This window comes from Amblyomma mixtum, chromosome 8 (genome assembly GCF_055824585.1).
Source record: "Amblyomma mixtum isolate Tamu chromosome 8, ASM5582458v1, whole genome shotgun sequence".
In the NCBI taxonomy this organism is placed as follows: Eukaryota; Metazoa; Arthropoda; class Arachnida; order Ixodida; family Ixodidae; genus Amblyomma; species Amblyomma mixtum.
Genome location: NC_143019.1, coordinates 16,563,762 through 16,707,940, shown reverse-complemented (window position 1 = coordinate 16,707,940; position 144,179 = coordinate 16,563,762). Strand labels below are relative to the sequence as shown.

The 144,179-nt window shown below is 47.0% G+C and overlaps 3 protein-coding genes and 1 long non-coding RNA gene across 7 annotated transcripts; 3 read left to right on the top strand and 1 right to left on the bottom strand.

The window, feature by feature from the left end:
- Positions 1-57,611: 57,611 nt before the first annotated feature.
- Positions 57,612-89,408, bottom strand: barr (non-SMC condensin I complex subunit H). Its single transcript, XM_089556687.1, has 17 exons — positions 89,252-89,408; positions 88,825-89,013; positions 88,272-88,362; positions 88,098-88,187; positions 87,872-88,001; positions 86,620-86,696; positions 82,758-82,823; positions 80,898-81,063; positions 78,845-78,945; positions 74,831-75,009; positions 73,109-73,233; positions 68,594-68,823; positions 67,750-67,842; positions 61,476-61,607; positions 60,444-60,530; positions 58,397-58,582; positions 57,612-57,801 (listed from the first exon to the last, which is right to left on the bottom strand). Exons 2-17 carry the CDS (start codon positions 89,004-89,006, stop codon positions 57,742-57,744), a joined length of 1,995 nt encoding a protein of 664 aa, XP_089412813.1. The 5' UTR covers positions 89,007-89,013; positions 89,252-89,408; the 3' UTR covers positions 57,612-57,741.
- LOC149331503 (uncharacterized) lies at positions 62,132-66,842 on the top strand. Its single transcript, XR_016285070.1, has 2 exons — positions 62,132-62,596; positions 66,463-66,842. It is a non-coding gene; the product is annotated as an uncharacterized LOC149331503 (long non-coding RNA).
- A 689-nt stretch (positions 89,409-90,097) lies between the features above and the next one.
- Positions 90,098-91,826, top strand: LOC149331501 (swi5-dependent recombination DNA repair protein 1 homolog). The gene is made up of 3 exons (XM_089555505.1): positions 90,098-90,347; positions 90,724-90,834; positions 91,604-91,826. The coding sequence occupies exons 1-3, from the start codon at positions 90,288-90,290 to the stop codon at positions 91,781-91,783; spliced, it is 351 nt and encodes a 116-aa protein (XP_089411631.1). The 5' UTR covers positions 90,098-90,287; the 3' UTR covers positions 91,784-91,826.
- Positions 91,827-103,894: 12,068 nt separating this feature from the next.
- On the top strand, positions 103,895-125,091 carry LOC149331500 (long-chain-fatty-acid--CoA ligase 4-like). 4 transcript variants are annotated; one of them, XM_089556685.1, is made up of 3 exons: positions 103,895-104,079; positions 122,063-122,895; positions 123,473-125,091. In XM_089556685.1, the coding sequence occupies exons 2-3, from the start codon at positions 122,179-122,181 to the stop codon at positions 124,904-124,906; spliced, it is 2,151 nt and encodes a 716-aa protein (XP_089412811.1). In that variant the 5' UTR covers positions 103,895-104,079; positions 122,063-122,178; the 3' UTR covers positions 124,907-125,091. The 4 variants fall into 4 exon arrangements, with proteins under 4 accessions (XP_089412811.1, XP_089412812.1, XP_089412809.1 ...); XM_089556686.1 differs by lacking the exon at positions 103,895-104,079 and adding an exon at positions 105,483-105,601; XM_089556683.1 differs by lacking the exon at positions 103,895-104,079 and adding an exon at positions 109,089-109,242.
- The last annotated feature ends 19,088 nt before the right edge of the window (positions 125,092-144,179 follow it).

Genomic DNA, 144,179 nt, shown 5'->3' with positions numbered 1-144,179 from the left:
GGGCTCCCGCTGACTTCAGGAATAAATACCAGCTTCATGAGCTGCAGCGCAGTGAATGTCAATGGACGATATTGATGTTATCGGCCTCTGGGCACTGCAAAAATGCTTGCGACGGTGCTGGTGGGCCAGTGAAACATCGAGCATCAAACCACAACTTGCGGAAGCCTTTAAGTGAGGCCATACACACACCCAGAGGCTTCGTAGACGCAATTCAAGAAACACTAAAGAACATCACCATTCTGGAGCTGCCACAGAGGGAGCTTGCAGACTTTCGCGAAGTGAAGAAGGCACAATGTAAATTGGCAAAGAAAGTGCCTGGAGTTCAGACGCTCCACCTGTGGAAGTACGCTCAGTCAACTTAAGGCAGTGCATCCTACGTGGCCTCCACCGCTGCTTTTGAATGGAAGACGCTGTGATCTGGTTAGTGCTTCGTGCTGGACAATATACTGCGCGCAAAACCGAAATCAACTGCCGCCGTTCATTTCTTGTTATGATTTTCTGAATTGCAATGTGCACATGAAGCGGCATCAAATTTTTAAATTGCCTCCCGATTAAAACTCCCCATGATTAAAAACCTTGCGGATAAATCGTTCCCCTCAGGAGACGACGTTTTGTCTCCTGACAGTGCCTTGTAGAACCATTGAACACAGAGGTAAATAGACGCAGGTTCGGAAACGCCGACTTGAGAAACGCATTAGTATTAACTTTTATATATAAAAATTTTTCTAAGAACCGAGAAATGATCTAATATCTTTAAAGAATCGATTATATATACCAATAGACCGTACGACGAATAAATTAGAGAATACAAACAACGTTTGACCACCACCAGCCAATTCTTATGACATCAGGCAAAATAGCGAATTTATTCCGATTTTAACGCATTAAGAGCGCCGCTAACAAGCGAATAGAAGTTCTATAAGCATTGAGAATGGTTCGGATATTGGGGTAAATAAAATGTAACCACTTTCAATGAGTGCTAAATCAAATTTCTGACAGCTACTATTTCTAAGAGGCAGTAATAAGCAATTCTATATAACAAAAACATGGACTCAGTTTTGTGTTTATTTTTGTATTTTAAAACAATATAATGCAACACTTTTCTAGTGCCTAAAAGTTATCATGTATTGAGGATTATTCAGGCCAATTTTAACAAAATTCGATGATGATGTTTTTTTTTAAACCCAAGTCAAAGTTGTCACTTTTTTGGCGTTTTTGAACTTCGGCCAATTTTGAGACTGTACTGAAAACTATCTGTCAAGTCTAGAGCAACAGAACTTGCCTGAGGTGAGTAAAAACAGCTGAAAAATACTGAGAAAAATATTCAGTGGGGAGATCTTTAGGCATCTTGCCCTAAGGCTGCCCTGAAAAGTGCCTTTTTTGCGCCGCATAGCTCCGGAAGCGATGTTTGCAATTTTTTTCCTCGGAAGGTTGAAAGAGCAAGAAAACATTTTTTATTTTCGCGGATTGTACAAGTTGTAAAGAAGTTCTGAAAAAATGCTGATGCGCGGAAAAATTTTTTTGTGCATGGAATGAGGCTTCAAACTTGCAACATTGCGAAGTGCCAAAAACGACATTCTCCACCTCTTGTGACATGCGATTTTTTTTCTAGAAAACTACGACGCTTCTTGCAAAACTAAGGTTCATTCCTTTGTGTGGAAACATTTGCCCATCATATATAAAAATTTCATTGAAAACAAAAAATGGTCATGGGATCTCGATTACCGTTCTTATCTGAACACGCCCATATATATATATATATATATATATATATATATATATATATATATATATATATATATATATATATATACATGCTTTGTTAAAGGAAACATACTCTTGTAAGCAGTCAAGTACTTCATGCTTTCGCAACCTATATATGTATATATATTCTTGTGCGCTACCTCGGTGCTATAGCAATCGTTTATTCTTTCCTTATTCTTCCAAAAAGCCTTTCCAAAAAAAGTAAAAATAAACAGCAAGTCGGTATGTGTGCGCGAATACTGCCGCCCTATCATGGGTGAGCCTTTGGTCTCGCGGACGGTATTGTCGTTAAATAGCGCGTTCATGCATTTTTATAAGCTATTCTAAAAGCGTTCTTTTGGAAACAGACCGAAACTTCTGAAGTTTATCGCTGTGCCAGCATACAAGTTCAAGCCTTTCCATCAGCCTAGAGCTTTCGTCTACGTGGACCAGCTATGCGGGGTTGTCCTCTGATCTCCGTCGTTGCATGGTATGCCTTAGTGGCTTTAATGGTTGCAGGTACGCCATGTCTAGTATTTATTCTCCTTTTAGTTTGAAGACTTTAGTTTAGCAAAAAGGGCTGGAAATTCACATGGGCAAGCCGAGGGAAGATCCTGATGAGAAAAACGGAGATTTCTCGAGTTCTGCACATAACCAGAGAGATCACCTTGTCTGAGTTGTGTAGGTCAGTGACCTCATTGCAGAAAACAATTTTTGTCAATCAACGCAAACAGTGGTTCTACAGTGAAAGTAAATCTCGGATTCCGTAAGCGAGATAACATACCTGCATTTCACTGCAATATTCAAAGGCTCCGAAAGAATGAAAACTTACTGTTAGCACTGCTATCTGAGCATTCATTCCTGTTTTACGTGATAGCTTTATCAGAACCCTGGTTAAAAACCGGAGAACAGATCCGTGTGCCTGGTCATAAGCTTCAACCAACTGTAGGAACTCCTTGCCACGAGGAGGAGGAGTGGCTATCGTAATCAAATCATCATTACGTAACAAGATTATCAACAACATATCATTTGATTATCAAACATAAGAATGTCTTCTTTTTAGTTGTGTTGTGATGTAGAAACTGTACTGCTATACAAGCCCCCTGGTCAAGTTTCCCGTTAATTATAGAGGAAATGAGTGAAATCTTTCAATCCATACTTATAAAACGTAAAGTATCTGTTTTGATAACGGGAAACTTAACATTGATGCTTCTACAGATTTAGCTTGCGAACATACGTTTTTGCTGCAGCCGTACAATCTTACAGACTAATAGTAGAACCTAATAGATTTGAGGTAACATCGGCCACCGTTTTGGATTATGTTTCGTGCAAGATTCACGACGAATTTTCTCAAGTCTATAATGTAGCTATATCTGACTACTAACCAGTATTTTCATTCGTTTGCATTGGGAAGACCACTGATAGCCGCACAACCCCTTCACGACAGTCAAAAATCAACTACAGCTTATTACGAAACAAACTTGAACTTGTGAACGATAGCAGTGTTAAGGTCGAAAGTTGGGCGAGTTGAATCTTATTCATGATGAAGTTTAGCGCCAAAAACGAGGACAAAGTAGGAGTGAAGACACAACACGAGCGCTCTGGAGTTAAAACACGCAACAGAGCCCGTTGTAGAAGAAATATACAGTAGTAAGGTGGAAAGTTGGGCGAGTTGAATCTTATTCATGATGAAGTTTAGCGCCAAAAACGAGGACAAAGTAGGAGTGAAGACACAACACGAGCGCTCGTGTTGTGTCTTCACTCCTACTTTGTCCTCGTTTTTGGCGCTAAACTTCATCATGAATAGCAGTGTCGTTAGTGCTGGATTTTCTAACTTTATTCCTAACCCTAACCACAGCACATACCCTAACCACAGGTATAGCGATCCTACGTTCCCTTGGATGACTACCGCTATACTCGATGTGATGAAGGAGAAAGACCCCGCGGTACCAAACATGAAAGGCACACAAGAAAAACAGCTTCTACCTGCATCAGTTTCGTGTTTCTAGAAACAGAGTTTATCGGAAAGAGAAAAAGAATTCAATACTTCACTTATAAAACAGGCACAAGACAATGCGAAAAAACGTGGGAGGTTGTTAATAACGTAATAGGAAATCCACCTCAACACAGCGCCTCTATAAAAATAGACTAGGTGCTGCCTCGACAATTCACAGCTCCTTATATGACAAATACTAGTGTAGCAGGAAGTTTTAACTGATCCTTTGTGAGCACTGGAATGCCACTAGCTTGCCCGGCAGCCTCAGCTCACAGCATCACAGAAAACAGTTTCGTGGTTAAAAACCACGCATGATTTAGAAATTTCAATAGTTTTAGTCCTGCGAATCGAAAAGCTCCTGGATGTGATGTATAAGCGTCAATGTTCTAAAAGACAACATCGACGTTGTGGCATCCATAATAACGGAGTTACTTAATCACGCAATGTAGCAAGGTGAATACCCGGATATCTTTGAAATAGCTAAGGTTATCCCAACCTATAACGGAGGAGGTGTGAACGGCCTGCGCAACTATCGACCCACATCGGTGTTAAGCGCTGTAAATACTGCATTTGAAAAACTAATCTCATAGGTCAACGTCGTCCGCGGCAGTGGAACTAACATATACCATCTATTCTTCTCTACATAACGGTAACATAGCAGTGATTTTATTTTTGGACCTGAATAAGGCTTTTGATACAGTCTCGCATCCAGTTTTGTTGCAAAACGTACAGCTGTGTGCCTTCAGGAAGATAGCTTTAGAATTTTTCTCTAGCTAGTCAGAGAAGTCAGCAGTACGTATGCTTAAACAACATTTCATCTTCGGTCGTAACAGTTCGTTTTTTTCTAACAGAAATCTCTCAAGGTTCTGTCCTAGGACCAATTTAGTTTTCTCTTACCTTAATGGGTTACCATCAATTGTTTTACCCGTTTCCTGGGGTTTAACGTCCCAAAGCGAATCAGGCTATGAGGGACGCCGTAGTGAAGGGCTCTGGGAATTTCGGCCACCTGGGGCTCTTTAACGTGCACTGACATCGCACAGTATACACGGGCCTCTAGAATTTCGCCTCCATGGAAATTCGGCCGTCGCGGCCGGGATCAAACCCGCGTCTTTCGGGTCAGCAGCCGAGCGCCATAACCACTGAGCCACCGCGGCGGAGCGGTTACCATCAATCATGCAAAACCATTATGTATTGCATGTCTATGCGCGCCTGCGTCGTGTGGGTCGCTGATGATGGACCAAATGAAACCCCCGCATTTGGTCCGGAGGTTGACGATTTCAGGGAAAAGTTCCTGTGCACATCGAATCAGCAGCTGCTCGTTCCTATCCTGATACCCGTCGGTGGGCTGGATATGCCCGCTGAAGTCCCCCCATCAACAGTACTTCGTGCTGTGGAGCCCATCGCTTTATACCTTCGATGATTCACTGCACAATGCAGAACTACGTCGCTGCCGCCATATTTCTCGCGTGCAGCCGCCAGGTACACGACGGCTACAAGCACAAGGACAATAACGATATTTATTTATTTATTTATTTATTTATTTGTTTATTTGTTTGTTTATTTATTTATTTATTTATTTATTTATTTATTTATTTATTTGAATACCCTCAGGGCCTGAAGGCATTAAAGAGGGGAGAAAAGGCTGTCATAAGTTTCTTGCACCTCTCTCGCTTTGTGCGCGTGACTCTCTGCCCACAGTGACGGTATTCGAAGGCGCGGGCTCCTTACCCAAGCAATGCAGTCCTAGGAGGCCGAGCACCAGGCCGGGGCATAGCTTGTACCCATTTTGAGAAAACCGGTGGGAACCAGCCGGCGACGGGAGTCGAACCCACCACCTCCCGAAGCCGAGGCGGGCGCTCTGCCACGAGGCCACTGCTGCGGTGGCAGCCTAAGTGTTTTCGCCGCAAGAGCCCACCATAGCACCCATAATAGAGTTATTGCGCCAGAGCACACCCACGGATTCAGCTTAAGCTAAGGACGACGCAGCGAGCTATGGAAAGAAAATGATTGGTGTAACGTTAAGAGATCGGAAGCGGGCGGAGTGGATGAGGGAACAAACGCGGGTCAATGCCATCCTAGTCGGAATCAAGAGGAAGAAGTGCGCTTGGGCAGGGCATGTAATGCGAAGACAACATAACCGGTGGTCCTTAAGGGTTACGTGGTGGATCCCAAGAGAAGGCAGGCGTAGCAGGGGGCAGCAGAGTTAGGTGGGCGGATGAGATTAAGAAGTTTGCGGGGACACGCTGGCGAAGGGCAGGGTTAATTGGAGAGTCATGGGAGAGGTCTTAGCCCTGCAGTGGGAGTAGCCAGGCGGACGATGACGATGATGATGACACCCACGCCACCCTCTTTGCGGCATTCGCCGGTGCGGTTGCAGCCAGACCAGCGTCATCAGAAGTAAATCGGAGGTCCTTCCGATTGCGTAGATGGGTCTCCGCAACACCATAGACAATGACGTCTTCGTTGTTCAGCGCCGTATGCAGCTCCGCCCATCTTAATGCCTTCCTCGCCCCGTGGAGATTAAGAAACCTTACGTTGAATGCGGTGGTTGTGCGTTTGCTGTGGGGACGGCGCCTGCACCTAATCACTATCCTGCTGCCTAATCAGGCAGCAGGATGTATTGGCCGATCATTTCCCCTACTGGATGTACTCGTTAGGGAGAGCTAGCTGCATGCCCCACGTGATAATAAGCGTCATTCCGCATGGTGGAGGTGCGTGCATTGGAATAGAGTCCAGTAGGACCCACTGTTGCATTGGCATGATGGGTGCCGGCTTTCTGTAGCCACTGTCGGTTTGTGCCACATCGTCTCTGTAGCGATGTTGACCTCGCTGCTGGCACTGCTTTGGGGGCAGCTTGGGAGGTTATGGTAGCTTCAGTGGCCTCTTGGGGCGTTGTCGAAGGGACCTCTGACCTAAAAAAGCCCGCAGTGATATCGGCTTTATCTTCTCCGTCACGAAGCAGACATCCTCAGGGCTGTATTGCAACCCGTCCCTTGCACGCATCTCAGGACCCTTTGACACAATGGTCAGGTCGATGAACCGTTGTTTATTGTTCCGTCACCACCGCTTTCGTTGCGCATTGGCGGTGAGAATGGCTGCACAGACTTCTCCGCCCCTTGTAGTGACCTCTGGGATCGAGCACACGATCAGCCCGGCCGACCGGTCTGCCCAAGTGGCGCTCAGGGCTCCGGTGGCAGCCCCGGGATCTCGTCGAATTGCATCAGCTAGTCCGCCAGTATGGACGACATACTTTTTGGCCTGGCTTCCCGCTCGTAGCTGGTGACATAGCACATCACATTTTCTGCACTGGCTTTTTTACTTTACAGAACGCCTACTGCTTTCGGGAGGTTAGCAGCCGTCTTCACAGCATCGGCGATCTTACCGACGTTGTTGTCACCAACTTTTGGCCTAGGCCTGATCCGGGTGCTGCCTTTGGTGACCCTGGTTTGCACATTTTAAAGCGTTAGCGCTAAGGAGATCCTTTCGCAGAAAATCAGCCGGCTTTGTGGGCGTCGTCGTTAATATTCAGTATAGAGAATGACCAATTTTGCATATATGGGCATATGTGCAATTCTGCATATATGGGCACGTGGCTCACTTCTTCACTTTTATTTTTATGATTAGGCTTTAAGACCGTCATGCGATGCTGCCTTGTGAGTTTTACGACTTTCACGCATGGTATTCCGGGCTGACGGAGCCAAATGCGGTGACTCAACAAAACAGTAGTAAAATAATCATTTTCTGCTTTTATTTGTTTAAAAACAGTGTTCTTTCCATCAATCTCAGTGCCACACACAAGACTTGGGCCAAGAATTTCGCCTGCGAAATTCTTGTCCACCGAGATATGTGAGACAGTTACTGCGCCATTTTCTTTCCCCAAAAGAGAAAACAGTTTCCAGTTTTCAATTTGTCCATTCGACATGTTCTTTACATTTCTTCTTTTCCCAGAACTACGAGGAGAACACGGCAACGAAAACACAATCAAAAAACCACAGTGCGTGACTCCAGAGCCACCATTTTACAACTTATCGGATGACTGTTCTAAGGCAGATATTCTGTTTATATTCAACACCACAAGTGGGTTCTGCGAAGATATACTAATCGACCCCCGCTATCACAACAACACGTTCGAATCCCGCTTCAAGTGTGTATCAACCTGTAATCCAGGTAAGTGGCTCTCTAACTGTGCACGTCACACGTCTTCTAGAACACTGTACACACGTCCGTTGTCTACTCCGGCCGTGCCATCTGGTTGAACGTCAGGTTAGTGAGTGCCCGCAGGTGAACACTGTCACTTTAGATACGCCATTAGGCTGCGTAATGGCTCACCTTGCGTCCTTTATGCGTCACATTGCGTTTTTCATCAAGTGTGGTGATAGCTCTCCTCGCCTGAGCTCTCAGCCATTATTGGTGCGCGTGTTTATCGTTTGTCCATCGTCCAAAGTGGTTTAGTGTAGTGCACAGTTTTTGACGTTACAGCATCTAGGCCTGCGTATGAGTGCGTTGCGTCTTGTGTAGCGTGTGTTTCGCAGGCGTGTGAAACAGCGATCTTGCTTTTAGTTAATAAAATTTTAGCGCGGCCGTACGGACAATGCGATAACGCGTCGTGGTTGCTGCCGTTGTCGTCCTTGTCTAACCGCGTTTACCGGATGGTCGTAGCTACAGTAGTTGGCGTATTTACAGCACGGCGGTGCCGCGAACTATTCAACGTAAAGTGTTGTATGTGCCCTAGGCTGCAAGACCGGTTACGAGCAATATATGTGCCGCATAGACTCGTGTAAGGACCACTTTTTTTTTCTGGATTTTGACTAATTACGATTCTTAAATGAAAGCTACATTCTTTTCACACAGTTTCTTCGATTACACTGCAACACAAATTATGTGTACCTCGTTTATGAGGTACGCATAATATAGGCAAAAAGGCTTTAAACTTCGAGTCCAAATCTCTTAGCAAATAAATGCACCTTTCGCTGCCGCGCAAGCGGCAGCAAAGCCACAAAATGCCGAACTGTCGGATTTTACCAAAAAAAAAAAAACATGATAGCAGTGTTCCCAGTGTCGCTTTAAACCGAGCCTCGAAACGAAACCTAAGTGAAAACCGAAGTGCGAGCGCATCTAAAATTTGCATTTGGCATAACCGCGCTCATTCGTCCGTCGATTTCTTTTTATGTGCAACATCATTTATTTTATTAATTCGCTTCAGGCCAAGGCGCTTCATTCTGCGCTGGGAGTCCATGGAACGCTTGCAACGGCTCAACCGCAGGGAGCGAAGTGTCGTACTTCTACAACGTGTCATCTAGAGAATGCCAAGAATACCCAGACTGTGGAGGAAACCAAGAGAAAACAACGGATGTGAATGGCTTCTACGATGATATCAATTGCGATTTTCAGTGCAAGTGAGTATGCTTTTATAGTTTGCAGTGCATTAATAGTTGCAAAAAAATATGATAGACCACTAATGAGCATACTCTATGCAAGAAAGCGTCCACATATCTTGAAGTGACCAGTTATCGCTTTATGTGACAATTTTTGCAGTTCAACCACTTGATATGCTGTTTTTGTTTTCCAGAGGGTTTACCGAATCAAATGTACACGGATGCAATAAAACCAAGCAAGTTGATTGATGAGACACCCCCAGTATACTTGCAGCTATTCCAATGCCAAGCTGTTTGCAATAGAAAGTAAACGTACTGCTGCAATCTCCTTTGTTAATTACCTTCAAAGCGCGCCTCCCTTCTGCAGTTTTCTAAGCAAAGGTGGCGCGCTGCTTTTAGATCAAGAGTTCTACTCCTCGGGGTACAACTTCCGATTCCGATGTGGATGAGGCAATCACCTTCAATGCCTCACAAAGTGAAACCGAACTTAACTGCGTAGTGGTATGGCCCAAGCTGTAGTAGTATGACAACGTGATCATATGACTATGACCACTGGGTGCCTCACCTTGACATTCGAACTAGATATTTGATTTGAGACAGTGGACAGCACATTGCCTTCAATGCTTCACAAAGTGAAACCGAACTTAACTGCGTGGTGGTATGGCCCAAGCTGTAGTAGTATGACAACGTGATCATATGACTATGACCACTGGGTGCCTGACCTTGACATTCGAACTAGATATTTGATTTGAGACAGTGGACAGCACATTGCCTTCAATGCTTCACAAAGTGAAACCGAACTTAACTGCGTGGTGGTATGGCCCAAGCTGTAGTAGTATGACAACGTGATCATATGACTATGACCACTGGGTGCCTGACCTTGACATTCGAACTAGATATTTGATTTGAGACAGTGGACAGCACATTGCCTTCAATGCTTCACAAAGTGAAACCGAACTTAACTGCGTGGTGGTATGGCCCAAGCTATGGTATTATGACCACGTGATCTAACTACGACCATTGGGTAGCTGACCTTGACATTTGATTGGAGACGGTGGAAACCATGCTTAGCAGAGCGTTCGCTCGTATAGCTCAAGCCACGTTGAACCCTAGCTATTTTTTTTTGCTGCTCGGTGCTGGCGCGTCTCGATTGTGCTACACATGAAAATTTAGTGCATGCAGAGTAATTTGCCCCTAATTATACATACCCAGCAATAAAATTACAATAAGCAAGAGTGTCACGCAGGGTGACAGGATCTCGCCAATGTTGTTCACCGCCCGTTTGCAGGAGGTGTTCCGAGGCCTGGATTGGGAACAGTTGGGGATAAGAGTTAATGGGGAATACCTAAGCAATCTGCGATTCGCTGATGATATTGCCTTGCTAAGACACTCAAGAGATGAGCTGCAAGGTATGATCAATGAGATAGACTGACTGAGCAAAACAGTATATGTCTTAAAATTAACGTGCAAAAGGCAAAGTAATGTTCAACAGTCAGAACAGCAGTTCACAATTGCTAGCGAGGTGCTGGAAGTGGTAAGGGAATACGTGTACTTAGGACAGGTAGTGGCTGCTGATCCGGATCATGAGGGAAATATCAAGAAGAATGAGAATGGGGTGGAGCGCATATCGCAGGTTCTCTCAGATCGTGAATGGCAGTGTACCGACATCCCTCAAGAGAAATGTATACATCTGTATCTCATCGGTACTCACCTACAGGGCAGAAACGTGGAGGCTAACAAAAAGGGTTCAGCTTAAGGACAGTGCGCTATAGAAAGAAAAATGATAGGCGTAACCTTAAGAGATCGGAAGCGGGCAGAGTGCGTGAGAGAGCAAACGCGGGTTGATGACATCCTAGTTGAAATCAAGAGGAAGAAATGGGCTTTGGCAGGGCATGTAATGAAGGCAAGAACCGCTGGTCCTAAGGGCAACGGAGAGGATTCCAAGACAAGGCAAGCGTAGCAGGGGTCGCCCGAGAGTTAAGTGGGCGGATGAGAATAAGAAGTTGGCGGGGATACGGTGGCTGCAGCTGGCGAAGGACAGGGTTAATTGGAGAGACATGGGAGAGGCCTTTGCCCTGCAGTGGGTGTAGTCAGGCTGATGATGATGATGAACATATCACACTACCCGCAGCACCTCCCCGGGGTTATTGCACCGATAATACATGCAATGATCGTTCCTAAGCTGCAGGTTGCGCCGCTGAAGTAAATATTCTTGAGTTTCCAGAGCTCTTTGATGATGTCATTCATGGAGGGAGGAAAGAACTCAGGAAAGGCAGTTACGTCACATTTTTTGAAGCCCCCTGCGTCCCCCCCTTATTTGGCCGCCATCTCAGCGCGCTTGCGCATGTGCAGCAGCCAACGCAGCAGCAGACGACGCAGCTGCGCCCATCGTTACTATTGGCTGCGCCGGCGGCCAAATACTCCCAGTAGCCCTTGCGAAAGCGCGTCACTTCCGGCACACTTTCTGGAGTGCAGCTCGGATGGCGAGGGCCTCTCCCGAGTCTTCCTTCCTCCATGATATCAGCTGAAAAACTCCCCACAGAGCCCATCTGGCGGTCTGATTCTGCTAAAGTTCGGAGGTTACCAGAATGTCACGTCACTTGCGGCGTTCAGAACCGATCAGAGCTGCTAAGCACGGGTACTACAGGAGAAATAAAATTGCAGGACGCCGCCGACTGCCCAGCTCACAAGTTGTGTCACCTTCTGCTAACCTCCGAGAACTTGGGACGTATCTGCGATTTACTTGATGATTTTGTAACATTAATATTATGCTTGGTGCTCCCTGGGCGCGTTAAACGAAGCGTCGTCTTTTCTTATTTCGACTAATATGGTTGCACGTTGTGAAGGGTCTGGCTTTCATACAAGTCCTGTTTTTCTTGATCACTACCGGCTTTGCCTACGGAGCCTACCTGCATAATGGAAGATGTCTTCAAAACGAACCGAGATCCTTAATCAGCAACGGCTTTTTAAATTCGTGAAAACACAATGATGGCAAATAACACCGCGGCCACGCAAAGCAAGTAAAAATCCGATGTTACCAGACAATAAACACCAGAATACAGGCGCGTCGCTCACAGAAAGACTAATTCCTAACTCGTATCTAGGAAAAAAATATGAAGAAATGGTTTTTATAGCCCTTTAGTTCTCGTTCCTTCGAAGCTGCATATCAGCAAGCGAAACTTGACAGCACCACCCACTGCAGCTTAGCAAGGAATGCTGAAGCTATCAACTGCCCCTAAACAATGCGCGGAACAACGAGGAACTCTGCCGAATCCGAATGTCACTATACGAACCTCGAATATGCTGTCGTGTCATAATACTCGTGTGACACGAGTGTAAGGTCAGTTAGTGAACACGACGCTTTCTTTAACGCTGTCGCATATGGAAGAGTGACATATTGTTCTTGCAAAACACGACCTATTCTGCGTTACTCAGATTCGTGTTCAGACTGACTTGTGTGTAACTCGACCCAGAGCACAGGCGCTTGCTTTCTTGCTTTCTGCCATCTTCCAAGTGGATCCTCTCGAATGCGGTTGCTGCATCAGCAAAATATTGTCATGTAGTGGTGACTGCAGTCCGGAGAATAGGAAGACTGCGAAAAAGGCTTCTAAACAAAACTATTTATTTGGGCTGACCCGCGCACTCAAAAGAACTGAATCACTCGGCGGTGGAGTAAGCAACAGGCGTGCTCGGTGGCCGTCGAATCGAATGTCCGCCGCTCTCGGCCGTGCTGAATTTAAAGCTGATAGCGAACTTTCGAGATAAAGCTTTCAAAATTACTAGAACATTCTGGAACAACGTAGAAGCGGCTCCGCCTGGATGCGATCAATCGAGATAAATCTTGCTGCTTCTTGCATCACAAACAAAGTGATGAAGTGGTGTGCCGTTAGCTTTGAAGAATAACAAACAAACACTACAAGAATTAAAACCCACACCAGGGGGTCTGCAAGGAAAAAAATGAAATGAAATGAAATGATTCGCGGCAATATAAACAAGTCTTCTGACATTTGTGCTGCCTCAGTTAGCAGTCATTCTTTTAAATGTCAAGCGGCAGTTGTAGGCGGCTGTATTAAAGCAACTTCCATGGCTACACCCATAGCTACACCCGGGCCTTAATAACATTGATATTGTAGCGAAAGCTACACTAGGCTAGCAGGGGTACATTTGGCGTTGCCTCCAAAAGACCACTACTGCGCATGCGCCGTTACCAATGGAACCATGGCGCCGCAACCGCGGCGCCGCACTGAGCATGTGCAGAGTCGCGCCGCGCTGCTGGGATATAAGCCGGAAGCATTGCGCTCGCTCTTCAGACGCGCACCATGGAAGAAGGAGAGCGGCTGTGCTCGTCACCGCAGCAGTACAGGTCGTGTGAAATCGAGTCTTCCGATCCAGAAGTCGTCGCATGGTACAAGGCCGGCCGACAGCGTGAAAACGAGGAGAGAAACGCTCAGCGGGCGGCCGAGATGACAAGAGAACGAGAGGAACGTCTCGCGAAGAGACGCCGCCAAGCTGCTGAACGACAACGACGGCCTGTCGCTAACGAAGTGTCAGTAGACGAAACTGCTTTCGCAACGTGTATCCTTGCCGAGCTGAGCTAAGCCAATGCCAGTTTCTTTTTCTCTCTTTCGTTCATGCGATAATACGTGGTTGTTAATGCCACACCTTTCTAACCTTTCTGAGAAATTACAAATAAAAGTTAAAAGGACCGACAACTAAATTTTAAGCACCCTTTTTTTTTTTCGGACCCCAATAGAAAACTTGCTGCCTGATTCTGAAACAGCCACCGAAGTTAGCTAGGAATGGTTCGTTGCATCTCGTCATGGGAAAAGTATACTTCTTGGAAACGAGATATATCAAATGCCGGCAATACAAAATACCCCCTTGTATAACTTTTAATTCAACATTTCGCTCAGATCCGCTAATAGCTGACTCTGTTAATAGCTTTTTATAATATTCAGTTACCTGTCGGCCAGGCACTGCAGTCAAGCCCTCTTAGGCTTTGGCAGGCCATGACCATCTATATTTTGCTTTCCTTCATGCACAATAAAGATTGTATTGTATCGTATTGTAAATGAACTTCTATGACCGCTTTCAGGGAGAATAGCTATTGATTTGTTATTACCAGAGTTCAGTATAAACAGTTCAGCTGTACAGGGGTTTGACTGTAATATCACGCACTCGAGCAGCCACGAAGCATATTCTACAGACGTTAATTATCAATTATTCTCAAGTAAGGTTTTCTAACTAAATTCTTGCGTTATGTTTCCAATCTATGCCAGACACAATACAAAAGGTTTAGGTGCAAAATTATGTCAGTTGACGAGCATCATTATACTGCAGCAACAGTGCAGAATGGCGCACAACGCTTAAAATATACTTGTATTATATGTAGCATCAAAACCAAGCCGATGTACGAGATGAAATTCCCTGATTGTTCGAAGCAGCGACGACGTACCAGGTGCCACGTGACCACCAAGGACTAATCCCAGCGCGCCACCAAATTTGAAAATCCATCGCCATCAGAGGAGCTAAGAGGCTGCGACCACGGTAACTGCGACAGTATCGACATCGCTACCAGAGAGGGCAAGTGTGGCAGAGGGCGTGAGAATGCCATGCGGGCGGCAGACGTAATAAATAAGAAAAAAAAAGAGAACCCTCTACGGCCACGAGCGGGATCCGAACACGCGGCGGCGCGAACCGATCAGCTTAGCTGGCCACTGCATCAGACCGCTATGCCATGGCCGATTTGTTTTTTTATTACCGGTATAACGTGTATTCCTTCCCGTGGTGAACGTTCATCTCGTAAATAAATCCATCCCCTTTGCCGCAACTTCGTGCAGGTGCTGGGTAGTCGTCCTGTACACCGCACAATCTCGACGAAGCATACGCTTGACCAGCCTATATCACCTGAACGAACTGGCATGGAGAGGAAAGAAGGACAAGGCCAATTTAAAAGCATATGGAAGGGTTCCAACCCGCGCCTCGAACGCCCGGAACAGGCGAGTTCCTGCCACCTGTATTAACTCATTGCAGCGTATTTGCCAACGACCAAGTCATCGATGAAGACCATAGTACTTATATTTAATATTCTTTAAACTAAGATGCATGCCTACCACAAGCCGCTGTGTGCCGTTGTCGTCTCTTGTGAGCGTGTGTTCTTTGGGACCTTTGAATATTTATAAAGAAGGGTTCAAGTTTCGTGCTTTCCAACGCTGAACCATTGTACGAAAGGTCAGTCATTATCATTAATCAAGAGTTCGTCAACCGACAGGAAATATGGAAATGCGGCCACCAAGCCACAATTAAGGATGGACGCCACTATGAATTTCTCGAGGCCGCAGCGAGTCTACCAAACCAAAAAAAAAAGAAAAAGACTACAGCAGGCAGCCATTTGTGCGCAAATTCCGCCAGAATATATAGATGTCCTTGTCTAGTGATCTATGTTACGCCTAAATCAACAAATTATTAACGTTTGGATGCCATTTGCCGCCCAGAAGATCGTGTCATCAAACTGGGCGCGCCAAGCTTAAACAGCTATTATAAAAGCGACCTCTTCGAAACTGGAATCTAAAGCATGTCTCAATGCACGAAGATTACCCCTGTTCCAGAATAGACGGTTCTGCAAGTTCGAGCTCTGCTACTCCCACGTACCTAGCGCTTTCATCTACGTGACCAACCATGCAGGCCTTCGCTACATGGTATGTCTTAGTGGCATTCAAGCTTGCAGGTACTTCAACCTTAGAAATTTTTTTTTCTTGTTTGAAGTTTAGAGGACTCAAGAGCCAGTGACACGTAGTCGTTAAGAGCGCCATAAAGCAAACGGGCTGAAAGCAATGATTATCTAAATTCTCACTGTTAGCCACGTATAAGTCAAGTAATCAGCACCTTTTCAAGTACACAGAGAACATAGAAAAAAAAAGGTTTCGCGGTGGCGTCTGTGGCCAATAGCGAGAAATGTTGCCTGTAGGCTTTCGCTTTACAGCGATAAGATATCATTAAGTTCTTTGAAGTATAATAATCACAGTTATCAAGCTAATAGATCCACTGCATCAAAAGGGCCTCCGCGAAGCACAACGCAGCGAGATATGGAAAGAAAAATAATAGGTGTAACGTTAAGGGATCGGAAGCGGGCGGAGTGGGTGAGGGAACAAACGCTGGTAAATGACATCCTAGTCGAACTCAAGAGGAAGAAATGGGCTTGGGGCAGGGCATGTAATGCGAAGGCAAGATAACCGGTGGTACTTAATGGTAACGGAGTGGATTCCAAGAGAAGGCATGCATAGTAGGGGGCAGCGGAAAGTTACGTGGTCGGATGAGATTAAGAAGTTTGCGGGAATACGGTGGCCGCAACTGGCAAAGGACAGGGTTGATTGGAGAGACGTGGGAAAGGCCTTTGCCTTGCAGTGGGTGTAGTCAGGCTGATGATGATGTTTAGTGATTAAAGATGCATCCTGTATGACTTATGTTATCGTGTGAGTTTCTAGAGTGGTTATGTTGAGAGGGTTGGAAAATGGCCCAGAGGTTCGGGTGATCGGTGCTGTATGTCCGAGTGCATATTGTTAGGGCATACGACCTACGCTGACCAAGAGCGCGCTGCGCTATACGAATAAAGAAGAGGCGCGGGGCGAGCGCGAGAAAGAGAACGAAAGAGAATCGACTCGGCCGGTTGTGTCTGGGTCTCCTGCGTTCCTGTATGCCTTCATTTGCTCGTCCCAGCCTCTCGCCGCCGCAATACTGTCTAGCTCGATGCGGTAAGCATCCCACGAGATAGTGCCATCGAACGTGGGTAACTCCACGACGTCCAATGATGTGCCCGCGCCGAGCACGCTATTGGCGGCGACGACCGCAGGTACAGCGACGGCAGAGCCGGGGACAGCGGTGGCGGGGACGCCCCAAGGCACCTGACCCGTGTTCGGCTCGACTGGCTGAAGGCGACAGAAGTCGCGCCGGAGGGCCTCCATCTCCTCAGCCTGGGCAGTCAGACGAGCCTCCCATGCGTCCATCCGCTGGGTAACCATATCCAGGAGGCGGCCAATACCGGCGTCCAGCCGCAGCGGAGGACCGAGCCCCTCCGAGCGCCCAGGTCTAGCGGTGCCGGCCGCTGCGTCGTCGGCGCCATCGGCTGGTGGCGGAGTCCTATCATCTGGAACGTCGGGTACTTGATACGGGTACTTGAGCGGCATAATCCCACCGCTGCCACTAAATGTTACGGGACGGCGGGCCCGCGCAGAGGAAGGCATACAGGAACGCAGGAGACCCAGACACAACCGGCCGCGGCGATTCTCTTTCGTTCTCTGTCTCGCGCTAGCTCCGCGCGCTCTCCCCTCGCGCTCGCCCCGCGCCTCTTCTTTATTCGTATAGCGCAGGTGGTGGTGGTGTAAAACATTTATTTATACTATATACAGAGGTATTGCTTGGACCGTGCCTGAAGGGCCCGGCCCTCACAATCACTAGGAGGGATCCCTAGTCCGGGACACCTGTGGCCTCCGCGGCGAACCGGCCTCTTGTCACCAGGGCTCGTTGGTCCTGGAGAGTTGAGCAGCCGAGCAGGGCAGCCTCCCAGTCCTCTCGGGTGGGGTGGGGGTGGGGTGGGAAAGCAGGATTGGCAGGGCATGCCCACACCATGTGATACGTGTCCGCAAACACTTCCCCACAGTGTGGATACTCGCCCGAAAAAGCCGAATTGAAATGTTTGAGCACTGCCGGGCACAGTACCGTGTTGGTGTAGAGGCGAAGTAGCCAACGCTCCTCTGCCTTATTGAGGCCTTTACAGGGGGGTGGGTATCGGCCGTGAGCGTTTTGATACAGGAGAGAGATCTCACGAAAAGTAATAGCCGGATTAAAATCAGTAGCCGGATCAGGCGGCGAAAGAGGCGATGCCCGGTGGTTAAGCGCGCGGGCGGTAGTGTCCGCTACCTTATTTCCCTCTATCCCCGCATGTGCTGGGGCCCAGATGATGGTGCGCCGGGTTGGGAAATCCCGGTACTCACATCTGTGTAAAATTTGGAAAGCACGATCTGGGATTTGGCCCTGTTCAAAATTGCGGCAAGCTTCTCTTGAGTCGGTGATAATGACTCGGGACGCTGGATCCGCAGCTGCAAGTGCGATAGCAACTTCCTCCGCGAATGTAATGTTGGGGGCACGGAAGGTGAGGCCCTGAACTGGGTTGTTTTGGTGGACAACGGCAGCCGTGTACCAACCCCCATAGTGTGGACCTGCCGCGTCCGTGTAAAATACCCCTGGTCGAGCACCATACTGCTTGGAAATGGCCTCCGCTCGTGCGAGGCGGCGGCCATCATGGGCATCTTTTGTCATGTTATTGGGGAGGGGGCGAACCTTTAGTGCGAAGCGCCAGGCCTCGGGCATGGATACCCGCTTCTCCTCTTGGATTGTGTAATTGATGTGGAGGCAGGTCTGTAGGCTGCTACCCGCACGTGTTTTGCTTAACCGCAAGTATTGATTGCTGAGATGAGCCTCGCGCAGCTCCCCAAAGGTGTTCGTCATCCCCAGGCCGAGGAGACGTTGGTTGGATGTTGCAATTGGGAGGTCGAGAGCTCTCTTATAGATTTTTCGGAGAATCACTTCGAAAGCGTTCTCATCGCATTTGCGCAGGAGGAGGTACGGTGCCGAATACAGGATTCGACTGGTTACGAATGCATTGGCCAGCCGCAGGGCGTCTTTGCATCGCAACCCCCCTCGTTTGTTTGATACCCGGCGGACCATACGGCCCACCTGATCCCCCACCTTGCGGAGTTTCTTCAGCGTGGTGTCAATCTTGCGGTTCTTTTGTATGTAGAGACCCAATACTCTGATTTCATCGTGTTCAGGTATCGGGCCACTAAGCAGGGAGAGGGCAATTTTGGTTGTGCACCTTGGATTGGGACGTATGTGCACGAATTCCGATTTGCTCGGGGAGCACTCAAGGCCGCAGCGGTGTGCATAATCGTTCACAATAGCCGCCGCTCGCGCTCTTGGTCAGCGTAGGTCGTATGCCGTAGCAATATATTGCATTCGCGTGTGGCCCCATATTAGGCCGGGTGGCTTCCGTGTATATTGTACATACATGTCCTGTCTCTGCGGTTATTGTTTGCAAAATGTCGACCGCATGGAGGTGTGGCGTCGTGTTTTTGTATGTTTGAAAATGCGCTGCGCGGTAGCTGAGGGCATTGTCTAACTGCCGTCAGGTTGATGGGGGTGACGTCTGCTCCTTTCAGGATGTCGCAGCCCAGCTCCGTACAAGATAAGCGCGCTAATTCCTTGTCTCTGTGTTGTGTTAGTGCGGCGAGAGTGAGAAAGAGGCCAGTGTGTTGAAGTCGCTGATCTGAGGTGTGTATGGGTAGACTTATAGCGGCCTTGAAAAGGGCGTTGAGTGAAGAATCAAGTTTTCTAGTTTGTGTTTGTGCTAGCGTTAGATATGGGGCGGTGTACAGGAGTCAGCTATACACCAGTGCAGTGACGTGCTGCGTTGCTTGTTCTTCTCTAAGCCAGTGTATTTTGCTATGGATCCTTCGGATTAGGTGCGTGAGATTTCGGCAGTCGTTTTGAAATTGTGCAAAGTTAGGGTTTGCTTTGTTGATAGCCAGGAAGATTTGCAGAATTCGGTTAATTATTGTGGACACGAAGGAGACGCTCTAGGCTTCACTTTAAGCGCAATTAAGTAAGATGTGATGACTCTCAACGGTTCCACTGATCAGGTTCAAGCGTCTGGCAGCAGCGTCAGCGGAGTGTTTCTACACCAGCTCCTCTGACCCCGTTCGCTTTGCTCTTCCGCTTTGGAGACTGCTTCAAATATTGGATGTTGGCCACAGTTGCTGCAGCCCTATGATTGGTCCACTGGTGGTCACGCGGTGTCGATGACGTCGCTATACTCTCAGTCGCAGATTGTGGGTGCTTGCGCAGTGGTATAGCGATTAAGCGATGCGTGACTGCCCCTGCAGGTGGCTGTTTCAAACACAGCCACCGTTGGGACTTGTGCGACCCAGGTTGCTCTTCCCGAGCTCCTGTAACGCTCATGCACAGCGCCATGGTAGGCAGGTGGCAATTGCACTGAACTGGCAAAAGTGGGCAGTTTGCTCACTGTCCGGTGGCCAGGTTTCCACCAAGGTCACGGTACCTCTCTCTACCAATGAGAGAATATCGAGTGGAATTTCAAATCTGCGCTGCTGTCTGATTGGTCATTTCGGGTCATGTGACCTTGATCACGTCATGAGAGAATTGACCAGTTTTAATGAAGGGAAATATTAAAAGTAGCGCGTCAAACCATTAAGACAAAGCTTAGCCTAAGTGCCCCCTGAATTTTTGTTCAAAAAGAGTTTTGTATCAAAGAGGGCTACACGTGCTGTTTAGGCTAAGAATTTCACCTGCAAATTTCTTGTTCAGCACTATTGAAAATGTTATTTCACATTTCTTTTTTTCCCAGAACTACAAAAAGGACACGGCTACGTAAGCACCACCAACAACCCACAGCGCGAAACTCCACAGCGACCATTTTACAATGAATCGGATGATAAGTCTGATATTCTGTTTATATTCAACACCATGAGTGGGTTGTGCCAAACTGCACTCATCGACCCCCGCTATCACAATATCACGTTCGAATCCCGCTTCGCGTGTGTATCAACCTGCAATCCGGGTAAGTGGCTCTTTAGCTGTGCATGCCACACGTCCGTTGCCTACTCCGGCCGCACCTTGAGGTTGCCCGTCAGGTTACTGATTCGAAAGTAGGCATACCGTTGCGACCGGACGACGCAAGTGCCCTCAGTGTAGTACTGCAACACTCGCTTCCAATGTGATAGTCGAATGCGTCACAGGTTCTTCAACGGCATCGTTGCCCAAAACGGTCCAACAGCGATCTGTGACGTAAGAAAGATGTAGTGGGACTGTTGTCGCCGGGTAGGGATAACAGGTTTTCAAAATTTTACAAAATTTTCAAAGCACTTTTCTGATCGGAGAGAGCACTTATGAGGTCATGTCTTCGTTATGAAAAGTATAGCACACCCCACAACATAATATTCAAGTAAAACACCATAATATTGGCGTGAACGTGGCGGAAATGCACCGAGAGCGGGAGGGGGTAGGGTCTATCGATTCAACGGAGCAGCGCGGAACTTGATTGAGATTTCGAATCTATAAACGTTTATTTCGAGGGCTACACGAAGGTATATTGCTCTAGAATTAACGAGGGCCTTCGAGCCTTTTGTTCTTGTTTCAGCTAGCGTCTTCGCTTCGGCGGACGCGGTTGTTGCGACGCGCGTCTCTTCGCTCTTTCCTCTGATCTTTTAACTCTCTTCTATCTGCACGTGGCTGTCGGCAGGCCAGTGTACTTTCTTTTTCAATTTCTCTGAGTCGCAACAACATTATAGGGGGTAAACTGGGCAGACTGTGCGCGCGTGATCACATGTTCGGCCGCCATCTTCAATCTAGGGCGGAACAGGACAAGAAATGTTAGAACGCGAGTAAAGAGCTAACGCTCTTAAAAAAACAGGAAAGAAACTGTGAAAAGATTATTGTCGGCCACGGCATTTGCTTTCTATATTGCCAATATGTTAAAGGTGCACTAAAGAGGAATATGAACTCGTCTTTTTACCGCGGAAACTCGATCTACACGTTCCCAGTATTCTTAGAAACTTAAATCGGATTAAACGCCCCGGCTCCCGCCTATTTTTGAACTCACAGCTGAAGGTAGGAGCCGTCAACTAACACGTGGAGAGCCTTTCAGGCAGTCGCGTGGCGGCTTTGCTTTCGCTGTTATTTTGTTTCTTTTAGGTTTGCGTGGATAAATAGGTGTAGTCAGAGACTACATAGCTGCCAATTAGGCCCACAGAAAAAAAAATACGCGTGGACACTTTGCTATCGCCGATCACTACGTATCACTTCCCTGATGGCAGAGCGGCAAGCCGCCGCGGGAATGGCTAAAAGCTGTGGCAGGTGGAGGCGAAAGGGAAAGGGAGAGATTCTTCGCCTTGCATAGACGGCGTGCTCCGCCGTCCCGGCTCAAGACGCGTGAGAGCCATCGTCGCCGGCAGCACGCCCCGCCCACGCGTAATCGCAACCAGTTCTTCTAGCACTACGCGTAAACGAGACGCACATGTAGCAAGGAAAAGAAAACAGAAAGAAACGGAGAAGAAATGCGCACAGTTATCATCAACACTGACATTTTTTTCTTCATGTGCAACGCCGCTGTCTTTCGATAAATGCTTTCAGCTCAAGGCGCTCCATTCTGCGCTAAGGGCCCGACGGACGTTTGCAACGACACCGAGGTATGCGATTCGAGAAGATCGTACTTCTTCAGCATAACGTCAGAGCAATGTGAGCCATACCAAGACTGTAGTGGAGACGAGGAGAAAACAGAATATGTAAATGGACGTTACGGGGAAGAAATTTGCAAATTTCAGTGTGGGTAAGCATACTTTTTCTAGTTGGCATTGCAGCCATAGTTTCCACAGAACATAAAATAAGCCAACTCTAAATTAGCGTCGACAAGAATTACGAGCATAAATGCCTTCAAGACAATGGTAGTTGCGTGCCTAATATGTCACCATCGCTTCAGACGATTGTTGAAAACAGATTGCTCAGTTTGGTCCTTTCTTATCGTTCTTATTTTCTTTTTCAGGGGGTTTAACACATCAAACGTATTCCCAACCAACAGAACCGAAGTGGCTGAGGAATGAAACGTTAGCCGACCAAAATCTAGATCTTCAAAACGTGACCAATTTCCGAGATCAAGGAAACGCATTCAAGCACGTCTTCATGTCTGTCTTTTTTGCGCAAGGACGACCCACTGAATTTTGTCTGCTCGGTGTGTCGTGAATACGCCACACATTCAGAGTGGAGACAAAGTGCTTTACTCAGGATTCTTGCAGCCTTACGCAAGTACGAACAATTAAAAAAATACCACACAGCATTTACCTGCTAATCAGTTACGCTAGTGCAAGCATTCCTCCGGGTATCTGCACAGCATCGCTCTGTGCAATATTTGTTGCCAAGCATGGTCTGCAAGCTGCGCCGGTGAGAAATCTTGCCAAGCTACATAGCTCTTCGATAGTACCATTTCTGAAACTCCTTTTAGGGCACATTGAAATCCGGCGGTCTGACTGGGCCACGACTGAGAGGTTAGAATGTAATGCCACATGCGACGCTCAGGCGAACTACTTTCAACGCTGCTTGGAACACCAATCTATTATTAAAGTTGCTGGGTGCCACCGACAGCTCACAACCGGCTCATAGGTGGCGTCACCGTCAGTTAGCCTCTCCAGAGCGGCCGCGCGGAATGGTGGGTTTTGAAATGACGTTGCAGCCGGTGTGACCAACGAGCGATGCCTAGGTTCGGTATGCTACTCGTCTCGTGTACACAGTCATTTCAAATAGCAGCGTTTCATTTCATATGAAATAAAATTAATAAAATAGAATAAAACTGGTTTTGAGGAAAATAAATGGCACTGAAATTTCGCAAAAATCTTTAAATGCGCACTTGAAATAGAGGTTAATTAGCTTAGTGTGTAGGCAGGGCTTCCTGTGCGAATCGTTCGAGTAGAGAGGCGGCTCGAGTCGAAGAAACACTGTGTCGCAGTGAAAAATGGCCTGGCTTAGCTTATGGTTAAGCCTAGGATGCGAAGCATACCGCCGGCGGAGGCTGCGCGTCCGCAAGCGAGCGCACGAGTTGAGCCCCAGCTTACACAGCTGTTGTGACGTCATATCACGTGGTGCGCCGATGTAGGTCAAGTGGTAGCTACGCGGCCGTGCGCGGCGTAGCAAGGAAGAGCTCGGTTGTGCGGCTAGTATGCTTCGCATAAAAAAAAAAAGGGTGGAGAGAAAGAAACATATTTTCCGACCATGGACCGGGTCGCCATCTCAAGTCGGAGAATTGGAGCCCATATCACCAAACATGTGGGCGAATTAGACCCTTAAATATCGATTCCAATAAGCACTTCGTAGGGCACCGGTGCAGGGCTTTAAATATAACTACGATATAATGAGCGACAAACTTAATTCGTGCGGCACGCATTCCAACTACGACAGCCGTACTGACCGCGACCATTCGAACTGTGAACGGCATCACGGGTAATTGCACAGAGCGAAGCTGTGCCGTGATGGTGTCGGCACCTCTTCAATGCACGACGCGAAAAAGGCTGCAGTCAGCAGAAGGTAAAGTCTTTCAGTTGTAGGTACTTTCCAGGCTTATATTGATGCTCTCCTTTCGATAAAACTTTCATATTTGCAATACTGAAATGTTAATCTTTCAAACTTAATGCTCCCCCTTTAGTTTTGTAGCACGCTACACGACTAATAAGGCTTTACGAAAGCCTGCCGAAGGATTTGGTTGATTAAGTCTAAGGTTCTCCAGACTCTATTATCGATTACCTTAGTAATCACTAACCGTACGCTGATCGGCCAGTAACTGAACCGAGGACAACACTGCGAGCTATGGAAAAAAAAATGATAGGCTTGACGTTAAGACACCGGAAGAGGGCAGAGTGGGTTTATGGTTTATGGGGATTTTAATGTCCCAAAGCAACTCAAGATATCAGGGACGCCGTAGTGAAGGGCTGCGGAAATTTCGACCACTTGGGGTTCTTTAACGTGCACTGACATCGCACAGTACACGGGCCTCTAGAATTACCCCTCCAACGAAATTCGACCGCCGTAACCGGGATCGAACCCGCGCCTTTCGGGTTAATAGCCGAGTGCCATAACCACTGAGCCACCGCGGAGGCTGGCCAGAGTGGGTCAGCTAGGGAACAAGCGCGGGTTAACGACACCCTATCCGAAATAACGAAGCAGAAATCTGCTTGGGCAGGGCATGTATTGCGGGCAAGAAAACCGATGGTCGTAAAGGATAGGGTAGCAGGGGGCGGCAGGAAGTTAGATGTGCGGATGAGATTAAGAAGTTTGTGGGTACGTAAGGTATCCACAGCTACCACAGGAAAATGTTAATTGCAGAAGTATGCGAGAGGTCCTTCCTGCCGCGGATGTAGTCGGGCTAGCGATAATGATGATGATGATAGCTGGACTACCCACTGCACGAATGCGTGCGCGCACTGCCGTGTTTTTATGCCACGCATACACAGCGAGCGTTAACACTAAACGAACCTCTATGCACTCGTTGAGTTGCTATGAGCCCTCATGTGGCAGCAACGGAGGCGGGGCGTCCACTTCATGTCTACGTACAATCCTTGCCTGTTCACGGCGCCTTCACCCGAGCATTTGTTTTTACTTTCATTTCCCTCTTTTCGTTTCTGTCGCGCGTTCTATGTGGAGACAGTCACGCAGATATAAAGAACGAGGATGACAGCGTTGCTGCGAGCGCAGAAATTTGATTGACGCGACAAGACAATCAACAGGCACACACAAAAGAATGTCATGCGCATAGAGAAGAAATATGGACACTACGATCATGTGCAAACACAGTCAAGAGCACGTGCGAAAGACGCCACAAATGCATGCTTTCACACTACAGAGCATTCAGACTGCGTTCTGCGAAAGTACAATAAGCGAGTTATTTCTCCGATTCACATACAATGTTAGATTCTTGGTGCGTGACCTTTGAGTCAATACATAAAAAGAAAGTTCAACGGGCGGTTACCACTGTGTGACGCAGGATTCTGAGAAGAGAAGTGACGTATTTGAGTTTCGTGATATAATAAAGCAAAGAACTTGGGAGCGACATGCATGCATGCATACTTTTAGAGCTTTCTTTAGTTTTCCACACATATGCCTTCTTCTACTGTGGTACACTCTTAGAAGAAGGTAGTAGTACTTACTAACTTTGGGGTAGTAACTGGTTGTCACATATGTTACTAGCCTCTTAGTAACTGCAGTTAATAACGGGAAGGTTAGTTACAATTACTAACCCACTGAGTTAGTAACGGCTGCAACCCGCAGTTAGTAACGGAAAGCTAGCAGTATTTACTAAGAAAATGAATCGAAACTCGCATATGTTGCTAGATTCTTCGTACGGTGTGCTGGCGTCGCTTGTCAGATTTACGCATACTAGAAAATTAAAAAAGCTTCATAGTCAGTTTGACCAATTCCGGAAACCAGACAGAGCTATCAGAGCGTGCTGGCCGTAAATCATACGCTTAGGTTTAGGTCACACTCGCGCACTGCGCGCACAAAGGTAAATCTTTCGCAGTTTTATATACTCTGTAAATGTGACTCTCATTTACGGGCTAGTGGCTTTTAACGGTTGAGCTAAGATACCAGCGTTAATTATGAAGTTTAGATTGTAGAAACTGCTTAGTCTACCTAACCATAGGCCCCTGCAGAAATGTGTAATTACAAAACCAATTTATTGGCGCGATTGTCTGCGTCAGTTATATTCTTTGACTTTATTTTAGGGTTTAAGGAACGGTTACTAACTAGAATCAGAATCAGAATCAGAATCAGAATATATTTATCTAACATCATGGCGATGTTGGGTGCACCGGCAAAAAGCCAGTGGCAAGGCTTGACGAGGCCGGCGCACCCTACAGAAGCTTGGCAGTGATACACTTGTTCACGTTAACAAAGCAAACGAAAGAAACAATACGAGGGCACTTTCAGAGAGAAAAAAAAAACGTACAAACACACAAGACATATAACAGTTGTTGGCATTATTTAGCTATACATTTATAAGGATTTCTTATTTAATAAATGTAGGAGAGTGAAGTTCAGCATTTGATACCCGTGATTTGTGCGGGTCTTAGGTACAAACCAATTCAAAACTGTTCGAGTAGAGTATTTAGACTCTTTGTATTTCAGTCCAGACAGCTGTAACATAAAGCAATTGTTTTTAACAACACTTGTTTCGTACCGTCTTAAGAGCAACGTTTCATACAACTGGGGAAGGGGGGTGATGCCGATTGCCTGAAATATCGGGCCACTATGTTCTAGTCGCGGAGCATTCACAATGCTACGAAGAGCTTTTTTTTTTTTGAAGAAGGTGCAAACGATTAATGTTGGTAAAAGACGTAGTGCCCCAGACCAAAAAGCAATAGTTAAGAACAGAAGAAAAAAGTGCGTTATACAGCATTTGCTTAATACGCTTCGGCATAAAGTACCTTAGTCGACATAAAATACCGACAACCTTGGACTGTTTGTTTATTACCATTTCGACATGATCATTCCATAATAAGTTCTCATGAAAAATCACACCTAAACTTTTGATGACTCGAACAATCTGGATGAGTGACGAGCCCAATCTTAAAGAAAGTGGCGATCCGTTAATAGGCTTACTGCGAGGTCTGAAGAGCACAGCTTTTGTTTTCTGGGTGTTAATGCTTAACAAATTGCATTTAGAGCATTCTAAAAGTGAGTGTAGACAATGTGATGCTTGTTGCTGAAGATCTTGTAAATGTGAGGCTCTAAAATATAAAGTGGTGTCATCTGCGTAAATAATGAAAGTTAATAAAATAATGCGAAAATAATGAAGGTAGTAACTAGCGACCATAGTTAGTAAAAAGGTAGTAAGGGCGGCTTTTACTCAAAATACCTTGAAGAGGGTAGTAAATAGCTGATAAAAAGTACTAATATGAAGTCAGTTAGTAACTGCTGCACTTACTACCTTTCTACCGCCCTTTTACCAACTTTTTTTTTTAAAGAGTGTAGGCCAACTGCAGAACGAAGCTTCTTTTCCTCGTCAAAGGACCCCTTTCCAGCCTATGGCACAGGCCGATTCTCATGGACCCCCTAGGGTGACAATGCAGGAAGAGGACTGTTTCCTTTCATCTGCCGCTCCCTGCATTGTCACGCTAGTAGGCTCATGAAAATCGGCCGACGCCATTGGCTGGACAGGGGTGTTCCTTTGAAAGGGAAAAAGCCGTTTTGTTCTTGAGTTGTATCCTACAATATCATTCCCCAATATCCCTCAAGAGAAAATATACAACAGCTGTATCTTACTGGTGTTCACCTATGCGGTAGAATCATGGAGCGTAACGAAAAGGGTTCAGCTTAAGTTAAGGACAACGCAGCGAGCTATGGAAAGGAAAATGATAGGTGTAACGTTAAGAGACCGTAAGTGGGCAGAGTGGGTGAGGGAACAAACGCGGGTTAATGACATCCTAGTCGAAATCGAGAAGAAATGGGCTCGGGGCATGGCATGTAATGCGACGGCAAAATAACAGTTCGTCCTTGAGGGTAACGGAGTGGATTCCAAGAGAAGGAAAGCGTAGCAGAGGGCGGCAGAAAGTTAGGTGGGGGCGGATGAGAATAGGAAGTTTGTGGGGATACGGTGGTTGCAGCTGGCAAAGGATAGGGTTAATTGGAGAGACATGGGAGAGGCCTTTTCCCTGCAGGGGGTGCAGTCAGGATGATGATGATGATAGCATTTCCCTCTAATCCGCTGCTCTAGACCCGCGCACAGAAGAGGCAGCCGCTGAAGTCCCGGACCAAGAACCGGAAACCACACGTACGCCTCCAAAATCTACCAGTAAAGTTTGAAATTCATTCATTCATTCATTCATTCATTCATTCATTCATTCATTCATTCAGGCAACGCGTTTTGCATGAGCGGGAGATACTTTTAGGAGGATGGACAGTGCGCACGTGTCTGTCATGTAACCCTGTTGCCGGAGTCTTGGTTCTTGCTAATTTTATTTTTATTTCTGAGCAGCCAGCGCCATCTTTAGCTTTTTTTCGTCAACGATATGTAAGCAAGCATGATATAAGTTTCCTTTAGCAGTGTGTATTCCTTTGTTGTGTTTTCGCGTGCCAAACCGCCAAAAAATTAAAAAAAAACGAATGCAGTGTTAAGAGTGGACAACGTGGTCCTGGAAGCCGGGTGTGACTCATCGCAAAGCAAGGGATATGACGAGGCCTGGCGCCGGCGGCAGAAGCATTGACGACGACGGACGGGGTTGTTGCACTCCAAATCACCGAACCTCCGAACCGATCGAAGGGCGCTGTGTCCCACGGACCTGGGAGAAATTACTGTCAGACGAGTGTCGTCGTTAGGCAAAGATGCGGCGACAGCTTGCGACAGCAGCGGCAACGGTGAAAGCAGAGATGCACAGCAGCACGGCGGAAGCAGCGGTATACGTTGGCCGAGTCGGCCTTCGGGTCACCGGACTGGATGATGCTACGCAAGGTCACGCTGAGCGAGGCTGCTAATTGAAAGACGCTGTGTCGAAGGAGTCTCGTGCTTCGGCCATCCGGCGGGGGAGTTCGAGAAGGTTCAACCACCTGCGAGAAGACTGCGGGATTCTGCTTTCCCACGGAGGCAACGCACAGAAAACTTGCGGCAGTGGTCAAGGTGACGCATCTGTGTTTGATGACTGTCTTCCCCTTCTCATCCCCCGAGCTGTGAGAGAGCGAGAGAGCTTCAGCACCGCCCCTGCCGTGGGTGGTACCGCCAGCGTCATCAATGGCCCATCCGATTGGACAACGTTATTCGAACCAAGTTCCCCAGTCAGGGATCTGGGGAACGCGAACCGTATTTAACGGGATGTTGTTGTGTGATCGGAGCATTGCATTGCATTTGCATTCGATTCGATTCTCATCTGTAAATATGTAGAATAAACCCTTCTGTACAGTCTCCTCGATAACGCAGTCCGACATCGTCATTCGGAGCCGGTACCTGCGAGGCTAAACGAGTTAGTCATCTCCAGGACCCCTCCGTCTTCAACTCTGGTTGGCAGCGGTGGGATAGAAGCCCCATCTTTAACTCTGGTTCCAGCGGTGGGATAGAAGCCCCATCTTTAACACTGGTTCCAGCGGTGGGCTTGTGGGCCCGTTCTCAACACTGGTTGGCAGCAGCTGGGATGGACCGTGCGACACCGTACTTTCTCCACGGGTGAGCGTTTTGGCTTTTGCTAAGGGATTCACCAGGCTGTAAGATTCAGAGAATAATCTTGACTGGGAATCAGGGCTTTGTCGTTTGAGAGGGGTTATTCTCAAGGCATTGTTGTGTTAGCAGAGCCAAAGCGGAGAAAGCGTTGTCATGGACCTAATGAGGTTGTACAAGTCGGACTTGCTGTTGATATGCGAGGAACTGTCGGTTGAAGTGCCTAGCAAACTAACCAAAATTGAATTGGGCGAATTCATTCTTGAACAGGTCAAGAATAACGATCAACTGCTGGTAGATACGTGGAATTTGGTACAGGGGGAAAAAGCCCGCAAAGAAAAACACGACCAAGAGGCTAAAGAGAAAGCCGAGCGGGAGAAAATAGCAGCTGATCGGGAGTGGGAAAAAGAGAAGGAACGGCAACGGCAACAGTGGAAGGTTGAAATTGAAACAAGGAAACTAAAGATATTAGAACTTCAAAACGAAATACGAAGAAAGGGCGGTAGTGTGAGAGCCGGAACTCCTGAAAGAGCAAGCGATGCTTATGAAATAGGTCCGCAGATAAGACCCGAAAAGTCTGTGACCGTAGCCGCGTTGGTAAATCGCGACACCACGAGGGAAGTGGCAGAGAACGCGTTCAACCGGGGCGGTAGTCCAAGGAAAGCCGCAGAATCCGAGACCGTGTCCAGTGTAGTTGGACGTAATGCTAAGAGAGAGCATTCCGAGATAGCGTCTCAACGACACGAGTGCGAGGATTCTCCTCCAAGTGAGGCAGGAGTGGCAACGGACAACTTTGTCGGGACTGTTACGAGCGCGACCCTTTCAGTAGAATCGATACAGGCGTCAAACCGGCAGGACCGCGAAAAGGGAGATTTTAATATCGGAAAAGGTTTCGAGGTAGAAACAGCGGAAACCCCTTTTGAGAGTAACAACCGCGGTAAGAGCGAGTTGGGATGTCACAGTGGCTTCAGTGACAAAGGCTCCGGAGAGGCTGCCTTGGCAATGCTGGCGCAGGCAGAAGGCGAGGCTGCCGAGCAAAAGGACAGCCAGGCGGGCTCAGTTGTAGCTGAACACTGCAGTGCAGATAATGGCGCGCAGAGCGACAGCCAGGCGGGCTCAGTTGTAGCTGAGCACTGCATTAGAGAGAATGGCGCGCAGAGCGACAGCCAGGCGGGCTCAGTTGTAGCTGAGCACTGCAGTAGAGAGAATGGTGCGCTGCGCGACAGCCAGGCAGGCTCAATTGTAACTGAGCACTGCGATGCAGAGAATGGCGCGCAGAGCGACAGGCAAGCTGGAGAGGACAACCCCCAAAGGAATGAGCTAGGGATCTCAGGGGCAGTTTCATGTCCGTCTGTCAGCTGCGTGGAGCTGGCACTCTGCTGCGAAGGCACAGAGGCCAGTTTGGAATTTTAGGAAAATTTCCAAAGTGCGACTGAGAAACTAGAGGTAGCTAGGTATGATCAGGAGACGCACGCGGTGCAGTCTAGGCGCAGAAAAAGAAAAAGGGCAAGAACCAAGAGAAAACGAATCAAATTCAAGGCCCTAGATTCGGTTGCGCGCACAGGTGCGAAAGAAAGAAATGCGGTGGAAGGAAAGGCGAAGCCTTCCCGCGTTGCGCCTCGTAAACTTACGCTTGCAGTTACTGGTCAGGCGGCACGCGAGTCAAAGGCTGACCGTAGTAATGAAAAGGGGAGAGCACGTCTTCCGACCAGAACAAGCGCGAAGTGCTTCATGGGGCATCGGCCTGTAAGAAAGCCTAGATCGCGACGTCGGGACAAAAAGCCAGTTAGAAAAAAAGCAAAGCGGCCCAAGAGATCAGAAAGCGCAAGGTTGCGCGGCACTCAGCGCATGCGAACGCAGGCGTCGAACAACCGAGACGACACATGCAGGCGTGTTCGGCGGGCGCACTTGAAAAGGAATCGTCCTTCACATTTGGCACCGCATTCTAAGAAGCGCGCATGCCGAAAGGGTAGCCGAGCTTCCTGCTTGGGGCGAGAGAAAGAGGTACCTTCTCGCGCTGGTCACTGCTCCTCGTCCAGAGCCAGAGTCGGTTATCGACATTGTAGGCACGACCAAGGTTTTCGGAGAGCCTCGAGGGGGCGCGGAAACGACAGTGAGAGTCGGGGATCGTTTTTTTCTGCAGCCTTTTGTCACGAGTTGACCGCAGTACAATCAGTCAAAGCGCGACCCCGGCGAGCGCGTCTGAAAGACTAATCCTTTCAACTCGGCGGCGGGGAGTCAGCTTTCCCCCCCGCGTGGCAATTCGAAGTACGTAGCTGTTTCTTTTTTGCATTCCTCTTGTTTTTGTGGGTTTATGAAATCAGGCAGGGAAAGGCTACTTTTTGAGTTAAAACGAGTTGATCGGAGGTTACTGTTTTTTTTTCCTTACCTTAGACAAAGGCTATAACATCACTGAGTTAGAAAAGACAGATGTCGATTTCCCATGCTACCAAGAGGTAAGGGCACTCACAGGAGTGCAGCTCGAGTAGAACTACGCTTAACGTCGCGTAGACGGAGCGTAGATCCCTTGATTGACTGACACCTTACGAAAGGGAGCCTCACTGACATACACTGAAATGACCGAAGAGAAAACTCGTCTGAAGGAAGCGCTCGTGTCCCAACCTTTGCTTCAGGCCTCTTATTTCAGTAAAGAAGTTCAGTGTGACGCCAGTGATAGAGGACTGGGTGCTATTTTAAGTCAAGTTGGCGACTGCCGCGAAGAGCACCATGTTTAGTACATCAGCCGCAGGCTGACATGTAGAGAAGCGTTAAGCGCTTTAGACAAAGAGCGCGCGTTTGGTTTAGGCGGCACAGATGTTGTCGGGTTACCAGAGCTACTTGAACGGCGCAAAGTCCATATTTGAGACTGACCATCGTCTCAAACGTGCTTATGACAGTTTTGTCCCCCCAAAAATGGTCGCTTGCTTAGACGGAGTCCTGCTCTCCAAAAACAGAATTTCTCGATGCGTTTCAGGAACGGAATACCGCACGGAAATACTGAAGGATTCAGCCGATTGTTGTAGACAGGAGTACTTGGTAGGACCACCTACTGTGTGTGGGTTTTTGTTTTTAACCTTGGTCCAAGCAGTCCGTCTTTGGCGATTTCAAAGGGGATATTTTGCGCTTTCTCGGCACCAAAATTACGCCAAAATTCAATCATGTTTTAGTAAACCTTTGTTGTCATTGTGGGAAGCCTGGTGGGTCTTTGGCAAATTCCGAGCGCTTGCTTGTGGGTCAGTGCCCTGTCTCGTGGAACAGTCCACTGATGCCATTCTTTGTTGAATGTTCGAGCTTGGATGCCATTTCTGGAAACCAGCCCTTCCACCCGACTCCGACCTCATCTCTTCCTGCCCAGCGGTCGTGAACGCTGGCCATTCGAGATTTTTCGGGCCGCGGACGAGCTGTTAAGAGTGGACAACGTGGTCCTGGAAGCCGGGTGTGACTCATCGCAAAGCAAGGGATATGACGAGGCCTGGCGCCGGCGGCAGAAGCATTGACGACGACGGACGGGGTTGTTGCACTCCAAATCACCGAACCTCCGAACCGATCGAAGGGCGCTGTGTCCCACGGACCTGGGAGAAATTACTGTCAGACGAGTGTCGTCGTTAGGCAAAGATGCGGCGACAGCTTGCGACAGCAGCGGCAACGGTGAAAGCAGAGATGCACAGCAGCACGGCGGAAGCAGCGGTATACGTTGGCCGAGTCGGCCTTCGGGTCACCGGACTGGATGATGCTACGCAAGGTCACGCTGAGCGAGGCTGCTAATTGAAAGACGCTGTGTCGAAGGAGTCTCGTGCTTCGGCCATCCGGCGGGGGAGTTCGAGAAGGTTCAACCACCTGCGAGAAGACTGCGGGATTCTGCTTTCCCACGGAGGCAACGCACAGAAAACTTGCGGCAGTGGTCAAGGTGACGCATCTGTGTTTGATGACTGTCTTCCCCTTCTCATCCCCCGAGCTGTGAGAGAGCGAGAGAGCTTCAGCACCGCCCCTGCCGTGGGTGGTACCGCCAGCGTCATCAATGGCCCATCCGATTGGACAACGTTATTCGAACCAAGTTCCCCAGTCAGGGATCTGGGGAACGCGAACCGTATTTAACGGGATGTTGTTGTGTGATCGGAGCATTGCATTGCATTTGCATTCGATTCGATTCTCATCTGTAAATATGTAGAATAAACCCTTCTGTACAGTCTCCTCGATAACGCAGTCCGACATCGTCATTCGGAGCCGGTACCTGCGAGGCTAAACGAGTTAGTCATCTCCAGGACCCCTCCGTCCTCAACTCTGGTTGGCAGCGGTGGGATAGAAGCCCCATCTTTAACTCTGGTTCCAGCGGTGGGATAGAAGCCCCATCTTTAACACTGGTTCCAGCGGTGGGCTTGTGGGCCCCGTTCCTCAACAGCAGCCGAGCTGGAGGCGCCAGCCTATTTCCCATAGGCGTGGCTTCAACTTCAACTCAAAACGTGCAGCTTTCTCTGGTGTGTTTTATTTTCGCGAGTTTTCTTACGGTGCGGACGGACGGACGGACGGACGGGCAAAATGGTGCGGACAGGGCGTGCTAAAAATGTAGCCGATAAATGCCTTACTGCGGTAACAAACGTAGGCGCTTTAACACAGCAGGAGCTGGAACCATAACTCGAGCCTAGCAAAAACAAAAGAAATGCTAACGGTTTTTGTTCACATCATTCCTTTTCGGTACCGGCTTCACCGTCAAAAGTCCACTTAAAGTTGTGAAAACAAAAATGGACATCAGCAGCAGCCCCTGCAGGTTAAAGCAAAATTGGTCAACGGCCTGTTTAAAAATGCCTTCTTGCACCACGGAACTCCGACAAGCCCGAAGGTCATTGCAAGTCTTGAATGTCATGTGCCAACGCACCCATATAGCAATGGTGAAAGGTCGTTTTGACATATGAATTTTATTGTGATGTTTATTTATTTATTTATTTATTTATTTATTTATTTGTTTATTTATTTATTTATACAGAATACCCCTAAAGGCCCTCGAGAGGGTATTACATAGGGGGGGGGGCACAGGCAATTGAACAGAATAAAAGGAAAACCACAAAAATAAAACAAACAACAAAAGCACAAATAAGACACACTGGATGAAATAAGTAAGCAAAAGAATCAATCAATCAAAAGCACAAATAAGACACTTTGCATGACATATAAGTAAGCAAAAGAATCAAAAGAATGGCAGCGCGGCAAAGAACGAAGATTACTGCATTATTAAAATTATACAAACAGAACACTAATACAATGAATCTTTTTAGTCACAAACCCTGCAAAAAAGGAAGCCATGAACAAATAAAATAACAATGTATGCGAAGAGTTAAGCAGTAGTTATTGAAGATATAAGTTTAAAATATTTATCAGGATCAGTGGTGGTTGCGATATGTGAAGGCAGAGTGTTCCAGTCAGATATTGTGCGTGGTAAGAATGAATGCGCATAGATAAATGTTCTGCACGTGAAACGTCTAACTTTAAAGGGATGATCGCGGCGGTCAAAAATCGAAGTAGGCAAAGAAAAAAAGTCGTTATGAAGTGATGGATGATGATAAAGTTTATGAAAAAGTGACAGTCGTGCAATTTTACGGCGGAGACATAAATCCTGGAGACCTGCGCGTTTCTTTAAGGCTGTGACGCTGGTGTTACGTGAATAATCGGAGTAAATAAAACGAACGGCGCGGTTCTGCAATGATTCAATGTTATTTATTAGGTAAGATTGGTAAGGGTCCCAAATAGCCGAGGCATATTCAATTTTAGGTCGAATTAGAGTGGTATAGGCATGAGCACGGAGGTGAGGAGGAGCATGCTTTAGGTTATGTTTTAAGAGACCTAATGACCGATTAGCAGATGCAAGCATAAGGTTAATATGGTGGTTCCATGCTAAGTCTGAATGAAGGTGAAGTCCTAAGTACTTATACGTGGTGACTAGCTCGAGTGAGGTATTATTTAAGGAGTATGCTGTTTGAATTCGAGACATTCGGTTAGTAAAAGACATCAATTTAGTTTTTGAATGATTAAGTTGCATAAGCCAGGTTGAGCACCATGCTGTTACTGAATCCAGGTCAGATTGAAGGGATTGGCAATCGGTGTTAGAATAAATTTTGCGATAAATTACACAATCATCAGCAAAAAGTCTGATATGGGAAGAAATGGAATCCGGTAAATCGTTGATAAATATTAGGAAAAGTAAGGGGCCAAGCACACTTCCTTGTGGGACGCCAGAGTGTACTTGGCTGAAAGACGAATTGTGGTTATTGACAGTTGTAAATTGAGACCTGGAAAAGAGAAAATCTTTAACCCATGCAATGACAAGAGGGTTAATATTAAGCAGTGCTATTTTCATTAATAACCGGTTGTGTGGTACTCTGTCGAAAGCTTTAGAAAAATCAAGAAATATGGAGTCTACTTGAATGCCAGCATCAATCGATGAATGTATGTCTTGAATGAATCCGGCAAGTTGCGTTTCGCAAGAGTAGCCTTTACGGAACCCATGTTGATATTTAAAGATAATGTTATGTTCTTCAAGATAGTTAATTACCTGCGAGTGAATTACGTGTTCAAGAAGTTTGCAAACAGTGCTAGTTAATGAAATGGGTCGGTAATTTAGTGGTGAGGAACGATCGCCAAACTTGAAAATTGGCACAACTTTAGCTAGGCGCCAGTCCAGCGGAATCACGCCTGATGATAGAGATTGTGAAAAAATAGCGGACAAGATGCGATGAATACCATCAGATGAATTTTTGAGTATTTTGTTATTAAAGCCAAGGTGATCTGATGCTGATGTTGTTTTAAGCTTCCCTAGTAAGGATAAGATACCGGTCTCACTGATAAATATTTCGGACATTGATGTATTAGAAGTGCTGACAGAAATAGGAGGTAGAGGGAGATCTTCACGGGTAAAAACGGATGTGAATGCGTTATTGAAAAGTTCGGCGCATTCGGCCACTGGAACACTGCTGCCTTCCGCGTTGGTAAGAGTAATGTCAGGATGATTAGCGGGGTTTATTATCTGCCAGAACTTCCGTGGATTGTTTGTTAGCATTGCCGGTAGATCGTGTGTGAAGAAGCGCCTACGTGCAGATATCAACTCAGACTGATATTCCTTATCACATAGTTTGTACCGTTGCCAAGATTCGGAGTGTCTGTTCTTGTCGGCTTGTCTGTAAAGGCGCTTTTTCTTGTTATTAAGGCGACGTAGATGCCTATTAAACCAAGGCGCTGTGTTAGTGCAAGGGATACTGATGACGGGTATGAATCTGTCAATGAGAGTAGCAAGTTTCACGCTGAACAGGTTCCAGTTCGTTTCCACGGAGCGTGACGAAAAATCGTGAAGAAAATGATCAGCAAAGACTGACAACTGAGCGTTTATTTCGCCGAAGTTTGCTCGGTTGCAGCACCTTATTTGTTTAGTACGAGTTACCTTTTTATGGGGCACAAAATTCAGGTTACCCATGATTATGGAATGGTCGGAAAAGCCTTCTAAGAGCGCAATGTTGGAGCAAAGGTAAGGATCACTTGTCAAGATAAGATCAAGAATATTGGCTGTAGTGGCGGAACGACGCGTAGGTTCAGAAATAAGTTGTTGCAAAGAGAAATCGAGACAGGACTGGAGGAAAGCCTGAGCTTCGGGATCATTGGCAGGAGCTGTTAAAGACGACCAGTTAATAGCCGGAAAGTTAAAGTCACCAAGTAAAAGTAAGCTTGAATTCGGGAAACGACAAGTAAGATCGCTTAGTAAATTAGAAAACTGACTTGCGAATGAAGAATTCATGTCCGGAGGGCGGTAAATGACGCCAATGATGGCGACCGTGGGACCACAACTCAACCGAACCCATACCGATTCTGTGTACGACGTGACCTCGATAGGCACAGAGTGAGCACTTTATGGACAGCCAGAAGAACACCGCCACCTCTACAGCCCGTGCGGTCACAACGAAATATGTTGAATTCGGAGTCACAGGCGAAAATGACATCATCAGGAACCATGTCATTTAACCAAGTCTCGGTAAGCGCGATGACCGAGGAGCAGCATGAATCAATTAAAGAAGAAAGAGCTACGTTTTTAGAAAGAACACTCCTTATGTTAGTGTACAGAAAACTGACATCGTAATTGCAGCAACGCTGCGCGTTTGGCCGCCCGGGTGGTTTGCCAGCCACTTTACGAGAACTGGAAGGGATGCGTCAGGCAAGGGACACGCGCACTGCGCTACTGGTTTGATCATCCCAGAAATCCGAGACACCATTGATAAGCAGTTTATCAAAAGACAAACGCACCTTGTCACCTTCTTTTTTTACTGATTTGGCATACTTCCACAGTTGGCTGCGTTTCTCACGAACCGTTTTCGAGTAATCTCGCGAAATGCTGAAATCGGTATTTTTGAGTTTATAGCCCTTACTCATAAGCGTTTCGACTTCTTTTTCGTTGAACAGCTTTGCAATAATGGGTCTCTTTTTTTCCTGAGAAAAACGGCCTATGCGGTGAGCACGGGCTAAGGAAGACAACGTGATACCAAGTTTGCTAGAACAGAATTCGTTCACAAGACGCTCAGAGTCTTCCCAAGTTTCAGACTCATCAGTGTCCTGAACACCATAAAAAAGAATGTTAGACCGGCGGGAACGATTTTCCAGGTCGTCAAGTTTTACTTGAATGTTGGATACATCGTGTGTACAACTCGTGGCAGATACTGTGGTAGGCACTGACTGTTTTTTAAGCTCCAGTTCCTGCACACGGGTAGCTAAAGACTGTAAGTCACTTTGAAGAACTGGAATAGACTCGATTTTAAGTTCAAGTTCATGCACACGATCGTTTAAAGTCTTCATTTCATTTTGCAAGCCAATATGAATTGTAAGAATCTTGTAAGAATCATGTTGTTGCATATAGAACGACGAGAAATTCTAACTCTACGCGGCCTGCTATGCGTTGTTCAGCTACGTGTTAGAGATGAGACAGAGTTACTTCTCCTCGAGAAGTTTCTGCAAAATCCCAGCGGGTTCTTCTTGGACGCGGTTAGAACACAAGGCTCGAGGCTGAAGGAGAACGAAACTTCAATGCAGTGCCACAAAATGAGTTTTGAGTAAACCTTTCCTAGAGGACATTCCTTGAGGTTTATGGAGACACGAAGTAAGTTTCGTTTGAACGTTAAACTATTGCTCAAGATGTAATGAACTGTTCGGTCTCATGTTAATACTACCATAACGTTCCTACCTAACATGCAGAGTTACGACTTACCTAAAATTTGTTAAATTTTTTTAATGTTTCGCGTCAGTTCGGTTTAAACAGTACAGTGTCTTTGTTGACGACCAAGCTGTCCATGAAGACAGCAATAGTTGTCTTTTAATGCTTTGGATTCAGAAACTTCCTATCAGAATGGTTAAGCGCTCGTTTGTACTTTTGTTCGTGGCGGCACGATTCGAGAACTATGTCTCTGGAATTCATCATGAGCTCCTCGGTCGGCAGAAAAACTCTAAAAACTACCAGCAACAAAGCACAATGAAAGATAGACACAGCTAGAAATCACTTGCTCAAAGTCGCAGGGAGCCTTTCCAAAAATGTAAAGATAAATAGCAGGCAGGAATGTGTGAATACCGCTGCCCTATCATCGATTTTGTCCAATGACGTACGCTACGCATGAAGTGACGAACTACAACCATGGGTGCGCCTTTGGTCTCGCAGACGATATTGTCGTTAAATAGGGCGTGCATTCAGTTTTATAGGCTATTCCAAAAGCGTTCTTTTGGAAACAGACAGAAACTTTCGAAGTTCATCGCTGTGCCAGCATACGAGTTCAAGCCTTTCCATCTGCCTAGCGTTTTCATCTACGTGGACCAGCTATGATACGTCGTCCTCTGATAGCCATGGTTACATGGTATGCCTTAGTGGCTTTGATGGTTGCAGGTACGTCACGTCTACTGTTTATTCTTTTTTTTTAGTTTGAAGTTCTTACTTTAATAAAGGGGCTGGAAATTCACATGGCTAAGCCGAGGGAAGATTATAATAAGAAAAACGGAGACTTCTCGAGTTCTGCACATAACCAGAGGATGACCTTGACTAGTTGTGTAGGTCCGTGACTCCTCTGCGAAAAACAGTTTTTGTCTATCAACGCAAATAGTGGTTTTACAGTTGATGAAGTAAATCTTGAATTCCGTAAGCAAGATCACATACCTGCATTTCATTGCAATATTCGAAGTTTCCGAAAGAATGAAAACTTACTGCTAGCACTGCTATCTGAGAACGTATTCCTGTTTGACGTGATAGCTTTATCAGATACCTGGTGAAAATCAGGGAACAGATCCGTGTGCCGGTTACAACCTTCTAACTAACCGTAGGAAGTACTCGTCACGAGGAGGAGGAGAGACTCTCTTATTCAAATCATCATTACGTCACAAGATTATAAACAACGTATCAGTTCATCATCAAGCATTAGAAGATCTTCTTGATGAGTTGTGACGTAATAATGGGACTGCTATACAACGAGCCCAAAGTCTCCCGCTATTTATAGAGGAAATGGATGAAACCCTTCAGCCCATACATATAAAACGTAAAGGCCCTGTTTTAATAACGGGAGACTTCAGCATTAGACTCAGTTCAGCATTCAGATTTAGGTTGCGAATATACGTTACTGCTGCAGTCATACAGTCTTACCAACTTAATAATAGAACTTGCTAGATTTGCGGCAACATCGGCCACCGTTTTGGATCATGTTTCGTGCAACGTTCACGACGAATTTTCTCAAGTTTATAATGTAGCTATATCTGACTATTTAGCAGTATTTTCATTCTTTTGCATCGGGAACACCACTGATAGCCGCAAAACCTCTTCACGACAGTCCAAAATCAACCAAGCTTATTACGAAACGAACTTGAACTTGTGAACTATAGCTGTGTCTTCAGTGCTGAATTTTCGAACTTTATTTCGCTCATAATGATTTTCCTAACAGCAGGTATAGCGATCCTATATGTTCTCGGATGACTACCCTTATATATTCAACCTGATAAAGGAGAAAGACGCCTAGTACCAAAGTGAAACGCACCCAAGAAAAATAGCTTCTATCTCCAGCAGTTTCTTGTGACTTGAAACAGAGTGGTCGTTATTATTAGGAAGAGAAAAAAGAATTCAATACTTCCCTTACACAAGAAATGCAAGGACATTTGGCCCATTGGTCAGGTCGATGAACCAGTGTTTGCTCTTCCGTCACCGTCGCTTTAGTTGCGCATTGGCGATGAGAATAGGTAGTGACCTCTGGGATCGAGCACACAATCAGCCCCGCCGGGCGGTCAGCCCAAGTAGCGTTAGGGCTCTAGTGGCAGCGCCGAGATCTCGTCAGGTTGCATCAGCTAGTCCGACATGGTCGACATACTGGCGCTTTTTTGGCCTGGCTTCCCCCTCTTAGCTGGTGACATAACCCATCAATTTTTCTCTACTAGATTTTTTACTTTGCAGAAAGCACATTGCTTTGGGGAGATTAACAGCTTCTTTCACAACGTCAGCAATCTGACTGACAATTGTTGGTACCAACAAAAATCATCACCTTCTTGACTTCTGGTCTAGGGCTGACCCAGGTGCACTTGTTGGTGGCTGGTTGTTTAGCAGAAGCAGGCCACGAGGCTGCTTCTTTGCATTTCCTCCCGTGTGGCCCTGAATTGCACGTTTTGACACTCGTACTTGGCCCAGTTCCCTGCGGGGTTCCCGTCCACTGATACTAAGTGTTCCTTGTTCCTTGACCATCGTCTCCTGGCCATACTTCGTCAGAGGGTCTTGTAGGTCACCAGAGTTCTAGCTGAGTATCGGCGACACTTCGTTCCGACGTGTATCGTCCGTCGCTCTATCCATCGTAGACGTTTCTGGAGGTAGCAAAGGCTCTATCATGTCGCTGCATTCTTGCAGTCTTGGCCATCAGTGTATGTGGAGGCTTCGGCTGTGTCGGGGATCTTTGGATGTACAACTGTAGGTTACGTTGCCAAGGCAGGTGATCCGTGTTGTTTTGCCATCGCCAGGCTTGCACCAACGGGTGCTGGGGCTTTGGTATCAGTGCCTTGGCTTGTCCCAGTGTAAGCTTCTTCACGATGGTATTGGAACTTCATAGTGGGCTCCTGAACCAAGACATGGACTGCTTCTACCTTTCTTCTTTTATGCAGTGTATCGTAGTGGTAGCCTTCAAGCACGGTCAGTCGCGTGTTGATGTCGGCTAGCTTTTTCACCCATTTTTCGCGCTAAGGACCCTCCCTCCTTCGCTGCGGGGACGTCAGGGAAAAGAGTTTCATCCCTGAAGGCCCATCACCCTCACTCGTAGCCCGGGATTTCGGGGTGCTCTCCGATTTTGCTCCCACACTTCGATGCTCTGCGTGCCATGTTTCCCTCCAATAGGGTGAAGCGGCGGCAAGGGAGAGGGGGTCAATTATCCACAGCGGTGGTGGTGAAACGCCTTTATTAACGATATTTTTAAAGAGGTTGCCTGACAAGCAGCCCCTAGTGGGCCGCTCCCTTCACAATACACGGTGGAGTCCCTTATTCAGGAACACCATTGGTCTGGGCCGCCACTAGAGCCCGCTGAACCAGGGCTTGCTGTGCCGGTAAGTCCAGGCAGCCGAGCAGGGCTGCCTCATAGTCCTCTAGAGTAGGGGAATGGGTTAGGGGTGGAAGAGATGGACTTCGCTGGCACGCCCAGACCATGTGGAAGGTGGCAGCCTCCTCCCCACAGAAACAGCGGAGGCCAGAGAAAGAAGGATCGAAATGTTTGAGTACCGCCCGGTACAGTATTCTTTCGCCCGCTTTTCGGTGGACTGGCAGCGAAGGAGAGTGCAGACGTTCCAAGAAAAGGCGAGGAGTCCGTATCGCCCTTGCGAGGGTCCGACAGGTAACCGCGCTCAATTTAAAGGCAGCATCGGGCTTTCTAGATAAGGCGCATTGAACCACAACAATCACCTCCAACAACGTGGAAACATCCATGCGTGATCTTTGTTTTTCAAGCACCGCTCTGTTCGCTACTTGCGTAGAGAACGAAGTGATAAGGACACGAGCGCCGCCGATGAACAAAAAAAGAAACGTAAACTAGGTACAAAATATAAAAAAGAAAGCAACGCTTCGCGGCAGCAAGACATGTTTATATTGCACTTATTCAAATTCAAATTCAAATTTATTTAGCATCAACAATGATCTTACAGAACTCGTGATGCAACGGGGTGCTAGCAAAAAGCCTGTAACGGCTTGACAAAGGCTAGCACCCCGTTCACAAAGCAATACAGCAGGGGACAAAAAGTGATAGCGATATAAAGAAAAGCAATATATATATGGCGACGGCTTTACATAATCATAAAAACATGTTAAGTGATAGGGCTAACATTGCGGGTTCATAATTGTAAGTGTTAATGTCTTGGAGGTGACTTGGAGGTGTTATCAGAAGAGTTAAGAGCATGTGGTAGTGTGTACATCAGCATTTGGCGGCCATAGTTAGTACGGGTGTGAGGAATCTTCCATGTCTGACTGCTTCGTGTGCTATATGCTTTCGCAAACGGAGACAGGGTCGCAAGGTTTTCAAGGAAAGGGTCATTATTTAGATGAAAGGCATGATGACGTTTTAACAGAAGTGCATTGAACAGGTTTGGTAATGGTTGTAATCTAAGGTCATCAAAAAGAGGTTTTGTGTGGGCGTCATTGGGTTCATTTGAAATAATTCTTACAGCTTTTTTCTGCAATCGATAGATTTTGGACAAGTTTGTGTACGTTGTGGTGCCCCATATCAAGTAGCAATACGATAATGTGGATGTGAAAAGGGAGTTATACAAAAGTAACTAATGTGCTTAGGAAGAAAGTTGCGAAAACGTGCAAGAATACCAACTATTCGGGATAGTTTGGAGTGAACGAGGTCAGTATGTGCGTTCCACTGCATATTCTCATGAAAAAGGACACCTAAGGTTTTTATTACTGGTACCACCTCTATGACTGAAAGACCAAGTTGCAGGACAATATTTGAATTAACTGGTTTATTTTTAGGGCAAAAAGAACTGATTTTGTCTTCGAGACGTTTATAGTTAAGGAATTATTTAGACACCAAGTGTTCAATACATCAAGTACTGCATTCGCTTTCTTTACAAGCAGGGGTAAACTGTGATGGGAGAAAAATAAGCTTGCGTCATCGGCATAAATAACAAATGATGTATTTAAATCTATGTTAACAAGGTCATTAATATATAGGTTGAAAAGTAGTGGCCCGAGAATACTTCCTTGCGGAACGCCATGTAGCAATGGTTTGAAGCTGGAGCAAGAGTTACTTATGTGCACCCTTTGTTGACGGTATTGTAGGTAGGATTTAATAAGAGAAAGGAAACAGCCTCTGAAACCATAATATTCCAATTTTGTTAATAGTGTAACGTGATTTATTTTGTCAAATGCCTTTGAATAGTCTATGAAAATTCCAAGTGAATACAATTGGTGTTCAAAGGCGTTAAGAATGATTTCTTTTTGCACTAGCAAGGCGCTTTCTGTACAGCGTTTTTTGGTGAACCCAAACTGATACGGTGTCATAATCTGATGCTTGGTTAAAAATGAGCTCATTCGTACGTGTATTAGCTTCTCAACGACCTTGGAGAATACAGGAAGTATTGAAATTGGCCTGTAGTTAGACATGTTACATTTCTCACCACCTTTAAATATGGCAGTAACTTTGGCCACTTGGAGCCGGCGAGGAAATTGGCCGCATGAAAATATTTGATTAATGATGTACTCTAAAACAGGGGCTATAATAGTAGCAACATGCTTAAGTGGCCGAATCTCCAAACCATCTACATCAGTACTGGTAGTATTGTTTAGAGATAAGATTGTAGACACAACGTCATCTGCAGTTACCGGGAATAAAAATGCAGTCTCTTCTGTTGGTTGGTGCATAAAGTTCATGCAGCTTGGGTCATGATGACTATTTCCCACAGATGTGAAGAAATCATTAAAAGCTTTAGCTAATTCTTCTCCTGCAAGAGTTGTGCCATTCATACTTATCTCCATCGGGCTATCAATTGCACCAGTGTGCCGATTTAGGAGTGTGTTTAATCTTTTCCAAATTATTTCCGGAGTTTGCTTCTTGTCCTGCATGAAAAGGTTTTCAAAGTACTCTTTTTTAATTCTCCGTAATAGGCTGTTTGTCCTGTTTCTGTGTTTTTTGAAGTCACCTAAATCGTTTTCGTTTCTGGATTTTAAAAACTTTTGATAAAGAACATTTTTCAGCTTTATAGCTTTGACACATTCAGCTGTAATCCAAGGTTTGCGTGCTTTTCGTGGCCGCTTACGAGTTTTGAAGGGAAAGCAATCATTATATACCTTTATAAATTTGTCTAATGGTAATTCTGATAGGATTAGCAGCGCTTCAGATGCGGTGTTACACACGGGGAAGCAGCTCATAAGCGCTGACGCATAAAAAGAGATCGGCTACGCAGCAAATACAGAGCACGTCATGAGCGTGAATTTGTGCTGTTGATGTGGGTCATGGGCAGGGGCGAGCCGAGGGGGATCCATCTCACATAATGGAAGTGTGGAGGAGGTGTCGCGTCCACATGAACCTGCAGTCAGGAACGTGAGGCCACAGAACACAACGGGTTGTATTAAGAATGCAAGGAGGGTTCTTCTCGGCGGCAAGCACGTGACGCAACGTCTTTGCCGGTGAGCTTTCTTTCTGCACGAGCCTCGAGTAGGGCTGTGGCGCCACGTCATTTTTTCTACAGCGGCAGACAGTGATGCAAATCATGCTGCTAGAGAGGAAATAAAATTCGCGAGGTATCGTTGCGTCCCACTGCCAGCCTTCGTAAGACAATCCCTCTTGAAGCTGCTTTTAGCGCCAAACCACTACTCCACTAGCAATCTTGAAAAAGCCGATGGGTCTCTGAAGCCTCGACCCTTGACCTTTTAAGGGACGGTCGCGTGGTACGAAATTTTGTCTTGGAGGACAGTGTAAGGCAATGTCTAGGCAAGACTCAAGCGAATCCGAAGGACAAGTTGAGGCAATGTTTAGGCAATAGTCAAGCTGTTTCGAAACCAAGTGTTTTTGCACGTCATACTCGGTTTAACGGCGTTAAAACTCTGTCATTTTTCTTTTTTCCTCTTGCTCCTGGTACGCCAGATTCGGCCACACGCAGGTTATGAGAATTGGCCCTGTACAATAAACATTACCATGAGCTGTGACGTGGCTCGCTTTTTCACTTTTATTTTTGTAATTATAGCTTTAAGACCATCACGCGATGCTGCCTTGTGAGTTCTACGACCTCCACGCCTGGTATTCCGGGTTTACGGAGCCAAATGCGGCTACTCAACGAAACGGTAGTAAAATAATCATTTTCCGCTTTTATTTGTTTAAAAACAGCCTTCTTTCGATCAACCTCAGTGCCACATGCACCGTTTAGGCCAAGAATTTCGCCTGCGAAATTTTTCTCATTATGTCCTGGGTGTCCACCGAGATATGTGAGACAGTTACTGCGTTATTTTCTTTCTTCAAAAAAAAAATACAATATTCAACTTTCAATTTATCCATTCAAACTGTTCGTTTACATTGCTTCTTTTCCCAGAAGGAGGACACGGCAACGAAGACACCACCAACAAACCACAGTGCCAGACTCCACAGCCACCATTTTGCAATTCATCGGATTACTGTTATGACGCAGATATTTTGTTTATATACAATGCCACAAGTGGGGTGTGTGAAGAAGAACAAATCGACCGCCGCTATCACAACGACAGTAACATCTTCGACACCCGCTTCGAGTGCGTATCAGCCTGCAATCCGAGTAAGTAGCTCTAACTGTGCATACCACTCGTCCCTTGTATACTCCGGTCGCAATTTGTGGTTGGGCGTCAGGTTACCGAGTGCCCGCAGTTGAACACTGAAACACTCACTTTCGATATGGCATTAGACTGCACAATAAGCTCATCATGCATTCTTTATGTACCACATTGCGTTTTTCTTCATGTGGGGCCAGCTCTGCTCGTCTGAGCTCTCGGCCATTAGTGGTGCGCGGGCGAATTGTCTTCTGCTAATCCTATACACTCTCAACAGAAAGGAGTAAAAGGGAGTAAAGTTGTCCCCTAGCGCACAACCTTTACAAAGGGGAGTGAGCTAGAGGACGGCTTACAGCTTTTTTACTCCCATATGTAGGTGTATTTGTGTTTAGTCGTCCAAAGTGGTGTAGTGTAGTGTACAGTTTTTGACGTTACAACACCTGTGCCTGTGTGTGAGTACGTTGCATCCCGTGCAGCGTGTGTTTCGCAGGGGTATGAAAAACGCCCTTGCATTTAGTTCATAGAATTCCACCGCAGACGTACGAACAATACGATAACGCGTCGCGGTTGCAGCCGTTGTCGTCCTTGTCGAACCGAATAATTACCGGATGGTAGTAGCTACCGTAGTTGGCGTATTTACCGCGCGATGGTGCTGCAAACTATATATGTAATGTGAAGTGTGGTATGTGACCTAGGCTGCAAGTTTGTTTAGATATACATGATATAAGGTATACATGCGACGAGTATATCGCATGCATTCGTGTAAAGGCCGCCCTTTTTGGTGCGCTAGCTCTATGTAGTGGCCATTCCCCGCATTTAGCCGTTGTGTGTCTGACTGATGCCGGTTTTGTGGCAGGCTGCTCACCTCTACCCGCCAGGTGGTGGGCAACCTGCCCAGGTGTGTGTGTGTGCGCGCGGGTGTGTGTAATACACGCACACATACACATGCATGCGTACATACATACGCACATACATACATACATACATACATACATACATACATACATACATACATACATACATACATGCATGCATACATGCATACATACATACATACATACATACATACATACATACATACATACATACATACATACATACATACATATGTGCATACATACGCACATACATACATACATACATACATACATACATACATGCATACATGCATACATACATACATACATATGTGCATACATGCATACATGCATACATACATACATACATACATACATACATACATACATACATACATACATACATACATACATACATACACCTAGCTACCTGCCCACCACTGGAAGCACTTGCCATAGAAGGGCAGTGGCACCTCGTTTGACTGCTGTACCACAGCACCAGGAGTGGTAGGAAGACTCCCTGGAATATATGAATGGAGAGAATGGTCAGTTCCGCATACATGGGCATTCACCCATTATCGCTAACCAAACAACTGCCAAACGTGAACACTGCATCTGGACGCCGGCACCGAAGGGACAACCGAACTGTTAGCGCACATAATTCGGATATGACCTCACTACGCATATCGACCACAATTTTCCTAGATTTTGACTAGGTGAGGTCCAATTGAATGAAAGCCATACTTTTTAACTCAGTTTTTTTCGACTACAGTGCAGCCCAGATTATGCGTACCTCGTTTATGAGGCGAGACCTATTTTATGACCAATTATCGTGGACATGGTGGGCCTATATTACAGAGTTGTCACGTTGAAAGTCTACGACCTGCTGGAACCACGCGTAATGAAACAGGCTGGTAGTTCATTCGATAGTCAGACGTTACGTCACCTCGAATTATCCCCAGTTAGAATCAACGTGGACACATTTGCGCACGGCAATGTGATTAGGCGCTCTTCTTCTGTAATGATCGTTTCGCTAACGATTCGTAAATGCGCCTCGTGCGCGACACCCGCGGCATACTTTTTCGCGCGCGTTCACTGCTGTAAGGCTTGCTTAATTCAGTGACACTTTCATTCTACTACGAGGTTGGCTATTGCATTGTTACAGCATGAAAATTATACACTGGTGAACGACGTCTTACTGTTCGCCACTGTTATTTTTCTTTTCAAATTTTCGGAGCCAAGTTAAGGGGGGGGGGGGGGGGGGGGCTTACACGTGCGCGGCCAGCACATGAGTGCATACATAAATTGCAATTCGCATTACTTTCCAACGTCCGTTGCAAAGTAATGTTTTACTGGGTAGCATGTCGAGAAAAAAAAGCCAACTCAAAGCGGGCCGGAAAACGGGAACAGGCAAAACATCTTAAAGGGACCGATCGACCACTGACCAAACCATGTCATGAGATTATGGAGGAAATGAAAAGATCGTGCCTCTATTGTAAGGATTAAGGAAGCAACAGCGAAGAAATTAGCATTTATAATTTTAATTTGACATCGAATGTCATCTAAAACAAACAAGTGCCATCTTGGGGTGCAACCCTCCCATTATCACTGTCATAGAACTACTATATCAGTGTATCCTATCACGTGACCAGATCTCGGTAAAACATTCTTTGTTTTAAGTGCAGTGGTTTTTTTTTTCAGGAGCGTTCACCATGTTTATATATATATATATATATATATATATATATATATATATATATATATATATATATATATATATATATTGTTCACACTCCTCTTTAGTGCGCCCTTCGATAAAATGCAATGCTCCCTTCGCATCCTTCGACCATGTGCTTTCATCTTTTGTCACTAGATCGCGGAACACGGTTTTACATTTCCTCGATGGAGCGGCAACCACGGTCCACCAAATCTTTCGTCGACGACGAGGCATACACAACTGTGCCATAACAGCTTTGAGTGCGGTGACTAAAATTGACGCTACCCTGCACTAAAATACTTAATTGCTGGCTGGCGGCTGAGATTTCTATCAGTTTTTGTTACGTAACTTACGTTACATTTGTTACGTTACATAGACATCGCGCCCGCTGATCATAGTTTCCTGCATAGGGATACACAAAAACGGGCGCATGCACTGATCGAAAAATTCGGCAAAAATCTTCTGAACCGTTTTTAACAAAACCGTTGCATAATCGAGCACTGTAGAGAGCAAACTTTCTGCTGTGTCGAAAAAAATTGGGTGCTTAAATTTCACTGTTTGCTGCTTTTAGGCTGTTGTTGGCGTTGTTCACAAGTGCCAGGGCGAGTTGAACGGAATAATTTAAACAAAATTATTGAGCATAAATATGCGCAGTGCCAGTATAGTTCTACCACAACTGTTCAAATAGCAACTAGCATCTCTCAATGGCAAATAAACATTTAAACCACGATGGCTTACTACAAAAACTAATATACAGCCATCACGCGTTAACACTGCCACTTAGACGCTCAATGAGCACTTCACGTCGACTACATACTAATCTAGGCTTCCAACCGCCGAACACTCGTATTAATTCTGCTTTGCCACATGCTGTATTAAGTGCTGGAATAGTCTTCCACAGTGCATTGCTACCATACGGGGCCCACTAATATTCAAAAACGAATGGACCACCTTTACGCAGCCATGATATAGTATATATATATATATAACGCGTTCACAATGTGCAAGTTGAGTCCGTGCAGTGCCGCTAACTATTGTTTACTGTTTCTTTGTGTATCGATATGTGCACGTTTATACAATGTTGTTTACTTTTGTGCTTTTACACTATTTGTACCATTTCTTGACTTCAAATTACTGTAAACCATCTCATCACACAATATTCCAAATTGGTACATTTATTTATAAATAAATAAATAAATGGCTAGCGGCCTGTCGCGAAAGGTTCTTTCCCGGTAAGTATTCCTATAAAGAAAGCTGTCTAGCCCCTTTCATGTGCAGTATATTGTGAGGGGATGCTCATATATCCGGCAAGGCCCATACATCCGAGCGGATAACTCGCTGGGAGTCCTCATACAATATCTGCCGCAATAGTGCAGCAGTTAAATAAGCGAAGTGGGACTTAATTGTGAGAATCAGGCTGCTCTTCCCGAGAAACCTCTCGCGAGCAATCATTCATTTAACTGCCTCCTGCCACGGTGGGCAGTTTGCTCACAATCCATCCGTATATCAATTCAACAACCAATCCAACATCCATCCGTGCGCAATGGATCCAGAACAAACCACTATCGCTATCGCTTTTAAACCGAGCCTCGAAACGAAACCGAAGTTAAAACCGAAGTGTGAGCACACCTAATTTGCATTTGGCCGTCATTTTTTTTTTTTTTTCACGTGCAACATCGCTGTATTTTATTCATTCGCTTCAGGTCAAGGCGCTCCATTCTGCGCTGAGAGTCCAAAGAACGCTTGCAATGGCTCGATCGAAGATGACAGCCAAGCAAGTCAAGAGTCGTACTTCTACAACGTATCAGCAAGGGAATGCCAAGAATACCGAGACTGCGGCGAAGACGAATACAAAACAACGCATTGGAATGGCTTCTACGATGATATCAATTGTAAATTCCAGTGCGCGTGAGTATGCTTTTATGGTTGGCAGTACATTAATAGTTGCGAAAAAATATATACACCCCAAATGAGCATACTCTGTGCAAAAAGAGCGTCCACATACCTTGTAGTGGCCAGTTATCGCTTCATGCGACAATTTTATTGCGAAAGCAATACTACTCGCACTTTCAAGCCTTCGCGTGACCCGGCCGCAGTTACGTTTGACCTTTAGCGGAGTGAATATGGGTGACCAACTCGCTCCTTCAGATAGCCCGGCTGCAGTTACGCCGCGCCGCGCACCTGTGGCGCTACTGCCGCTGTGACGTCATACCAGCTGTAGATTATAGGCGACCAACTCGCTCCTTCAGAGAGTCCGGCTGCAGTTACGGTGCGTGTTTGCCGCGCTGCGCACCTGTGGCGCTACTGCCGCTGTGACGTCATACCAGCTGTTGATTATGTTTTCTTTCTCTCAGTCGCAACAACATAAAAAACAAAATATAAAACAAATTACCGAAGACGCTTTGAGTCGTCGCGAAGCGGCGGCCGGTAGCCACGCGTGACCTGTAGACGCGGCGCACTGCGTTCTTTGAGTTGGAGGCGCTGCGCTTTTGCTTTCGCAACCTACCAGGCTTAACCAAAGCTAAGCCCTCGCCAATTTTTTTGCAGTTCAGCCCCTTGATATGCTGTTTTTGTTTTCCAGGGGGTTTGACGAATCAAATGTACATGGATGCAATAAAACCAAGCAAGTTGATTGATGAGATACCCCCAGTATGCTTGCAGCTCTTCGAATGCCAAGCTATTTGCGGGAGAAAGTAAATGTACTGCTGCAATCTCCTTTATTAATTACTTTCCAAACACGCCTCCCTCCTGCTGTTTTCTAAGCAGAGGTGGTGCGTGGTGTTTTTAGAGCGAGAGCACTTATTCCTCGGGGTACAACTTCAGGTTCCGATGTAGATGAGGCAATAACCTTCAATATGGCCCAAGGTATGGTAGTATGATCATGCGTGATCAAATATGACCGACCATTGGGTACCAGACTTTGCCATTTGACCTTGACATTTGATTTGAGACAGTGGGCACCACATCGACAATGGCCTTCAATGCCTCACAAGGTCAAACCGAACTTAACTGCGTGGTGGTATGGCCCAAGCTATGGCAGTATGACCGCGTGATCATATGACTACGACCATTGGGTAGCTGACCTTGACATTTGATTGGAGACGGTGGAGACCATGCTTAACAGAGCGTTCGCTCGTATAGCTCAGTTCAAGCCACGTTGAACCCCAGCTAATTTTTTGCTGCTCGGTGCTGGCGCGTCTCGAGCGCGCTACGCATGAAAATTTAGTGCATGCAGAGTAATTTGCCCTAATTATACTAATTATATGTACCCAGCAATAAGATTCCAATAAGGAAGGGTGTCAGGCAAAGAGACGCGATCTCACCAATGCTATTCACCGCCTGTTTTACAGGAGGTGTTCCGAGGCCTGTATTGGGAACAGTTGGAGATAAGAGTTAATGGGGAATACCTAAGCCATTTGCGATTCGCTGATGATATTGCCTTGCTAAGACACTCAGGATATGAGCTGCAAAGCATGAACAATGAGTTAGACAGGCAGAGCAGAACAGTAGGTGTTAAAATTAACATGCAAAAGACCAAAATGATGTTCAGCAGTCTCACAAGGGAATAGGAGTTCAAAATTGGGAACCAGGTGCCGGAAGTGGGTAGGGCAGGTAGTGGCTGCTGATCCGGTTCATGAGAAGGAAATAACTAGAAGAATGAGAATGGGGTGGAGCGCATATGGCAGGTTCTCTCAGGTCATGAATGGCAGCTTACCAATATCCCTCAAGAGAAAAGTACACAACAGGTGTATCTTACCGGTCCTCACCTACAGGGGAGAAACGTGGAGGCTAACAAAAAGGGTTCAGCTTAATGACAACGCAGGGAACTATGGAAAGAAAAATGATAGGTGTAACGTTAAGAGACCGCAAGCGGGCAGAGTGGGCGAGGAAACAAACACGGGTTAATGACATCCTAGTCGAAATCAAGAGGAAGAAATCGGCTTGGGCACGGCATGTAATGAAGGCAAGATAACCGCTGGTCCTAAGTGCAACGGAGTGGATTCGAATAGGAGGCAAGCGTATAGCAGGGGGCGCCAGAAAGTTAGGTGGGCAGATGAGATTAAGTTTTCGGTGATACGGTGGCTGCAGCTGGCGAAGGACAGGGTTAATTGGAGAGACTTGGGAGAAGCCTTTGCCCTGCAGTGTGCTAGTCAGGCTGATGATGATGATGAATATGTTACACTGCCCGCAGCACCTTCTCCGGGTTATTGCGCCGATAATCGATGCAATTTTCGTTCCTAAGCTGCAGGTTGCGCTGCTGACGTAAATCTTTCCAAGCTTCCAGAGCTCTTTGATGATGTCAGTCATGGAAGAAGGAAAGAACTCGAGAGGCGGTTACGTCACATTTTTGAAGCCCCCAGCGCCCCCCCCCCCCCCCCCCCCCCTCCACCCTCTACTTGGGCGCCGTCTCAGAGCGGTGGCGAATGTGCAGCAGACAACGCAGCAGACAACGCAGCAGACGGCGACGCTGCGCCAAGCGCTATTGGCTGTGCCGTATGCCAAATACTCCCAGTAGTCCTTGCGAAAGCGCCTGACTTCCGGCACACTTTCATGCGTGCAGCTCGGATAGTGAGGGCCTCTCCTGAGTTTTCCGTCCTCCATGATATCAGCTCGAAAACCTCCCACAGAGCCCATCCTGCAGCCTGATTGGGCTAAATTTCGGAGATTATCAGAATGTCAGGCCACTTGCGGCACTCAGAACTGCTCAGCGCTGCTAAACACGAGTACTATAGAATAAATAAAATTGCAGGACGCCACTGACAGCCCAGCTCACAAGGGGTGTCACTGTCTGCAACCTCCACGAAATTACCACACAAAATAGGCAGGTTTCGAAGCATCGAAGGAGCAGCTGGCATGATCAAAGAGCTCTGCCGAGCGGCAGCTGTATGCTATATACGCGTCTCGTATAGGCAGGCACACGTGCATGTGATCAGAAATCACTTTTTAGTAAGGCCCATTTTTCCTATAATTAATGACGTGCAATTTCAACATATAGACTAGATTAAATGGGCAAGTTTCGAGAAGTGAGGAGTCAAGACTGTCTGTTTCAGCTTAAAGTCAGTCTAGAATCATAGCCCCATTCCGCCTACTGCGAGGAAGAACGTTTTAAGGAACACCAATTTCCCGTACAGCATACGCTAAGCACCATAAGCTTTTTCTCTATCCTTTAAAGAAATTTCTGCGTAGGAACTTGCACGCCGTTTGCAGGTAATCAGCTCTATCGAATGCAGGTTGATTCTGAGGGTGGCGCAAAAGAGATAGGGACAAGGAAGGCATAGGAAAACAATGATACAAGCGCCCACTTACAACTGAGCTTTATTCTAGTAAACCCTCCCATTTGTATAATGCAACCGAGCTGCATACAGAAACGTTTCGATGGAGGCAAACGCAAAAGGCGCCCGTGTGCTGTGCGATGTCGAAATTATTCCGGAGACCTCCACTACGGCGTCTCTCATAGCCCGAGTCGCTTTGGGACAATAAACCCCATAAACCAAACCTAAACCAAGAAGCCTTTCACAAAAACATAACCGCCAACAACTATCGGCACACAGATTCTTGGCTTGACTGCTGACGAAGAGAAAAACAATTGAATTTTTTTTCACTGCAATTGTTTTTTCCCCATGGCATGTGGCAGTACATTGTCACGGTGGGCAGTTTGCGACAGCCACAAGATCACGTGACCTAGGGGCCCACCTAGGTTGCTTCAAGGTCAAGTAGGCTTGAGGCAAAGATCGCCGAAATCACTGAGTACGGACTGAAGTGCTGATGCACTTGGCAAAGTTCGCCATAATGGCAGCTGGCCCGCTGCCACCTGCCCACTGGTGCAGGTGGTGCAGCGCCACCTCTTCACGATTGATGGATGGATGGAATAGTTTAATCTCCACGGATAAGGTGATCTACCCACCCCCTGACACCCCCTGACACGCAAGTCAGGGGGTGGGTGCCGCCGCCTCAGATGCAGGCTGGGAGGTCTCGGGTCCCAGCAGGCTCTTCAGCCAGTTGAACGAGCAGGAGCTGGAGCTCAGGGTCCGAGCTGCGCAGCAGGTTCTCCCAGGTGTCTCTACTGTCTATATTGTGCATCCCCCCTGGAGATTACGGGCATTCTCATATTATGTGGTCGAAGGTCCCTCTCGCGCCACAACGCTACTGGCCTCGGGGAACATGTGGTTCGCCATAACCGGGTGCGGGTACGCATAACTTTGCAGTCGCCTCCACGCTACTGCTTCTCTGTTGTCCCTCATAGCCCAACAATTTAGTTTTCACACAATCGAAGTGCAAGATATTATGCCTACATGCCATAGTTTTAACGTGACAGCATTACGGGTCCTGGTTCAGCGGGAACGCCAGTGTGTTGAGAAAAGCAGGTAGCCCCCTTGCCACCTAGGTGATGACCTTGCGACGTCATCACAACCTACCCACCGTGGCAGTTAACGATGGCGGGTCGCAAGCAGGCACTTGGGAAATGGTACCTGTGTCTCAAGCCCCACCGGTAGCTCTTTGAAACAGTTACCTGCTGCAGCAGTGGTATGAGGACTCCCCACGATCTAGGAAAGTTGGTTTGGTTTGGTTTATGGGGTTTAACGTCCAAAGGCACCTCAGGCTATGAGGGACGCCGTAGTGAAGGGCTCCGAAAATTTCGACCACCTGGGGTTCTTTAACGTGCACTGACATCGCACAGCACACGGGCCTCTAGAATTTCGCCTCCATCGAAATGCGACCGCCGCAACCGGGATCGAACCTGCGTCGTTCAGGTCAGCAGCCGAGCACGTTCAGGTCAGCAGCCGAGCACCATAACCACAGAGCCGCCGCGGCGGAACGATCTATGAAAGTAAAGTAGAAAATGACCAATTCCGCATACGTGGCCACGCAGGCAGAACATAGGCAACGGAGAAGTGGTACATGCACAGGGAGGGATCTCCAATGCTATCACATCGCACTCTTAAGGGCAGGTAAAGGGTCATGCGATGGTGAAAGAAAAGTCCATGTCTGCATTGTGATAAGCAAAGAGAACCCCAGGCTGCTGAAAGAACCCATTGATGCTCTTGCGTCATAGCCTTAAGGCGGAACACAAGTGTCCCATCAATTTTTTTGTTGGCATTCAGGAGCACGACTTTGGCATATGCTATTAAAGGTTTATTATTGATGAATGGAAAGCACTGGCCACCTGTGGCATGCAGTTTGTGCCATTTAATATCTTGTAGCATTACCTCTTGATGCACCTCAGCCCAAATATAACGGCCATTACTTTAAAGCGAGAGCATTAAAGAGCTTGTGAAGCGGAAAAGCCGGCATCGTCTGTCTTGCCAGTGTAAGGTTGCCGCAGCTCCGTTGCATCGTCAGTGCACGAAAAATCCCAGAAGCACCAGCGGCGCTTCTATCCCCAAGTCCATTCCCCAGACAGAGCAGCATGTAAGCAAATTTTTCATGCTGGCTAAAATCTGCTTTTCAATAAAGGATTTCTCCCTGTCTCTCTCAGTTCGTGCTGTGGAGAAATCCTGTACTAATAGAACCGACCATTCAATAATGCATTCACACTGGACGGCACTGGCATGTTAAGTTATATGTGGAGCACATTACACAGCACTACCGCGGCTTTTTGATCAGTACCGATAAAACTGCTAGGCTACAATCATAGACGAATACCCATGCCTTTTATTAAGAACAAAAGGCAAAGTACAAGATGCCATTACATCTCCAATGCCATATATGTATATCTGTCAGGTGACATAAAAGAAAAATTAAAAAGGGGATGTCTACAATGCCCCTACTTTCTGTACAGAGCCAATGACTGGTGTACAACATTGAGGAACGAAACTAAAAATTAAAAGATGAAAAGTGTTCAAAATGCTCTCCTCCCTTCTATAGACCTTTCCAATAAGAGCTCCCTGGGTGTCGCCATATTGCTCACTCAGCTGTTGTGTGCATGTGACATCAGCACAATGGAAGCAGCAGCAGCAGAACCAGTTTGCAAACAGCCCAGAAAGGAGGTGTTCTCCCTCACCGCGTCTCCCTCATCTCCCTCACCGAGCGGAAAGGTCTATAGCCAGTAGGTGTCACGTATGAAGTCGTCCACCGAAGTGAGAAAAATAAAAACAACATTAAACAGCGCTTTTGTATGGCGTACAGGTCTGGCAAGTCAAAGTAAAACTACCAGTAAGAGTCAGTTTTTAAAATGGCCCTTTCCTCGCACATCACAAATGCCTGCCATGTGAATGCTGTCCAGTGAAATCCAGAACGTGAGCAAAAATGCCGTTCTCTTCGACACCAAACATGAGGTAGTCCAGTGAAATTGCCAATAAAAGACGCAGTCCAAAACACTTCTCTTATACACCGAGTTGATGTTCCACATGAGACAGTCAGTGAAGTCAAAAACAATATGCACTGTACAAAAAGAGAAAAGAATAACTGTACAAATGTTTTTTTCAACAAACACAGAAATAAACTGAAACACATAAGACGTTTTTCCCTCCAGCACCAAACACGCTTGGTGCTTGAGGTTGTCAGGTGGAAGGCAGTCAGTCGCAAGACGCTCTCATTTCGGCAAGGCGATTTCCAAATCCGAAAAATCTTCAACAGAATTCACGAAGAACTCCTGGAAGAGAAAAAGCTCCATTACACAACCAGACAGCATAAAATAAGTTTTTCGACCTGTATGAATGGCAGAAAAAACAAAATTACTCCATAAAGCGACCATGCACTCACTGCCAAGACCCTTGAAAATATACTGGATCATATCATAGCTTGCCTGCAACAACGAAGTAAAACGGTGCACGGTAAAGAATGTTGATGCAGAGTGTGGGGCTCTACGACCCCTTTTTAGCCCTTTAAACTGCGCACGCTCCTCCAGTAAACTTGGTGGACGCATGTTCAGTGCAACTGTTGCTCGCAAGATGTGGTACAGTACAACCTTGTGAACTTAGACTTCAAGGGAGTGGAAAAAAAAATGTCCGAATGTCGAATTATCGAATGTTTTATTCAAAAACCCGACTTCCATATTGCTGAGTCACACTATACCTTGATATGTGCATGACAGCGGGACTGACCGACGAATGTACAGTCCCACCTTTGAGAACTATGGCTTTGCCTCTCAGAGCTTCGCACTGTATGAGGCGCTAAATGGCATGTTGCTCGTGTTTTGGTGTTATAATCCACAGACAAAAAATAACTAGCTGTGGTTGCATGCTCACCTTTTCCACAGCCAAGTGAAGCAGAGCCACAAAGGCCACCGGGATGTTGAGGCTCTCGCGGTTGATGCGGTTCAGCCGTGGCCGCACCCGTCTGTACACCTGGCCAAAGGTCAGTGGACCGCTGCCATTCGCCACCTCTTTCTCCTGCTGCTCCTCGCTCGCATTGTCTCCACCAGGGATGTTCTCCTGGGGACAAGCCAGCATTCACAGTGGCAATGACAGACTAGAAATCGTAGTTAATGACATCAGAAGACAACGAACTGTACTTGTCAAAGGGCCACCGAGGACAAACTGAAGTTAGCCTGAGTCGATACATTACTGCGTTCTTATGAGAAAGGGGCTGCTTTTTGAAAAACAAGCTTTTATAAATTAGAAAAGGAAAAAAAATTTACTGACAATTACAGTGCTTCCTAATGTGAAATTTAAGTGCAGCTTGATTTTGTGATATATTGAGGCAGAAACCTAAAAAACGTTTAAGCTATCCTGCAATGCCACTTTGTCACACAAGGCCTCTAAACTATAACACTGAACGAACGCTCCTGAGTGATGTGAACATGGGACACTGCAACCCCTGGCTGGATGCAGCGCCCTTTTCCGCATTGGCTGCTCCCTGAGAGAACACACTGCAACATGCTCCTCTCATTGCTACAAGGAGGAACACTGAAGCCACAGAGGACGGCTCTTCATTTGGACAGGCCATGAGGCAGGCATGCCAAGTGCTTGGCTGGCACATTCAGAATAGCACGTCCCCATTCCCATGGCATAGACTTGGACTCCACAGATAGCCTTCATAGATCCCAAATGCATGTGCTCGTTGATGTTTTAACAGCTGATTCATGGCTAACTCAAGTTACAACTAGCAGTTTTGTGATAGATCGCTTCACTTGGGCAAGGCAGTGTGTCTGTTTTCACAAACCCTCCAATGTGTGCCATCTGAAATTCAGGGGTTGCTGGGATATCTGCCTGCTGCTGCATCCATCAGCTGCTCTTGAACAAGTAGTCTCGGTGTGTGTTCTAAGCGTGATGTCTATATATAGGAAAATCTTAAGCCAGCGCAAACTAAGTGCGATCCCTCTCACCTGCCCCCACCATACCATCCACTTTTAACCTTAACAGTTAAACACTTTGCGGGGACGCCTTCGTCCCCTGTGTTCACTTTCCCGCATTGCACCCCCTACTGTAGTTAGCTCCTCCGCAAAGCTCTCCCTTTAGTTTGGTTACTCTAGCTAACAGGGGAGGGAGCTCACGTCGCAGCGACAGCAGCGCCACGGATGGCGTGTTTTGCCGCTCGCGCGCGGGGGAATGCTCTCTCTCTTCTCCCTGGGCCCGGGAAGCGTGTTGGACGTTCACGCGCAAAGCTCCGCTCTTCGCCGCGGGCGTCCTCGTGTGGAAATGAGTTCCCCTCAGCTCGTCCCGTCCGGCCTCGGAGATATTCCCTTTGCCCTAGCGTGGGCGAACGTTCGCTCGTAGCCGTGCTGGTGAGTCGGACATCCTAGATTCCTCAGTGCATTTTGTTGCTAGCTGGCGTTATTGTTGTTATAGCAATAAATGCCTTGTTTGTGTCAGCCAGTGTGTCGTTCCTTTGTTCCCGCAGAGCAAGGCCCGCCGTGGTCGGCGTGCGCTCGGTAGCGTACGCGACCACGGGGTGGGGTCCGCGCGGTTTTGAACTGTGTCAGCCTTAATCGGGGAGAACGGATTTATCTCCCCATTTACAACCCCACAACTTTTGAGCAGTTCTTGTTGCAGATCTATAAGGGTAGGCTGCAGTAGCATTCCCTTCCAAACAGCGTTCACAAACTCGTTTTTATCTCTTGACGACAAGAGTTTGAATGCAGTTGCAGGAAAATGAGGCTTCATTCATTCTCATACCCCAATGCATCTTTTGCTGCCAAACAAATGTCAGCAACAGCCACAAAGCGTCAAACCATCGAAATTAACGAAGGATAAAAATTGGACAGTGCTGTCCTAGACAGCCCCTTATTAACTGTGCTGTAGCTGCTTGAGCAATGAGCAAAACCAACCGAAAAGAGGGAAGACAGCCACCCACCTTGTTGTCACCGCTGAGTGTCTCCCACATTGCCTGCTTCATGTCCTTCATGTCGAACCTCTTGAATGAAAACTGGAACTTGGGAATCTGAAACAATGACAGCAACGCAATGCAAACTACTATGCTTAGCATGTGCCTCACCAGCCTCCTCGTACAGCGGCTTGGAAGCTACCAGGCAGCTGAACATGGTGGGGCAAGCGTTTTTAATCCAGGGACGTGCGAATATCAAGTTAATGTCTAGTTTCAAAGCAAATGCAAATAAAAGCTGTTAGTGGTGTTCGTCTTGCAACCGCTCTGAATTTGAAAAAAAAAACATAGCACAAAGTTAAAAATTGCCGACGATTACGTTACTTCCTAATGCGAAATTTGAGCGCAGCTCATCGGCTGTTTCAGCTTTTCAATAGGTTGAGGCAAATAATTCGAGCAAGACACGCATGTACAATTACAGACAGCTTGCTATTTTTCCCACATATTCCTTCCTCAAGAAGCGCTCCTCTAACAGCTCTTGATTGTCATGAAGGAAGCTTTGTGGACGGAGAAATAGATCGATACTATATGCTCGACTTGCTGCACCAATGACTGGTTTTCAAAGACGAGGTCTGCGCAAGTATTTCGCGAGGTTGTCACAGCTGTGGGAGCCGTTACGAGCGAGAGGAACAGGATGTTCTCCCGCATAAGAGGTAAGAAATTCCCGCTTGTCTTTATATCTACATTAAAGTGATGCAACATTGTCAATAGTACCAAAGCATGCAGGGCAGTCAAGACTGAGGTGTCCACTGTTCCAAGAGGGCAGTTATATGCCTTCCCTCTGGTTAAGGTGTCCACTGAGATGTGTGACAGATACTGAACATTTCCTTTCCTCAAAAACCAATTTACGAATTTTACCCTCTGCTTTCCATCAGACACATTTGATCAAATCCCCACTCTGCACACAGCTGCAGAACACTACAGCCAGTGTAATCAGGCTGCCTGCATATGCCTTAGGGAAAACACCATACTGAAAAAAAAAACAAAAAAAAACAAGGCACTAACTTTTGCAGGGCAAGTGGCAGGAAGATCGTCAACGGACTTGGGTTCAGGCTCAGGAAGGGGCAAGGGTTCCGCCGCATTAAGCAGCCCCTGGTCCATCCCTTGGTCCATGGACATGTTGGAATCCTCATTGGCCTGGCAGAAGAAGCACGCCAAGAAAATAGATCACAAAAAAGCTTGATACTATGCAACAGTAGGAAGACCCAATGCAAGCAAGCAAGAGACAGGCAGAGAGCTGAGTGGGTGAGGGAACAAACGCGGGTTAATGACATCCTAGCTGAAATCAAGAGGAAGATATGGGCATGGGTACGGCATGTAATGCAAAGGCAACATAACTGATGATCCTTTAGGGTAATAGAATGAATTCTAAGGGAAGGCAAATGCAGCAGGGGCAGAAGAGAGTTAGATAGGAGGACAAGATTAGGAATTTTGTGGGGATAAGGACACTGCACAGGACAGGGGTAATTGGAGGGATATCATCAGCATCATCATCAACCTGACTACGCCCACTGCAGGGCAAAGGCCTCTCCCATGTCCATCCAATTAACCCTGTCCTTTGCCAGCTGCGGCCACTGTATCCCCACAAACTTCCTAATCTCATCCGCCCACCTTAATTCCTGCCATCGCCTGCTACGCTTGCCTGCTCTTGGAATTGTTGTGAACGTGAATATCTAACACCGGAACGCTCCCAGTGTTGCGCGTTCGGCCGGTGAGCTACAGAGACGCTCCCCAAGGACGGCGTCCAAGCCGGCGTCTCTCCGAGCCTGCGCGTCGTCATCGTGGAGCGCGTTGTGCGTTCGGGCCGGACAGCTACGGGAACGCTACCCGGGTTGGCGTTCAAGCCTTGCCGGCCAATCAGCCAACAGGACGCTCCTGATTGGACGAAAAGGGGCGGGAGTCTGTGCCGACTCCATTTAAGGGCTCCCGTCTCCTGTGTCTGTGTCTTTTTCCTGTTGAGATACATCGTGCCATGTATCGTGCTTCTCGCTACTTGTAAATATGTAAATACATATACCTTTTTTTTCACGCTGCTCCTTAACGCCCCGTCTCTTCATTGCTCCGGCTGGTCGGCGACAGCGGACCCGCGTCCCGACGGCAACTGAGAGCCCGCGTCTCAACAACTGGTGGCAGCGGTGGGATCGAAGTCAGCTCTTCGCATCGCCTAGCAGCGTTCGCAGTTGCAAGAGCTCCCACGTTGGTGGACCCCATGATCGTGGCTCTGTGAGTGTCCGACCTTTCTTCCCTGAGGTATTTTGCCAGGCTTTTGAATTTAGCGTCAATGCTGGCAGGCTTTCTTTGGCAGTGCTGTGAGTACTGATTGTTGTACGCATTGCTAAGAAGAGATAGGGGATCGGTCGAGTGTCTGAGCGCATCATGGACCTGAAATCTTTGCAAAAGCCGGATCTAATTTTGATCAGCAAAGAATTAGGGGTTGAGCTTGGGAAGGCCGTGCGGAAACCGCAAATCATAGAGGCAATAATATCCTGCGGTGCGGACGATGAAGAGCTTATCGAGACATGGGAATTGATTAAGGAAAGGAAAGCAGCTGAAGAGAAACGGGACGCGGCTGAGAAGGAAAGGGAAGTGGCTGAGAAGGAACAGCGCGAGCTGGAACAGAAGCAACGCGATCGCGAGCTTCAGCTTCGAGAGAAGGAGCTCGAGTTAGCACGCCGACAACAGGAAATTGACCTAAAGAAACTGGACGCGGAGTCGGAAAGAGCCGAAGCCGGCGTCGCTCAGCCACCATCCCCTAGCCCAGGAGGAAGGGAAACAATCAAAATTAAAGATTTCATGCAACCCTTCCAGCTAGGCGAGGACATTGGTATTTTTTTGGTGAACTTTGAAAGGACATGCCAAAAAAACAATCTTGGGAAAGATGGGTGGCCACAGCAACTATTGAGCCTGTTGCCATGTAAGGTAGCGGATGCGATCGGGAGACTGAGTGCGGAAGAATCGGAGGACTATGAGACCGTGAAGGCAAGCCTCCTAAAGAAGTACCGCCTGTCTGCCGAGGCTTTTCGCCAGCGTTTCAGAAACGCCACTAAGTCTAAAGAAGAATCTTACCTCGAGTTTGGTTATAACTTGAAAACAAACTTAGTGGAATGGTTAAAGAGCGCAGGCGTTCACGGGGACGCAGGGAAGATCATGGAATGCATGTGTCTAGAGCAGTTTTATGACACAATTCCGGATCGAATGCGTTGGTGGATTCTCGACAGGGCCGAGGTAAACACTGTTGTGAAGGCTGCTGAACTCGCGGAAGAGTATGCGTCACGCCGCGTGTTGCTTGAAAGTCGTGGTACAAGCAACAGGTACAAGCAACGGTACCCCGCTAGGCATAGAGCAGACGAAACAGGCGCGAAGCCAGTTTTTAAGAATGCCGGAGCAGTAAAAGGGGACGACCGTCCAAAAGGAGAGGCGGACGCTAAAGTCCGAAGTGATAAAAGGGGGCAGCGCTCCCGTCTGTGTGTCAGCGACCAGCCTAGGAACCCCGCTTGGTCAGCTGAGGACACAACCGTTGCTCAGGGAAGTAACGGCAGGGAAGGTTTAAACCCAGAAGCAGATGCTGCTTTTAACAGTGAGTCAGTTATCTCTCAGGAAGAGAGTAGTGAGCTCACAGGCCAGCGCAGTGAAGGATTCAAAGGAGACGCTCCTTCGATGCGGCTGGTGAGCAACAGTAGCCAATTATTGGAGACGCTTTGCTATAATCAGAGTGACCGTCAGTCACCTGAGTGCGTCGCTGAAACGCCAGGCCAGAGCGCAACATTAACCAAAGAGTGTGGTTCAGATACAGTTGCGGGCCAGGAGGTTAGTTTCATGCGGTCGGATAGCAATCCCCAAGAGAGCAGGTTGCTAGACTCAGCGGAAAGTAAAGTGCAGTCGGGACAATTTGTGGCTACGACGTGCAGTGACTTTTCAAAAGCGCGAGCCGATAGTTCAAATTCAGATGGGAAAGGCGGCTCGGCGCTGAGTCAAAAAGCAGATGTGAAGGGTGAAGGCACCACGATAAAGGGAGGTGTGCAAAAAAGAACAGCTAGGGCAGTTTCCGGAAAGCGGCTGCGCGTAAGGAGAGCCAAGCGAAGGGGTAGTCAACAGAGAAAGGAAAAAGGACGGGCCGAAAACGTCATAAGGGTGAAGGCACGTCGACAATGTAATCGTGCAAGACTTTCCCCACGGCACTCCAGATGCGATAGGCACCGCACGCAGGCCAAACTGACTAGACGGGTTCAAAGAAAGCGAAAGCCACCTGCCCCATTGTGGCGACAATCCAGAAGTTTCTGCACGAGGAGTGAAACGCGCAGTGGGCCACAAAGAAGCGCGCACTGCTACCGCGTGAAAGAATGCAGCAGGACGCGCGCCTGGGAAAAAAAGGAAAGGAAGGGTGTTCAGGAACTGAGAAAGGAAGGCGCCCAGGCATTTTTTTCGTATTCGATCTTTCCCCCTTCGCATTCAACTTTTACAGTGCTGCTCAGGTGTTGGAGACGCGCGGCCGAGGGCGGAACGAATCCTTGTCGCGTGGCGCCTGGAGCTCGCAGGGGTCAACGCGCACTTAAGACCTTCGGTTTTGCTAAAGCTACTGCCGGTCTGCGACCGCGCAGGGCGCGGCTGAAGAGTGTCTCGCTGCTAAAAAGAAAGGGGCTGTTGTTTTGTCGCTATCAGGACAAGCATAGGTATCGCGACAGAAAGCCCCGAGCTAAGATAGCTCCATTTAGTAGACGCAAAATCAAAAGACCGGATAGGTGCGAACCTCAAACCGAGCGAAAAGGAAGGGTGCGCAAGAAATTAAACACTTCTGAAAGGTGTCACTTGCCACCACGAACAAAGAAAAAGAAAGGACGGTTCCACCGGAAGCGTTACGCACGCGAAATGGAAAGTCGCGTCTGGCGCGCAAGGCGTAAGGAAAGGGACAAGACAGCAAGAGAAAGCAAATCGTTCTCGTCTTGTTCCTCCCGTAGAAAATGGAGAGACAATCGCAGGGAGACAGACATGCGTAGCTCTGAGGTAAAGCTGCTCGCCATTTCAACGTGCCCTCCACCGAAAACAAAGGATTATGTGAGAGCCTTTCTCAGTCTTGTAGGGTACTACCCGCAAGACATCCCGCGGTACTCGGACATCGCTAGCGCTCTCAACAACGCTTTACGCAAAACTGAACCAGAGCGCGTCGCCTGGAACTGCGTGAAAGAAAAGTCCTTTCTAACTCTAAAGGAATCCCTGAGGAAGGATCCCGTGTTAAAGTCCCCGGATTATACAAAACAGTTCATAATCCAGTGTGACGCGAGCAACAGGGGAATGGGTGCTGTGCTTTGCCAGACCGATGATCAAGGGAACGAACACCCAATCATTTATGTAAGCAGGAAGCTCACTGCCAGGGAAGAAGCATACAGCGCTTCTGAAAAGGAATGCGCGTGCCTGGTGTGGGCGATACAAAAACTTGCCTCCTACGTGTCTGGTACGAAGTTCATCGTACAAACGGACCACTGTCCTCTAACCTGGCTAGAACGCATGTCGGGCAAAAATGGTCGCCTCCTGCGCTGGAGCCTTGCTCTGCAGCAATTCAGGTTCGAGGTTCAGTACAAAAAAGGAAAGGCAAACGCCAACGCAGATGGCTTAAGCCGATGCTTCTGAAAAGAGAAAGGTATAGAAGGGATTTGGACGGGCTGCTACTTTCTTTTGCTGTTTTGTGATCTTCTGTTTCTTTTTTTTCTACTCGCGAATAAAATAGTCTGTGATGCGACGGTGCACTCGCGATTTAACCTATCGCCTGTCAGCGAAAGTATTGGTAGTATAGAAGCCTGGCAGATCCCTGGGGAGATGGAAGGGCATTTGCTGGCTGCTGTTGTGTCCGGTCCAGACCATCTTCTTTCCAGACCTGAAGAGACCGGTTGGCGAGCAGATGACGGCCGGCGGACAAAGACTAAGCCCCGACCTCGGCACTTCGAGAAGTGGCTGCGGACCTCTTCCCTTCGTGCACGATTTTCCGGGCGGGGGCGAGCTGTTGTGAACGTGAATATCTAACACCGGAACGCTCCCAGTGTTGCGCGTTCGGCCGGTGAGCTACAGAGACGCTCCCCAAGGACGGCGTCCAAGCCGGCGTCTCTCCGAGCCTGCGCGTCGTCATCGTGGAGCGCGTTGTGCGTTCGGGCCGGACAGCTACGGGAACGCTACCCGGGTTGGCGTTCAAGCCTTGCCGGCCAATCAGCCAACAGGACGCTCCTGATTGGACGAAAAGGGGCGAGAGTCTGTGCCGATTCCATTTAAGGGCTCCCGTCTCCTGTGTCTGTGTCTTTTTCCTGTTGAGATACATCGTGCCATGTATCGTGCTTCTCGCTACTTGTAAATATGTAAATACATATACCTTTTTTTTCACGCTGCTCCTTAACGCCCCGTCTCTTCATTGCTCCGGCTGGTCGGCGACAGCGGACCCGCGTCCCGACGGCAACTGAGAGCCCGCGTCTCAACAGAATGTACTCTGTTACCCTTAAGGACCAGCGGTCATCTTGCCTTCGCATTACATGCCCTGCCCAAGCCCATTTCTTAAGACCTCTTGATTTCGACAAGGATGTCATCAACCCACGTTTGTTCCCTCACCCACTCCGCCCGCTTCCGGTCTCTTAACGTTACACCTATCATTTTCCTTTCCATAGCTCACTGCGTTGTCCTTAACTTAATTGGAGGGATATAGGAGAAGCCTTTGCTCTGCAGTGACTGCAGATGGGAGGATGATGTCTGGGTGCTTACCACACCGTGAATAAGAACAAGACTACGGCAGACATTAACGGCACACCTTTTCCAGCTTCCACGTTCTGACAAAGTGGTATGTGAGTAAGACATATATTCTCAAACAATAATAAAGTGCTCCTGTTTCCTGCAAATACGGACCTGCCACAACTGAGTGAACGATTCACTTGCACATTTCAGTTTGGTTTGCTTCAATAATTTTGTACTCCATTTCTGCAGAAATGAGTAGCGCACACAGCTCTCTTAAATGACTGTGCCAAGCACAACAATGAACTAATCAGATACCTCGCAAAGAAGAGCCACTGGAAAATCTACCGAAATAGTTGCTGGATGATTTACAGTGAAATGATTATTTGAAGATTCCCGATTTTTGCAGCTTGGTAAGAAGGACGGATATCTCAGCATTAACTTCTACTGTAACAACAGCATTATTAGCATATGTCAAGTAAATCTGGCTAGATTTTGGACATTAACAATAGCCCCTTTGTCTTGAAAGCATGGCCCAAGCTTGCCAAATAAAGCTGAATAAGCAGATACGTACGTCTGGACAGAAGCCACCACCCATGTCATCATCGGCATGGTCACCGTGCTCAGAATCAGTTTCTGTTGGCTGCGTGGACACAAACCTGGGAACCTGAAAGCAAGAACAAGAGGTGTAGTAGTACACCACTCAAAAAGTTAACTATTAAGATTCGCAAGTAAAAACCCCTAAACCTAACAGCAACTCCTCACCTGTATCAATAGGCAACCACATTCTGACGACAAACAGGATACTCTCGCTGAAAAATGAGCTGTTATAAAACTAAAAAGGAATACATTCAAACACAGGCATCGGCTGCCTCTGGCCGATCTCATAAGCAGACAGCACTGATGTCAAAAGTTTTTTTTTTTTCTTTATGCAGATATCTAAGGCTAGTCTACGACACCATTCAATTCAAAATGATGATCATGCAGTCCTCTTCGGTCAGGACGTTACAAGCCTGGAAGAGGCAAGAAGAAGAAAAGTTGGAATTTTTTAATCCAACTTTCCAGCAGTAAATGAGTCTTGCTGCCAAAAAAACATCAACATAGCCACATAGAGCCAAATAATAGATTTTTACTGACAACAAAACCGGGATGGTTTTGTTTATGGGGGTTTAATGTCCCAAATCGACGCGGCTATCAGAGAGACGCCGTAGTGGAGGGCTCCGAAAATTTCGACCGCCAGGGGGTTCTTTAACATGCGCTGACATCGCACAGTACATGGGCTTCTAGCGTTTCGCCTCCGTCGAAATTTGGACGCCGCGGCAGGGATCGAACCCGCATCTTCTGGGTCAGCAGCCGAGTGCCATAACCACTGAGCCCACTAGCAGCCCAAAACCAGGACAGAGTTGAACAACGCTTACTTTTCGATCACTGAGCAGAACCAGGGTGCGCATGTTGACATCTTCCCCGTTCCTCTTGTACGGAATGAGGACTTTGCTTTTCTTCCACGAGGCAAGCGTAAACTTCTCCAGCACGGGCGCCTTCTTCGCGGGCACAAAGTCGTTGGGGTCGGGCTCGAGCTTCTCAAAATCCAACAGAGGCACCACTTTCTCCAGCCGCTTGCGACCTTTCTCGGGACCGGTCGCCTTTGCTGCAGGAACCAGGAGGAGGCCAGGCATGCGACAATGATGGGCTAGAGCTAGCCAGTACGGTAGCACTGACATACTAACTAGGCAAATACACAAGAGCACAAACGTAGAAACGAAAACCTTGTTGTGGAAACAACAATTCACCAGCTTTGTCTAAGTTACTGGCTCTTTCCAAAGCCCGCACCTAGGCTGTGAAGGCACACACATGTTTACAATCCCTTCAGTCAGGAATTACTAGTATCCAGTGAGAAAAATTTTCAATTTTCTATATTCTTGTAGAGAACACAGCTGGATTGCAAGGAAAAGAATTCCATCCTTCCTGGCAAATAATTTATGCAATCTACGCCTGCTCCTCATAAAAAGCAGTGTAGTCACGATTACACTGCTTTCAGGACCTCAATTACACTTCTTGCGATTCATTTCTGTGACAAGAAGCCATTAATGTAAACAATTCAACTTACATTAGGTAAAGCACTAGTTCATACAAGACAAGTGAACAAAAATGCAGACCCTCCAGACCAACACAAGCACTTACAAGTGGCATCCATCTTAAAAGGAGTTTCTAGAGTTCACAAGTTTGGTTTATGGTTTAGTTTAACCCTTTCGTTGTCGGGAGTTTCTGCCCGTGACGCACCGCCAGTGTCGTACACTTCCGGGATGATGGTCCTGCTGTTTCAACATCAGAATTTGACGATGCGGAACTCGCCTCTTCCTCGGATGAGACGCTGTCCGAGTCCGAATCTGAGCTCGGCTCGTATTCAGAATCGGAAGAGCCATCGCTCCAATGCGCAGAGGAAGGTCCCACGCGGTCAGCCATATCCGAAAGTAACCGCGCGCAACGGGGGTGTGCTTTCAGTGGCCCGCAAAACGGAGAGAAATGGGACGCTGTGTAATAAAGATGAGAGAGGGAGATTGAAAAAGGCTAAAACAAAGAGGAGGTTTACGATTGCTGCTGCCAGCCGCAAGCGAGGGTGCGACGAGAGAGCGAAAGCAGCGATCAAGTCATGTGTCAGTTTCTTTGACTCTCGGAGTGGCAACGGTGTGCACCCTTGAACTTGAAGCGCCGTAGCTCACGCGCCAACAGAAGAAAAATAAAAACCTGCAAAACAGCGGCAGATGGCAGAACAACCCTTGGACCCATAACAACATGCGCGCGCGTCATGATACGGTGAACGCGGAGCGACCACGCCACTCAGCAAAGAGAGAGGGGTGGGATGGCAATCGCTCTGTACTCTTCAATACACGTACCAAAACAGTAAGGGGCAAAAATACGAACTTGTAGAAAGATTCAACAGATAGCGCGGCTTGTCCAAAAGCGTCAGCTTTGCGCTCAAGCGTGAAATTTTGAACGCACGGTAGAGAACGTACCGATACGTCAGTGACACTGTGGGGGGGAAGTGCGAAAACGTACCGGTACGTCCGTGACAGCGAAAGGGTTAAGGGAGTTTACCAAAAGCGACTCAGGCTATGAGGGACGTCGTCATGAAGTGCTCCGGAAATTTCCACCTAGGATTCTTTAACGTCCACTGACATAGCACAGTGCACACGCCTCCAGAATTTCACCTACATCAAAATTCGACCACCGCAGCCGCGATCGAACCTGTGTTGTCAGGGTCAGCAGCCGAGCACCATAACCACTGAGCCACCACGGCCGGGCCCTTCACTCACAGTATGGCTTGAGATGATTCTAAATGGCGTGTCACAAAGGCCTGGAAATACTATACACTCCAGCTATTCACAGCTCATATTATCTCAGCAGTAACCGAAACCAATACAATGAGTTATGTACGCATACAGTAGAATATCTATCATTTGAATCTCATGGAGTCACAATATATACTCATATCATCCAAAACGAACAAAATTTGTTTGAAGTATTACGCAAATCTTTTTTCGGCTGATGGGGTTTACTTACCGCCACACACCATCACTGACTCGCAATACCGGCGTTGTGATAATTGCGCACGGCTGCTCGCTGCTCGCAGTGCACGCAGTGCGATTGCCGATCGCAGCTTCAGTGAGGCATGGGCCACACAACTGGCGATCCCGCTGTCAGCGATGCATGGGGACGCGTGCCACCGCTCACTGCTTCCAGCACACCGAGCAGGGAAATTTTTATTTCCATTTTTTCTTGGCTGCCCATCACCTAACGAATGCTCACGGCACGCACTGCACGACTGGTCATCTTGGCGTCATCGACGTACAAGCAGCAAGTATTTGATGCTTGAGAATGTGATTGCGGCTCGCGCGTTCGTATCGCCCGTAGTGCTGCGGGGAGTTTGAATTTCTGCCCACTGCACACAATGCACTCTGGCCGGGGCATTTTATGTATTCGTATCACCTCAAAATTTGCATCAACCAAGATTGTATCGTCGAGACTGTACTGTATGTGTACACTGTGGCCGAAAGGAAAATGGCAGCCCTGCTTCCCACAATTCCCACACGTGCTTCAGGGAAATAGGCACTCTGAACTAACGAATACTCGTGGGAAGAAAAAAATGTTATTTTTGCCGCTAGTGACGTCACAGGGAGAGAGAGGCAACCGTCTCAGCATGCCACAATGACTGGTTCTCCTCCTTGCTCGTTTCCCTTGCTACACCTGTAAAGCTGAAAGCACACCTAGTAATAATGAATGGATGAGCAACCGTACATGACAGTACATGACACATGGTCTCATGCGCAACGCATGGCTGCGCACGAGGCACATCGCCCTTCCACCACTAGGTATGTCACACCCTTTCTGATAATTACTTAGCACTCCAGCTGGCATCAGTATTTAGTACCACCCCAGCCACCACTGTCATTTGCACTATCTCTATGACAAACATCCACAGATTTTGAGGCGGAAGCCTTTAATGCATCATCGTTGTAAGCAGCAGTTGTCGACAGAAATGTCACGCTTTTCAACTGGTCGAAACAGTCGCGACGTCACAGTGCGCGAATTTCAAATGGGCCAATTGTACTTTGGCTAATAATCATGCAACTAATTAAAGGGATCGAATAGTGATGCTCCAAGTAAGTGCAACTGAGCTTAGTTAATTGCTTACTTAACCAATTAGCCTGATTAACTTTTCTGGTCAGACCAGATAAATAAATAAAATTGAGTAAGAGATTGACTGAGCTCGGGAATCGAACCCCGGTCTCCAGAGTGCGAGACGCACGCTACCACTCCACCACTGTGCCAGCTCGATGGTTTGCCATGAACAAAGGCACAGTCTAGTGAATAGGGTGTCTTCGTTCACTCTGATCATCCTCCCTTCCTGTTAAGGCGAGGTTTAGGTGTCCACCGAGATATGACAGACAGATACATTTCCTTTCCTCAAAAACCAATTTACAAGGCATAGAACCGATGGCGTTCTAAGGACTCCCTAGCAGCATTGCAAGACGCTGTCCTGTTCCGCTTAACACCTTAAAGGTGCACTGAAGAGGATTCTGAACTTGTCTTTTTGCCGCGGGAACTCGATCTATACGTTCCTAGCATTCTTAGAAACTGCAACTTATTGCCCTGTATGGCCGATTTCCCTAATTAAATCGAATTAACGTCCGGCTCCCGCCCTTTTTTTTTAATTCTGCCTCGTACGATGGGCGGAGTCGACCAACGCGTGAAGTTCCTTTCAGCCAGCTCCGTGGAGGATTTGCTTTCGCTTTATTTTGTTTTTTAGGTTTCCATGAATAAATAGTTTCATTCGCAGATAATATAGCCGCAAAATAAGCCCGCAGAAATAAAAATGCGCGCGGACTATTTGCTACTACGGACTACTACGTATTACTCCGCTGATGGCAGAGCGGCAAGCCGTCACGGGACTGGGTGAAAGGCGCTCCACGCGTTGGTCGACTCCGCCCACCGTACGAGGCAGAATTTAAAAAAAAGGGCGGGAGCCGGCCGTTAATTTGATTTAATTTGGGAAATCGGCCATACAGGGCAATAAGTCGCAGTTTCTAAGAATGCTAGGAACGTGTAGATCGAGTTCCCGCGGCAAAAAGACAAGTTCAGATTCCTCTTCAGTGCACCTTTAACCACACATCAGTGACACAAGCTGCAACCTCGCGCTTTCCCCTCACAGCACTTTAGGTCAACAAAGTGCCCCCTGAATTTTTTCCTCTTGTTTTCTGCCTTTTTAAGCACACAAAAGCTCTAAAGCAGCCTTCATCAGTGATTATAATGCAGTGTTCTACCGATACAGGCCAACTACAGTTTGCCCTCAAGTCCGATTGAACAATAGGGGCTCTGCAGAAGGGCACACCATAACACGAACACCAAACATAACATGAACAAGGAAGCCTCACCTTTTCCCGTGAGGCGCATTCGCCACTGTTCTGGTCCGTGTGGTACCGACGGCAGCTTGTCCGTGAAATACGAGTAGTCCTGGGGCACCGGTGCAAGGTACTTTGTTATCTCTGCCAAGTTGTCCCTGCACGAGGGGAAGAAAAGAAAATTAAAAAAAAAAGAACTACAACCAAAAATGAAACAAAATGAATGTATCTATACAGAGTAGTACTGCAATCCTCACAAGCATCCTTAAGTAAAGGTGCCGTGATTGACAAACCATCAGCAAAGAGGCTCAACAAGGCAAAACTGCATTCCTCAGCTAGCACAGCGTGACAAGGCACTAGTAGTACTAGTATAAACAAAAACAAACTGTAGCACAAGTCTCCACACAGACCCGCACAGCTTCGCCTGTTCACCCTTCCCACAGAACAGGGTGAGCCATCACTGCACTTTGAAAAGCAAGGTCTAAAATTGAGTTCCAGCACTTCCAGGACAAATCTGTAGTAAAACGATCACTTAAACAAAGCCTGGGCCCTTTAAAGCCTGCAATATCTCCTAAGGACGAGGCTTTCAGCAAAATTTTACTTCATGATGTATTTGTAGAAAATTTCTTGAGCATGTAAGAAATAATTCTGTGACTACACTCAAAAAATTTCATTGTTATAGTATCTCAAAAAAAATTGTTTTCTGATAAGTTTTCTTCTGAATCTCATGAAAAGACTGCCAAGTTAAGAAAATATGGCAGAAGGCTGGTTCAATATGCACTGCGTTCCTACTGGCATGCTACAAGACATTCTTAGAACCTTTCTTGGGGGGGGGGGGGGGGGGGGGGGGGGGGGAGGCATCAATATTGGGCTTGAATTTTTGTGATGAAATGTCCGCTGACAATCTGGAGTGAGAAAAAATTTCACACAAGAAATTTCAAATTCATAAATTTGAAAAACAAAGAATGTCTTGACCTGCACTAAGGCCCCAGAAGTACAACAAAACAAATGACGATGGCGAAATAGATAAAACATTTGTGAAGAAACCTGCTCTAAAAGGTCAGTATCTACGGGTTAAACTGAGAACAATGCCCAATGACAGTACCCCCTCAATGCAGAGCCACCACGGTCCACAAAATGGCATTTTTGGAGTACTTTCTGGTCGATTTCAGCAATGAAACTTCAAGACAGCATAAAGAACAGGGCATACAAGCAATACGAAAATTTTTAAAAATCAATTTTTGGGCCACTTTTGAGGGTTTCAAATCCCTGTACCCCCTTAAACAGAGGATGTATTGGAATTAAAATACTTGCAGGGTCTCAGCAAAGGCAAGCAGTCAGAGTTCAGAACACAAACTTTCACAACCACAAACATCCCCACACCTCATCCATTTGACTGCCAACTCATCAGTGAATACAAAGAACTTTCACTGCTGCCCTTGCTTTATTAAACGTCAGCAACTTGCATTTCCCAAGCAGTGTATAAAATACAATTACAATGCTCAGTAGTCTTTCTTCTTTGAAGACTCTCTTCTCCGCAAAGACGAAAGTGGAAAGAAAGGGCGCTGTCATGTTCACTACAATGCAGAAGCAACCAAAATTACGCTTGTACACTGCCTCACTCTCCTCTTCAAAAAAACAAGCAAACCAAGACGTTTGAGTAGAACCATGATGCCAGCAAACTGTGCCATTGCGCGGTCCTTTCCTTCCGAGGACGTCCCCGAAAGAGCGTGGAAGGAAACCGCGGATGCCTACTTGAAGGCGTCCTGTGGCTGGTCCTCTGCGCAGGAGTCCCCCTCGTCGAAGAGAGCGGCACTCTCGCAGTCCATGTCATCCATGTCGCACATGGACGGAGCACACCCCATCGGATCGTCCGTGGCCGCAATGCTGGCACTCGCGTTCAGCTTGGAGAACGTGTCCGCCGTTCCTGTATACTATAATGAGACAAGGGTGACAGAAAGAAGAGTTTCAAGCAAATCCCAGTGACAGTGAAACAAAAAAATTACGGAAGGCACTTACAGCTACTTACGCGCTTTGAATTTCAAAAGGATTGTTTTCTCTATTTTATTTTTCTCACTCTTCCTAATGACACACCTAATCACTAGCGCATAGTCGTTAGGCAATGCATATACTAAGTTCACCTTTGTTCACTGAGAAGCGGAGCGGTTTTGGACCTTAATGGGTGCTTCCTTCGCAATCTGAAGGTCCTTGGTTCAATTCCCCGTGCTTTTGGAAGAAATTAATAAAGCAACGCAAGAAACACCCCCTCAGGTTTCTTTCCATTTCAAGGCATCCTTCATGAAACCTTTTTCCCATTGAATGCTTTAGGAGTTCTTCAAGCACCTAAATCCATGCATGTCTTAACTCGCATTTCTTTTTAACCATCGTGTTGGGACTGACCATACTGTAACTGCTTATAGCAATCTCCCTGTACAAGCAGTATATATTAATTATTGAATTAAGTGGACAATTTTCTTTTGCATATGTGTTAACAGGGACGGTCAGAAGCCAAGCTACACAGGGTTCCTTGGCATCTTTTCAAAGCTGATCAGATTGCGAAGGCTTTTAAAAAGGTTGAGGAACCTTGGCCTATGTAATGTCGATTAAAACAAACTAGTACAACCACTATTGGCCACTTATTCTCATGAAAGAAAGCACCATACTCTTGAATGCTGCTCAGTGATGTACTACGGTGACACACGAATGGCTGAGGATTAGATGAATTGTGTTTTATGCCTTTCAGCCTATACAGTAGCAGTAAGACAAAAGAGTGCGACAACTGAACTGCACCACAGACAAAAGACTTTTGATGGCACCCTTGAATACACAGGAGCACTCCAGCGCCTTGCTTTGCAGCAGATACAACAATCCGAACTTGAAGGGGACTGAAAGATGGTTTTGGCTGTGAGGAGTTCAAATTAGTAATGGGAGCCTTTTTATGTATGCTTGAGACTGAACGGACCGAAGCATTAGTCATCAATTCACAACATTTCGCTACTATATGGAATGTCCGCAGCTCAGTATGTACACCGATTCATATAAAAAAATATGTATTAAGTGCGCGTTGCCACTAACAAAGAATCTTAATCACAAAGGCAGGTACTTTCATGACTAGGGCAAAGAGAAAATTTCATTAAAGCTCGATTATCAGCCTGATGTAAATATGAAAGAATCAACTGATTGCATAACTGCGTGAATAAAATCCATATACAGGCTTAAACTGCTTCTTTAATTTGAATGACAGGGCTTTTCTGTTTCTAGCCACTTCAGTAAGCAGTCATCACCAAGATTACACAATATTAGTCAACACTGGACACTGCCCATAAAACACTCCAAGGTTTCCATGTAAGACCTCTCATCACAATAAAAGGAAACAGCGAATCAAGGAAACAAAGTGCTGACTACTCACTCGCCTTTGCTGCAAAATAAAAACGAGAGAGAAAGGAATGACACTCTTTAAAGCCAGCTTGATACACTGACAGCAAACCTCAACACACCCTCAACACAATGTAGTCGGTAAAATGTTCAGTTTACTTCGTCACATTCAAAATTTTGCTACATCAAAATTCATCTCACACTGTGCAAAAACTCCAACAATACATGCTGCCGGATCACCTACGAGAGAAAGTGGCCCGTTACTTTCTGCTTTCTTTGCCATCAATGGCGTTACCCATCATACAAGCATATATATTTCTTTGTCTTATGAGCTGTAAAACCATCTGAGCATGCATATTGCATTGTGCACCTCACAGGTGATCAGGACAGCATGTTCGCCTTGAAATTTTGGTTTTGCTGTCATCTTTGTCCTCATACGAGTCCCTGAGCACATAGCCAACAAACCTAAAACAACGGCGCATTCTGTCATCACAGCCGACGCTTCATAGTAGGGAGGCAGGGAACGAAGGAAACAGTAGCGGGCCATCACCTTTCTACATTCAGACAAGAGTGCGAATAGTCGCAGTGGAATGAAATCGAGCCCACATCACAACTCGTCGCTTTGCCACATCACAACTCGTCGCTTTGCCACTGCAAGCGCAAAAATTTTAGCATAGTACAATCTACAGGGCACTTTTTGTGCATGTGCGAGCAGAGCTGGGTTCCCAAATAAGTGGATCACAGCAATAGAACATGGACTGCGCTCGGCCAAATCTGTCTCATGCGCCTTTGTGCGTGTGCATGCAATGTGAATTGGAACCAAGGCTGTGAGGAATGAAGCCAGCAAAAAAATTGTTAAGTTGAAAGTGCAGCTGAATTTACTTCATTATAATGAAGATGAAATACATGGATGTAAGGATATGAAAACTAAAGTACCGTATATTTACCCGAATGTAACGCAAGTTTTTTTACCATAAACAGACCTGAAAAGTCACCCCCCGCGTTACATTCGAATATACTAGGTATAAAAATGTTAAGAAAGGCACCAAACACTCATTATTAGGCTCGCTTAATGTGCCGCATTTACGTGCGTGTCGATTGACCTGCTCCTTCAAAGTCGCGCGCTCCAAATTCAGCGGTCAACCAATACGCGAACCACGCCAGGACGAGTCATGAATGCGGTGCAAACGCGAAAAAGGCAGAGCAGACGACACCAACGAGAGCGCGCCAGCAACGAGTCACCTTGAAACATGGAGGAAGAAAATGAGGGAGCGCGACGCCAAGCGGCCAGCCTTCACAAGCCAAGCGCTCATGCACGGCCGGTCTCTAGGGGGAGCGAGACCGGCTGTGGCTCGCGAAGCAGATTCCTCTCCCATTTTTTCGCTCTCCCAGTCAGTTCCTCCCCCGCACGCTATCAAGCTCTATGCGCTATCACTTGGCGTGGTCATGGGAGGACCGACTTTCTCCTTTTTAGTCCATTTTTACTTTTTACGACTGGCTTCAAAACATCACCGGTGACGTAGCGGTCCGTTTGGGCCACGTGATAGTACCACGTGACCTACGCCACCAATTCCTCAGGCAGTGCATAGGCAATTCGTGTTTTCCTCAGGAAATTCGTGTTTTCGCGTTTTTTGATCTTGCGCATTCGCAAAGTCGACCCTCGCGTTACAATTGGGGTCGCGTTACATTCGGGTAAATACGGTACTCTGTCATATCTAGGATTTCATTACACTGAAGTTCGTTACATCAGGGTTCATCTGACACCCACAATACACGTCAAGGTTTCGAAGGAAAAGCTGCATTAAAAAAAGTGCCAAATTTTCACGAATGGCCATTACTTACACTTCTTCGCTGTATCTAATAAAAGGCAAAAAGAGAAGCACGTTCTTTCCAGCAACTCAACACACTAAGGCAGAAATCAAATCACAGGAGGGGCAAATTGAATGGTCTGAACACAAAATCCAAGAATGGTTTTCTACTACCACAACAGAATAAAAGGTGTTAATCAAGGGTATGTCTACTACTTACACGTTTCAGCTGTAAGACAGAATGAAAGGCAAAAAAGGAGTAAGTTCTTGACTGCCAACCCAACGTACTCAGGCCGCAATCGAATGAAAACTAGACATCGGACAACTGCAAGTGACCCAAATGTGTGACAGCATAAGAGTTTCGTTGCTAAAAAACACTAAAAACACTTTTCTGAAACCATAGTCTATTAATTTACAGACAGATATCTTGCCCAAACAACATGTGCATGTACATTATATGACTGACATCAAGGATATGAAACTATGTGAAATAATAATCAAGGTGCATTTTTAAACTGTAAAATATGCTCTATATCTGGCAGCTGCAAAATTTTTAGATGAAGAAACCCAGTGTCTTGATACTCACATCATGTCGTTCCGCTTCAACACTTTCATTGCTCCACATGTAGCCAAGGCGGGGGTCAGGACAAATTCCATTCCTGTTCTTCACACACCTCTGCAGAAAATCTGGTAAGAAAAAAAATGCCACAATTCCAGTGTTAGCAGTAAGCCACCCAAACGGCCAACTCTTTCATTTCATTTAGAAGCACAATTATACATGAAACAGCCATCTCCTCTGACAGCATACTGCACGCATTCTGCACAACACAGAATGGTCATGTTAACATCTTTTGAGACATTATGCCCATGGCTTCAGTGCCTGAAGCTCCACAGGTTATGAATCGGAAGCATGGAACGCAACAATGGATTGGTTTGCCTATGCACGCAGCCTGGAAACGAGTGACACAGAAAGCATTTGCAACCGCACGCGGAGATTGCACACCGCATTTGATACAAACACAACACTAGTTTTCTTTCCTCACTTCACTGGCTTCAGAATGCATCTCATTACATTCGGAACCAAGGTACGAATGTATCGATTTTTAGAACAAAAGCTCGACTCCTCGGGGTACAACTTCCCATTTCGATGTGGATGAGAAAATGACCTTCAATGCCTCACAAGGTCAAACCGAGCTTCACTGCGTGGTGGTGTGGCCCACGCTATGGTAGTATGACCATGACCACTGCATACCTGGCCGTAACCCTTGATCTTGACATTTGATTTGAGAGACAGTGGGCATCACGTTACCATCCAGTTCTAATCTCAGAGTAACCCAAGTTGTAACTGCAAGCAATTACTTTACGGACCATAAAACAATCTTCACCTTAGCCAAGCCAAAGCAAGACGGCAATGAAGCCTTTGATGTGCAATAATAAAATATTCAAACCAAGCGTACCCTGTCTCACCAACTTAACAGAGCTTTCGCTCATATAACTAGGTTCAAGCAACGTTGAACACCTGCCAGTTTTATTTCCTCATTGCTCAAAATGGCTGCAGCGACCTCCACCACCAGTCTCACAAGGTGATAGAAGAACTCAAGTTTTCGATGACATTGGGGCTGCATGGCATACCAGGGGAACTGACAGGGCAAAGACGCAAACCCCCCTTCGCGTTACATTCGTGATCGAGTTATATATGTGTAAATACAGTATACTGACCCTGCTGACGGTCATGATGAGACAATCAGAAAGTGATGATGAGAGAAATTACTAGCACTCTCAACCGCAAGCCAAAACTAATTACTGGTACAGCAGTGAGCGGGTCACAGCTCGTTTCCCTTATTTCTGAGTCTAGGTTTCGATTCTGGTCATGCTACATCGGCACGGTGCAATCAAAACGGAAAAGCTTCCCTTTTAAGTTTCAAGCATGCCGCCGTTCAGATAAACCTGAGGAGGCATGAGAAGAGAGCACGCTGACTCACTGTATCCCGAGGTGACCATGCAGCTAGGTACCCACATCGTCGGAGACGGCCAGAACAAAAGCCCAATGGAAAGCGTAAATGCGCATAGGCCGTAGCACTGACCCGCACTCACTTATTCTCCTATAAAACAAATAGAATCGAACTGGATTTCATCGGTTGCCATTTCAGCCTTGAACGACAAAGCAATGCAGTGATCATACTTTGTATGGTCAAAAACTCCCGCAACCCAGCATTAGCGGCAGCTCGTTTTGCACAGCTTCATCAAAAAGCTTCCATTTTTAGCTGCATGTAGCAGCTTTATTGAAATGGCGCACGCTAGCATGTCTGGCGCAGGTTTCCCACCACAGGGTTAAGAAATTTCCCGATGCATAGGCGTCTCCAACCTGACTGCCACCATATCACTCAATGGGCTGCTTTTTATACCTGGCATTACCAACTGCTCCACCGTGCACAGTGTTACCAGTACCGGAGTACCGGAAGCCCGCGCGCCGTCAGTGATCATGTGCAGATCGCCTTGAAGGCACCAGATAGTCCTAAGAGTGAGCAGTTAAACAACGGTACCACATTCATTTTACAACAACAGAGGATCATGTCACAGTAATCACCGCAAAGAAATGCGCAGAAGGTAAGCCATGTGCCTTCAGAGAGACAACTTGCCTACTGGTGCCTTGGTCCAAGTGTCCTTGATGCTTTCGTGTGTCCTCGGGGTGTCAAGGAACATGAGCTCCGCTCTGTCGCTGAACGAGTGAATGTGGTTCAGGACAAAGCAGTCCGATGTTCCAGTCGTGCTGTGAAGCCGGATGTACTCCTGAAGTGGATCAGCCTAGTAAAGGTGAGAAAAAAAATAACGAAAATGAGAACACCACCTCCAAACAAGATGCATAAAAGGGCACCATTGTCGCACTTATGACACCTCTTCTCGCCCTGTGATATTCGACAAAAGGATGACACTGCATGAAAAGCTGCAAGGCTGCCCAGGGTTTTCCCCACAGTGGGCGGCAGTGGTTTTGTCGCCCACCACTCTGTCTGAACACCCGTGCCTATGACTGTCCTCCTGTAAAACACTCCCACCATCCTCCTTTGCCGAATCACCACGAGATGGCGCCACCTGTGCAATCGCTGAGATAACGGCTAGTTTTGTTTCGTCGTCACCGCAGACGATGCGAATGTCTGACTTTCTTTGATTGATTCAGGCAAGTACCCCAAACAAATTTAGAGTAAAACAATTCTGCCGACCTAATGCAACTTCTGTGCGAAATCTGAGCTCGAACAACTCGTCAGTTTAGCTGACAGAAGCATTCTTCAGCGCGCGTTTATCTGCAGAACACGCTGTACTTCTCCAGCTTCTTAGGGCAGCCCCAACCTACAGAATGTCCCTGCATCCAGACCAATCAGTGTTGTGTGGCGCAGTGTTGAGCCAACGCCAATGCTGCAGAACCAGGAAATGTGCCCTTAAAGGGACACTGAGGAGAAATTGAAGTTGACTTGCATCGACAGAATACCAGCTCCTGATTACAAAAACGCCACTCATACTGACAACAAAGCTCTTGTAACATAGAAAAGAGCAAGAACCAAAATACAGGTATCGCCGCCACAGGCCAAACTCGCAAGTACAAGCGTCATGAGGTCATAGGACAAAACAGTGTTGCTAGAACCAATAGTTCTAGAGTACTGAGCATGGAGGAAAGAAGGAAATGGTATTGAGGGACTCTGGTTTTAGCAACACTAGGACACGAGAAGCCACGAATCACTGAGGAGCAGCAAATGCATGCGCAAATCTTCTTGACGTCACCAGATGGCGCCACGTACCCGACAGCTACGCGCGCTCCTGCAGCGCCGGGACCAATCAGCGCCTGCTCTCAGCGGTATGCGGGCTCGCGGTATTCCGCTAACAGTAAAAAGGTACACGGTATGCTAAAGGTGTCTATTTGCGAGAACTTCGTTGACGACTTCGGGAACGGGATCCATTGTAACGCTGGCAAAACGCCGGTGCAAACGTAAAACGAAGCGACGGCCGCAATAGCCGATAGATGCCTTCAACGTGCGGCCGGCGGTAGCTTTCTTTTCGGCTGCTGCTGCGCCGCACTGCTGGGCCACACTGCTGGCCACCAGAAATCACGGAGTCTGCGTTACGTCATGTGCACGTCACTTAGTCCTGTGTCGTCATAGGAGAATCCCAAGTTTGAATCAGAGCGGCGGGAAAAACTTTTTCAACTTCGAATCCAAATTTCTTAGAAATAAAGGCATCTTTCGCTGCTGGCCAAGTGGCAACAAAGCCATGAAAGGCCGAACTATCGGATTTTGCTATAAAAAAAATATTAATAGAGCTCTCCTCAGTGTCCTTTTAACAGCCATAACTGTAAAATGCCGCCATGCACTTTGTTGATACAAGTGCTGCCAATGCAGAATCTTTTCTGCGGCATACTGCGAACCAGGAGTCACCACAAGAAGGTCGGGTAAGGCATGCCTCATAACGGACAAGTCTTGTGCACTAGGTACCACAGAGGTGACACTTACAGGCCTGGCAGTTTCCACCTTGTCGAGTGTAATGGTCTTCTCGTTCCGCACCAATGTGGAGGCACTCTGAAAAGGAAGCCATGGGTGATTTTCACATCCATGCAACTGAAATGACGGGGTCCATCAGAACAGAGGCCCGGCAAGCACCATACTTTTCAACAAAAACATCGTACTAGCATGTTATGTACACAAAAGATATTCATGGGGAATGCAGGGTTCAAATCGCAAAAAATCTTAAAAGAATCAAAATTTAGAAAACACCAGATCTGGTGTCTGTAAGGTCTTTTTAATCACATCTCAAAATATTTCCTCTGAAAACTGTCCAGAAGTGGCATTCAAAAAAAAAGTTGTAGGGTTTTAACTTAGTTCAACCAAGTAGACGTGGAAAGCGCGAGTTCATTCTTCGCCTCTCCTTTCTGGCACCTGTACGCGCATGCAAACTCATTTATCTTCATCTCACAACCTCTCTCTCCACTCAGTGGCAGCTTGCGCAACGCTCCTCCGAACTAACTCGAGCTTACCTGGGTTATTCCGAGGCTTCACGCAAGATTCTAGTTTGGGTATGACCCCGCTAAGAACTGCTTTCGCACTAAAGAAAAATTCGAGGGGATACTTAAGCTCCACCTTAAGGGTGCAACGTGATAGCATCAATGGGTTAATGCCCCTATATGCAGAATTGGTAATTCTCGACTTAACATTCATGCATCCCTGGGAGCCTTCATACCATTCTTGGTGCAGCGGTCAAGCGATGCGCCACTGCCCTGTGATGGCAGGTGCTGCCGCCGATGGGGCTTGTAAGACCAAGGTTGCTCTTTCCGAGCAGCCTCTCGCAACCAATCGTTAACTTAACCGCTACCTGCCATGGTGGTCAGTTCACTCACTGTCCAGTGGGCAGGTTGTGATAATGCCACAAGGTCACGTGACCCAGGTGGTCGGTCCACCTAGATTGCCAGAGCAGCCGGCTGCTCCGGCCGCTGCAGCTGCGAGGCTTCAAACAGTGGCCAACGCCGCCACAGCACAATTTTTAGAGCGGAAGATCTACTTCACGATCAAAGCTGCAAAAGCCAAATCATCACTGAAGCCTTGACCTTGAATAAATAAAATACTGCCGAAACTACCTATGGTGGCACAAACAGATCAGCTTCAGCGGCAGCTGCGCGAGAACACTAAGCTATCACTGCAGCCGATCACGCCTCGTGTTAAACTGCAATGTGCTCTCACACTGTGCACTGCAAGTCATCTTCGTCAACTTCCATCCGTGTGCACTACTAACAATCGAGTCACATCCTACTGTACGTTATTCCAAAATTGTTTTTTCAAGCTTATTTGTGTTGAGGCTTACTTTTCCCATGAAATTTTAGAATGCTCTGTTCAGAGTACAGGAAGAGCTATTTCAGAAAAAAACTTTTCAAAAACCATATTTCTGAAATCAATGTCAGGTGCTTCATGCTCCACAACTCTGTAAATGGCAATTTGCAAGCCTATTCCATGGTTAAACAAACTATGCAACCTAAAGTGAAGTGACTATCATATAATCTCGTGTAAGGGCCACTCTCGTGTAAGGGCCACACCCATGTATGGGCTGCACCCAATTTTGGACTAGATAAATCAGAAAAATATGCTGTTATACTTTTTTTTTCATTCATGTATAGTCCGCATGTCCAAAATTAAGGCCCGAATTTTTAAAAAAGTGCGACCCTTACACGAGCTTATACTCCATGTAGTTGTTTAGATACAAAGTTTCCCGCCAGATGGCCCCAATACAACAATGCATTAGTGTCTTGTTCAAATGAGTAGGGGTGTGCAAATATTCGATAATTTCGAATATTCGATCGAATAGCACGGTATTCTATATTCGCTTCGAACCGAATTCTCGGTATTCGAAATTTCGAAGTATTCGTCTCGCGCGAATAGTGTTACTGGGACGCTTGCCCGCTTGCTTTATGTGGTTTCGGTTCCGAGTATTGCCGCATAGATGGCTTTTTTTTTATCGCGCTTTCAACGCTCAAGGGTCAGTCGATACGCAAATCACGATCAGGGCGGGGTGCGAACCCAGCGACAAACGAAAGAAAGGTGAGGGTGACGCGCTCTTGCGAAAGATCCTGCGTTCTGGCCGTCTTCGAACCTCCGCACTAAGGCTGCCATAAGCCGCGTCGCTGCCACCGTGTCGAGGCAGACGCAATGAAGGAAGAACACAGCCGACAGTCGTCTAAGCTTCAAAACAAGAAACCTCAGCTGCAGAAAAGGTTATCAGATAGGACAGATGCGATGATAAACACGCAGCCCTACCACGCTATCGCTTCACCCAATCAGGTGACGAATCATGCGTACCGAACATAGGCAACCGTTCTCGGCAGCATTGAAGCAAGCCATCATATTACCGGCGGAGGCGAGAAAAATTCAGCGGCAGCGCATTTAGCGTGTGATAACGCCAAGCTTATTGTGCACCCATGGAGGATTACTGCCGTTAACGCTCAGCATCGGGGAGGAAGAAAAAACTCCATGCTCAGAGCATTCTTGGAAACGCGATGTTAAGTGCTGCTCTGAGGTACTACCGGGGACAATTTTGCCAGGAGGCGCGAGCGGTATGAATGACATTTCACTTGCGGTGCTAGAGTTTTGTACAGCCGCTTCCATTCTTGCTAGTCTGTGAATGTAACCGGAACGATGTTCCGATCCTTCAGCTAGATAAGCGAAGCAACGCTCCGGCAAACAGCAGCCGCGAGCTGCTAGTGAAATGCAAAAAAAAAAAATGCATCGTGCGACACGCCTTGTCAGAGTGACGGCATAGGCCGGGAAGAGCGCCAGTTTGCCGCACTAAACCCAAGAGAGAGAGCAGAGCCGACGTTTCCATACGAGCACCCCTCGGATAGCGAAATAGACGTGCCAATCTCCGGCCGCAAGGTGATGGCGATGCATTTGAGCCATGGGCGGCGCGTCCTGAACGCTCTGACCCCGACAGTACGGCCAACCTATCGGTGCTGTGGGAGCTGTGGATACGTGATGGTGCGATGCTGCCAGTGCTTCTAGGAGGTCCGGTCAGCCTATGTTCCATTTTAACATCTTTGGACGCAGCAGTCCCATCAGCGTAACCGAAAAGAAGGCGCAATGCAAGCCAAGAAGTGAGGATCCTAAACTATAGAAACGCAAGCAACGCAACTGGCAAGTCAGTGCACCGAACGTGATTGCCTACCTCAGTGTTGGACATTGACCCGTTCGACCACTGGTCACCGGTAGTGCAGAATGTCCTTTTTTTTTCATTATTGTGCTCTTGCTGCAGTGTAGTGCAGTTACTCCTATGGTTTCAGTTATTGGTTGTACTACTGGCACCATTCTGTTATACTGTCTTTTTTTGTATTTTATCTCTAATTTCTTATTAGAAAGCAGGCGGTATTTTTTATGTGTTATATAACTCACTTTAGGTGCTCTCTTAAAATTTTGAAACATGGTTTTAAATAAAGCCTCAGTGCAGTATGTAATGGCACCGTGTGTTAGGAAAATAAATGGTTTTGGAAATTCCTACTGTCATTCAGCCTTTTTTTAGTGCCAGAAGTACTATTCGAACTATTCGCTTCGAAATTATTCGAAGAAAATTGCTATTCACTTCGAACCAAAAAACCGCTATTCGCACACCCCTACAAATGAGGCATCATTTTTCTAAAGGTTGCTCCAACTGGTTGCCACACCCTGAGGGCTAGCCACCTTGTTATGATACATGCATTATAAAAACAAATTTGAATCACTAGCAGACTGAAAAGCCACAAGCTCCTCCACCAACCAGTGCAATGCAAGACATTCACAAGGTATGGGCAATTCAACACCTCATGCGCACTCTGCATACGCACACACAGCATCCACTCACGCGGTTCTTTGTTTTCTTTGCAGGTGTTTTGCCGGGTGCTGGTGGCTGGTCAGGATTGTCCTCGTCTCCTTCGTTCCCTAGGAAGAAGCGAGAGTGTCATGGTAGGTAAGGGTAACAAAATGCACTGACAGAGGCTACGTATTCAAGCTACACCCTTACAGAGTGAATGTATGCTCCTCGTCTTCGCGAGCATAAACTCGCAGGTTTATCCGAATGTTCTCCTGGTAGAACATTCCACTAATAACAAAGTGAAGCTGTCCTGCCTCAACAGACTAGCGTATTCCAATCACAGCGAGGGACTACACCCACTTAACAGCTTTGATAAGCTAGAAAAGGTAAAAAAAAAATGAGGTGTAGGTGTCACCACACCAGTGCAATATGAGTACCACCATAAGTTTAGTATGGTATGTAGAATGCAAGATTCCAAAGCTGCACATCGGTTATGTGACTGTAGTGCAGGGCTCCAGATGATCTGCAACCACCAGATAGTCTTTAACATGCGCAGACATTGTACTACACAAAGGCGTGTTTAGCATTTGCCCTGCAAAAAAATCCAGCGACTCCAGCTGAGATTCTATCTCACCACCTAGGGCGCAGAAGCCGAGAGAAGCAACCACCAAGCCACCACGGCAGGCTCACAAAATTAGTACAGATGTTGAAAGTATATTTTAGACTTGTTATTAAGATCATGACTTTGGTAGCTGGATGGATGTACCGGGCGGTAGCTTTCGCCACCTAGCCTATACTTCCCCCATTGTTAATTTATTTTTATTTTCCCTTTCACTCTTACCATGTCTAGTCTGTCTATCCTTTTACCCTCCAAATTCACGCCTCCCTTGATTTCTGCCACCAATCCTCCAACCTCCCCTTCGTCACTGTCACGCTTTTCCCATCCACTCGCCCGTCCTTCCCAGTAAATCCCAGCGCTATCTCTATGGCCGTTGCTGCCCCCTCTGGGAGGGCTGGGCGGAGTTCTGCGCACCTCAGAACCAAGTGCTCTATGGTCGCCGTGAACCACACAACTACAAGTACTGTCAGGCACAGAAGTTTTCAGGATCTGTGATGCGTGGTGGAGCGAAGCAAAACTGCATTGCTGCGCCACATGCCTTCATCAAGCGTGGTGTCGAGGCTTGCAGTCCGCAAATCCCACAAACTTCTGTGGCTGACAGTACACAAATGGATCTCTGAAATACATTCTCTACAGCACCACGTCAAGTATTGTACAAATGATGCAAGGAAGGCTTATATTTACCTTTCAGATCACGCTTCCTCAGTTTTGAAGAGACTCCCAGTTCTCCAGCAATATGCAGCGCTTCGGAATGCACATGGTCCACACGATGCGCGTAGATCTTTGCACTCGCATCCAGTGAACAACCAGCGCTCTGAGAAAAAACAAAACAGAATCAGGCCACCATGATGATGTGAACAGCTGATCTTACATAGCAGTGTTACAAAGGAAACGAACAAAATATTCTAACCTGGAAGTTTGTTGATCCATCTTTCTCTTCCAGGACCTTCTTCAAAAGGTCAATTAAGTGCAGATGGAACGCATTCTTGATCGTAATTTTCTGAAACGAAAAATTCACCGAACTGTTACCAAAGGCAGCTCGGTAGGACCTTCGCTTCCCGATTTTGAAAAAGAGCTCACTCACATTTTCGTTAGATAGACGAATGCAGTTTGAGTAGTGTTCAGCCAGTTGGACATCCGAGAATGTTGGCGGGCCCAGTCCCACCGACTTGCGTCTGGAAATGCACACACATAAACACACACAAAGGCCCGAACGTTCAACTATTATGACCAACGAACATGACCAATGCAATTTTAGTGAGGCAATTGAACTGTTTTATATCCATACAGAGCGCACTTCATATTGTGATGTACCGTAATCCGCACATTCATAATAAGGCTGCATTTATCTTAGCGTGGAGTGCAAATAGGGCTCTAAAATTAAGTTCTTCCGTTCACAATGTGCTGCAGAAAGTTGATCGCAGCTGGTGCCAGACATTTCTAAAGACCTTCAATGCATCCTCCCCGCCCCCCTGTCACGCCCCCTCCGTCTGTAACACTCTCAACAGAGGCTGAAAACTTTCGCGCTCAATGTTAACGCTTCTTCAGTCCATGACTTCTGCCGACAATTAAGACAGCCAAAACGCACACTCGACCCAGTAACCGAAACAAGACATGCGGTTCAAAAGGCAACCTACTTCCTTCCCGGAGTTCCGGGAGATTCCATATGCTGCGCATGAAGTTCTTGCAGCAGCTCCTGCTGACGGCTCTGTCTTTCGGCATTGTCGTCATTTGGCTCTTCCAACGCCGAATCCCCATAGAAACTGGCCCGCGCGTTCCTTGTCTGTCTCCGCGGCGGAGTCTTCTCCACCTCGGGCATTTTGGCGCTGGAAGGCACGAAACCACTCTCGTCTTCGTTTCCGGCTTTCATATCTAATTTGTCTGTAGCCCGTAAATATGTTGAAGCAGAGCAACTAACGGCCGCAGAGTTCGCAGGCACACTTCCCGAGTGAACTACGCATGCGAGCACACAGTAACAGGGACTGACACTGTATCTCGCCGGCGAAAGTTGGACACGAAGAAAGCACACAAAATTGTATTCGCCGCCAGCTTGACGTTACTTACTTGCAGAAGACCGCCAATGCTGTTCGCTAGCGTCGGATATGTTCCATTCAACAAAAACCGCCGTCCGCAATGGGTCCGTCCGAGACCGCCTCACACACTCGCGCCTTTTTGAACAAAGAGCGCTTTGCGACAAAACAAGAGTAACAAGCGCAAAATGCTTACCAAAAGAAGTGGTGAACTAATGTAAAAAATATTCAAGAAGTGTTCAAAAGTTAAGAGACTAAGATAGCTTTAAAAAAACAACAACTTTAATTCCCTTTGCACAGAACTACTTTTCCTCTCGCAGTGGTAATGATGCGCTCCAGCAATGGCTTCGTTAGCTTCGCCTCGTTATTCGAACAAAATCAACCGAGTGATTACAGAAAGGTTAGTCACTTCTTTTTTATGTTGGGCCGATGACAGGTATTATTTTATCATTAAGAATAGGCTATAATGGGCTTACTTCGTAATACGCAAGTTTCACTCTTTCTCATTAGCCTAGTTTGCTTCTTCAGTGCATGCTTTCATTCTTCAATTCCTCAATCGTTTTTTGTTTCTCTTGATATTATTTCATGAAAACTAGTTATGCTTTTATGTCGATTTTATTGGTCCAATAAATTTAATAATTAAACTCGTATATAAAACAATGATGATGATATCTTCCGTTATTCACGCGTTGTTGCGACATCTTTTGAGAAAGTTACGTTCTAATTACCGAAAACATTCTATTTTGTATTTGTTTTATAACTATACTATCATTCATAGAGTGCGCATATGTTTAAGTGGTTTCAGTTAAAGACTGAAAAATCTGAGTGCTCTTACTTGGTGTGATTTGCGAACTCCGAGCGCTCTGAGCTCCAAGCATCATCATTAGCATCAAACACGGCGGGCAACCCAAAATGCAACTGCAACGTGCGCTTCACGTCCGATAAGCGTAACTGGGATTAGCCGTTATTGTTCAGCACGATTTATTCATAAAAGACATTCTAATAACAGCGAATTTAATATGTGTTCACAGTAATACGCGCTCTGCCGAAGCTTTCGTGACTGTTCGAGCATGGATAAGACGCCGACACAGGAACCAAGCGTGCCTCGGCCAGAAACTTCAGAAGATATGGTAAACACTTATCAATATCTACTCATAGTGAGGCTTTGCTTGATCTGATATCTACAGAAATGAACGCTGCTCGTTATACGCGTTCCACGTTGCCGTGTGGCAACCCGAAAGTCGTCGTCTTTGCACAGTTGCTTCGGCTAATCGATACCACGGATGCTAGCCCGCATTCTGCCCGTTTTGTGCAATTACGTCGAAGACGTCTGTTAGTCCCTCAAGGTATTTGTGTGCAGCGTTCAGCACTACGGAAGCATTTTAGATGTACACCTGCAATAAGCGAGCTGCTCTGATACACCTAAGAGAACATTTTAAAAAGACATTGTATTGCCCCACGATAAGTTGATAAGTTGTCTCCTTTCTTCTGATTCTTCTGATGCAGAAAAACGAAGTAGCCTTGCTTCGGAAAGCCATAGCGGACGTGCAGCAAGAAGTGACCCGCAAAGAAGGCATCCTAAGACAATTGAACATAGTGAAAGCTCATCGTAAAAAGGTAAGGCTTTGTCAGGCTCTCTTTTCCTCAACGAAGTAATGAATTCTGCCGATAATCTATGCACTTTACATAGTAACCCCTCTGTAGATGAATCTATATGAGATCAAAATAACATTCGGTCTAGCATGATTAAGTCTTATTTTCCTTTGCTGCTAAGGCACCATCACTGGAGATGTTAGCCTGTTAATCTTCTGGGCAGGCTATTCCAGATGAGGTCGATGGCCCTATTAAACCATGCCAGACACAGCAGTGGACTAAGCAACTGGTAGAGTTTGAAGTCCCAGTCTGATAACAAAGACGGGAAAGAAAGCACTGCAGTGCATTGTTATTAGCTGCTAGGCAGGCTAGCTGTGCTTGTTGATAAGACATTGTTTACCATTGTCAAGAATCATGCAGACAGTGAGACAGAGGACTGAACTTTCATTGTGCACTTGCTTCCAACAGACTCTGTACTAGAGAGCATGCGTGCCCTATCTCGGGTAACATCCAAACAGCCAAAGACACTCTACAAGTGTTTATGTGGACTAGTCCATGTGTTTGATACGCAATACCAAAATGTCCCGGTGCTAGTAACAGTCACGTCCTGGACCTTCCTGTCACTTTATTTTTGTGCTTCTATTACAAATGATGACTCTTGAATGACCTGAACCTCCAGCTCCCACTTTTAGTGCACATTCTATTCAGCTAATAACTCTGAGTACAAAAACCATGTTGTACCACATCCGCTATGCATTTAAACTGAGTGCCGCAATGCGCCTTTACTGTGTAGAATGAAGAGGAGCCCATTGACGACCTGATTGACCAGTGGCGCTCGGCAGCTCAGCAGGCCATTTTGGATTTCCAACAAAGTATGCCTGAACCAAAGCCTGGCCTGAAGGATATCCTCTCCCAATTTCAAATCGAACATTCTGCAATTGGCTACAATGAGGATGAAGACTGCTTTGTATAGGTTGGCTGTTGTCATAAGCTGAAATAAACCATTTTTGTTGTAAGGTGTGCGTATTGGTAGTTTTCCCTGCTAGCAGTCCAGTCACATACTATCTGAATTAAGTAGTGATTGATGGCTCAAATAACTCACTGCCATACAAGTAATCTTGAGTTTTCAAGTACTGTGGCATGAAACCTGCAGCATTAAAACATGAGGCCGTGTGAAATGATATTTGAATGCATGCAAGAAAAAGCGACGGTGACACATGCTGCAAACTGTTTTGCAATTTGGGAACTTCAGCTTACCACCATATATCACATGTCAGAGGTGTGTTGTTCATGTAGTGCTGTTAGCATGCATTCCGATTAGGATGACCATGGTGGAATCATGACTATTATTTGTGTCATGTCAAGATTTCCCACACAATAAGATCAACCTTACTTTTCCAGTAAACGTGATCTTCTGCTCTAAAAGCTTGAATGTCGCACAAAGTGCAATGTGGCACCTTTACAATTAGAAACTTTTGTGACTTTGACGACATGTACAGAACACATTTTACTATGATTTCATTTTTTGTCATATATGCGTACGTACTGAACATTTTGGAACATGTAATTGAGAGACGAATTGGCTTACAGGCTATGATTTGTGCTATGCTTCAGCTAACCTACTGAGTTAAATGCAGTAGATATTCCCTTCGTGCAACAAGGTGTCTTTTGTTACAGTACTCTCGCAGGAGTTCCTGTAGAAGTCCATATATTCTTAGGCTTTTTCTTCGTCTACTACTCCTTCCCCTCTTTTTTCCTTTCCAAGTTTACCGTGATAACATGGATAACACATCCTGCTACCTACATAGTGTGGATTCCAGCTTCATTTGTACACCAGGTTAACCGGTGAGGTTAGAGTAGAAGTGTTTGCTTCGAAGAGGAATACTTGCTCAGTTAGACCACCAATGTATTCATTGTGCCTGATGATGCCTACCTTGAAATCATCCAGCGGAATGGTCTAACTCTGACTGCAACTTATGCCACACAGTTGATCTGGAGAGTGGCGACACTCTCAGGCTAGCGTGCGATACTGATGAGCCACGGCAGAACTGGGGGAATCATAGCGAGTGCAGTTGTGCGGCTACATCCGTCAGGTGGTTCACACCAATGCTGAAAATGGTGGAGAGGTTGAGGGGGGGAGAACACCTGTGCTTATCGCACAGCACACTCAACTGAGCTTTATCAACACACTCCCTGCAGCTACCAGGACCAGGAGCTGCTGGAACCAGCATGATATCCTCCCAGTCAGAAATTTCCACCATGGCAGAGCATTTGATGAATAAAAAATTGGCTGTGGCTTAACTCAGTTATGCCTGGATGTGCATAGTGAGAGGTACGGTTAATCTTATTGTTTAGCTTGGTTATCTCTACGGTTACATCTTTATTGTTTAGCTTGGTACGTCTCAGTGTTTAGGTTTTGTTGTTACCTATCGGTAGGTTATGTTTACTTTAAGGACTAGACATTTTTAAAGTGTAACGCATTTATTATCAAAGCCTTCATCTTGTTGTTTCTCAACTCCCTCAAAGACGCCCGGCCCGATGGTCGGTGAAGTAGCAAGCAGCCATCTCAATGGCTCCGACACAGTCCTTTGATGGGAAGCTTTGTTCTTGCTTTTTTCCCCCTTTTTGTTTGTTTGTTTGTTCTTGTTTTTGTTTGCTCGTTCTTCCTCCGTCTCGGCTCGTTGCCTGCTCTTGGTTTCGTTCCGACGACGAAGCCTGGCTTCTTTCAGTCTCTCCGACCCACTTTCCATATCTGCCGACGAATCCCACTGAGCCGGCTCCTCCTCTGTTGTTGCAACGCGTTTCACCGGCTGCTCCTCTGACGTCATGCCAGATGGAGCAGCGCTGCCAGCTGCGGCGGTTGCTAGGCAACGACTCAGCTCGCGGTACGGCCACAGCGAAACGGCGAGAGTACGGCCAATGTAGCTCTCGCTACAAAAATGGCAGTGCGTTTACTAAGACCCTGACTCACCTAGCGAAGTTAAACTCTGCCACTAACAACCGGGACAGTCCACTCAACGTTGAGCACCAGGGGAGGAAATATCTCCCCACTCCGACCTAGTGCGGAGAGCAGTGCAGCGGGGGCTGAGTCTGAAGCGCGATCGTGACAGAGTCGCAACCCGCTGCTGAGTGCCCAGCGGCGTCACCTCCCTAGAAGCCCAGGAACTGCCCTCTGCCACCGGAAATTCCCACCACACGTTCTGTGACGTGACACGTTCGAATCACGTGACTAGCTGCGCCTCGCCCCAGCTGCGTATGTAGAGCCGACGGCACTCTCGCAACTGCCGGAAATCGCGTGACGCGCCGTTCGCTGTACAAAACCCAATGGACTCTGGAAATCTCATGGACATCCCGCGGACGTCCTAAACGTCCACAGGACCTCCAAGGGAGTTTCAGTGCCCAGTGGGAAGCGTATGGCGTGTGCTTACCTTCACACAAAGCCATGCAAGAACAACGTGCCGGAACTAGTGATTCGACGATGTATCGTCGCCGTCCAAGCCAAACCACTGATACGCAATAAAGTTTAAAAGTTAAACCAAGTCTAACCATGCTTAACAGAGCTTTCGCTCGTCTTACTAGGTTCAGCCGAGTTGAACCACAGCAAATTTGACGCTATAGTCTTTTCGCGTCCGCCTTTCACGCAATGCACAGACAGGGGAGAGAACGCAGTTATGCAAAGGAGAGCGTTCAAGCCGTTGCCATGAAGGCAATGAAGTATCTGGGAACCGGCGGCCGTCACGTCGAGATTAAAACATGCTACTCTATGGTGGACATTGTGTCAGTGTATCAGCATAGGTCTTGAGATAAGTACAAAATCAGGTGACGAGTGCACAAGACCACTGCGATAACAAGTGCATTGTAATGTATGCATTGCATATCGGTGATACGTTTGTGAACTGTACCGGCGTTGTGTACTGCGGTGCCCTCATTTTCTTTATTTATTTCCTTTTGTGAGATGTACTCTATCGCGCCTCCGCTCCTGTTTAGGAAGGCGGTAGCCTTTTTTTGGAATAAACAAATTATTGTTTTCCCCGTTTTATCTGAGCGAAGCTGATCCGTTCGCGCCGCCCGCATAGAAGTTGATGAAGACTACGATACCCAAACCCAGCGGGAGAGAAGCATGAGGACATCATTATCATCATCATTGACAACCAGTTCTTATGCTAGGACCAATGGTAATGTTTGCTCCGCCATTCAAAATTTTCTTCTAGAATCAAAACCGCTCCCACCATGATCTTTCATTATACCCTTTTATTCATTTATTTCGGACTTCTCTTTTTCGCTATTCCTATTTCTGTTTTGCTTTTGCTTTTGTTCTTCACCTCTCGAAAATTTAAACTTATTTGGCCCCATTACCACCCTCAACCATCTCTGTCACAGAAACAGAATTGCTCAAATTTAGGATATCATCTCAATCCTATTTCTGTCGCATGTAATCTAGGAAACTGGTAGTCACCGTCTGGTCATGGCCAATGCCCCTTGTGGGTAGGCGCCATTTGTTTGAGGCCAACTACAACGAGTTTAGCGCCCGGGGTGCTGCGCTGCGATGATGGCGCTGTGTTCTAATGGACTGGCCAGCGATGCTAATCTGTTCACGCCGGCCTGGGAGAAATTTTATAATTTCTTTCTTGATGATGCTGGCACTGCCGATGACGTCACTAGGTCACGTGGGTTTTCGACTGTTTGGCGTGGACAACGCCGAGGATGGTAGGAGTTCTATGGGCGCGGGTTTACCCTTGCATTCCCAAAGTATATGTTCCTGTCTAGCAATTTCCTGTGTAGCGTTTCGATGGAGGCGAAACGCAAAAGACGCCCGTGTGTTGTGTGATGTCAGATCCCCTGGTGGTCGAAATTATTCCGGAGCTCTCCACTACAACACCTGTTTTTCTCTGCTTTCACTCCCGGCTCCTTTAACCCAGCCCTCACGGCGAGATTGAGGTGTCCGCCGAGATATGTGAGACAGTTACTGCGCAATTTCCTTCCCTCGAAAACCAATTTTTCTTCCAGTTCTCTTCTATACACCGTCAGCTGCCGCCGGCGGAGCTCTGGATACGGATATCGACCAACCAGCTCCTGCAAATTCTTACACCTCACGAAACTCTAGACAACGCGGCCGACTACAAACAGACACTCGTAACTAAAGTCCACCAGTAGTACCCCTCACTCTACAAACCCAGCACTGTGAAGAAATAGCGCCAGCTCCTGACATGGTGTGGGCATGCCACTTCAATCCTGCCATAGACAGACTTGCGAATCCCAATTTGGAGCAGTGTGAGGCCATTCTGCACAGCGAGGACCCCAACCAGCAACGACGACTGGTTCGCAGGGCCCACGCTGCGGCGCAGGCCAGTGGGCTGCCGGAGTATAGGCGGACCACCCACGGTTCCGCTAATTGCCATTGTTTAAATAAAGTTTTCAATCAACCAATCAATCAATCCTGGAATTCCTGTGAGGTATGATAGTGCGTGGGGCCTCCTTTGCACCAAAGACTGCAACCTGGGCATTTTGTGGGACTAATCTTGTTCAAATTGTGGAGATGCGGAAATGTGTTAGCACGCCCTAAAAGTCAGACAGTTACTGACCCTTTAATTTCCTCAAAACATTTTTTTATTATTTTTATGGGCTGAAGGATAGAATGTTACAAGAAAGAGAGAAAGAGGTACCGTAGTTGAAGACTCGGGAATAATTTCGACTACCTAGCCATTTCGGGGCTAGGTATACGTATCCGAAATCAAAGCTGCATCTAGCGCCTCAAGAACGAAGCACGGAGCACTCCTTCTGGAGATGTATTGCTGTTGGCATCATTTGTCTCGCATTTTCACGGAGATTGACGCTGTAGTAAAAGTAAGCAGAAGGTTTGGTTTGGTTTATGGGGGTTTAACGTCCCAAAGCGACTCAGGCTATGAGAGACGCCGTAGTGGAGGACCCCGGATAATTTCGATCACCTGGGGTTCTTTAACATGCACTGGCATCGCACAGCACACGGCCCTCTAGAATTTCGCCTTCATCGAAATTCGACCGTCGCGGCCGGGATGGAACCCGCGTCTTTCGGGTCAGCAGCCGAGCACCACAACCACTGAGCCACCGCGGCGGCTGTAAGCAGAAGGGTAAGCGAAGGGTAGATATTGTTGATGAAGCTAAGGTATTAAATATATTTTTAATTTATATTTCACTACTCATTTGTTTTCTTTTCCTGTCATTTTTTTTTGGTGGTGGGGGGGGGGGGGGGGGCTTCCTAAGCTCGTAAACCCAAAATATACGGACATAATTACGCGAGAAACGGCTTCGCTACGCCACATTTTTTACACGTGGGATTTTGATGCCACAAAGGCTGGACGGTTTGAACCTGTGGCCAATGATCGATGATAAGAGATCTATTTTAGATAATATTCCGCTTATCTTTTTGCATACGTTCATCCACTAATAAGTTCGATGTAATGCTGACGTCGATATATCTCGCGGCGATAAGACATCATCATAAATTATTCGTTTGATGAACTGCAAAATAGGAATTTGTGACATCGCACAAAGCACCACGTGGAGATCAGTGTAGAAAGCGAAAGTCGGGTAGGTGGCTGCCCTGTCCAGCTCTGGGCTCGAGGCCCAAAAGGCCGTCGCAGCACAATCACGGACAGTGGCTGCAGCCGCTGGAGTGCCAGATTATGGACCTCACCCACACATCCCCCTCCCAAATCTCCAATAAACTTTTTCATTCATTCATTAATTCATTCATTCATTCATTGAAATGGTTGGGATCAACCTTTAGGTGACAATGCGGATGCTGTCAAACCGTAACCAGTGCAGGTGTGCAGTGAGAAATTTATTTTTTTTTTCACTGACCCCTTTCTCCTACGAACAGCGTCATAATGCGCGCCACCTGAAGCTACCCGGCATATCCTCTACTTCCAGGATCAGCTTCGTATCCAATGCATGACTGCGTCACCAGGTCACTGACAACCGATCACTCAATCGAATGCGTCATGCTTATTGTTGAGTGCCATAAGCACCCCCCACCCACCCTTCCCAGTTCCAGATGGCTCGCGGGCTTCAAGCTTACGTTGACGCGAACACTGAAGATAATGTTTTGCACACCAGTCTTGTTTGTACAGCTCTCCGTGATGTGCGCCAGTTCGTCTGTGCTCGCATAGCTTGTAGCCGTTTCAGAATGTTTACCCACAGTGCTGCATCACCGCCCGACTTCTGCATACAGAAACCACGCAATTCGGTCGCTGCGCCTCGTGGCGATTTCCCCGGTCATTGTTGCTGATGTGTGCTCCTTGTTAAAATCATTTCCGTGCCCTATACGCGTTGAGTGCGCTCGACGCGTAACGCCAAACCTCACTGGAGCTGGTGATGCCTCTCATCCACTGGTTATGACACACCCGCTACCTATGTTGAAGCTTCCCGAAGGAGACACAGACCTTCTACAAAAAATTGACATAAGCTCAGATAGCCCGCTGAGATAAATTATGTAAGCAGAATGTGCTTTTAGCATGGTGGCTTTACATTTCGTGCTTTTACATTTGATTCTTTCCGATTTGATGATTTTCCATTTAATGTTTTTCCTTTTTGCTGCATCCCATTCCCTGAAAGTACCACCATTATTTTAGCTTTACTTTCACTGTCTTTATGGCTCACTAATTCTTTTTTCTTTTCTATTTGTTTCATTAGTGAACGCGAGTGCATACCATGGCGCCATCTCTCGGCAGCGCATGCGTGACGCTGAAAGGGAGATCATGTGTGTTGCTCTCCTGCTTTTCAGTGCGTCTCAGTCCTTTCAGTTTTCGCGTTTATGACTTTGTGATTCTATTTACAGTCCATATGAGGCATATTAGATCGACTTTCTCCGCAACGCAGCCCCCCTCCAAGAGAACGAGCTGTCGCAGAATGACACGCAGGTTTTATCCGTCGCTAAAACGGCGCAGCGATCAACATACCCCAGCCGTGAGTCAGCGCATGCATTGCCGCTTGGCTGGCTTCCGCCCAACCTGGTACGTGGCCGACCGTAGGCCGCCAATCGGCCGATGACCCATGGCCGACCAGAAAACGACGTTTGTCCAATTGCTAGGCAGTCGGCCGATGCAGTCTGGGCAGGGCGGCCTAGTTGTTGCTGCTAACGAAAGAAGAATGAAGAGGAAGGCCACTGTCATTGCGGAGTGCAGGAGAGAAGAGCGGTGAAAGAGATACGAAATGAAAGATTGAAAGAACAGACGCGCGTCGCACTAGCCGCATCCAACGAAGCGACGACGACTACTTCAGCAGCAGATCAAACCCCGCTTCCAGGAGGCTTGAAAGTAAAAACCACACAAGCCATATCAAGAGGTTGTGGAGACAAGCGGAAGCCAGGAGGCCCTTTCACGAGCAATTCTGGGACATCCCGTTCGGTTGCAGTTTATGTGTACTTCATGGCCATTGAGGCACCCTATACTTCATTCCAGCTGCGCGCCATCTGTCGGTGAATTTCGCGTTAACTGCTATAAGTAACCACGCGCTGAATTGTCTTGGCCATTCTTCCTGCGGCCCTTCTTTTAACGCTGTTCTGCATGATATGATGTGCATGCGAGCGAGCAGAGACAAGACAAAAGTCAAGGCTGCCAATGGATAAGAGAACTTCCGATCCTATGCGATGAAGCTTGCGCAATTCAGTGCACAGGAAACTAGGGCCCCGACAAGTCGAGATTAAAACACGCTACTCTATGGCGGACATTGTATCAATGTATCAGCATGGGTCTTCAGATAAGCATAAATCAGGTGACAAATGCATAGCGCCACTGCGATAACAAGTGCATTGTGACATACGTACTGTATACCGGCGGTGCTGTATTGCGAAATGAACAGGTTCTGTGTGTTGTGGAGCTTTTTACGCACGAGCGTATACAGCTCGTTCGGTCGAAAGCCGTCGGCGTCGTAGTTGTGGGCACCGCGCGTCGGAAAAAAAGCGTATCATGCCAACCGTGTTTTTTTATTTCTTTTCCTTTAGAAGATGCACTCACTCGTCTCTCACTCCTGTTTAAAGCAGTACAATAAAGCCGGTATAGTCTTCCTTTGAATTAAAAAAAAAATCATTATCTGTGAGCGCTGTGAAGCTTCAGAGATCACCTCATTCGAAACTAGATAAATTTCATGGGCGTATCTGTAGCGTGTTTACGCTACTTGACCCTTGGGAAGTGCAGCGCAGGAATTCTCACTGCGCGATCCGCCAGTAGGAACAGTTTCTCGCGAATCTACGTCGGCCATGCGTGAGAACTGAGGAAGGACCTCGCGAGAAATGAACTGCTCGTCTTTGGTATGTTGCGCAGGGCAGGTCGCTACTATCAAGGTAAAGCAACGAATTTCCAAATTAAAGTAAATTCAAAAGCAATTGTACGGAAGCATATGCGATGGTAAGCATGATTCGCTGGCTTCCATAACTGCCGAGCTGTACACACTACTGACTCTCCGCTGAGCGAATCGTCCCTGTTGGGATATAGCGTTCGTGCTATTATCTTGGCGGACATCGTTTCAGGGTCCCTTATTTTTTAGGGAACGGCGGTAAACTTCGGTTTTAGCCTCCGTTGTACACGGCTCCTTGACGATCTCTGTGAGTCAATGCAGAAGCGCCTGCTTGACGAAAGCCCCCTCGCGTGCTCAAGACGAAACAGACATCAGGAGCTATAGCTCCTGATGTCCGTTGCGTCTTGAGCACGCGAGGCACTTGTATTAAATAAGGAGGTTATTTTGATCATGTTCCACTTTCTTCGCCATTTGGCGTCTTTTCAGCTAGTCAAAATGCACGGGAAAAAATTATGGAATAGAATTTATCGAATAACAAAAATAGTTTTGTTCGCACTGTTGTTTATGGGATGTGTGGCGGTTGGGAAGACATTGTTACTGTCGTGTAGGCAACATTACATCTTGTTGAGGATCTATCCTTCTGCGTATAGATAGATCCACGGCGCCTGTATGCTTTCTTTGGGATGCTTGTTTTTCTAAGGTGCATTCAGACAATATTAATACACGTCTGGTAGTCCGTGTCGAAGGCGCACATCATCAACATATAATCGTTAAACTGCACCATCATTGTTGCCTTCACAAAAAAAAAAAGGCGTGAAATAGGTTTCTATACTAACGGAAAGATGCAGTAACAAACTCAACCGCGCTCGAGGGAAGAAATGAAGGGAAGGAGTGAAAGAAGGGAGAGAGAAAGAGCAGCCTCAAATCTTGGAGGCTATGGTAAGAGGAACCGTAGTGGAGGGCTCCGGATTTTAAAGGGATACTGAGGCGGTTTTCGAATCAGCTAACCTTCTAGGGTTTTGAAGTAGTGTCATTGCTGATCACGTCTGTGAAATTATTTTTCCGATTTTGGCTAAAACAGTGGCGCAATCACCAATTAAAAATGCGATGTTTAAATTTCCCGCGCCCCGCGCGAGCGCCGGAGAGGGGAACAGCGGAGAAGGAAACCTCGTCCATGTCGGCCAGCGTGACGTCATGTTGAGGACCCGGGGATGCTTCGGCGCACCCGAGCGCGCTTTCAGCGCGCGTTGTTTCTCGTGCTGCATGCGTTGTTCCTCGTACTGCGTGCGTTGTGACGTACAAAGTGTGTCAGCCAACCTTGAGAATCAGATTAAACAGGTACTACTCTGCGTTCGTGTCCACGAACAACTACGGCCGCGACTGTGTCGTCTTCCACTGTTTTCCGCAAGATCACAAGCTCGCAGCGCAACCGCTCGCTGCTGTGACGAAGAATTCAAGTCGACTAAAGCAATCTTACTCTGCTCGAAACACTTTCGTAAGAGCGGCTACAGGCAGAGCTTGTCCTAGTGTGATCTCTGGAGATTTCTGTCGAAAAGACGCGGCTGAACCATGACACAGTTCCATTGATTTCCTCGCGCATAACAGGCGTGTCACCATTCCGAAGAAGCGCCTCTTTTAAAAGTAGAAACATGCTCACTTAGCCCCTGAAGAAACCTTATAGAGGCTTAAGCATGCGTCGCTCTCCTCAGCTTAGGTGCGGCCAGACCGCCTGAGACGTCCTCAGTAAGGCTCGGTTAGTGATTTTATACTCGGTTCGACGTGTCCAAGCAAACAAGCAAGCAAGCAAGCAAGCAGAGCAAAGCACCATAAAGCAAAGCAAAGCAAGCAAGCATCGAAGCTCTTCATATGCGGCATCTCGTTTAATCCTAGCTAAGCAATTAAAATGAAAGCGTTCGACGTTGATTTCGGATGCAAATTTATGACAGAAATGAATGCCAACCGAGTTTTTGCAAAAAAACACCGCAACCTTACTTGGTTTCTTCATCAAGTTATGGCAGCGGGCGAGTTGCAGCTAGCTTGGCTTTTAAACACACATATAGTTGGCAACTACTTCACTGAACCTAAACTGCAAATCTAGGAAGGGCGAACGTTTCCGAGGCAGCCATTAATATTTTCTGGCATCTGCTGAACGCGCCAGGAGTGAAGCGTATTTGTGCGCGTATTTGGCTTGGTTTCCAGCGAACCATGATTGCGTCACTATCTTGTGGTCACATGCCTCGCAGTGCTTGGCCACTGCGCTTCGCTAATTTTGACACCAACTTTGTGCTCCTTCACCGTTTCCTTGAAATACTTTCTTGCCCCAACCTGCAACGCCGGGTACTGAGAACGGGATTTTTGGACACAGTGATTTGGGCCTTTTCTTTAGGATGACGCTCTTCCGGGCGAGCCAGGAGGTGTCCGGTGGTGGTAATTGACTTGAGTATTGTTCGCACCCCTTCCTTTCCGAGAATACGAGCCGAGGTTGTGCTGGCACCTTTTACGCATGGTCTGCATCGCGTCTTTGACGTTGGCGTATGCTTGTGCTAGGCATAGAATTTTTTGCTTGTGTCTTTTTTGGTTTCAGGCGATACGTGGAATGAGCAAACTGTAGTATCCTTTTCTTCGGTGGTCAGTAAAAAAAAATAGTCGCCGTATTCGCTTTTACAACGACGCGGAAAGCTGCGATCTGCCCTCAACGCAGCGCCGGATCCGCATCGGCAGCTTCTCCAGTCCTCAAAGTGACGTCACGACCTCTCTTGACCAATCACGGGCGGCGGCGCGCCGCGCGGCGTGCCCCGCGGCACAGGCCGCATATTTCGGCTAAAAAAGGCAATTCGCGCTTGTTTTTGCCTTATTTGGATGCGATATTCCAGTATACAGCATGAAAAACTATAGGATGCCGCTGCCAGCCCAATTTTCAGAAAAAGTGCTTCAGTCTCCCTTTAACGAGTGCTGGCTGACATTAGCTGACATCGCACAGAAACGCGGCCGATTAGGGCGAGGTTTGATCCCGCATCCTCGTGTTGGTAAATCGGTTTTTGAGGAAAAGAAATGGCGCAGTATCTGTCTCACGTCTCGGCGGACACCTGAACCGCGCGTTAAGGGAAGGGAGAAAGGTGGGAGTGAAAGAAGAAGGCAGAAAGAGGTGCCGTAGTGGAGGTCTCCGGAATAATTTCGACCACCTGGGTATCGTCAACGTGCACTGACATCGCACAGCACACGGGGGCCTTTTGTGTTTCGCCTCTATCGAAACGCGGCCGTCGCGGTAGGGTTCGAACCCAGGCACTACGGCTCGGTAGACGAGCGCTTTAACCACTGAGCCACCGCAGCGGGTAACTTTCTTTTTGGCCCGACTGACGTTTTACAACTTCATTTTTTTTTCTCGTATTCACTGCTGTTTAAAATCAGTTACTTAATTAGGTAACTGGAAATAAAATGTACACTTGCAGTGCACGTTAAAGAATGCCAGGTGGTCGAAATTTCAGGAGCCCTTCACTACGGGCTCCCTCATAGCCTGAGTCGCTTTGGGGCGTTACACCTCTGTAAATCAAATCAAATCAATCTTTACTCTGTGCGACCGCAGACGATGGTGTCTTTATTTTCGGTTTCTAACCCTTTTACTGAGATTACGCGGCGGGCCCTTTAAGCCCGCGCAGGTGGCCGTCACCTGTGCAAGCGCGTGCCCAGGGGCAATCGGCTCTCGCCCCCTCGTTGCACACTTCAGTGCGCAGCTGATAGCGTTGTTACAGTCGCGGCGATTACGGCGGCGGCGGCTGGGGGCAAAGGCCACCCCCTGTCCACGCTAGGTATCGAGGGAGCGCCGACCGCGTGCGGCACATGCAGTAGGAGGAGTCACCAGCGCGGAGGTACGCTCCAAGTGCGCGCCGACGGCCAGCGGCCCACGAAGGGACAGAAGCGCCGGAGGTCTGTGCCATCCTCGCAACGTCCGAAGGAGTTCGGCTTGGATCACTGAAGAAAACAGAGCAACTCAGTGCAGTAAGTACTCCAATCTTTCCTGCTGCCTGCTTCAAGCGCTCACGAACAGCGCAGGCTTGCTAAAGCTGACTATACGCGCTCCTATATCTCCTATAGCTCAAGGCCACAGAAAGTAGCATTCATTCATTCATTCATTCATTCATTCATTCATTCATTCATTCATTCATTCATTGGAAAATTGGTTTTTCAAGAACGGAAACGGTGCAGTAACTAGCTCACATCTTGATGGACATCCGAATCGCGCCGTGATGGAAAGGGATAACGGAGTGAAAGAAGAAAGAGAAAGAGGTGCCGTAGTGGAGGGCTTGGGATTAATTTCCACCACCCGGGGATCTTTAATGTGCACTGACATCGCACAGTTGTTGTTGTTAGTGGCTGTTTATTTTAATAAAAAATAACCATGGAAGGAAGAGATGTTGCTAGCCGCGGCACCTGCCACCGAAACCTGAAGCGCCTGAGCTGCGGCTAGCGGGTATAAAAGGACAGGGAGGAGGCAAGAAAAGGGGGGAGGGGGGCGATAGAAGAAAGGCTAGGGGTAGGGAGGCAATATTGTAATGTAACGTTACAAAGAAGCCACTCGTGCACCGAGGAACACCAGCAGCCAGTCAGGTCAGCACGAGACGGAGCAGTTTCACTTCGTCTTTTCCCAATCGCCCGTGTCGTTCCTCGTCATCTTCTAAGGAAGGCATGTGTCAATATACACTATGCCCAAGCAAATACAGGATATTGAAATAATCGCGCGCGCAGCCTTTGTGCGTTTCGCCTGCATCGAAACGCGGCCGACGTGGCCGGGTTAGACCCGGGAGCTTCGGCTGAGTAGCAGAACGCGCTAACCACTGAGCCTCGGTGATTGTTAGATCAGTGGTTAAGCGTTCTGCTACTGAGCCACCGCGGCGGTTTGCGGAAATGACTTCGACCACGTGGCGATCTTTAACGTGCATAGACGCCGTACAGTACACTGCCGCCGTTTTTCTTGCTCTCAGTCTCAGTGGCTCTATCGGACCTTACAGTCACTGGAATCGGACTCATCAACCGAACGCCTTCTGTGAGGGAAAACTGGAAAGGGCAAAAAGCCGAGAGAGGTGAATACTATATGGACAGTGACAGGGCTGACGCGGGCTGGGTCACAGGCAGTCGTGTAGGGTCCATCTGTTACATTAAACCAGGTAAACGAGGTCATGCCATCCGACAGTTGTCCCCGTTTAAAGGAGTGCGGCTCGCAAAACTGAGAGGAAATTGTACTGTTTGGTCAGGGATAAGGCTTCTACAGGCAAGGAAGGCGACGTATTATTTGGGAGCTTTGTTTCTACATTCCCCTGGCACGTTGACATCGCCCACTCCCACGGGGTGTTGTAAAACGCTGTCCGGAAACGCAGCTCGTTCACCCCTCTCTCGCTCCGTCGGCGGCGGAAAACGCAGTTTACTGCTCGTGTTCGCGCTCTTCGATATCGCGGAGGCAGCCGAGTGAGCATCTTCGCTGTGAACGCAAAAGCAAGAGAACCGCGCTGAAGCAAGCTCCGAGGCAAGTCTCCTTCCAGAGAGCAGTTAGAATAGGTTTGGTTTATGGGGTTTAACGTCCCAAAGCGACTAAGGCTATGAGAGACGCCGTAGTGAAGGGCTCCGGAAATTTCGACCACCTGGGGTTCTTTAACGTGCACTGACATCGCACAGTACACGGGCCTCTAGAATTTCTCCTCCAAAGAAATTCTAGCCGCCGCGGCCGGGATCGAACCCGCGTCTTTCGGGTCAGTAGCCGAGCACCATAACCACTGAGCCACCGCGGCGGCCAGTTAGAATAGGATTGCGTTGTTCGTCGTTCGTAACGTTAGGGCTCGCGTAGGGTGTGTGTGTGGTGTGTCTGCTTTTTTTTTTTTTTTTTTGCGGTGTGAAGGCAGAAGTACGCATCTAATATGACGCATAAAGTTGGAACGTATGTAGTAATAATGAAGATACCCAGTTACTCACCTTAAAATGACTCAGGAAGCGAAATGTTTTATAATATACTAACCAGGCTCCGCGGTGGCTCAGTGGTTATGGCACTCGGCTACTGACCCTAAAGACGCGGGTTCGATCCCGGCCGCGGCAGTCGAATTTCTTTGGAGACGAAATTCTAGAGGCCCGTATACTGTGCGATGTCAGTGCACGTTAAAGAACCCGAGGTGGTCGAAATTTCCGGAGCCCTTCTCTGCGGCGTCCCTCATAGCCTGAGTCGCTTTGGGACGTTAAACCCCAATAAACCAATAATATTCAAGCCGCGGTTGCTGTATGGTTCCGGCGTACTGCTGCTGAGCTTGAGGACGCTGGATCAAATATCAGACGCGGCGGTCGCGTTTCGATGGAGGTGAAAGTTTTGTATTCCGTGAAACGCAAAAGGCGTCCGTGTAGAAAGTCGATAGCCTTTAATGGCTCATCGTTGTCGGTCCGTCCGTCCGCGAAAGCTGTCACACTATAGCTGTCAATCATCCTGATGACGTCATCAGTAGTGCAATACGCCGTAACCAAAAATCATTGAATTAATCGTGGCATAGTATGTCGTAACCATTAATTAGTCTTTAGTTCGTAATTAGTAATTAATAATTAGTCATTAGTCATTCCAAGACGTAGTCTGTCATTCGCAAACAGCGTGCAATCAGCAACAGAGGCAGTCAAATCGGCGCGAAAAGGCTTTCGTCTCGCGCACTTGAGATCGCCGAAGTGCCCCCCTAATTTTTGCGCGATGTCAGTGCACGTTGAAGATCCCCAGGCGGTCGAAATTATTCCGAAGCCCTCCACCCCGGAACCGACTCGCGAGGGGGCTGTCGGAACTATGAGCTAGGATGGGCTCCATCGCTTGCTCGGCGCATACTGAAATCTAGCTGCCGATACGTAGCTCCAACTCCACGCTACCTGATTTGGGCCCCCGGTCACCAGGGACTCCAGGGAAACGAACAGGCCGATCAGGCCACCCGCGCACTCTCTCCTCGGGCTATCTCCCTGTCCTTGGAAGCCTACTCCCAATCAGGCAATCTGGCCCTTACAGTCATACACATCACCGAGTACTACAAGTAGGAGCACAGGCGCTACCAGGCCCCTTGTAAGGGTCTGGATCGTGCTGACGGGCGCCTTCTCATCAAAATTCTCACTAACACTGTACTGTGCCCGGCGGTGCTTAAGAATTTCGACACATCTTTTACGGCGCGTGACAGTTCTGTGGGGAGGTGGCTGACACCTTCCACATGGATTGGGCGTTCCAATCAAACCCATCTATCTACGCAAACCCAAACCCCACCAGAGAGAGGTGGCCCTGCTCGGCTGTCGAGACCTCGAGACCCAAAAGGCCTTGGTTCAACGGACGCGGGCGGCAATGCTTGCCAATGGGGCCCCGGAATAGGTGCTCCACATATAGTAACGTGAGGGGAAGGGGCCAATTGGGCCCTGCTCCAATCACCTCTCTGTAACTATTGGATGGTTGATATATGTTTTTCACCATCATCGCCACCACCACCACCTCCACCCCCCTCTCCTTTCCTCAAAACCACTTTTCACTTCCTTTCCGATTTGAACGGCCTCGCTACGCTCATTTCGGTTCCACGTTCGCTTGAATTCTTCCTGAAACGACACTCGCTTACAGATTGGTCAGCTTGTTTTATGTGTAACACGAACTTCGTCGGCGTTCGTTTTTTTTTTCGGTTTTAAGTGGAACAGCCGCCAGGTTTTTTTCCCCGTTCCACACTACTCCAAAAATTAATTTTTTTATTGGTTTTTGAGGAAAGGAAATGACGCAGAATCTATTTCGCTCCTCGGCGGACCCCCGGATCGCACCGTAAAGGAAGAGATAGAGGGAATGAGAGAACAAAGGAGGAGGTGCCGTAGTGGAGGGTTCCGGAAGAATTTCAACTACTTGGGAATAACCAGTTCCAGTTTTCTTCGAGACGTTGCATTGAATTAGGTGTAGGCCAGGGACAATATGGAGACTGTTCGATGAACACGAGGGTGACTGAACCGTCAGAGTCAATTTTCACTAACAAACTGCAATGATGGTTTACGAGGATTTAACGTCCTAGAGCGATTCAAGCTATGACGGACGCCGTAGTGAAGTGTTCCGGAAATTTAGTTAGTTTAGTTTAGTTTATGGGGTTTTAACGTCTCAAAGTGACTCAGGCTATGAGGGACGCCGTAGTGAAGGGCTTCGGAAATTTCGACCACCTGGGGTTCTTTAATGTGCACTGACATCGCACTGTACACGGGCCTCCGGGATTTCGCCTCCATCGAAATTCGACCTTTCGACCACCTGGGATTCTTTGACGTGCACTTACATCGCACAGTACACGGGCATCTATCATTTCACCTCTATCGAAATTCGACCGCCGCAGCCGGGATCGAACCCGCGTCTTTCGAGCCAGCAGCCGAGTGCCATAACTACTGAGCCACCACGGCGGCTACAAGCTGCAATGACGTGAAGCTCTTTCTTTCATTTTGATCTGTGAAGCTATACACCCCACTGCCATCCGTTTTAAGCAGGAAATCACGGAGTCTTAATTGTATCCAACGTCATCGTCAACGTCGCAACTTTGAATCTATAGTGGCAGCAAAAACAAAAAAAAAAACACTTTTGCTACATTTTTTTTTCACCAGTAAATACGTATTTCACTCCATCCACCGACCCATCATAAGCCACACAGCCAAATTTTATAACAACAATGAAATTGGATGTAGCCGACCGCAGTGTACATACATCTAACGACCATAAGGCAGTGATTGCTGTCACAGCGGAATCAAAATAAAAGTAATGCACACACATATGTGAGCGTCATAAACTTCGTTTACTGCTCTCGCGGTTTGGTTGCGCAGCATCAGTTTTGTAGACCGTCGACTGAGGACCATCTCCGTTCTATAGAGCATTCTGTCCCCGCGTCGGGTGTCGTAGACAGAAGTCGGTTTTGGCCGACGCCCACTTGGCGATCGTTTTACAACGAGGACGATTGCGTCCGGCGATAATCGCAACCGCGATCGTCTTACGACTGCGTGGCGTTACTCGCCCCCACTACTGGGACATATCACAACCACTGCGGGCAGCTGCACCTACGGTCCGGTCGCTGGCTCGTTCCAAAACTGTGTAGTGAGCTTGTAGTGAACCTGCAACACGTAATCAGAGTCCCGATCTACGGATATCTTCGTGGGAACGTAAGTCAAAGCCGTTCTTTTTTATTATGGGGACGTGTTTCTTTGTAGAGACGTATATCAGAAGCGGATGCGCTGTTAGGGAAGAAACTCTGTCTCAAACTGCCATTTAGGATATGTCTGTGAAAGGTCAACCTAATGAAATTGTTTGCGGTTATGCACTTATCCTAACGAAAAAACGCTGTTCAATCACCGTGACAATATCTTTATTAGGAAATGCATTGCAGCTTGTCTCCATACGGGTCGTCACGAGAAGTTTAGGAAGCGACATTATTTCAAAATCACGCGACGTCACAAATTAAAAAGAAAGAGCTTAATGGAGCTTTCAGTATGCTTTTGACTGATTTAAGATGTTTTTAATCACAAATGACAGGAAGTAAACAAGGTTCTCTATTACAATACTTTTGCTTTTCAGAAGCAGTGGAGATACCGTAGTAGTTACCGTTTATACGCCCGTATAGATCAGACAGCCTTCATGTAAATTAAATATAATAAGAAGAAAGCGGTCATAACACGAGTGCGAATCATGTATGCCGCCGCGGTGGATCAGTGGTTATGGTGCTCGGCTGCTGACCCGAAAGACGCGGGTTCGATCCCGGCCGCGGCGGTCGAATTTCTTTGGAGGAAAAATTCTAGAGGCCCGTGTACTGTGCGATGTCAGTGCACGTTAAAGAACCCCAGGTGGTCGAAATTTCCGGAGCCCTCCACTACGGCGTCTCTCATAGCCTTAGTCGCTTTGGGACGTTAAACCCTATACACCAACCAACCCAATCATGTATGCTTTCAAATAGTGAATGACTCGTCGTGTCCATTTAGAGATGCAAGTCAGTAGGCCCTCCCATAGTTTCCAGGTTGGCAGCATAAACGACGATTCTGGCTGACAGGTATAGTACAAAGGCGTAATGCTTCCCAGTGCAGCTGTGCGTGAGTCCTCTGAAGCCACGTCTACACATTCTACATGACAAAACACATGTAGCCCACGTCGCTTCGGGACGTTATGCTCCACACATCACATTGCAAAAGAAACTAACAGCACCTACGTTTCCTGTGTTAAGAATAGGCTGTTTTGCTACAGCTAGCGCACGAAACACTGTTGCTTTGACAATCGTGAGAAGGGTTCATTGACTTACCTCACCGCCAATAAAACTTGCAGTCCGAAGCGCTCCCGCTGTATCCGGCTTCCTCTGAGAGCCGTACGAAGTCAGTTTACATTCATGAACTCCAAATGATCGTCCTCCTATACGTTAACTCTCTCCCTGCCTACTTTGTTCCCTTCCCCGTTCTTTCCCCATACAGAGCGCGGTTCGAAGGCACACCCTGAGTGAGAATGTACTCATGCTCATTCACCTGTGGCCTCCGCGGTGGCTCAGTTGTTGTGGTGCTCGGCTACAGAACCGAAAGACGCGGGTTCGATCCTGGCCGAAGCATTCGCATTTCGATGGAGGAGACATTCTACAGGCCCGTGTACTGTGCGATGTCAGTGCACGTTAAAGAACCCCAGATGGTCGAAATTACCCGGAGACCTCCACTACGGCGTTCCCCATTCATAGTCTGAGGTGCTTTGGGACGTTAAACCCCATAAACTATATTTTACTTGTATGGTCAAACCAATTAACCATAGGCTTAAGCTATTGGTTTAGTCGTCTTCATTAAGTCGCTAGCATTGTTGATGATTGCTATGACCAGGGATGATTATGATGTGGTAGGAGTTGTGTGAAGATGATAGCAGATGAGAACCAGAGCGATGAGGATTATGGCTGATGATGTTGTGATCGATGGGTCATTGTCCAATCGGGTTCAAAACGCGGAAGTTCGCTACTCCGTGCAGTATTAATTATTAACTGCGAAGGACGCAGCTATGCGTCACTAATCGTAAGTGCTTGCAATAGCTGCACACACCGTTTTGCGGGGGTTTATGCAGATTTTTTTTTGTGTTAATGTTATTATTCTGTATCAGAAGCTCACCACACTGCTGCACGGAAGCTAACTACTAGAGCTAGCCCCACTCGTACGTTGCATTCAAGTGCCATCGTATGCAGACACAAGGATTATGTAAGAAAGCACCCGGGCACGGGCTGGTGAGGACTGGACGTGCATGCGGCTGTTCTAAAATTGGGAGATACGCTCCATAGCTCCATTTGAAGAACTATAGCTATTTCAAGAGCAATGCTCAAAAAACTGTAGGGGACACTTAAACGCAGTCTTAATAGGTTAATAACCATATATGCATATATGCGGAATTGGTCATTCTCTACTTAACGTCCATAGATCCCTGTGAGTCCTCGTACCACTCCTGGTGCAGTGGTGCAGCAGTTAAGCAATGCGCCACTGCCATGAGATGGCAGGTGCTGCCACCTGGGTGGGGCTTGTGCGACCCAGGTTGCTCTTCCCGAGCAACCTCTCGAGACCAATCTGGTGGCCAGGTTGTGAAGAAGTCGTAAGGTCACGTGACCTAGGTGGTCCAGCTAGTTTGCTTCTCTGGGGATTTTTCGCTAACGACGCCGCCAACGACGACGACACTGGGTTTTCCGGCCAACATTTTGATGGCAAATGATCATGTACAGTACGGTCCACTGTTAAAGGGAACATGCAATCGCGTGGCCTCCGCGTTTCGCGAAGCGCTGCCGCTCAGAGTCGGCGAGAATTGGAGGCACCAGGCGCACGCGCGGAAGCAGCAGCCGGGCGTGCTTACCGCGCATGCGCATTGTGCCGTCAATTCTCGCCGACTTCCAAGGCAGCACTTCGCAAAGCGCGGCGGCCACGTGATCGTATGTTCCCTTTAACAGTGAACCGTACTGTACATTCGTACATAATTATTTCTACAATGTACATTTGTAATTATGTGGAAAAGTACAATAATCATGTGCATTTTGATACAAATGCAGTTGTTGTTATTATTATTATTATTATTATTATTATTATTATTATTATTATTATTATTATTATTATTATTATTATTATTATTATTATTATTATTATTATTATTATTATTATTATCCCGCCCTCAAAGCAGGAGTGCGCGCCTGCAATTGTTTTGGCGTGTACCGCCGTCCGTAGAGTTCCTCAGAACTGCATGAAACTGCGTGCCGGCGGTCTGTTTTCCAAAGCAGACGACACGCGGAAGCGCAGAGGGGGCGTGCTTCCGGTGTTCAGAACAGCCACGTGGGTCACGTGTTTCCTTTTACATCGCTCGCACGCGTACTGCCTTCTGCTAATCGATGTGCGATCTGCGGTAATCTGTGCAATCTTCTGCTCATCGATGTGCCACGCACCGGAAGTATTTTTCCAGTGACTCTAGAAATGGGTGCAGGAGAACCCGACCCGCGGCGGCGGCCCCGCCCTCAACAGTACCGTTGTAGGTTGCGTTTTATCAAAGCGTCCGACGGACGCGATTAAACAAAGCTGCTCGTAATAGCCGATAAGCTCAAAAAAAGGGCCTCAGATAAAATGTGGCGTGACGCAAAAAAAGAAACAGGATGCTCCGACTTGGGCCTGTTCACGCCCCCTTGTGAGGCCCAGCGGGTCAACGACCCGAAGTGCGATTTTGAAATGCCCCTTGTTCGAGGTTGATAAACTGCGACAGCGCGGGTTAAAAACTGCCGGGAATGTGCGCAGCTCAGATTGAAATGCTATTGTCCCATGAACTGCGCGTTTAAAATCTATATCGCCGACAGCGACAGCGAAGAACACGTGGCGACATCCGGAATTACGACAGACGCGTGCCTGGCTCATTGTGTTGCTGCTGCTGACACGGCTATATACAGGGTGTTTCACCTAAGACTTAACACAATTTTTTTAAAAATAGGCTTTTTGAGTTATAAGAGCGCTTTTTTTCGGCATACCATTGTAGTGCATCAGAGTACAGATAAGAGGTGTTGACTTGCAGGATGTCTAACTAATACTTAATTGTTAACTTTCTACCCATTACCATTAGGCTTTTTAATTACTGAGAGGCGGGTAGCCAAACGTAAGCAATATCCACATCATATTTTAGAATTTCGAAAACGCGGTTAACCTCGGCGCTGTGGCCCAATAAATATTGCCAACATCACGCCAAAATACATGCGCTTTTGAGGAGCTAGCAGGCAAAGCAACCTCTCCAGTGCACGTAACTGAAAAAGCCTTTATCTTATCTATGAATGAGTGAATAAATAAATATGAATAACCATCATCACGAGCCATTATGAAATATATGGCCACGTTGCAGCTTGTTCGAAGGCTGGGCTAAAGAATATACAGTAGCTAAAAAAAAAAAAAACAAATATTTGCCGTGCACGCAACGACAGCTCTGACTTTACGCACTGTCAAGTGGGCGTGTTCTAAGGGAACATAAAAATTTTCACTCAGCTTACTCTGAGGGCGACACCCGTTTCCGCTTATACACGCGAGCGGTCCTCATATCTGTACGCTTGTATACTCCGAGTGCAGCAGACATCGTACGATGTGTGAGGCCATCCGCAGTGCGATAGCGAAGCTCCAATATCTGGCACGCGTCCAGGAAGTGACACATATAGCACGAAAGCTCCATATCTTTGCTTCATTCGACGCTACGCAAGTTATATCGGATGACGGATGATGAAGAGGTGACGGAACACCAAAGCAAAGCTTAGGTCGTCTAATCTCGTCGCGCTATTAGGAAGACACTGTAGGTCCACAAGAGCAGGAATGTTTACCGGTATAAGCTGCTTGAGCCAACTGCAACTGGGGGCGATTCGAATAAACTAAAAAAACCTGCTCTTATGTTATCTTCATCCTTAGTCCCACTCTCAGTGTATTTGTACCCGTCACTTCTTTACCACCTCTGCACTAATTACATTTTTCCAGGTTGTTGAACCCTTCCTCTGCAATGTATATGTATACAGTGTTTCCGTTTTGCTGTTTCTGATATTTGCGATGGCCACAGTGTATTTGCGATTGTTTTCGGTTTCGTCATTTATTGACCTTTTGAAATTTCTTTGCCCTCTTCACCGTTATATTCCAAATGTTCGTATTGCTTGTGCTATTGTCTTTTGCTGCCCCCTAACGTAATGCCTCGCCTAGGGGTCCTGAAGGGAAAATAAACGATGATGATGATGGCGATGATTATGAACTAGTCAAGAGGAAGAGAGAATCAGAATCTAAATATCCGTCACCACTCACTGTCTGGTCTTGCCTTGAGGCGTTTCCCACGAGACAGCATACTGTAGCCCTTCACTGTAGGATGCAACTTTAAAAAAAAAAAAACAGCGGTTTCTAACGCTGGGCCACGCTCCGCGCCATCTTGTATTACTCCACTGGTCAATCGGAACAGTAAATGATATCAGCTTTTTAATGTTTATATTAAACAAGAAAGGTATCAAAATCCTAGCGCTTATAATTTTTTTCTTGTGATAAGTTTCCTAAAGCAAGAAAAGTTGCAACAACGGACTACTTTTTGTCGTGGAGGAATTCTGTGTGGCCCTGAATGTGGGCGGAGCTTCGCTGCAGACTGAAGTTGTATCCGATTATAGTAACAGTCGTGTCATTCTACAGGGACAGTACGTTATGGCTTTAAGTCGGAGTCTAAGGGCTGCTTTCGAAGGAATTCCTTGGAAGGGGTAAATGAGCATAATGTCGACCTACCGTGATAGCAAAGATAGTAATAATGTGATCGCCAGGGGAATAAGAATAGGCTTGGCCGCAATTTACCAGGTACTCTCAAATTATGAGTAATAGCTTATCGATATCGAGCTAAAGAAAGCACAAGAAATATGTGGGTCATAAATCCTACCGTTATTCATCTATGATGACGGAAATTGAAGGACATTGAGAAAGCTTCACTTTAGATTAAAGACACAGCAGAGAGATACGGAAAGGGTAGCCTTGAAGACTGAGAGAGAACAAAGTGCATTAAACAAGAAACTTGACGTCACTACATCGTAAAGCTGAAATCAAGGCGAGGAAATGAACTTGGCTGGGATATGCAATCCGGAAAACAGATACCATATCGTCTTTCGCAATAATACACTGAATTCCAAGGGAATGGTAAACATAGCCGGCTGCGACATAGAGTCAGGTGGAGAGATAATATTACGAAATTTATGGCTAGGTTGGCCGCAGCCGATGCAGGGCGGGGCTAAATAGATACCAGTGGAAGAATACATTTGCTCTGCGACGAACGTGTCTAGACTGATGATGATGGCTATTATTAATGCAGCGAAGGCTGGATCCGGTCCGGGCTGCATGAACTATAAGGAAGTGCGTATTACTACTTCAGCGCTACTCGGACGACCGCCACTGCTAATACACGATTTCTGCAATGAGTATCTGCAATTATTAGCAACGTGCTGTATATTACTAATACCATACACTGCATGCAACTACAACAGTCAGCTTCATTGTTTGAAACATTGATGGGACATGCCCATTGTTAGTGGCTTCTGTTGGGCGTATGGGCAGCATAGATATACATGCTGTACTGCCCCGGCTCACTTTTGTCACTGGGGGACTGTTGTCTGCGCGGTTGTTCTGAACGTCGCACAAGGCAAGAGCTGCAGTTGCAGGCGCTTACTCGTGTACCTGTAGTTCCGAGAGTCGAAACAAAACCCAAACTACAACGCGGCACTGAGTCGAATCTGCCCTAGGAAATATATCCCAGAAGACAGCTTCCTACTCAACCCATCATCGAGATTAATGGAAAGTTTGCAGGCCCAGCGCTAATTTTGGTACAGCAAATGCTGCTGCGCAATGTTTCGGTGGTTTCCTCTGAGGTCAGATGTTGTAACACTGGTAGTGCATCTCTCCAATCTTCCACTTCTTTTTTAATACATGAGATTATTCAATACCAGTGTACTTCTCTGCTAAAAACCCGAGCTGCTCGAATTGTCTGTTTTCACGGTATCATACTTTTTTTCTTGTAGATATCCAATAATTTCCAGCTAAATCAGGGACATAACATAATCTCTTTCATTGATCCTGGTGAGTTCAAAGAACATATATGTATACATTTATTGCCCTAGTGATGTTCGAAATGAACGACAGTTTCATTTGTTCTTAACGTTGTTTTCCCATTTACCGCTTCTTCTGTTGCCTCTGGCTGCCTTTTTTTTTTCACATGTTCATGTTTCGCTTTTTTTTCTTTCTATTTTTCGTGCCTGATGTTATTTTAACTCTTTTTTTGTATAAATTTCGTGTTCCTTTCATGTATTTGACTTGTACCGCGTTCTTGTACCGATATTATGGTTTTTTCCTTCTGCATATTCCTTTTTTCGATTTGCCCCCCTCACCCACTGCTCTTCGGGACTGTGAGGTACTAATAAATAAATAAATAAATAAATAAATAAATAAATAAATAAATAAATAAATAAATAAATAATTAAATAAACATGTATGTTTTTTGTATTCTTACCCTGTTGTTAACAGTTCCCTTCTTGTTTGATATTTCATTTGTGATTTTAACTTTTTGTATTTCTCACTTTGTACATTTTGCTGCATTTTGTTTCCTTGCATTTTGTGTTTTTCCCACTCCTGCCATAGCGCATATAAATTGCGCTGCAGTATGTATAAATAAATAAATAAACAATAAATAAATACTTCGTGTCGTTCCTCGCCAGTGTTGCAGCTAAGTTTTCACACTTATCAGACCTCGAGCCGCTGGACTTGGGTATAGATTTATTTACCGATATTCCTTCGTACGACGTAGAAGCATTGTGCGAAAAAAAAAGAGAATGGTTACAACATTCGTATGCAGTGCGAAAGCAATTCGTATCCATATATGCAGAAATTGATCTTTCTCTATGTATCATTCATAGATCCCTGGGAGTCTTCATACCACTCCTGGGCGCAGTGGTGCAGCGGTTAAGCAGTGCACCGGTTAAGCAGTGCACCACTGCCCTGCGATGGCAGTTGCTGCCATCGAGGGACTTGTGTGATCCAGGTTCCTCTCAGACATACAAACGCTGGACGATTTTTCTAGACTCCGAATCTCCGGACTGGTGCATTCGCACTAATAAACTCTAACTCGCTCAGTTATCATACTCAACAATTCTCGAAAAAAGCATTTTTGAACAGGAACCAGTTTATGAACGCAATTTTTTCATATTTTGTAAGAATCCATAATAACAATCAATATATCCGCAGATCACCCGTCGCCAGGCTTGAAAATTTTTTTTAGCTATTAACGTTTTCGCTGTCTTCATAAGCGTTCCCCATCGGTTTTCTATGGCAGTCTTAACGGCTCGATGCGAGGGATGGAAACACTCCGAAAAAAAGATTTCGCTGCATATCGGAACAAACCCAGTCATTCTGAACAAAAGCATTTCTGAGCGCCAAACCGTTTATGAGCACAGTTTTTACATACAATGTAAGATTTCACTATAACAATCAATATAACCGCAGATTACCCGACGGCAGTCTTGAATTTTTTTTTTTTCTGTTGACGCTTTTGCTCTCGCCAAAAGCGTTCCCCATTGGTTTTCTATGAGAGTCTTAACTGTTCGATGCGATCGATGGAAGCGTTTTAAAAGACAGATTTTGCTACGTATATCCGAAGAATGGACCATTACCTTCAATATTTCGATAACGGTCGGCTCTGATTTCGGGTGTAGCGAAGAATTCTCCAGTCGACTACACGCTTTACCACTGTTATCGTAAAGTCTATACATGCAGTTCGATGCACAGAGGCACTTAAGGAAGGTTACCCCGCTGAAAGCACTTCACACGGTGGCCCCAAAACAAAAGCGGGCCAGCACGAAGCCTCAAGGGAGCAACCTCTTCTCTCCCTTGACAACCGCTTCTTCCCCAAGGACACGTGTCCTTGGGTTTCCAGGTATTCAAGAGCTTTCGTCTTCAAGGAAGGCGGAGGTCCGCTTTGTCCGAGCCGCCACGCTACTCAAAGAAGCTCAGTGATAAGTAAATAAGCACGGCCTTATCTGCATCTTGACGCCAAGGGCACTCGAAGCGTTCATTCGCACGAAACACTGATTTGAGAGATACCGCGTGGAGAGGATGTAGCAACCTTCGGAAATCAGAAGCGGGCGGGAGCCTGGGGGAACATGAGTACAAAGTCCACTGAACAGGATGCTAGAAACCGATAAATGGCTCAGACTGCAGTCGACCACCTTCAAAGATTGCATGCAGGAGGGATCCGGTTAGGTCGCATCGGTGAAGTAGTGTAGCCACGTGGAGGGATTGTCTTATCTGTCCATGTGTTGTCTATACTGGTCTCTAGGCCGTAGACAACCATCTGTAGATTACTATATTAACGCGACAGCGTTAAACGCCCCGTTACGCAGAAAATCCGGCGTTGGCGCTGTTGGGTGTTGGCGCGTTGGTGTTGTCGGTGTTCTACGTTGGCGCTGTCGACGTCGCCGTTGTAGGTGTTGTCGACGTCGGCGGCGTTGTTGGCGTTGTTAGCGCTCCAGGCAGACACCCTCGGAGAATCAAACTAGGTGGGCAAGCTAGGTCACGTGACCTTGTGGGGTCATAAAAACCTACCCACCGAAATGTGAGGAAACTGACCACACTGGCAGGTGTCGGTTAGAGTAATGGTTTTTTGCGAGAGGTTTCTCGGGAAGAGCAACTTGGGTCACAAAAGACCGACCAATGGCAGCACCTGCCATCGCAGGGCAGTGGCGCATTACTTAACCGCTGCACCATTGCGCAACGGTTGGTATGAGGACTCCCAGGGATTGTAAAGTTGAGAGTGACCAATTCCACATATGTAAGCGTTAACTCATTAACTCTATCGCGTTATGTCCTTAATTAAGGCGGAGCTTAAGTGTCCCCTCCAATTTTGTCCTAATTCACAATATTTGCGGTGTTTTAACTGCTTTTCTTTTGGAAGCTGTACATGACATGTCTTGTTTGTGCTTTCTTTTCCGAGTCCAGAGTTCTGCTTAGAAGCACCTGACTTCCGAGTTTGTTTGCATTGCCAAATGTGTCATGTCGGGTTGCCAGGAATAGCGATTGCACGAAGCTTTTCTTTTTCTCGTTCCTGCTCCATGAAGACTTTAACCTTTCGAGAACCACAATAGTGTGACATTTGGCTGCTTAACAACCGAGTATGTCGACATTTTCTGACGTCTACATGATGGTGTTGGTCAAGTCTTTAGGACAGTCCTCAAAGGTGCAGCAGATTTGTAGTAAGGGGATAATTATTCATTGGCGTCCACCCAAGCGCAGCCATAAGTCTACAAAGGAAAGCTGTATATAGTTTCCGCAGAAACCCCGCAGTTGAAGACAAATTCATTTTGGTACGGGTTTCGAACCCGGAACCACCGCTTCACCGGAGCAGTCGCTCTGCTAACTGAGCTAACCGGAACGGCTAGCATCGGGTAGGGCGAGCGCGAATTGATCAGTAATTCGAAATGGAAACAGTGTTGGTCAAATATTTAGGGAATCTATGTAAGGGGGATTCTTGGGGGATTCTTGTCCTGCTATTGTTTAAACAGACTCACAAAGGAATCAACGAACAAAAAAAAAACTTTAGTGCGCCTAGTTACCTCACTAAGTCCTTAGGCGATGATAGGATCAAGTACCCGACTAAAGAAGCCTAGTAGAAATCAAGAGGAAGAAACGGGCTTAGGCAGGGCATGTAATGCGAAGGCACGATAACCGCTGGTCCTTAAGGGTAACGGAGTGGATTCCAAGAGAAGGCAAGCGTAGCAGGGGGCGACAAAAAGTTAGGTGGGTGGATGAGATTACGAAGTCTGCGGGGATACGGTGGCCGCAACTGGCAAAGGACAGGGTTAATTTCGGAGACATTGGAGAGGCCTTTGCACTGCAGTGGGCGTAGTCAGGCTGATGATGATGATGACAGGCAACGGAATACAGGAAACTTCGTTGCTCGCGGTGTTACACACACAAACAATGTGTCGCTCGAAACAATACCTTTTTTCCTTGTCGGAAGCGTGCGATAGCGATAGAGGACGATTCCATGAATCGCGAGCACTATTCTCAAAGCTCTGTCGGCGCCCGTTCCCCTTTCTTTCATGGCTAGTTCGGAGAAAACATCCAGACAACACGCACGTGGTTCTACAGGTCGGAGGGCATCGTTCGGACCTACTTTGGCAACGGGAGGAAAGCACGATATCGCCGCCATTGTTGCGACGGCGACATCGCGGACACTTGTCTCCCCCAAGCCCTGACGAAAAAAATTCAGGAGGCACATTGGCTCTCTAAAGTGCTGCAAGGCGAAAGCCTTTCCTGGGGCACTGTTTGGCACTGACTGCGAGACTGTTTGTGCTGTATTAGTGCTTTATTTGACTACACATTACAACTGCACACATTGACTGCCCACTTTGACTGCTTCTTTAGCACGACTCTCTCTCTCTCTCTGCTTCGATGAGTTCGGTCGTATCCATGGCTCTGTTCGCAGTAATGAGGTATGTATAGTGGTCACCCACGGACGCCTTACGCCCCCTGTCGGAGCGGACAACAACTATTTAATTAGTTGTCGTCTGTTCCAAAAGGGAGCGTCAGGCATCCGTGGGTGACGTCATTACTGCGAATCCGCGCACTCTGACGTCGTAACCATTTCGACCAGCCGAAAATTGTGACACCTCTGCTGACCACCTTCTGCTGACAATCTTCTGTTGACAACCTTCTGTCGACAACGATGAGGCATTAAAGGCTTTCGCCTTAAAAACCGGAACAAGGACGTCAGCCGTGTAACTGGAGCACTCGCTGCAGCAGACGACAGACGACACCGGAATTTTGTTGTTTTTGTTGTTATCGGAGCGAAGCCACACTATAGGGGACCGGCCAAGAGTTAAGAGGCTACGGATGGTAATCAGCGTGACCGCAATCTCGAGCGCCGTATGCAAAAACAACTTGTCCTTCTTTTTCTTTCGCTATGAAGCGATACCAGCTGCTCTGTCGTGTTCCGTCATTTTTTCGTTTGTGTTCCTCACTCCAACTCGTGTTCTGTCGTTTTCTCTATTTATTTTTTGACACGCACATCTACATGCGCTTCTAAGGACAACTAGTCTGTCTCTCTGCCTGATACAGCTGCTGTCGCTATCCGCGTGTTATGAAGAGCAGACGAAGAAGACGGTGAGCAGCCGACGGCGACCACGATGAACCGTACGCGTTAAGCGCTCGTTCAGGGCGCCGTATCATGATCTATACCGCTATGATTCCGCTTGCTAAATTGATTTTCCTTCTGGTTATCCGGCGCGAATAGTATACGTTGCTCGGTACCCGCCGTAAACGACCGCACGATGTACGAATATGCCGTGAATACTAGACTTTGTAGCGCTCAAGCTTGGTCCTCGGTGGTCTAATGGAAGGTGAGCGCCGAATACGCACCAAGCAATGTGCATGTCATCGCGAATCTCGGTGCGATGCACCGATAGTCAGTGGTTTCCGTTTCCTTGCCGCTGTGAGGTCTCTGTACGGTTTAGCGCCATTTTTAACTTTCTTGTGCCTTCTTCCGGTAAGGAACTTGCATCACCACACACTGTACGATACTGTATACTGTACGATACCACATTGTAAGATACTGTTATGGAAATATTGAAGGTAGTGGTCTATTCTTACAACATGTAGCAACATCTTTCTTTTAAAGTGTTGCTATCGATCCCATCGAACAGTTAAACTGCCATAGAAAACCAATGGTGAATGCTTTCGACGATAGCACAAAGGGATATATTGATTGTTATGGTGAAATCTTACAATATATAAAAATTGTGTTCCTAAAGTTTCCCGCTCAAAATGTTTTGTTCAGAATTATTGAGTGTGGTATTTGCCCAAGAGCACTGTGAAGACCAAACGTCAAAATCTCCAACCCTTGTGACAGTTGGTTGCTCGAAATTTGATTACAGAGCCTCAACTTACAACGTGTACCGTCTTTTCATCTTTTCAGGACCACAGGCTTCGGCGGAGACCGGAAGTGTCCGTTGGGTTGCCTGGCGAGGCAAACAAGACGCGTACTACGTTCCTGTGACCTCCTAACCCGTCCATCGAGGAATAAAAGAAACGATGCATCCACTCGCAATTCAGGGAATCCTCAACTTGATGAAGGTCCTCTGGACCATCTACGACATCGTCACGCTGCCAATCTACGCCATCTTCGCGAAACCGTGGGTCTACTGGAAGCGGAAACGAATGTGCTTCGCCAAGCCCCTCATCGAGGGAGACCCGTCCTCCCCGTACAAGGGCGTCAAGGGCCGTTGGGTCGAATCCATGAAAGGTGCGCAAACTCTGGACGAAGTGGCTCGGGCTTCCATCCGCTTGCACGCTAAGCAGCACGCGGTGGGAACCCGTGAGGTGCTGGAAATCCGAGAGGAGGAGCAACCGAACGGCAAGGTCTTCAAGAAGCTCGTACTGGGAGACTACGAGTGGCAAACGTTCGAAGAGGTAGACCGCCAGATTGACCTCACAGCTCGCGGTTTGCTGGCCATAGGCGCCAAGCCTCGACAGTACTTGGCCATTCTGGCCGAGACGCGAGTCGAGTGGATGCTGACGGCGCAGGCCTGCTTCCGCACTAACGTACCGCTGGTGACTCTGTACGCGACGCTCAGTAATGACGGCATCGTCAGCGCCATCAACGACACGGAAGTGACGCACCTGGTCACTTCCGCGGACCTCCTACCACGGGTGCTCAGTGTGGCAGACAAGATGCCATCGCTGACTCACATCGTGTATATGGAGAACGCTTGCACGAGGTCTCCAGCAACGCTGTCTCATGGTCCACAGGTTAGTGCAGTAAACAACGTGTCATTTAGGAGAGTCAAATAATGAAATCTCTGAGAGCGAACATCGAAAGGCAAGAAGTTTCTGTTCCGTATGCGGAGCATGTGATGATGGATTAAAGTGCAGTCCATGCTAAGCATGACGTCCAGTAGTAACGTAAGAGGAGCAAACAAAGGATGAAGCTGGGATTGTGCCTTGTGTTTGGGAGCTGTGCTGGCGTTCTTTTTGCCACACAGAGACTTCTTTCATCATTTGCATGAAAGACAGAAGTAGAGCGTATACTGAAGGCCAGATAAACTGTTCTTAAATATTGAAGCTAAGATGAAAACTTGGAATCAAAATCTGAATATAAAAACCAAAAAAGGACGTTCATAGCCATCTCTGTTAATGTACATTTGCGTTATATAGCTGTCACGATAGATGAACTGGCCGCTCCACCAGGCCTGATTTTTTAGTATTCCTAGCATGAAACTATGTTTAAAGTGTTACTGGAGCTGCACTGAGGTTTGAGACCACAGCCCAGCCAAATCTCTTGAGCTGTTCACTTCTCGACCGGTCTCTTTTCGTTTCCTCGCTGCAGGTCATCCCGTTCTCCAGTCTAGCAAAATACGCCGCAGACTACGAGCTGCCGGAGTGCGCGCCCACTGGTGACGACGTCGCCATCGTCATGTTCACCAGCGGTTCCTCAGGAGTGCCCAAGGGTGTCGTGTCCACGCACCGAAGCCTCGTGGTAGAGTTGAACGCTTTCGCCGTCGCCTCGCAGACCTACGGCGTCTCCGACAGTGGTGACACCTTTATCGCCTACCTGCCTCTGGCGCACATGTTCGAACTAGCCGCCGAGCTTCACCTGTTCGGCGTCGGAGCGCGCATAGGCTACTCCTCAGCGCAGACCCTCACCGACAACGGCACCGCCTTGGCCCGAGGATGTCCTGGCGACGTGTCCCTGGTGCGGCCGACCCAGATCGCTTGCGTGCCGCTCATCTGCGACAGGTTGCGCAAGGGCATCTGTGAGGTAGTTGCCTCCAAGGGACCTTTCTTCAAGGCCTTCTTCGACTATGCCGTGCGCTACAAGAACTTCTGGCTCGACCTCGGCTTCGACACCCCCGTCCTCAACCAGCTCCTGTTCAAGAAAACCCGCCGCCTACTCGGCGGGAACTTCAAGGTCATCGCATGCGGCTCAGCGCCTTTGTCCGTGCACACACGTCGCTTCCTGAGAGCCTGTTTTTGCGTTCCCATCGCCGAAGGGTACGGCCTGACCGAGACAGGAGGCGCATCTACTATCGTGGACGCCGAAGACGTGGGCGAGGGATGCGTGGGAGCGCCGCTTACCGGCGGTTACATCCGACTGGTCGACTGGCCCGAGGGCAACTACTGCATTACGGACAAGCCCAACCCCCGCGGTGAGATCGTCATCGGAGGCAACGCCATCGCCAAAGGCTACTTCAAGAACGAGGAATTGACGAAGGAGTCGTTCCGCGAGGAAGGCGGCATCCGGTGGTTCTACACCGGAGACATCGGCGAGATATTCCACAACGGCACGATCAAGATCATCGATCGCAAGAAGGACCTCGTCAAGCTTCAGTACGGAGAGTACGTCTCTCTCGGCCGTGTCGAAACGGTGCTGAAGACCTGCCCACTTGTGGACAACGTGTTCGCGTACGGCAGCTCGCTGCACACATACCTCGTTGCGCTTGTGGCGCCAAATTTGGCGCAGCTTCAGCGCATCGCTAAAGATCTCGGCAGAGAGTCGGTGGCCACGCTGAAAGAACTGTGCGAAGACGCGGAGGTGGCGAAAGCCGCCGGCGACTCGATCCTGGCGTACGCGAGGTCGAGCGACTTGCACAAGACCGAGGTGCCTCTCAAAGTGAAACTGTGCTCCGAGGAGTGGATGCCGGACTCCGGACTTGTGACGCCCACGTTGAAGCTTCGTCGGAGACCGCTGCAGACGTTCTACCAGCGGGACATTGACGCGATGTACGGGTCGGGAGAGGACATCAGACTGCGTCGGGTGTGAGGTGCGCGGGTTCGGCGCCGGGAGTGATTCGAGTGCTTTAGGAAAGCAGTGTTCAAAGACGTGTTTCATTGGTTGAATATAACTTTCTTTTTTATACAGTGAGCGATAATGTATGATATTCACCCACCATGTTCTATCGAAAGCGCTTCCTACCGGACGATGGAATGAATAAAATTTCGAGGCTCGGTGTTGCGTTTATCTGATCGAGCAAGAAGCCTAGTAATGACCTAGCGGCCAGTGGTTATGTGTGACGCTAGTCAGTGCAGAATTTTAGAGAAGCTGTCAGAATTTTCAACGAAAAACTTTTCTGTGCAACATGAGCTGCGTGCGGTAAGTAGCTCTCGTTCGGCTGTGATGCAACTGTAGTGTATTTTGAAAACAGTATACAATTATTGGAGCGGCCTCAAAAGGATGCTTCCTTCGGGTCGTACCTCAACATTTACCGTGGGCCCCGAGTAGAAGGTTTGTAACGACAAAGGACTGCACTTGAGGGTAGCAGAAACTACCTTCTTCAAGGTAAGCGCGCAGCTGTTTTATGTATGTTCTTAGTTTTGCTTTCCATCATAATCATCAGCCTGAGTATACGCCCACTGCAGGGCAAAGGCCTCTCCCATGTCTCTCCAATTAACCCTGTCCTTCGCCAGTTGCGGCCACGGTATTCCCGCAAATTTCTTAATCTCATCCGCCCACCTAACATTCTGCCGGCCCCTGCTACGCTTGCCTTCCCTTGGAATCCACTCCGTTACCGTTAATCATCTTACCTCCGCGTTACATGCCCTGCTCAAGCACATTTCTTCCTCTTGGTTTCGACTGCTTGCCTCCGCATTAGATGCCCTGCCCAATCCCATAGCTTCTCGATTTCGACTAGGATGTCATTAACTCTCATTTATTCCCTTACTCTTCCCCCTTCCTCTCTCGTAACGCTACATCTATAATTTTTCTTTCCATAGCTCTCTGCTTTCCACATTTTTGCAAATATATCATACCAGCTAGCATCACAGGTATACCTGACGCAAAACATTCCCCGATGACAGTGGCGTATTCATGGCGATTTAGTTTTCGAGCTTTGATGAGTTTTTTGTGGCGCAAAGGCAGCTTTGTTTGGAGAGTGCCATGCCCAAGTCAAGGAGTTTCCGAGTTTTGGTCACTCACTTCGGAACCTTGAAGCAAAGAAAGGAATGCTTTTCTTTTTCAATAGAATATCGGATAAAAATCGCGCCTTGCTATAGAAATCATTCATGTTTAATCCTTCATCTGATAGTCCTTCATCTGATAGTGCTGTTCGAAGTGACCACGATGTTAGGCCACGGCATGGATGTCGAGGCTTGAAAGAGTAGACAAGGATAGAGGAATGAAGGGCTTGCCAAGATATATGTCAATGCGAAACGAACTAACAAACACGGAAACCAAGGAACGCAATGTTAATGCTGTTTCTTTTATGGTGGTGTTGATAAGATGGAGAAATTATTTACGAAACCATTTTACACGGGATAAATTGCTTCTCTAAGATTTTTGCGCCTTATTTACCCCTTTGACCGATGCCACTATAGTAGAAGTTAAAGTTCCCACCTTTTCCTTGGTTTGACAGGTTTTGACAGGTTAGGCAGACTGTTAGCTCCCTTCGCATATAAATCTTGAAAGAGGCTATCATAAATTATACGAACTAGTCGTGGTCGCTTAGTGGCTGTGGAGTTTTGCTGTTGTGCCTAAGGTCGTGGGATTGAATCCTGGTCTCGGCGGCCGCATTATAACATGGGCTAAATGCGAAAATGCATGCGCGCTGTGCGATGTCAGGGCATGTTAAAAACCACAGATGATAAAAATTTCTGAACCCTCGACTGCGGCTTCTCTCATAGCCTACAAGCAGCCAGCCTTGAGGCGCAAAACACCATGCCATACCATGCCATACCATGCCATACCATGCCATGCCATACCATGCCATACCATGCCATACCATGCCATACCATGCCATACCATGCCATACCATGCCATACCATGCCATGCCACGCCATACCATGCCATGCCATACCATGCCATGCCATGCCATACCATGCCATGCCATGCCATGCCATACCACGCCATACCACGCCATACCACGCCATACCATACCATGCCATACCATGCCATACCATGCCATGCCACGCCATACCATGCCATACCATGCCATGCCATGCCATACCATGCCATGCCATGCCATACCACGCCATACCACGCCATACCACGCCATACCATGCCATACCGTACCATACCACACCTTAACATACCATACCATACCTTACTGTACCGCACCTCTCCGTACCGTAGCACACAAATTGAATGAGACCTCTGATTAGTGCAGGACAACTGCTCGTTTCCATGCTACTTTGAGCTCTATTAATTAAAGCGACTTTTAAAAATATGAAGCCGAAGGCTGTACTCTATTTGCATACAACTTAATCAGTATGCAAGAACTTTAATATTACTTTGGTTTTGGTTTTGGGGCGGAGAGGAACCATACCAAACTATTCTGGACAAAAGGCTTTCTGAACAGGAAAGAGTTTATGAGCGCAATTTCTTCATATATTGTAAGATTTTGCTGTAAGCGCAGATCTCCTATATGCGTATATGCGCAGATCTTCCGTCAACAGGCTTGCACTTTTTTTTTTTTGCTGTTAACGTTTTTACAGTCGTCAGAAGCGTTCCCTATTTATTTTCTACGGCAGTCTTAACTGCTCCATGAGAGGAATGGAAAAGCATTAAAGGAGATTTTGCTACGCATTGGGAGAATGAACCATTACCTTCAATCTTTCCATAACAGTACCTTACAGTTATCAAATATTCAAAAGTTTTGTCCAAGAATGTTGGACATGTATCCCATCCCCCCCCCCCCCCTTTCTCTGCCATTATGACTCAGGCATGAACCGCGTCGTAAAGGAAGGGATAAAGGAGGGAGTGAAGTAAGAAAGAGAGAAGAGGTGCCGTAGTGGAGGTCTCCGGAATAATTTCGACCACCTAGGGATCTTTTACCACGCCCGGACATCGCACAGCCCACGGGCGCCTCTTGCGCTCCGCCTCCATAAGGCGCTCGTGGAACCACTTCAAGAATTCGGGCCCTGCTCAACCCCAAGTCTTTCTTTTCTTCTTTCTTCCTCTCTCTCCTTCTCCAAGTGTGTTTGATTGCCTGGAACACCGCTCTAGATCGCGTGTCAATCAATAATTCCGACTCGTCAATCATCAACGTGACAGTCGAGTTACCAACTTGGTACTCAGCACCTATCGACCTCCACACGCCGTAGCTCGTGAGGGAGTTGAACCCTTTTATCACCGCCAGGGGTGGCCCCGGTTCTCGTCTCAACGGCGGCTATTGTGACCAGACGGAGAGTCAACACATAGTCGAGTACACAGTACTCGGGGGCGCGTAAGGAGTGGACAAAAAGTGCGTTCGCTTGCTGGCACAATGGGGCTATATTTGGGCTTTGATACTGGGAGCAAATAAACACGCTGATATCCCGTAAGCATCGCGGCAACAATGGAGCGTAGCGGCAGGCCACTCTATTCATCTCGAAGCAGACGTAGACGCGTGAAAAGGCACACCGACCGACGCTCAGGTCACGTCCCAAAGGCGTGCAGGATGGAAAAGAACCGCTTGACGAAGAGCCACTTAGAACTTCGTCAACTCGCGTCGAGGCCAAGCAAGGAACACGCACCAAGACACAGAAAGGAAAAAGAACTGAAGCGGCAGTAGTAGTAGTGCTTATGTATAGGCGGCGTTACCATTGCAGTGCTCTGCCGACAAATTGTTCGGCCCGAGAATTAAAGCGCACCTCAGAATACAGCTAAGACTTGCGAACCAGCAGGCTGGCTAACTAATGTCGAATAGTTAGGTTTTTAACTGTTACCGTTACGCTACTTAATTATTCAGGGGAGTGTAGTCCACCGTCAATAATATCCAGATCAGTTACTAGAATTTATAAAACGCGGTTACCCTCGGCTCTGTGGCCCAACAAATTTTGGCTACTTCGATGAGTTGCGTGCACTGGAGAAATTGCTTTGCCTGCAAGCTTCTCGAAAGAGCATGTATTTTGCCGTAGTGTAGCCAGAATTTGTTGGGCCACAGCGCCGAGGGTAACCGCGTTTTCGAAATTCTAAAAACTGATATGGATAATAACTACGATGGGCTACACGCCTCTTAATAATTAAGAAGCCTAATAGTAATAGTTCACTATTAAGTATTAATTAAGCGGCCTGCTAGTTAGCACGTCTTACCTGTATTCTCATGTACTACAGCGCTGACAATGCTATGCCGAAAAAGGCGCTCTTCTAACTCAGAAAGCCTATTTTTGAAAATTGTGTAGTCTTAGGTGAAGCACCCTGTATATTGATGGCTGCTGCCTCTGCCCTATAATAGCGCCACTCCTAACGCCGACCTCAGTGACGTCACTACGTGAGCCACATTATCGAGAGAGCCTACTTCCCAACCAACCTCGATAATGCTGACGCGCTAGCGTTAAGAGCCTCATGTCGCAGAAAAATGGCGTCGTTGTCGGTGTCGGCGGCGTTGGGCATATGCGAAAAATTCAAAACAAAAAAAAATGTCCAGAGGGGCAACCTGGGCGACAGGTGCGCCACCTACGTCACATGACTTTGTCACGTTGTCACAGGCTGCTCACCGTATTCTGAGAAAACTGCACACCGTGGCGGGTGGCCGTTGAATAACGACTGGTCGCGAGAATTTGCTCGCGAAGAGCAACATATAGGTCGCCCTCACCCCTGCCCACAGGGGGCAGCACCTGCCATCGTAAAGCAGTGGCACATCACTTAACCGCTGTACCATTGCTCCAGGACTGGTATGACGACTACCAGGGATCTATAAATTTAATGTAGTGGATAACCAATTCTGCATATATAGGCATTACCCATTAACACTATCGATTCATACCCTTAAGGCGGAGCTTAATTGTGCCCTCCAGTTTTTGTCGGTGACCAGCAGGTGAACGCAGTAGTTCCCAGTCACGACATATTACTACGAAGGCCACGTCGCTCAACATGGAGGTCAACACCCGTATTTAAGAACGCTGTACATGGGCAACTCTTCCTATCGAAAGCTGTTCGAGAATGGTGTCACAGCTGTTCAGAACGGTAGCGCTCTGAGTGGGGGTAATTTATTGTCGGCGTTCAATTTAGAGCACACGCTATACACATTCGTCTCTGTGTCTTTGCCTACAGTTCGTGCTGCTCGATTTGCTTTGTTGCATTACTTCCTGAATGATAAAGCCCAGCAATGCGCACCGATCGTGCCGAAAAATGCACCGCGAGTAGCGATGGGTGCATCACGCTTGTGCCGTTTTTTGGCTTAAAGATATCTTTCAATCCGGAAATACACTGCAGAGAATTTTTACCAAGATTTCACCACTTTCGTGCCCGCACCAGAGAGCTCGCCTGTATAAGCAATAGATAACAGTTACGTCTTTGTAAGCGTGGACTGATTACATGGCCACGTAGGTTGGAAGATAGACTATCCAAGCTATACAAGGATGGTCTGGTTTATAGGTATTTAACGTCCCAAAGCGACTCAGGCTGTGAGAGATGCCATTGTGAAGGGCTCCGCAAATTTCGACCACCCGGGGCTCTTCAACGTGCGCTGACATCGCACAGTACACGGGCCTCTAGAATTTCCCCTCCATCGAAATGCAACTGCCATGGCCGGGATCGAACCCGCGTCTTTCGGGTCAGCAGCCGAGCGCCGTAACCACTGAGCCACCGGGGCGGCTAAAAGAGGAAGATGAAGAATACGACAAAGAATGAGATAGGCTCGGTAGAGCAGAATACAGGCACTTCAACGACTACTACACTCAAGACAGAAATGACTAAAAAGAGAGTAAGCTGTTTACTCCCTTTTAAAAAAGGAGTAAAAGAAGGCAGAAAAGAGTAAAAATGGGGTAAGCTGTACTCTATTGAATTAAGAGACGCGAGTTCGATCCCGGCCGCGGCGGCTGAATTTCGATGGAGGCGAAATTGTGGAGGCCCGTGTGCTGTACGATGTCAGTGCACGTTGAAGAACCCCAGGTGGTCGAAATTTCCGGAGCCCATCACTACGGCGTCTCTCATAGCCTGAGTCGCTTTGGGACGTTAAACCCCCCAAAAATAAATAAATATATTGAATTAAGTTCATAGTATTCAGTGCAAAGGCCCAAGGCCAAAGATAGAAAGGGAGAAGACGGACGGGAAGGAAGACGTCTTCCTTCCCGTCCTTCTTCTTCCTTTCTATCTTTGGCCTTGTGCCTTTGCGCCGAATACTTTGAACTTAATTCAATAGAGTACAGCTTGCCACATTTTTACTCTTTTGTGCCTCCTTTTTACTCCTTTTATAAAAGGGAGCGCGTTAGAGGACAGCTTAACCCTTTTATACTCCCATATAGGCGTATTCTTGTTTCGACTGCATGGGCCATCGGTGGGCATTCATTCCTGCAGCAGTTTCAACCAGCGTTTCGCGAATGTTTCTGAAGTCTTCTTTTTTCTTCGTAATACCGGCACATCTGACGCTCTTTGGAAGAGAGTTTATCACATAGAGAGGCTGGGTTTAGTGGGGTTTATTGCGCCTCGGGGGCGCTGAGCGCGAGGTGGGAAACATGTCGAAAGGGTGCACGTCCCTACGATTGTATAGAAGAAGACGCACATATAACAACTATTTAACGTCACAGCTATCTTTCGGCTGTTGAAACCGAAACCGAAACAGCGTGAGAGAAAAATTATATTATAAAACATTTAGCAGGTCGTAGGCGCATACCGCATGGTGATTCATTCATATCAACGTCTTCAGCATCACTGTAGAGAATAACACATGCCACCAAAACTAGGTGTCTATACTCCTTTAAATCCATCGGAGTCGGGTCGCATTCAAATGAAGCATGGGTAGAAAGAAAGATTGAAAGTGCGGCTCACAACGACTTTAGTTCAAAACCACTACGTGTTTTGAAGTTTTAGTTCTAGATCACAGGTAGAAAGAAGTCCGACAGGCTGCATAACCATCGGGACAAATACCGGAGAAAGCCCTAACAGCTGCAACAACGTGCTCTAAACAAAGCAAGAAACACAGTTCGCTCACATGAAGAGGGAAAGAGTAAAAGGTGAAAGAAAGAACGAAATGGGGGCATGTCACGGACAGGGTATGGCATGGAATGCGCTGCAGGAGGGAGCAAACATCTCAGTACCAAACCTACATACGTACAAAAGTTGTCGCAGGTAAAATGGTTCAAAGACAGAACTGCGCATCATATAGCAAGGGTCAAATCAAAACACTTTTGTTGCCGGTCGCTTATGGCGCGGAAATTTTTTTGATCGATAATTACAGAAATAATTTGCTTTTGCTTGTTTACCTTAACCTCGGATAGAGATTTTAATCGAGGGCCTGCCGTGTGTAGCCAGAGTCGCAGCTTTTGTAGCGGCGGTTTTACTGCGAAAGCTCTTTAAAGAGAGTGCACGGAATTCGTAACGAACCTTGACATGAAGAGCCAAAACCGGGACACGAACACAGTCCTGTCAGGTCGAGACAGCGGCCGGGGTTGCGCACGGTTCGTTCTGAACGCGAAAAGAAACTAAAACATTCATAACAATGCTTTTACAAAAACTGCTAGAGAAGAGAACTGCTAGAGAAGGACATTTGTTCGACTGCTGGACAGGTAGACGTGTGTTCCAAGACTGTCTTTGGTTGGGTGCCTAACCTCCCAAAAACATATCCCTGAGCTATGAGAAATGCATGGCATTGGGGAAGAGAATACAGGTGCAGGCAACTTCGGGTCATACATTAATCAGACGCTTTTTCTTTTCGTTACTAAAACGCGGCCAATTCGGCCACGGATTCAACGCACAAAATCTTGCTCATCAAAAAAAAAAAAACGAAATGTCATTGCTATGGCTGCGAGGACGTTTTAATATTAAGACACTGCGGACTATAAAAAGTGAATGATTAAAAATTTAGAAATAACACAAATTAGTTTATTACGCATGCATGCAACGCTTTTCATGTTGCACGGGGAACTTCTGGGCAGCTCACAGACGAGATCACTGTTCAAAAATCCGAGCGGGCGAACCCGTTTTACTTTCTCTTTGGTATATATGTTTGTTTACTAAAACAACATTTTCAAGTTTTTTGCGATATGAATGCCTTCGCCGGCTTAATCTTTATTCATATAGTAGAAATATATTTGCACGCAAGTGACAAGTAATTTTGAATCTAAGAAAAATAGCAGCGCTAAACCATGCAACCACAGAAGAAAGAACAGGACACAGGCGTACACAGGCGCTTTAGCGCGGCTATTTTTCTTAGATTCAAAATTCACCAACTAGCCCAAAAAATTGGCAGTGGCTTAGCTCGACTATGCCAGAATATACGTAGCGAAAGATAAGTCATAGCTTGGTTAGCCTTGGGCGAAGCTAGCGGAGGCGAGCGCAACTACAAGGCGCGTGGTGTGACGTCATACCAAACGCGGCGGCAAGGCGCGCGGAGTGAAGTCATGCCAGATGGCGCGGCGAGCACGCGGCTTCCGCCAGCTGCGGCGGTTGCTAGGCAACGGCTCAAGGTCGGCGTCTCGGCCTCCTCGGAGCGCCGCCACAGCGAAATCGCAAGTTCGTGGCCAATGTAGCTTTCGCTACAAAAGCAGTTTTGAAGAGAAGTAATTGCACCTCTTCCCCTGTTGCCGGACCCAGACCGGGCTCGGGCCTCGCACAGAATTTGGCGGGCCGGGTGCGGGCTCAGCAGAGGGGTAAGGTAGTTGGCTTGGGCAGGGCCCGGGCTTGAAGCCGTGGGCCAGGACCGGGATTTGTGCCTCGGGCTCGAGTGCTTTAAAGTCGGATACAACTCAAGAACGAAGCTTCTTTTCTCCGTCAAAGAACCACCCCTCCCAGCCAATGGCGTCGGCCAATTGTCATGACCCTGCTAGCGTGGCAATGCATGGAGATGAAAGGGGATAGTCCTCACACTTAATAATAATAATAATAATAATAATAATAATAATAATAATAATAATAATAATAATAATAATAATAATAATAATAATAATAATAATAATAACAATAATAATCGCCTTCATTTCCAAGAAGACATGTTTACATTTTTAAGACAGGTCTGCCCAAGCCGTAAAGGCTTGTAGGGCAGTACCCGGCAGTCTGTGAATGACGAAGGTATTGCAATACAGGCGTGACAAAACAAGCAAACAAAAGTAACCTGAATACCAAAACAAGAACAAAGAAACGGATTAAGTTTCGGGCTTAGACCCCTTCCTACATTGTCACCCTAGCAGGGTCATAAGAGCCAGCCGACGCCACTGGCTGGAAATGGGGTCCTTCGCCGGGGAAAAGCCGCTTCGTTGTTGAGTTCTTTCTAACTGTAGTTCCTTCATTCTGACGAAACAGCAAGAAAAATTTATACCGCAAGGTGGGGGCTGTGAAGTAGGCAAGGAGAAACACGCACCATCGATCTTTTGCTACAGCATTCAGCGACAACTGAGCGCACGTGGCGAAAGTGAGTGGGCCCCCCACTTGACGCATTCACCCCACAAATAGTACCGTCAAACCGAAAAGGGCGCGCTTCGCATAATGGATGCATGCTCCCACCGACGTTCTACTCTCGCATGAACGGAGCTTCCGCTTCACAAACCAGCTCAGCTGGCAGTCTACGCGCGCCCGTAGATTGCGCAAGGACACGAACGTCACGAAGCTCGCGCATTACTCCTCCGAATGGCCGGTAAACAAACGGCCGTTCGTAACGGCCTCTCAGCTTCCCTACAGAGCGCGGAACAATCATAGTGCCTGCGGACACGCCAAAAGCCAGGTCTGCTCGTTTCAAGAAGCACGAACTGCGCAAATAACATCTCTGGGACCTTTCATTTCGATGAGCAGAAGAGATGTCTGACTTTGTGCTGACAGACGTGTAGAGCTCCACAAACACAACCATGGAAGAATGACACAAAACTCGATGTAAGGGCATCAACAGCTTCTGGTGCTATCACGTGGTTCGCAATCCCGACACATAATGTATTTAGGTGTCCCTATGATTTTTCGAGTTTGGTTAACTGCTTGAAGGCTCGTCTTTCCATTCGAATAAACCACATTATGCCTTAATCGCATATACGATCAGCCTGGCAAAAAAACAGTGCGAAAAAGGATCTAGCAGACATAACACTACGCTAAGCCTTGTTATTGAATACATATATGTTACGATCAACATGTGAGTCACTCTTTCTCCGCCGATCACGGCTCAAGGCCTGTAAGTAAACCCTCTGTATACTTACCAGTGCCGAACATAGGGTAGACCAATGGCTGTTTGAACGCACGGAGCCTTATTGGGCTTACGTATGTGAGGAAATAAAAACACCTAGCCCGATTCCCGTTGTACAGCCGAGAAAGCACTAGGCCGGCACAGGGTATACAAGTAATGGCATCCTGTACCGCTGTGACAGGAAATCACAACACAAAGAACTGAGGATCGAGACTGGGTTCAATGTGCACGTTTGGTTGGAAGATAGCTGGTTTGGTTTATGGGGGTTTAACGTCCCAAAGCGACTCACGCCGTAGTGAAGGGCTCGGAAAATTTCTACCACCTGGGGCTCTTTAACGTGCACTGCCATCGCACAGTACACGGGCCTCTAGAATTTCGCCTCCATAGAAATTCGACCGCCGCGGCCGGGATCGAACCCGCGTCCTCCGGGTCAGCATCCGAGCGCCATAACCGCTGAGCCACAGCGGAGGCGTGGTTGATAGATAGCATATGATCCGAGGATCAGGAAATAGAATAAAAAAATTTAAAAAACGAAGGGTGCAATTAGGCTTCACCTTAAGGGTATGATGGGTAGCGTTAATAGGTTAATGTCCATATATGCAGAATTGTTTATTCTCAAAGGCGAAGTGGCGCATTTTGTGGCGGGCAGTGCGGACAAAGGGATCTGCGGCTTGTTCTGATGCCGTTAGGAATTTACGCCTCTGGTTAAGACAGCTTTGCCACGTAGCTCCGCACAGCCAATGTGCTGTTCAAAAGAAGTGAGATTAAAACGCACCCACTCGCTCCCTCCATCAGGAGATGTTGACTTGTGGCTTGTTCGGTCATCCTCGTGTTTTCATCGCTTCGAGGCGGACGTCATTTGTAACACTGCTTGCCGTCCAACTATGTGTGACATTGACCTGAGTGTACAAAGCTCCAATTAAAAGCGCGGCACAGAGTCTATCCAAAGCACAGCGCGGCTGAACACGCTCGAGGGTACGCAGGAAAGGTTCCAGCCTTACAAGGAAGTAGACGCAGCGTCGGTATGAAGTTTTATGAACTTTTGACACGGTCCCCCCGCACTTGAACACTTTCTTTGGTGGTGCTTTAACTTCTCAACTGCTTTGTAAAAAAAAAAAAAAAAATTAGGGCCTTCACACTCTTAAAGAAGGAAATGCGATACTCTTTAGGTTGCCTCCTATTGGGCCTGCAATGAATGTCTAATGTTCTTGCGATTTTCCCGCCACAACTGCGTAGGAACAAGCTCCATTGCCCTTGTATGGTATGCATGAGTCATCAATTTATAGAATGTTTGATTGCCTTCCAATAGATTATCATATGGGGTCACACTAACCCGAATCAGTAATCCCCGTTAGTCCACCTACTGATCCACCTTAATCCATTTTCTAGGGCGAGCCTACCTCCAATACTTCCGGGGTCTTTTGGAATATTTTTTTTTTGGAGGGGGGGGGGGGGTCAACTTCCAGTTTTCGGTGATACACAGGCCACCTGCCACGGGAAGCAGGTTGCTCACAATCGGTGGCCAGGTTACAACCTGCGAAAGTGGGCAGGTTGCTATTGCGTCACAAGATCACGTGACCTATCTCGACCAATCAGTATAGCCCATCAGGGCAGGTTGTGACGAGGCCTCTCACGACCAATCAGGAAATTTCATTGCGGATATACTGGAGACTGCATGACGACAGTCTAAATGCTATCGGACCAAAAAACTTATTGTTCCTAGATGCCAAACCATTCAAGCACAGCTTCCCTGACAACAACATCGCTGGGGTAATGCTTGACCTTCAGATGTGCCTTAAAGGCAGGGAACAGATGGTAATCTGAAAGTACCAAGTCGGGCGAATGCGGCGGATGTTGGACGAGCTCGAAGCTACAGTCATGAAGTTGCTGCAGTGTTTGGCGAGCAGAGTGGCACTGTGCGTTGTTGTGAAGAAACACGCCTTTTTTTTTCTATGTTTCGAGGTCGTTTCAACTCGACCTCTCTTCCCAAGCACTGCAACAGTTGCGAGCACTATACAGCCTTAACGTTTTGTCATTTGGGCAAAAAAAAAAAGAAATGATAAGGACAATCAGCTCTGAGTGCCAAAAAAATTCAGACCTAATGACTTTCTTGCGGAAGATCGGCACCGAAAGTTTTTCGCAGAAGAAGATGCTTTGTGCTTCCACTGTGAGGAGTGTGCTTTTGTGTCAGAGTAACAGCTGTGACACCACGTTTCATCCTGAATAACAAGCTCACACAGTAAATCCTCCCGGTCTGCGTACCTGCACTGCAAATTTGCCTGATACACAACCACTCTCTGGCGCCTTTGATGCTTCGTCAGGTTTCTGGGAATCAAGGGCGTAGCCACCTTGCGCATATCCGGGCGCTCATGAAAGATGGCATGCACATGTCCCTTTGATAAAGTGAACAAGATAGGGTAAAGCCTTAGGGTGCTTGCCAACGTTTCGACAAGAGGTCTTGTCTTCGTCTCGGCCCAGACGAAGACAAGACCTCTTGTCGAAACGTCGACAAGCACCCTGAGGCTTTCCCCTCCCTTGTTCCCTGTGTGTGCATCAAGAAACCATCTACCTGCCCTCTATCCACCACGCATGTTCCTTGGAGATGCACAGGCGCATCCCAGGTAGCACATGACAGCGGGCCAATATTAAAATACCGTTGGCAAAGCATGACCCTAAGTAGGCCCAGAGTTCCCAATGAGTTTCTGATATTGGCTGCCCCACTTGTTACCTCATCCAATGATGGCCCTGGTTGTCCATCGATTTCCCAGTACTGGCTGTGCCATCACAAAATCCTGGCTATCGTGGGCCAGGTTAGCCAGAATTTTCCCACTTTTTGCCATTGTCCGTTGGGCCATGTTAAAATCATGGATATCACGGGCCATGTTAGCCAGAGTTCCCCCCCTATTTGCCAGAATTAGCTATGCCATTCAAGAAAGCTGTCTATATTCTGATTCTGATATTGGCCTAGCGTTGCCATCACTCATTAGCAGTGACTTGCCGTGTCACACGACGATCCGCTTTGATGCTGTCGCGCGCCTCTGTGATGGTCTCGTCTTTGGAAGCACACCGCGGAAGCCCTGCACGCGGCATATAACCGAGCGACTGTCATACGCTTTTCAATTCGTCTGACAGTCGCATATGACGGAGCAGAGCCATGCAATGAGTTTTGCACGTCCTCGTGAATCTATTGGGCCGTCAAATCTTTCCGGGACAGGTAACGAATCACTGAACGACCACGAAGCGTTGCTAACGTACGGACCCCGCCATCCCAACTCAGGAATCTACCAGTACAGTAAAGGCAGTACAACGTTAGGACATCACATGTGATAGGAAGTGCAGTCTTCGTCAAAAGTAACTAAGTTGTCGAGTTCGCTTCTCAAACGCATAGTGGAGCCCTTGCGACACAACTACAGACGAAAACGTCTCTAAAGGTGAGGAAAATGGTTCTCCTTACCTTACGCGGCTTCAGAGCAAAGGCTGCCGTTAAAGGTGCACTGAAGAGGACTCTGAGCTCGCCTTTTTACCGCGGGAACTACATCTAAACGCTCCGAGCATTCTTAGAAACCTAGAATTATTGTCCTGTGCGGCCGATTTCCCTATTAAATTGGATTAGACGTCCCAGCTCCCAACTTTTTTTATTTGAACTCACCTCGGAGGAGTCAACCAACGCGTGGAGTGCCTTTCAGCCAGTCCCGTGGCGGCTTTCCGCTATGCCATCGGCGGAGTGATACGTAGCGATCGGCGAAAGCAAGGAGTCCATTTTTATTGTCATGGGCCTAATTTGCGGTTGTGTTGTCTGCGGCTGAAACTATTTATTCACAGAAACCATATATATATATATATATATATATATATATATATGGTTTGGTTTATGGGGTTTAACGTCCCAAAGCGACTAAGGCTATGAGAGACGCCGTAGTGGAGGGCTCCGGAAATTTCGACCACCTGGGGTTCTTTAACGTGCACTGACATCGCACAGTACACGGGCCTCTGGAATTTCTCCTCCAAAGAAATTCAACCGCCGCGGTCGGGATCGAACCCGCGTCTTTCGGGTCAGCAGACGCGGGTTCGATCCCGACCGATATATATATATATATATATATATATATATATATATATATAGAAGCGAAAGCGTGGCCGGCACGCGTCTGGCTGACTCCTCCTACTTTCGGAAGTCAGTTCAAAGAAAAATGAAAGGCGGAGGTCGGGATGTTTAATTCGATTAAATGGGGAAATCGGCCGCACAGGGCAAGACTTCGAAGTTTCTAAGAATGCTCGGAACGTGTAGATCGAGTTCCCGCGGTAAAAATACGAGCTCAGAATCCTCTTTAGTGCACCTTTAAGAGCTCCACTAGACGGCTAAGTAGCAAATCCCGTCACCTGGTTACTTTGAGAAAAAAAACAGTACAGGTAAAGATTATTTTTTGACATATCACAACATTATGCTTTAGAATTTAATACTTCCGGTTCAGGCCAGAAACTTTCCAGCCGGCCTTAGAAGTATCAAGGTATGCATCTGCAGCCTGCGTTCTTTTTTTTTTTTTAATTCTGGAGCGAACAACCTCACAACAGCGCTTTCGGGGCTCGGGGTCTTCTAATTTGTCTGCTATCTTGGAGGCTTTCTCTGTCGTGTCACGATCATTATCGTCATCAGCATGCGAGATGAGTCGGCTGAAAGACACGTGTCCCAGTAATTTCAAATCATCCCTTTCTTGCGCCAGCCCCGATCATGTGATTTCAACAAGTTTCCTAAGTTCGTCGCCATAACTGAGTAACGATAGGAGGCGCCAGGTTGCGTCTTTCTTCATCTGGTACCCGCACTGAAACTTATATAGACCCCTGATTGTTAGTTGTGCGTATCAATTGCCTTGGCCATGTCCATTCCTTCTTTCAATTCTCACTAACATATCTCGGAATCACTTCTGTTATTAATCCTTCCAATGGGTCGAAGTAAATACTTGCAAGCACTTATTCTGTTAAACTCCAATTAATCGCCAACATTCAAAGTAGTATAATGGCGTCTGTTGCCTCACTGAGAATAAAATGAGAAGGCATATATTAGAGGACCTTTTTTTTCTAAATGAACCAAATCGTTCTGGACAGAAACTGTTCTTTTATCCGCAGCAACACAATGGTAGCTGTTAGTTTGGTTTGGTTTCGTTTATGGAAGTTTAACGTCCCAAAGCGACTCAGGCTCTGAGGGACGCCGTATAAAGGGCTCCGGAAATTTTACCCACCTGGGGTTCTTTAACGTGCACTGACATCGCACAGTACACGGGCCCCTAGAATTTCGCCTCCATCGAAATTCAACCGCCGCGGCCGGGATCGAACCCGCGTTTTTAGGATCAGCAGCCGAGTGCCACAACCACTGAGCCACCGCGGCGGCAGAATAGCTGTTACGAATATCCTTTAAAATGCTAGAATGGTTCATTTATTTCGATACTGTTTTCAAAGGAAATATGTCTAAGCGCGAACTTATAATTACAGCTGAACTTCCTTTAGGTTCGGTTTCCGGATTCGACTCATTAAAAGAAAACGAAACTCCTGAAATTTTTAGGCAAACAAAAAAGAAAGAATCTATCTGCCTTTGACCGACTTTTTTTTTTTAATAGGAGGAGCTGTTCAAGAAAGCTTCACTGAAAAAAAATGGTTTCATTAGAAAAAAAATTGCGAAGACACTTTGGCAACTAAAGTGTTGAGAGGCGAAAGCCGAGGACACTATGCCGTGACGACTTGCGGTGGGTGTGACGTCACACAGTTCCCGTGGCTATATCGATACCCAAATTATACATCTTTTGGGGATCTTAAGTGCTAATTACGCTTAACTACAGATTTTTCCATCTAATTTGACACAAATCCGACGTTTTTCCGATCATTCTGTGACAATTTTCAATATTCCGTGACGACTTCCGGTGGATGTGACGTCACGCCGTTCCTGTGATTATATCCACTTCCACGCTATTTCGACGCAATTTTGACATTTTTGACTGTAATTAATTAACTACTTACCCTACAATCATCAAACATGGCTTCTGGTTTCATTTTTTCTTCCTCTATCAGAAGTAATCATTCGTTTTCTCCTATCTTTTTTTAGTTCCCGAGTTAACAAGAGTTAAACGTTGTCATAGGTGTGACACCCTCTGCGAACGGACGACAGTATGAGCCATTAAAGGCTTTCGCCTTAAAAAAAACAGCAGTGCCACGTTAGCGACATCCACCGAATGTAATGAAAAAGAGAGACAAGTTTAACGATTAGAAGGACAAAGAGGTCGGCCGGAAAGAGGAATATCTGGCCTGCAACAAAACAAGCTGGTCGAGCGTAGACGGCTCATGATTTGTTGCGACGGAATGAACGTCCCTTGACCCGCCTGTATCGAGTGTACGTTCAGTACAAAACAGGCTCTCAAGCTCCATCCCTGCACAGACAGTGCGACGTGGCCGTTCTCGACAGACTGAACGAGTAGTGAGTTTTTCCTTCTACGTCATTTCATCTATTTTAAACTGCAATGTTTAAAAAAAGGGGGCAGAAATTGTATTTAGGTCAGCGCATGTTTAACCACAATTAGGGTGTATTCGTTAATGAAGCTGTCACAATCGGACCCGCCAGCCTCTTATACACGACCATACCCAACAATTCTGGACAAAAGCATTTTTGAACGAGAAAAAGTTTTTGAGCGAAATTTTTTCATATATTGTAAGCTCTCACTATAACAGTCAGTATACCCGCAGATCTGCCGTCGGCAGGCTTGAATTTCTTTTCTATTAACGTTTTTTTCTATCGTCAAAGATTTTGTTACATACCGGAAAAATGGACCATCCCCTTGAATATTTCTATGCCAGTATCATACAGTTTTTAATTTTTCAATATTTTTGTCCAGGAATCTTGAACATGATAACAAGCACGTTCAGTGCAGAACATGCGAAAACGACTTTAACAGCACCAAAAGTCTTGCCCGATGGGAAGTGCCATGTGTAACATTCATTTTCACTAGCCACTTGTTGTGCATACTGATCTCGTTGACTTTTCACCTCATCTAGCGAATGTACGACTATCGGAGAACGCGTATCGTAGGCGGTAAAGGACAGAGTTGACAACTAATGATATATTCAAATTTACGGAGCATGCGTTTTATCGGAAGGCGTTGCGTCCGAGTTCTGTCTGAAGAATCGGGTAGCTCGGACACGCCAGCCCAAGGGCCACACGTTCATTCCGTAGGCAAGGCTCGTTTTATGATGCCGTCATAGCGTTTCCTAAAATAGACCGCGTGTGTCTCCTACGCTACAATTTATTTTTATGCGAGAGAACATACATTCAACTTTACATGCGCCGTTAACAAACTCTTACAAAAATTAGTCTATAGTTAATATACTTCTGCCTATAAAGTCTATAGACTGTCATAGACAAATCCTAGAGAACAATCTATAGGCAATACAGGCGCTATAGACAGTCTATAGACAATCTATAGATTTATAGCCATATGCTTTTAGTAGAGTTTTACCTATAGAATGCTGATATACTGACGATAGACGGGAAAATAATATATCAAGGAAGGCAAGAGAGTCTATAAGAAGTCTATAGACTGTCTATGGACGATTTTTATAATAGAAGAACACCGGCGGGGTTGTAAAAAGAGGTTAACCAACCTTATGAATTTCGTCTTTTTTTTGTTTTGTTTTCCGCGGCCCCGCAGTCTTAAAAGCGATCTCTTCAGGGACACCTCTTCAACGAGTTTTACGAATTGGATAAATTTTCCGCCAGGTTTGCGGGCAATGCGCAGGCTGTCAAAGTGAGTGGCGAATGCCAACGGATCGGTGTCGCGCGACAGCGTGGGGCATTGTTTGAAGAAATTCAAAGTGGCATAGACTATACAACAAACGAATATACTCTACATTAGTGCGATGACCATTGCAAGGCATGTGCATAGACGGCATTTACTTGCCCTTTGTTTTGACAACTCGCTGAACATCAAAGCCACTGTCCCAGTTTTCCGATTTTAGGTGATCACTGTCTAGTATAGCTGTTAAAAAGGTCTTGCGGATCAGTCAGAAAGGTAATAATATTAGCAGCAACACGCTCAGGGCAAAGCAATGACATGGAGCGCGACCATTAAAAAAATTTCTTTTGAAATTCTATTGACTGTCCATAGACGTTGTCTATAAAGTCTTTAAACTTTCTACAAACAAATCCTATAGACTAGTCTTTAGGCAATACAAATCCTATAAGAGAGAGAGGACAGGGGGCACTATTACTCTTGAATACCTTGATACTGGCTTTATCTACTGTTTGGAAAAGAAAATGTTTATGGAGTGAAAACAAAGAGGGCCTATTCAGTCAATGCCCCCCCCCCCCCCCCCCCCCACCCAGCCTTTCTTCCTTCTTTATTAAATCCCAGGTGCATATTTCTTGAAATGGGCTGCACTTTGATCTTGCTTCCATTCTTGTCTTCCACATCCTATCTGCTTTGTTTTCTTCGGTAAAGGTTTCGCTGTTTTGTTTTGTTTTTTACTCTTTCATACAGCTCACTGAACGCGTCCGGGGTTTTACTCATGGTGGCCATTTCATACCGAAGCGATTGAATTTCTTTTGCAATCTCGACGCAAGTCGGCATGGTTCAATCGCTCCTAGAGTCAATTTAAGCAGCAGTGGCAGCAGCAGAGAATTAGAACAAATACCTTACTATATCGAGCGAAATGATGCTACACCAACCTGAACGAAGCGGTTGAAAGGAATTAGTGATTGTATGGGCTAATTTCCGCAACCGCTGCTGCCCAAATGACGAGAGGCGATGCGCGATGCACCCCCTAATGTATTAGGCTTAGCCTGCAGGTGTCAGACGCAGCAGACCGGTACTGATGACGAGACAGGCAGTTGTGCAGGAGCGCCCGTTGTCGAGGACTAGGGTGTCATTAACGCGCGCCTGTTCCCTGACTCAATGTGCTCTTCTCCTGTCTCCTAACGCAAATTTAACGTTGCAGTAATTAGTCAGACCTGCCAGAACTACTATATTCGATAGGAAA

What these genes read in the sequence shown, in the direction of transcription:
- LOC149331500 (XM_089556685.1), top strand. Translation starts at nt 122,179, where the DNA reads ATGCATCCACTCGCAATTCAGGGAATCCTCAACTTGATGAAGGTCCTC. An exon ending in CGCTGTCTCATGGTCCACAG is followed by an intron (nt 122,896 to 123,472) that starts GTTAGTGCAGTA and finishes TCCTCGCTGCAG; the next exon opens with GTCATCCCGTTCTCCAGTCT.
- barr (XM_089556687.1), bottom strand. Translation starts at nt 89,006, where the DNA reads ATGCCCGAGGTGGAGAAGACTCCGCCGCGGAGACAGACAAGGAACGCG. An exon ending in GAGGAAGCGTGATCTGAAAG is followed by an intron (nt 86,697 to 87,871) that starts GTAAATATAAGC and finishes GCTTCTTCCTAG; the next exon opens with GGAACGAAGGAGACGAGGAC. An exon ending in TTCTGCTCAGTGATCGAAAA is followed by an intron (nt 67,843 to 68,593) that starts GTAAGCGTTGTT and finishes TCTTGCTTTCAG; the next exon opens with GTTCCCAGGTTTGTGTCCAC.
- LOC149331501 (XM_089555505.1), top strand. Translation starts at nt 90,288, where the DNA reads ATGGATAAGACGCCGACACAGGAACCAAGCGTGCCTCGGCCAGAAACT. An exon ending in CAGAAACTTCAGAAGATATG is followed by an intron (nt 90,348 to 90,723) that starts GTAAACACTTAT and finishes CTTCTGATGCAG; the next exon opens with AAAAACGAAGTAGCCTTGCT. An exon ending in TGAAAGCTCATCGTAAAAAG is followed by an intron (nt 90,835 to 91,603) that starts GTAAGGCTTTGT and finishes TTTACTGTGTAG; the next exon opens with AATGAAGAGGAGCCCATTGA.